At 50.6% G+C, this 138486-nt stretch overlaps 6 protein-coding genes across 13 annotated transcripts in view; 4 read left to right on the top strand and 2 right to left on the bottom strand.

Annotated features, from left to right (window-relative positions):
- Srf (serum response factor) overlaps window positions 1-2351 on the top strand; it is a 9152-nt gene extending 6801 nt beyond the window's left edge. For both annotated transcript variants that reach the window (XM_075980779.1, XM_075980778.1), the window contains one exon: window positions 50-2351. In XM_075980779.1, the coding sequence (XP_075836894.1) occupies window positions 50-145 (96 nt within the window). In that variant the 3' untranslated portion in view covers window positions 146-2351. The remainder of the gene's footprint in view (window positions 1-49) is intronic.
- A 434-nt stretch (window positions 2352-2785) lies between these two features.
- Window positions 2786-43376, top strand: Cul9 (cullin 9). The gene is made up of 41 exons (XM_075980776.1): window positions 2786-2884; window positions 4872-5475; window positions 6391-6545; window positions 7377-7877; window positions 8614-8749; window positions 8870-9063; window positions 9341-9746; window positions 10109-10301; window positions 15326-15533; window positions 20412-20608; window positions 20913-21130; window positions 21765-22011; window positions 22089-22194; window positions 22591-22818; window positions 23085-23175; window positions 23301-23472; window positions 25737-25842; window positions 26291-26386; window positions 26571-26746; window positions 26991-27124; window positions 27467-27643; window positions 27816-27925; window positions 28006-28188; window positions 28324-28484; window positions 28711-28939; window positions 29020-29209; window positions 33979-34124; window positions 34207-34336; window positions 34487-34686; window positions 35364-35614; window positions 36605-36950; window positions 39927-40067; window positions 40177-40341; window positions 40480-40643; window positions 40939-41032; window positions 41429-41503; window positions 41623-41733; window positions 41876-41993; window positions 42314-42447; window positions 42904-42977; window positions 43055-43376. Exons 2-41 carry the CDS (start codon window positions 4881-4883, stop codon window positions 43242-43244), a joined length of 7548 nt encoding a protein of 2515 aa, XP_075836891.1. The 5' UTR covers window positions 2786-2884; window positions 4872-4880; the 3' UTR covers window positions 43245-43376.
- Window positions 43377-44202: 826 nt separating this feature from the next.
- Dnph1 (2'-deoxynucleoside 5'-phosphate N-hydrolase 1) lies at window positions 44203-47452 on the bottom strand. Its single transcript, XM_075980777.1, has 4 exons — window positions 47244-47452; window positions 44802-44870; window positions 44530-44640; window positions 44203-44392 (listed from the first exon to the last, which is right to left on the bottom strand). The coding sequence occupies exons 1-4, from the start codon at window positions 47407-47409 to the stop codon at window positions 44244-44246; spliced, it is 495 nt and encodes a 164-aa protein (XP_075836892.1). The 5' UTR covers window positions 47410-47452; the 3' UTR covers window positions 44203-44243.
- Window positions 47453-61358: 13906 nt separating this feature from the next.
- Ttbk1 (tau tubulin kinase 1) lies at window positions 61359-103849 on the top strand. 5 transcript variants are annotated; one of them, XM_075980771.1, is made up of 16 exons: window positions 61359-61617; window positions 64935-65092; window positions 69180-69327; window positions 69752-69825; window positions 70032-70172; window positions 70874-70978; window positions 71209-71274; window positions 71688-71780; window positions 71865-71990; window positions 74282-74436; window positions 76861-77092; window positions 77267-77445; window positions 79998-80559; window positions 85728-86006; window positions 97808-99348; window positions 99938-103849. In XM_075980771.1, the coding sequence occupies exons 2-16, from the start codon at window positions 64985-64987 to the stop codon at window positions 100320-100322; spliced, it is 4194 nt and encodes a 1397-aa protein (XP_075836886.1). In that variant the 5' UTR covers window positions 61359-61617; window positions 64935-64984; the 3' UTR covers window positions 100323-103849. The 5 variants fall into 5 exon arrangements, with proteins under 5 accessions (XP_075836886.1, XP_075836888.1, XP_075836885.1 ...); XM_075980773.1 differs by having other exon boundaries at window positions 64931-65092; window positions 99941-103849; XM_075980770.1 differs by having other exon boundaries at window positions 64931-65092.
- A 15553-nt stretch (window positions 103850-119402) lies between these two features.
- On the top strand, window positions 119403-125119 carry Slc22a7 (solute carrier family 22 member 7). 2 transcript variants are annotated; one of them, XM_075978929.1, is made up of 10 exons: window positions 119403-119795; window positions 120390-120493; window positions 120578-120732; window positions 120855-121023; window positions 122383-122506; window positions 122796-122905; window positions 123233-123447; window positions 123595-123703; window positions 124176-124382; window positions 124731-125119. In XM_075978929.1, exons 1-10 carry the CDS (start codon window positions 119403-119405, stop codon window positions 124765-124767), a joined length of 1623 nt encoding a protein of 540 aa, XP_075835044.1. In that variant the 3' UTR covers window positions 124768-125119. The 2 variants fall into 2 exon arrangements, with proteins under 2 accessions (XP_075835044.1, XP_075835043.1); XM_075978928.1 differs by having other exon boundaries at window positions 124724-125119.
- A 410-nt stretch (window positions 125120-125529) lies between these two features.
- Crip3 (cysteine rich protein 3) lies at window positions 125530-128094 on the bottom strand. 2 transcript variants are annotated; one of them, XM_075978927.1, is made up of 8 exons: window positions 128052-128094; window positions 127661-127755; window positions 127220-127277; window positions 126994-127125; window positions 126187-126258; window positions 125973-126067; window positions 125828-125885; window positions 125530-125683 (listed from the first exon to the last, which is right to left on the bottom strand). In XM_075978927.1, exons 1-8 carry the CDS (start codon window positions 128092-128094, stop codon window positions 125622-125624), a joined length of 615 nt encoding a protein of 204 aa, XP_075835042.1. In that variant the 3' UTR covers window positions 125530-125621. The 2 variants fall into 2 exon arrangements, with proteins under 2 accessions (XP_075835042.1, XP_075835041.1); XM_075978926.1 differs by having other exon boundaries at window positions 125530-125885.
- Between the last annotated feature and the right edge of the window lie 10392 nt (window positions 128095-138486).

Raw genomic sequence — 138486 nt, 5'->3', positions numbered from 1 at the left:
AACCTGCTTGTCTTCCCTACTCCCTCCTCATACTCCTCCTTCCCTGCAGATGGCTGTGATAGGGCAGCAAGCTGGGAGCAGCAGCAACCTCACCGAGCTCCAGGTGGTGAACTTGGATGCCACCCACAGCACCAAGAGTGAATGATCCGCCCGCCACCCTGGACAGACGGCCACGGGACGGCACCACTTATTTATTGTTGCCTTTTCACGTTTTCTTTACACACATCGACTGGCCGAAGGAGGGGGCAGGGAGGAGGAGTGGGCAGCCACAGGACTATGCCCTCTCACTCCAGCCAAAGAAATGGGCCTGCCTGCCCTCCACCTGCCCTCCCTCACCCTCCCCTCTTTCCTGCTCCACCAGTCATGCTGTTGATGGTAGAGCCGTCCTCCCTCCTCAGACCCCTTGCCAGCTTGGCTCAATGTTTGCCATGAGTATTCGCTTACCCAGTGGGACTGTGCCCACCTTCCCACTCACAGGCCTTCTGTGGGACTGGGCACAATGTCCCCCTCTGAGGAAGCATTTGGGGCCCTCTCTCCAGCCTCTTTGGTGACCTCTGGTTAGTTCTGTGTGCCACAGTCTGGGTCAAAAGAGCCCTGCCCCTGCCCCTCAGGGAGCCAAGTGGGAGAGATGGGGGTTTCTTCCCTCATGCCGCCACCCTCTGCCCCCTTCAGCTCCCAAATGACTGGGCCTGTGCACTGGACAGGTTACTGGGGCCACCTGCCCTGCCTTGCCGCTCTTGGGTTGGAGGGAACCTCCTGCGTTCTCTCTTCCCCTTTGTCTTCCCCCTTCTCCCAGCTGCTTTACTTAAAAGTTGATTTTGAACTTTTTATTTGAGGAGATGAAGTGAAAACAAATCTATAAATATATATTTTTAAAATATTTAACTTTTTTTTAATGGCGTTTTTCTCATCCCCCCTCCCTGCCCAAACTCCCCTTTCCTGGGGAGCCCTTAGGCTCTCTAAAGCTGGCTGGACCCCTGGGGACAGCCACCCCATGAGCTGGGGGTCCACCAGTGTGTATGGGGGGAGACTCTGGGTTTGCCCACGTCCTGGCTTCTTTCCAGGAGAAAGCTGGGGGAGGGGCCCTCAGGCCATGCCCCCAAAGTGGGGGGAGGGTGACCCACAACCATAGGCCTCTTTTGTCCTGTAGGGTTGTGACTAGGAAGAGGGAGACCAAAAGTGGGTCAGGGTGGGGGGGTCAGACAGAGGAGATTTCATTTGTGCCACAGCATGGTCATTGCAGTCTTGTGTTACCCCAGACTTGCAGCTACCTGGGGCCCAAGTTGCAGTGAGCAGGATGGGGTCTGGGAGGTGGGGAGACACAGGAGTGGGGGTCACATGGGAGCAGCTCTTGTGCTGAGCGCAGCAATGGAGAGCCAGAAATGGGCAGCTCTCCCAGGGAGTGAGCAGCTACTGTAACTTTTTTAAATTAAGACAAAAAGCCTTGAAGAAAATGACTTTATTTTTCTAAGTGTAACCTCAGTATTTATGTAATTTGTACAGGGCCATGCCCCACCCCCTTAGAACCTGCTTGGGGACCTTGAGGGTGGGCTAGCATAGCGGGAGGGTATTTTACCCTGTGTCAGAGCCAGCCTAAACCACCTGCTTCCAGTGAGGGAGCTTTTTCAGGATGGCACTTGGGGTGGAGTGTTAATCCCTTGCTACTGCCCTCAGTAGGCACATACCTGCTTCTGAGGTTAAGTGAGGGGTGGGGAGGGGTTATGCACAGCCTAGGTATCCCGGGGATGATCTGCTGACATGTTGGAGAACCTCCCAACCTCTAATTCCCATTGCTATCTTCCCCAGCTGGGGATGCCACCATTCTGGGCTTTCTCCTGGAAATAGCTGGGGCCTCGGGTGGCTTTCAAGACTGGGGCATGGTAAATCAGGGGTCAGAGTGGAGGAGCTTGGGACTCAGGTCTGTAACTGCCCAGCCCCTTTCTCTGCTCTTGTCCACTCCACCACCCCCTCTCACTCACCACTCCCCCAACACATAGGAGGAGATGTTAATTCCTCCTCACAAAAGGTAGATCCAGTGAGTGAATCAGGCAAAGTGCTTAGAACGCGTGCTGTGTGACTGTGGCCTTGGGAGAACCTGCTTGTCGGGATTGAGGTGGCATTTATATGTGCAGCAACCCTTGGTGTTTCCCTTCCTAAGTGGCTCTGGGGTGTGTGTGCTTATGTTTGAGTGAATGTCTGTGTGAATGTGGGGTGTATGTGGGTATATCAGTGGTTTCTACTTCCCTGGGATGTTGACCCAGGAATAGTGGACATGGTCACATCCTATGTACAGAGCTTTCTTTTGTATTAAAAAAAAAATACTCTTTCAATAAATGTATCATTTTTGTGCACAGACTGGGATCTTTGACTGTGTCTTTGGGATCTTCGCAGCATAGGGAGGGAGGAGGGATGCAAACTCGCCTAAATTCTGCTCCCGATTGAAGAAATCTGGGCTAGGGACTTTCTTGTTATGCATGGTTTTGCTAACAGATCAGGGCAGTTCAGTGGTTTTACCTGAAAGTCAAAGCGGAAGAGCTAACAATACCTACCGCAGGGTTTGGGTACTGCTGGGAAACTTAAGAACACAAAAACCATTGGAAGGTCAGGGTGTTGGGAATATGGGTTAACAATCCAGGAGTGGGTGCTAACCATAGGTGGATGAGGAAAATGGATCCCCGGTAGAGAGAGGTTGCTTCACACCTGACTAGCTGGAAAGGACACTGGCTGCGGGCTCCCCCGGCTAGTACGCATGCTCCATTCACGCGCCGTTTTCCACGCTGTGCGTGTACCCGGCGTGTGACCCGGAAAGGAGTTGTGGAGGAGGCGGGCCGAGCTGTGGGACCTGCTGCTGGATGCCAGTGAGGGTCGAGCCGGGCGGTGAGAGGTAAGAGAGTTCTGCGCCGACCGGTCCCTTCCCCTTCCCCAGCCTCAAATCCCTCACCCCCTCTCCCTGGGACTGGAGAGAGAAGTGGGGTCTCGCTGGTCCTGTCAGCTCGCGCGCCAGCGCCCGCCATCCTCACCCCCATCCCAACCCCCCAGACCATTCCCAGAGCGGTGCTGGGCCGGCTCCTCCGTCTCTGGAGTCTAGCACGGGGGACTCGGTCCCGCTGCTTTCTGTTCAGTCCCCGAGGCCAGGCGTCACTTTCACGCCCGACTGGACGCTCCTGGTCTAGGTCCTCCCTATACCGTCCCCGCCCCCCAGGCCAAGCGGGTAACTGACTTGGTCCTGTGCTAATGAACAGCCGCTGTGGCATCAATGATTATCTCCTAGTCTCCCTGCCATGCTAAGTGGATCCATCCCCATGGAGGCTCACGTCTTACTTGACTCCTCCTCCTTTCTTCTTTCTGTGTACCCTGACATGCCGGCCTGCTCTGATCACCATTTCTTCATCGTGGTTGCCTTCCATTCTACTCGCCCCATTGCACCTACACTGCTTCAAATCACACAAACCTTTTTTTCTCATCATTTTATTCCCAATAATAGTCTGCCTCAATACCCATTCCCATCTGCTGCCTGCTGCCTACTGTCTCCATCAAAGAATAATATTAGATTATGTAGTAACTTTTAGTGAGCACTTACGGGCTTGACTATGTGCAGTATTCTTGTTTTTTTAAAAGATGGTCTTACTATGTAGTTGGGGTTGGCCTGGAACTTTCTGTGTAGCCCGGCCTAGCTTCAAAATGGTGATTTTCTTGCCTCAGGCTATAGGCATGTGCCAGCACACCGTGCTTAAAATTCATAGCCTTTAAATAAGAGATTTATGGGACGGGAGGTGTAGTTCAGTTGGTAGAGTGCTTTCCTAGCATCTATGAAGCTCTGGATTCAGTCCCCAGCACCCATATAGTTCTGACAACCTGACAACATCTGTAACTATAGTTCCAGGGGATCTAATTCCCTCTTCTGGCCTCCAAGGTCACCAGGCAAGCACGGGGTACACAAACATACAGGCAAAACACACACACACACATATCACATACAATATATCATAAACAAATATTTTTTTTGGTTTTTCGAGACAGGGTTTCTCTGTGGTTTTGGAGCCTGTCCTGGAACTAGCTCTTGTAGACCAGGCTGGTCTTGAACTCACAGAGATCCACCTGCCTCTGCCTCCCGAGTGCTGGGATTAAAGGCGTGCGCCACCACCACCCGGCATAAACAAATATTTTTAAATAATAAATATGTGAATGAATGTTTTGTCTGTCTGTCTGTCTGTATGTATGTGCACCATGTGTATGCAGTGCCTTGGAAGTCAAAAGAGGGTGTCAGACCTCTGGAACTGGAGTTACAGATGGTCTTGAGCTTCCACGTGGGTGTTGGGTACTGACCCTGGTCATCTCATATGGTAGCAAGTGCTTTTTTTAAAAAGATTTTATTTATTATGTATACAATATTCTGCCTGCATGTATGCCTGCAGGCCAGAAGAGGACATCAGATCTCATTATAGATGGTTGTGAGGCACAATGTGGTTGCTGGAAATTGAACTCAGGACCTCTGGAAGAGCAGCCAGTGCTCTTAACCTCTGGGCCATCTCTCCAACCCGGCAGCAAGTGCTTTTAACCCCTGTACCATTTCTTCAGTACCCATAGCCCCCTCCCCCAGTGCTCAGCCTCTCACATGCTAGACAGGGCCACTACTTTTGAGCTCTAGCCCCAGCCCTCTTCTATTCCTTGCTCTTTTGTAATCTCATCTCATGGAATATATATCTTACATAAATATAGCTGCTTATTTTATCCTGTCCTATACTTTGTCTTTTCTGCCCGTGTTCTAAATTTCGTCACAACCTACCCCATTTTGTTGCACAATCCCGTCATGTTCCATGTGGTGGTTTTCTCTTTCACATCCTGCCTATCTTTCTCCCTGTGTATTCCAGGAGGTCAGGATGGTAGGGGAACAACGAGCAGGGAACCTTATGGTACCCCTGGGGCCTCAACTGCAGGCATACCCTGAAGAACTCATTCGACAGAGGCCTGGACGTGATGGACATCCCGAGTACCTGATCCGATGGCGTGTCCTCAAGTGTGGAGAAGAGGGCAAAGTAAATGGAGAGGAAGACAAACCGGAGCACCTCCTCATGTGGCTGTCAGCCCCAGAGGTCTATGCCAACTGCCCGTTGCTATTGCGAGAGCGAACACTATCTAAAGGACCTCAGGATGATTCTGCCGGAGAGTTAGGAAGCTTCCCACAAGATCCAGGAGACCTGGATGAGTTGGCAGTGGCAGAGATGGAGGCTGATGTGCGGGTACTGGTACGCAGGGCCACCCGGCAGCTGGCAGAAGGTGGGAGCTCAAGCCTGGTGGCTGCTGTGCTTCACACTGTCCACGTGCTGAGTGCCTATGCCAGCATTGGGCCCCTCGCTGGAGTCTTCAGAGAGACCGGAGCCCTCGATCTGCTTATGCGTATGCTGTGCAGTCCTGAGCCTCAGATCCGCCGGAGTGCGGGCAAGATGCTGCAGGCTCTGGCAGCCCATGATGCTGGTGAGGGAAAGTGCCGGGGGCGGGGGCAGTGGGGAGAGAAGGGGCCTATAAGAGTAAGGAAAGAGCTGCGGACAGTTCCCAGCCATTACTAATGAGTAGCAGCTCAAGGTAAAGGAAATATAATGAATGGTACACACAGGACAAAGAGACATGGGGTTTATCTGTCACTGTGTGGTAGAGAGTAAAGTGGGCAGACTGGCATTTGTTGAATATTTGAGATGTATTAGTTGGTTATAAAATTAGTATGGGGAGGGGTTACAGCCAACTTAAAATATTAAAATATCTGTATATAGTTTGGTATAGGGGCACATGTCTTTAATCTTAGCACTTGGAAGAGGCAGTTGGGTCTCTGTGAGTTTAAGACCAGCCTAGTCTGGTGAGGGATCCAGGACAGTCAGGGCTACATAGTATGACCCTGTCTTGAAAAAAACAAAACAGAGAAAAAAAAAGTGTGTATGTATGTATGTATCAGTACACAGAATTTAGTAATTTTTAATTACTAAAAATTAAAAAAAATATTTAAATAAATATTAAAAATACTTATTTATTGTCTATAGTGTTCTGACTGCATGTTTGCCTACAGCTAGAAGAGGACACCAGGTCTCATTACAGATGGTTGTGAGCCACCATGTGGGTGCTGGGAATCGAACCCAGGACCTCTGGAAGAGCAGCCAGCGCTCTTAACCTCTGAACCATCTCTCCAGCCCTGAATTTAGTAATTTTAAGTTTAATAATGTGGTGTTATGTTTCAGTTCTGTGCATGTATATGTTTGTGCTAGGTTACATATAAAGTGTATTTCTTGCCTTGGGTCTCAGTCACAGAGAAGTTTAAAAGCCTCTGGGGAAGGAAAAGCCTAGGATAGGCAGGGAAAAGCAATGAGGATTGAGAAGATCTGGACTGCGTGTGGCTTGCAGGGAGTCGGGCTCACGTCCTTCTGTCACTGAGCCAGCAAGATGGCATCGAGCAGCACATGGATTTTGACAGCCGCTACACCTTACTAGCGTTGTTTGCAGAGAGCACCTCCACTGAAGAGCGCTGCATGGCCTTTGAGGGCATCCACCTTCCTCAGGTACTCTGCCAGTTGTGCAGGAATGCTGGGTATATGGCGATGTTTCTCAAGCTGTATCCAGGACTGTGGACTAGCACCTGAGTACCCTGAAGGGCTAGTCAGAGTAAAGGGTCAGCCTCCCCCATTGAGGATTTCTGATACCAGGAGCTAAGGCTAGAATCTGGGGAAGCAGACCAACAAGAACCCACGTAAAGCTGGGTGGTTTATGGCAGCCTGCCTCCAGTCCAGCCAGCAAGTGAAAGAGCTAGCCAGATGAGCTAAAATGGGGAGCTCTAGGTTCAGGGAGGTTTTGTATGTAAGGTGAACTGTGATCAGGAGAGATACCTGATGTCTACCTTGGGCTACTTCAGTTGTGTGCACACACGCACATGTACCCCCACACACGAGTGTCACGATGCAGACAACACACACAAATATACACAAAAGCAAATACAAGAATATGTGTTTTAGGATAATTATTTTGTCAGCTAGAGAGATGGTTCTGTGATTAAGAGCACTGACTGCTCTTCCAGAGGACCCAGGTTCAGTTCCCAGCACTCATGTATTAGCTAACAATCATCTGTAACTCTAGTTCCAGCAGATCTGATTACCCTCTTCTTGCTTCTACAGGCACTAGATACAAACATCCTACATAGACATACATACAGACAAAATACCCATGCACATAAATAATTTTTTAAAAAGGTAATTCTTTTGTGTTTCTTAGACAAATCAACCTGAGAAGTGCAGGCTGAGGAGTGAGGCTTCCTCATTTGTCTATAGAGGAAGATACTGAGGGACAAGGAGATGACCGAGCAGGAGAGGACTTAAACCAAGGCTTGTGTCTTGCAGATCCCTGGGAAGCTGCTCTTCTCCCTGGTGAAGCACTACCTGTGTGTCACTTCCCTGCTGGATCAGCTGAATAATAGTCCAGAGCCGGGAGCTGGAGACCAAAGCTCTCCGTGTCTCTCAAAGGAAAAGAGCCTGGGCCAGCGGGAGCTAGAGTTCAGTATGGCAGTGGGCAACCTCATTTCAGAGCTGGTGCGGAGCATGGGCTGGGCCCGGAACCTTAGTGAGCAGGGCATTGTGCCACCCCGGCCATCCCGGTCCATCTTTCAGCCCTGCATTTCAGGCCTTCCACTGTTACTGCCCACCATTGTCACTACTCCCAGGAAGCAAGGGCGGGCCTTCCGTCATCGCTCTGAATTTTCTAGCCGTAGTGGTTATGGTGAATATGTTCAGCAGACAGTGCAGCCTGGCATGCGAGTTCGGATCCTCGATGACTACGAGGAAATCAGTGCTGGTGATGAGGGCGAGTTCCAGCAGAGCAACAATGGTGTGCCCCCTGTGCAGGTGGGGGTCAAACAGTGGCGGGCATAGCCTGAAAATACAGCTCAGTAGATAGAGTGCTTGCCTAGCATAGCTGAGGCCCTGGGTTTAATCCCCAGCACCATATAAAGCTGGGAATGGGTCCATGTTTGTAATCTCAGCACTGGAGAAATGGAGGCAGGGAGATGGGAAGTTTAAAGTCATCCTTGGCTACATAGCAAATTGGAGGGCTAGTCTTGGCTACGTGAGACCCTGTTTCAACAACAAAAAGACATAAAGGAGGGCCAGGCGTGGTGGAATGACTTCAAGCTCAGCACTCAAGAGGCAGAGGCAGGTAGATCTCTAGTTTTGAGGCCAGCCTGTTCAACATGGCAAGTCCCAGGACAGCCAGGATGTATAGAGAGACCCATAAATGACGATGTTGATGGTGGTGGTGATGATGATGAAGAGAAACCCCCTAGATGTGGAGTAGTTATTAAAACAAAAGAATCTGTACACAAGAGGGCCGAGGAGGTTTGGTGGCATAGGTGGGCTGTGAGGTCACAGGGTCAGGAAGCAGAATATAACATGCTGAGATGCCCCCCATTGCTGTCAGCAGGGAAATGCCAAGCAGTGTGGGAGCAGAGGCCATGAAGGATAAAAGACAGGGCCTACTCACCCCCATGTTGTCAGGAAGCCGTTAGTCATGTGATTTCTGTAGGCCTAGCCAGTTGTGGTCTGGTCAGAGGGCTGAGTCCTCTCAACTCTTCCCTTCTACCAGGTCTTCTGGCAATCAACTGGCCGCACCTACTGGGTACACTGGCACATGCTGGAGATCCTGGGGCCTAAGGAGGCTGCTGGGGATTCTGCTGCAGCAGTTGTGGAGAAGAGAGAAGGGGCCACTGTATCAGGCACAGGTGAGCCTTGGAGAGGTCATGGGTAGTGTGTTGCAGAACCAAGGGGCACTGACTAGCACTAAGCCATTTCTGAGTGGGGCCTGCCCCAGAGGTTCAGAAACTGACTTCCTACATCCTTAGCATTTCCCTCCTGGGACCGGAAACCTCCAGATGGCCTGTACTCACTACCATATCTCCAGCCGGAGCCCCGAAAGAGTGAGGAGTCAGGATGTCTGACCCAGGCAGAGTGGTGGGAACTGCTTTTCTTCATCAAGAAGTTAGACTTGTGTGAGCAGCAGCCCATTTTCCAGAATTTGCGTGAAAAACTGGATAAGGTACCAGAAGTCTGAGGTGTCTGGATTGAGAGACGTTGTGCGTTAGAGCTGGGCACTCAGGGGAAATTCTAACCGTGAAATGTCACCTGGGTGGGGGTGGGGGTGGGAGTGGGGCAGAGAGCTAATGGTTGAAGCCTATGGAGGTTCCACTAATGGAGGAGGCATACTTTGAGGGTCTAGCATGTAGGAGATAGGGGCAAATGGCAGGGAGACACTTCCCATGATGTTCCTAGGAACTTTGTATCGTCCCTGAAACGAATACCCTTTGGATTGACAGGCCCTCGGTGAAAAAGCCCTAGGTGAGCTCTCTGTGCCCATAGAGGTGGCTGAGGGGGTGCTGCAGGTTCTCAGTAAACGCTTTGAGGGCAGCAACCTCTGTGACCTGCTCAACTCCCAAATCTACACCAAGTATGGACTAATGCCTGAGGAACTGGACAGCTTGTCTTCTTCCTGGAGTCACTCCTGTACCCCAGAGCCAGAGGAGGAGTCAAAGTCGGCAGCCAGCTTCGCAGAGGAAGAAGCTGAGTCCTGCAAGGCCAACACTGAGCCCTCAAAGGCAGAGGCAGAGCCTGCCGGTGCAAAGACTGAGTCCTCCAAAGCCCAGAGTGACTCACAGCTCTTCAGTCAGCTTCTGGTGACAGAGGGGATGGCCCTGTCCCCTGAAACACAAGAAGCAGCTGCTGGTGAGTTGAGTTCTGGGAGGGGAAGGCAAGGGCATTGGAACAAGACATGCATTGGCCCAGATGAAGTGGGTAGAGTGGAGGGAGAACCATGGAGGAAGGGCCCTTTCTTGGCAGAAAAGCCTTGAAGGCACACATGTCTGCACATAAACGTGATTATAATGAACAGCCCCCCTTTCTTCAGTATCTTTGGTTTCACAGGCATCTCCTCTTTGGGTGTGATCATTACGTGCTCTGGCTCAGCCAGGAGTGCTGAGCTGCAGTGGTGAACACTGCTGCTAACAGAGCCGGGCTTGACTCTAAAAACGTCCAGCTTGGAGGAGTCACCGTTGTTTTAGCTCCTGCCTTTCCCTCACTGATTACAGAAATGGCCAGAGCCTTGCGGGGTCCTGGTCCACGCAGCACCCTGGATCAGCATGTGGCAGCGGTCCTGGCCACTGTGCAGATCTCCAGCCTGGACATAGACCTGCAGCTCTCGGGGCTCTGTGCCCTCTCCCAGGCTGTGGAGGAGGTCACTGAGCGGGACCACCCGCTGGTCCGTCCTGACAGAACATTGAGGTTAGCATGTTGCCGAGGGAAGAGGTTGGCTTGAAGCTGTAGCTGTTCAGGGTGATGGTAGGAGGGAAGGAAGGAGTAATGAAGTCAAAAGGTGGAAAGGCGGGGGATGAAGGAAATGTGGGGCCTGAGGAGCCGTGGAACAGAAGACTGGGTGATAGCATGCTCTTTGAGTGTTCCCATTAATTTACATGCGTGCTCTCATTAAATCAGTCTGCCACCACAGAAACAATGATGCCATTAGTCCTGTAGTAATATTAGTATTAGAGTTTACATGAAAAAACTGAGAATTCAGCTCATGAAAATAAAATTATTATATATAATTTTAATATGTAATTTTAATATATAATTAAACCTAATTATATATTATTATATTTTACATGAAAAAAGCTCAGAATTCTACAGATAACAGAGCTAGGATCCAAACCCAGGGCCTCTGGCCCTATTTAAAAATTCTTTTCAAGCCAAGTGTGGTGGCACAGGCCTAATCCTAGGACTTGGGAAGCTGAAGCAGGGGATCATGAGCTTGAGGCCAGCCTGGGTTGCATAATAAGATCTTGTCTAAAAAAATTTTTTCTTTTCTTTTTCTTCTGTTCCTACTTTCTTTTTCTTAAGTTTCTCCTGATTTCGTTATTACACGAGTAGACTCTCATTTTTAAAAAGGGTCCTGTGAAGGAATATTGAAGAAAGCCCTGCTGGGGTGTGGTGACACACACCTGCCATCACAGAGTGTAGAAGCCAGACAAATCTGAGTTCCCCGGAAAGACTTAGAGTGGGTTAGTAAGAGGAGAGAGGGGGAGAGAGAGAGGAATGGAAGGAGGTAGCTCTGTAGTCTGGGCCACAGCTTGTAACAGAACAATGTCCTCTTCTTTCTCTGTCCCTTTCTTTCTCCGTTGTCAGATGTACCTCAGGCCACCTATGTCACTGCACTGTATTATGACTAGAGAGATGTTTTTCCGAGGACCTGGGTTCGCTTCCCAGCACCCACTTGCGCAGCTCACAGCGTCTGTGACTGCTGCCCCAGGGGCTCCACACACCTGCCCCGAGTGTACAGTGTCCACAGAGTCACACACGTACAATCAGACATTTAAAATAAATAGTAAAACATAGGTAATTTTTGTTTGTAAAGATTTTTATAATATTTAAAGGTATAAATTAGATTTTTTGGAAACATGGTGCATAAAAACATTAAAATTGTGTGTACTAGCCTGGCGGTGGTGGCGCATGCCCTTAATCCCAACACTTAGGAAGCAGAGGCAGGAGGAGTTCTATGAGTTCGCATCCAGCCCGTCTACAGAGCGAGTGCAAGGACAGCCAGGGCTGTTAAAAAACCAAAAAGAAAAAAGAAGAAAAAAGAAAAAAAATTGTGTGTATTATTTGGGAAATTGCATGTGATGTATTTGTATTTGTGTTTTAGCGTCTGTGGTCACACTCTTCTGTGGCATTTCTTTAGAGGACTTTTGCCAGTCATTATTTTCACTGTTGCATAGAGCTATGATGTGGCTGCAGCCAACTTCAAGTCCCCTGCTCTGCTGTCCACATTTCCCGTACCGTGGCCAGCACAGTTTTGCTTTTTAATGGATCAGACTGGCGCGCGCGCGCATGTGTGTGTGCGCGAGTGCGCGCGCCCTGTGGCATGTATGTGGAGATCAGAGGACAGCTTGAGCAAGCTGGTTCTCTCCCTCCACCGTGTGGCTGCTGCTCCAGCCCAGGCCATCAGACTTGGCAGCAGGTGTTGTTACCCTCTGGGCCATCTGGGAGGCCCAAGTCAACAAGATTTTGACTCATCAGTGACTGTCTCTGTTAACTTCTGATGACATTAGACGTATTTGTGTGAATTTGTTTCTGCCTCCATAAATATTCTGTTTATGGAATATCCTCCACTTTTTATTGAGCTGTTCCTTTTTTTCTTAAAGATTTAAAGGCATTCTTAAATTATTTGTTATCTGTGTTAAATATTTGTTTTTAAACCATGTTAGCTTTATTTTTGTGACCACAGGAGAGTCTCTGTCAGTATAAGAAGGTAAAAACTAGACATGGTGGTGAGGCTTGTAGTCTCAGCCTCGAGGCAAAGGCAGGCAAATCCTGCAAGTTCATGGCTAGTGAGTTTCAGGCTAGCCAAGACTACATGGAAAGACACTCTCTAAAAAAAGAGGAGGAAGAAGGAAGGAAGGAGGGAAGGATGAATAGACAGAATTAGATAAAAATTATCCAAAAAGGCTTTTCTGCAGGGATACCCAGCTAATACTTTGGTGAACATTCCAACTTCATGTTAGATTAAGTAATCATAACCAGTCCTGGTTTGGGTGTGGTGAGCATGTCTCTAATCCTCGCCCTGGGAAGCAGAGGCAGGAGGACAGAGAGTTTGAGGTTGGCCCTGTATCAAATAGAGTGACGTCCAACTACAGAAACAGCTGTGCACTTAGTCACCAGTTCATGGTTTGCTTACTGTAAGGTTCTGATGAGGTAGGTCAGGACTTGTGCTCCTTCCAAGAGGATCTCTGCTTGGGTTGTTTCTCTGAGTAGTTCCTGGCTGTCTGACCTGTGTTGGCCACGGTGTGACAAGGGTTAGCCTTCCCCACGGTTTGACAAGAGTTAACCTTCATCACTGTGTGACAAGGGTTAGCCTTCCCCACGGTTTGACAAGAGTTAACCTTCATCACTGTGTGACAAGGGTTAGCCTTCCCCACGGTTTGACAAGAGTTAACCTTCATCACTGTGTGACAAGGGTTAGCCTTCCCCACTTTGTGACAAGGGCTAGCCTTCACTCTCAGGACTCGCAGCTCTCTGCCTCACAACCAACATTTTGGTTTTATTTTTTGTTTTTTTCTTTGAAAAGGAGAGTTGTATTTTGAGACAGAGTCTCATACTGCAGTGCCTGGACTGACATTGAACTTGTGATCCCCCTACCTTCACATCTCAGTGTTGAGATTATAGCTAGCTGGGACTGCAGACATAAACCTCCGTGTCTTGCTCTATCAGCGTTTCTCTTGGACATCTTCTCCAGCTCGTATTGTTTCCCTCTTAATCTTATTTGTAGTGTCTTTCAGTGTGCTAAAGTTTTTAGTTTGCTATAGTTTTCAGCTTTTTATAGCCTCAAAAATTTTCTGTCGTATTAAGAGAGTCCATTCTTTCCAGGAGTTGGTGGCACACACCTTTAATCCCAGCACTCAGGAGGCAGAGGCAGGCGGATCTCTGTGAGTTCGAGGCTAGCCTGGTCTACAAAACTAATTCCAGGACAGCTAGGACTGTTACACAGAGACACCCTGTCTCAAAAATTAAAAAGAAAGAAAGAAAGAAAGTCCATTCTTCAGTTTAGCTCAAAGCATTCACATCATGAGGCTCACAGCCTTCTGTAAACTCCAGTTCCAGGGGATCCAATGCCCTCTTCTGGCCTCTGCACATGTGTGCATGCACATAGCACACACACACACATAATTAAAAATAAAAATGTAAAAGAAAGGTCCATCCTATTCCAGGATGCTTTTTTGGCACATGGCAGTCAAATGTTGGCCTCTCACCCAACCTCTCTTCATCTTAGTTTCTGAGAACGAGTCACTCACTGAAGCCAGACCTCACTCATTTGGCTTGACTGGTTGCCCAGCCGCAAGCCCAGGCGTCCCCTGTCTCTGCCTCCTCAGTGCCCAGCTCTTTTTATGTCGGTTCAAGAGCTCTAGATTCAAGTCTTGATGTTTGTCAAGCAAGTGCTTTACCAACTGAGTCATCCAGCCTCTGAAAATTTTTTTTATTATTTTTCTAATATCTATTGTAGCGGCGTAAACAAATGCAGACAGTTTGTAAAAAAATATATATAGTTTTAATGTAGAAATAGACTTACAGAACCACCGTTCCTGCGGAGACCAGGAAAGTAGAAGAGACAGCTCGGAGCACGCTTGTCAAATTTATAGGCAGACGTTAGCCCGAGGCGAACACGCCCCCTAAGGGGCGGGACTTATCCCTACATCTCCCCTTTTTGTCTAAATAAGACAGAACTAAACCAAATACAACTACATACCTATTATTTCTGTTTTTGTTTTTTATGTTCATTTGAAATTCAAGGGCTGGAGAGATGGTTTGGTGGTAAAGAGCACTGACTGCTCTTCCAGAGGACCCAAGTTCAATTCCCAGCACCCACATGGCAGCTCACAACTGTCTGAAGATCTAGTTCCAGGGGATCTGACACCTTCACACCAATGCACATAAAATAAAGTTAAATAAACCATAAAAATATTTAAAAAATTCAACTGCAAATTTATTTTTGCAAATGGCATGAAGCAAGCCTAACCTCTTTTTCAAGTGGATAGCAGGGTGCTGTCTTTCTAGGTGCTAGGAACTGAACCCCAGGCTTAACACACACCAAGTTCACGCTCTCTCCCTGAGCTACAACCCCAGCAACATCAGGGTGGGCTTGTTGTTTATTTGAAGAATTTTGATTTTATTCTTTTGCATTTTGGCTTTTTAACTTTTGAAGATAAAGTGTGTTGATCACGCTGTGCTTAAGGCTGCCCTTCGATTCTTGGCAGTTCTTTCTCCATCTCCCAGATGCTGGGATTGCAGCATGAACCACCCAGCTCCACCATCCACTTTTCAGTAGTCTGTTCTTGCTCACTGGCTGAGACCTGTCTGCCATTACTTCTTTAGTCTTCTTGTCTCTTTGGCCCCTGTCTTCACTCCAGAGTTTCAGTCAAATACTTTTGGTTATATTTGACTAACTAGGAACAAAGCTATTGTGATTTTTTTCCAAACAAACCTTAACCATTCCTACGTACTGTTCCCCCTCTTCCTGAATCTACCTGCCATTTTTTCTTTTTTTTAACTTTTAAGCCATTTGAATTGAGAAACTGGGGAGCAGTTAGACTGCAGAGGGGAGGGCTCAGGAGTGAGACTAAAGTCAGGAAACAGGTTAGGGTAGAAGAGCAGACTGAATCTTGATGGATGGAGTTGGCAGGGGGTCAGAGAGCATCATGTCAGGAAAGTAAGGCAAGGTTGCTTGGGATGGGGGATCTCAGTGTCTCCTCTTTTCCCAGAGAGAAGCTAGTGAAGACACTGGTGGAGCTGCTGACCAACCAGGTGGGAGAGAAGATGGTGGTGGTGCTGGCCCTACGCCTCCTTTACCTGCTTATGACCAAGCACGAATGGCGTCCACTCTTTGCCAGAGAGGGTGGCATCTACGCTGTGCTGGTTTGCATGCAAGAATATAAGACATCGGTTTTGGTACAGCAGGCAGGACTGGCGGTGAGTACACTGGCAGAACTGGGGAGAGCGATGAGTAAGACAGGTAGGTGGGGAGGATGGATGGCCACCGACCTTGGAAATGTACTGTACTGACTTAGACTAAGTGGGAAAACACAGGTAGCTCTAAGAATGGGCTCTGGGTGGTTTTGGAGCTGGAGTGCATGACTGGAGAAAGGTACAATGGAGTTTTTAAGAATAATACTCAAGCTGGCCAGTGGTAGTGCACACATTTAATCCTAGCAGTCGGGAGGCAGAGGCAGGTGGATCTCTGTGAGTTGGAGGCCAGCCTGGTTTACAGAGTGAGTTCCAGGGCAGCCAGGGCTACACAGAGAAACCCTGTCTTGGGAAACAAAACAACAACAAAAAAGAATGATATTCAATAGGTAGTGCTGGAGTCACCAGCCCTAATGGACAGTGTTCTGCCTGCACGTGTCCCTGCAGACCAGAAGAGGGCACCAGATCTCATCAAGATGGTTGTGCTTTTAACCTCTGAGCCATCTCTCCAGCCCAAGGCTACATCTTTTATAGTCTGTAATTGCACATAGGCTTAGATGGGAGAGAGGGGGCGTGTGAGCTGTGTGTGGCCTGTGATCAGGGATTGACAAGTTAATAGGCACCACAGTTATATATTAATAATGGTCTACAAATTCTTCTTGCCAGAGATAAGAATGACTCCCTTTTTAGCAAGCAGGAACTTTCTTCAAGCCCCTGAGAGAATGGGGCTTTTGTCTAAATGCCTGACCTTGGGAAAAGGACTTTTTCGGGGACTAGACACTCCAATATAGAATATTGCAGTTCTTTTTAAGTTACATAAAGTTTATTAAAATACAGTGGAAAGTCATAATGAAGCAGGTATACAATTGTTTTATTGTTTAGCTATGGAATAATATTATTTTTAAGAGCAGGTAATAAGGAATATTAGCCAAAACTTATAAAGCACAAATTCTTAATTCATGATTCTACTTTCAAGGTTTCATTATAAAGATAAAGGTTTTTTTTCCCTGTACTTTGATTAAAATAGGAAATTTGTGAAAATGTAAAAGTTATACAATGGAAAATATATTACTATAACAATGTTATAATTATAATGCTGATATATTGATAAGGATGTTAGCTATATCAAAATGATAAGGCTATACCAATATGAAAGCTATTGAATTAGATTAAACTTTTTTTAAAAAGGAAAGTAAATATGCAGTGTTTATACTGAGTGCTTATAGATGTCTTCCATCCAGTTGCCTTTGATTTCTTTAAGGGACTAGGGGCTATCTGTTGCCCCATGGGCCTGCATAATAGGAATACTCACTATGCTCAAGATTAACCTTAGGTCAGTGATGTCAGACACCAGCTTTGACAAGGATATCACTTACCAGGATAGAGACATGGGGATTAGAGAAACAAATAAAGAGAATAAAGACAAGACTGAAAATAATAAAACAGAAACATAGGATAGTACAGAGAGGGAGTTCCAGTGAATATTGAAATCGCCTGCATTTAATTTTTCGTAGGCGTTTATACCCCAACACAACAGGGGGAAGAAGACAAAAGACTATTTTAACATGATACAAAGGACAACTGGAACAGCTATTTACTTCAATACTCTGAGACATGAAGTCGTTAGAATTCTGCTGTTTAGGCAGTGAACTCACCCTAGATCAAGAATCCTAAAAGACAGCCACTTCCAAGGTCAAACCTCCTATTTCAAGGGAAAGAGCAGAAGTATGCTTGAATTTCCTGACCATTGGCCGGGGTGAAGTGGATCTATTTGTATCGGCCATCTTAATGTCAAAAACCGCAAAAGACCACACCCTAGGCTGAAGTGTGTAGCTACAATGTTGTCAACAACTTTGAGCATGCTAATACTCTCCGACCTTCAGACACGGTGGACTCTTCCCCGTGTTCTCTCCAGTTTCCTAAAGGTGCCCACATGATAGCATATCTCTCCTATTGTGAAAACTGATTTATGAATGTCATGCAGTGGATTTTCTTTCCACCTGCAAGCTTCATGCAAGTCTTCTGGGCTTACCTTTTGAATAAAATTATTTTCTTTTCAGCCCTCACTTACAGTCTTGCTCATGGGAAGATTCAACGAAAGCAATGTTTTATGTGTGCTCTATGTCTTAGGTGTATGTGACACACACAAGCACATGCTAGAATGTGGTATAATGACAGTAAGAACATTAACCAAAATGCTGGTGGTGCTCTCTATATAATAGAATTAGATGGTATGTGTATACAATGTGCTGTTCTTACTACTGTTAAGCATAAGGAAGAATGGATCAAAAAGTCAGTTCACTAAACCTTCTAACTATACTGAGTTCTAAGCCAAATAAAGATATATTCCAACCAGATGTTGATGGTGGACATCTTTAATCCCAGCACTCAGGAGGCTGAGGCAGGTAGATCTCTATGAGTTTAAGACCAGCCTGGTCTACAAGAGTGAGTTCCAGGACATCGAGGGCTACACAGAGAAATTCTGTCTTGAAAAACCAAAAACATAAAAAATTTTTTTTAAAGATATATTCCAGATGCAATAGGAAAATGCTCACAGTCTATATCCTCCCTTCTTATTGCAGTTTTTTGCATGGCTTGGTTTATCCAAATAGCTAAAGCCTAAACGTGAACAAACCAGAAACTAGACAAATGTAGACCTTAGAATTTACAAATCGTGATCATCAAGGATACCTTATTTATCAGGCATATGTTACTATCCAAATTTTCTAGCGGCTTGGTGTTAACTTGTGTGGGAACAGGCAGAGTTATCACGCTATATGTGAAAGAATAGAACATGCCGCGCCACGGAGTTAGGTCAGGTATTTGGGCGGGGTGGGGATGGGGGAGTGAAAGAAGAAAAGGCCTCAAGAGTGGGGACGGGAGAGGCAGGCCGACAAGAGAGTGACAGTCTTTTAAGAGAGGGCACTTTTAAGGGGGTTGAAACACTGACATTGGGAAGCCACCCGGTGGCAGGTGATGACATAACTACCTCCCTTGCCGCTCAGGCAGGCTGGCCACTGCTGCCTCAGAGCTGGAAACTAACAATAAGGTTCCACAGTGGCAGAAATTTTTTCTAAAGAATTATTTTTGTTTAAAGAGGCTGCCATTTTATGTGTTTTCATCCTTCAAAACCCACACAAAATTTCCCAAAAGAAAAGGCACAAGGGAACTCCCATGACACGTAGTGAGGATCGTTAAAAGTGAAAGTGAAAGGCACTGGGGACCAGTGATCTGAAAGTCAGAATGTTGGAACTTGGTCATCAGCAGTGACCGCCATGTGGTCCACGCTGTCCTTGTGAGTGGCTTAGTAGTAAAGGAGCCTGTTTCCAAGCCGGGCAGCCCTCCTTCAGTCCCTGGAGCCCCCATGCTGAAGGGAGCCGACTCACATGAGAGAGGGCTGCTAACTGGGGCGTGTTACAGGAACAGGGGCCTGAGAATACGAGAGTTTAGCTTTTAAGTGTGTTGACTCCTCCACACTTGATTCCGGGTAGGTGTAGTCTGCAAGACTAGCATCCTAGATATGATAGAGGTTTTTTTTGGGGGGGGGGAGTGGTTTTTTGTTTTTTCTTTTTAAACTGAGTGGTAACACTGCCATTGCTCTGCCACCTGGGTCAGACAGCAGGGAAGGAAGGCATGTCCAGAGACCTTGAGAAGATTGGCTGCCTAACCACTCACTACCGAAGTGCCTCCGCTGCTGTGGTGTGGGCAACGTGGCTGCATATAGCCTCATCCAGAGCCCTTCTGACAGTGGCCTCTCACAGTACAGTGGGAACATGGACAAGACCACAGGTTCTCTCAGAGCTGGCTAATCCAGGAAGGCCAGGACACAGTTCCGCTACAGGGTTATTTGGGTCTTCTCCTTCAAAAAGTAGCCAGACATTATCTAGACCACTGATATGCAAAAATATTTTCTGGTTCCCCTCAAATTGCATGACCAAAAATATAGCATTTACTCCTAAATTCATATTCTTGCCCATGACAGAATTACAGCATTTTGCTTGCAGCTTGAAGTCTCTAGCTGTGTGGGCTACACTGGGGCAATCAGAAGCAGAGAGCTTTGCTTGGGGGGCCTGCGCCTCTCCTGAGTTTCCCGAGTGCTGCTTCTAGACCAGTTCATTCCCTGGGCATTTGTTTCAGAGAGACAGCCTTCCCTCTAAGGCATGATGTTTGTTTTTAATTTATTCCTCTGTAATACCATCAAATAAGATTTCACATCACAAGTGCTTTTCCTATAATTCCCACTACTGTGCTCTTGTGAGACAGCTGAACAGCCTTGGGCCAGACAGATACTGGCCAGGGCCGGGGGCATAGGTTTGTGTGGATATTGGTTTTACAGGAGTCAATGAGGTTGCCAAAGAAGGAGGAGAGAAAGGAGAAAAAGGACTGTATTTGAGGGCCAGGAGAGAAATACAGAAAGAGGAATGCCAGGAGGCTGTGAGAGGAGGAACTCAGGAAAGAGGGGTGGGTGTCATCAAGATGGGTGCGACCTCAAGGACTTGCTCAGAAGTTAGCTGCGGGCTGTCAAAGGGCAGCATCCTGTGGTGAGAAACAGAAAGGGCAGCTTGGGAGCCTAGGGGAGAGAGCATCAGCCTGTGGGTTTACTACCCACTCTTCAGTTGCTCTGTTTGCAGCTTCCTCTTTGCTCCCCTCTCTCCTACCCACATCTCCCCCTTCCCTCAGGCCCCATCATCCCTGTTTGCCAGTAGTCCAGCTGCACCAGAGTACGATGTCTAGGATGATGACAGCAGCTTCCCAGCTTCTCTTGGGGAGGGTCTGGGTACTGACCCCAGGGCCATGCACATGCTAAACAAGTACTCTACCACTGTGCCATATCCTTTGTGAATGGTTCTGTTCACCCCTAACTCTGCTGCATTCTTCCTTCAGGCACTAAAGATGCTAGCCATTGCCAGTTCTTCAGAGATCCCCACTTTTGTGACCAGCCGAGATTCCATCCAACCTTTGTTTGATACCCAGATGACCAGAGAAATCTTCGCCAGCATTGACTCAGCTACACGTCCAGGGTCTGAGAGCTTGCTCCTTAATGTCCCTGCAGCTGTGGTCCTGATGCTGAACACTGAGGGGTCAGATACTACCCTCCAGACTCTAGATCCTTCCTGTGTCCCTAAGCCCCACTTCTCCTATGGCCCAGGCTCGTGTGCTCAGCAGAAATTGTACTTATGTTGTCCCCTTTGAGTAAACACTGGTGGCCTTCTCAGAATGTCACTGGAGGAGAGGCAAAGTAGTTGACGTAGGGGATTTCCAGGGAAGGCAGAAAAACTAACTTTCATTCATGGGATTGGGAGTAGTGGCCCACCACTGGAGCACCCTACAACCCAGCTGCACTTGTCTCCCTGCCTCTTGCATTCACTGTCGACTTCCTCCTAGGTGCTCCTCTGCAGTGAGAAATGGTCTGCTTCTCCTCAACCTGCTATTGTGCAACCACCACACTTTGGGAGACCAGATCATAACCCAAGAGTTAAGAGATACCTTGTTTAGGCACTCGGGGATAGCACCAGGGACAGAGCCAATGCCCACCACACGCACCATCCTCATGATGCTTCTCAACCGCTACTCAGAGCCTCGGGGAAGTCCTGAACGAGCAGGTACCCTTGTGGAGGGAATGTGCCACCCTGTGACCAGTCCTTTACTGAAGGGTACAGGACTCTTCCAGAAATGACTGAAACCTTAAATGTTCAAGCTAGACATTTTTTCAGGGCCAGGGAGTGTAATATGTATGAGGTGATGTGGCCCAGGCTGACCTCAAACTCAAGGGCTTCTTGCCTCGGTCTCCCAAGTGTTAGCAGTATCAGTGTGCAACACCATACCAAGTTAGACCCCAAGCAGAACTTCTGGACCCAAAGGAGAGCTGCTGATGTCATAACAAATCCTCTGTGTTTTAAAAAACGGGTGAAACCCAAGACCTACGGATACTGAAATAAGCAACATGTGTCCTTGAGTGTGTGTAACAAAAGCCTTCAAACTTTGGAGGTATCATTGTAAGAGTATTGCTTATTATAGCTAGCATTTAATAGTAAAAGGAACTGACCGAGAGTGTAGTTAGGTCAACATTGGAGACCAGAAAAGAAAAATTCTTATACTTTGGTAAGCTATGACATAGATATCCTCAATGTGGGAAGAAAGTTTAGGGGGTGGTTCCTCGGGTGTCCATTTCTTGGTTTGACTGACTTCTAAGGTGCCTCTCATGCACATTTTCCCTATGGTGTGTCTGACCTACAGCACTGGAGAGCCCAAGCACCCAGGGTCAGGATGGATCCCCTGAGTTACTCATCCGCTCTCTGGTGGGAGGCCCTTCTGCAGAACTCTTCCTGGACTTGGAGCGTGTGCTATGCCGTGAAGGCAGCCCTCAGGGTACCATGAAGCCTCTCCTCAAGCGCCTCCAGCAGGAAACCCAGCCTTTCCTCCTGTTGCTGCGGACACTTGATGCCCCTGGGCCCAACAGAACTCTGCTGCTCATGGTCCTCAGGTAAGGGTCTGTCCAGGCATCTATGCACAGGGACTAAGGGAGTTCTGGAGCTTTATCTGTTTCCGTCCCCTTACCAGGGTCATGACACGACTGCTGGATTATCCTGAGGCAATGGTCCTCCCCTGGCACGAGGTCTTGGAGCCCTGCCTCAACTGCCTGAGTGGTCCAAGCAGTGACTCTGAGGTACCAGAGCCCTGGCAGCTATTGGAGGAGGGGAAACAAACGTTGGGCACCATGTGCCTAGTGAGGCTGTAGCTGTTGAGCAGAGCATGTAGGTCTGAGGGTCTGAGTGCACTGGGAACTAGAGAAGGAGGAGAAGAGGAAGGCTGATGTCACCCTAAAGTCTTTGAACTTCCTGGAGTGACGTCAGACAAAGGCTAGCTCTTGGAATAGTTTGCACAGGTAGAAAGAAGCTTGTAAAACCACTCAGATCCCGAATTGCCTGCTGGCTCTGGAGTCCTAGCACCTCAGTATGCTGTTCCACTCTCCTTGACCCTTCCCGGCTTTGCAGACTTCCTCAGTCTCTGCCACTGTGCTTCCTTGCCCTGACACATTCTGTTCTTTCTTTCTCTGGGTCAGATGACTCAGGAGCTGATCTGCTTCTTGCATCGCCTGGCTCTGATGCATAAAGATTATGCAGTAGTGCTTTGCTGCCTGGGGGCAAGAGAGGCCCTCTCCAAAGTGATGGACAAGCACTCTGCACAGCTCCTGCTGGCTTCTGAGCTCCGTGACCTGGTGACAGAGTGTGAGAAATACGCCCAGCTCTACAGTAACCTCACCTCAAACATTCTGGCTGGCTGCATTCAGGTGAGGAGGGGTTGTGGGTGTAGAGCTGAGAAAATAAACCGGAAGCGAGGGCTGGCCTCTTGCTCTTCATGGGTCTCTGTGGAATCCTTATGTGGCAGAAGTGGCAGCAAATCTGGGCACATGCTCCCTAACTTTTCCCAACATGGTCCTATTCGAATTTGGCAAGAAAGGGGTTGAAGGCTCTGTTGCCTCTTGGCCCCCTTCTCTCCATGTGTGTTTCCGATTTCTCCTCTGTATTCCCTCCCTGCTCCATGTTCTGGTTGCAGATGGTGCTGGGCCAGATTGAAGACCATAGACGAACCTACCAACCCATCAACATCCCCTTCTTTGATGTGTTCCTCAGGCATCTCTGCCAGGGTAGGTGCCCTCCTCCACTTTCCCCCGGGTTCTCACCCAGCGTCTCCTCTCCCTTCCCACTCTCCAGGCCTTTTCCTTATCTCTGACCATGCTGTGGTCTCCCCACCCCTTCCCACTTTCTTCAGGCTCCAGTGTGGAAGTGAAGGAAGACAAGTGCTGGGAGAAGGTGGAGGTGTCCTCCAACCCACACCGGGCCAGCAAACTGACAGACCGCAACCCCAAGACCTACTGGGAGTCCAACGGCAGCAGCGGCTCCCACTCCATCACCTTGCACATGCACCGTGGTGTTCTTATTAGGTGTGAACCCATTTGTATGTGTGTGTTAAGTGCACCAGTGTGTCTCCCCAGAAGCATTGTCCCACAACTCCATGAGGAACCCTGTTCTTGGGGACATTCTCAAACTCATTCTGTGCAGTGAAAGCATGATTAGCACATTGGGCTGTCTTTGCTGTGCTGTGTAGATATCTCCCTGTCTGAACCCAGGTACTGGTATTCTGACAGATACAGACGTCACCGTCTTGTGCTCAGAGATCAACAATTCACTTACCTGTTCTTCCCATGAGTGTTTGTTCAATGTCAAGAGTGCCAAGCGCTGTACAAGGCTCTGGGGTTACAAGGACAATCAGATACAAGGAAATTGTAGTCTAGTTGGGGAGCCAGGCTAGCGAGCCAATCAAGAGAATCAGGCTTGATGGTGCATGCCTATAATCTCATCACTCAGGAGGCTGAGGCAGGAGGATCAAGAGTTCAAGCCTGGGCTACATATTGGAACCCTGTCTCAAGGGGGGACTAAAAGAAGCAGAGAAATTGCATAAAGAGAAAGAAAGTACCATGGTCCAGGCACAGTGACATGGCTGTCCCACTCCTTGGGAAGCTGGGGTAGGAGGATCTCTTGAACCCAAGCAAAGCCATTAAGGTCAGCGTGAAGAGGAAGAGCCTGTCAGAGAGAGAGAGAGAGAGAGAGAGAGAGAGATGGCCAGGAGAAAGGATCCTGGGACCAATGAGGATCAGAGAAGGTTCCCTCAGCAATGTGTTGACTGAGCTGAAATTTGAAATTGAAATTAGCTAGATAATGAGAACTCAGTGATATTCCAGGCAGAGAGGTAGCATGCAAAGGGAGAATCAGGATGCTGTGTTGGGTGCATTTTTTACAATGCTGTTAGGTGAAACGAGGGGTGCATCCCAGTGGCAGGGTGAAACCAGGCAGATGCAGACTGTAGAGTTTGTGAACTAGGAACTTTGAACTTTGTTCTGAAACTTGGAGAGTTGTAGTTGATTTTTTTTTCCTCTTTGTTCTTTGGGGACTCGCTACTCCGAACCCAAATAAATACAGGGAGACTTATTCTTTGTTTTGAATGCCCATCCTTAACTTGTCTTATTTCTAGCTAGCTTTTCTTAAATTAACCTGTTTACCTTTTGCCCCTGGGCTTTTATCTTCCTTTAATCTATATACCTTTCTTTCCTTACTCCATTGCTGGTCGTGTGGCTGGGTGGCTAGCCCCTGGTGTCCTCTTCTCCTCCTCTTCTCACTCTTTCATCTTCTCTACTCTCTCTCTTCTCTCTGCCTGCCAGCCCTGCCTATCCTTTCTCCTGCTCAGCTATTGGCATTCAGTTCTTTATTAGATCATCAGGTGTTTTAGACAGAGTAACACAGCTTCACAGAGTTAAATGTAACAGTAACACACACCTTTAATCCCAGCACTTGGGAGAGACACAGGCTGATCTCTGTGAGTTGGAGATGAGCCTGGTCTACAAGAGCTAGTTTCAGCACAGCCAGGGCTGTTACACAGAAATCCTGTCTCAAAAAACAAACAAACAAACAAAAAAAAGCACCGTATCTTTGCACCATTAAACAGATGCTCCACATTCTACAACAGGGAGTCTTCCACGGTTTGTAAGAAGGAAAGAAACTAGCTTGTTTTTAAGCTGATACTCAGGCTATCATGAAAAAAAAAAAAAACCAAAAACCAAAAAAAGGTTTTGGAAAGTGCATGTGATCTAGTAGAGAATGTTCGGTGGTTTTCTTTTTCTTTCTTTTTTTTTTTTTATTCGAGACAGGGTTTCTCTATAGCTTTGGAGCCTGTCCTGAAACTCCCTTTGTAGACCAGGCTGGCCTCGAACTCACAGAGATCCGCCTGCCTCTGCCTCCCGAGTGCTGGGATTAAAGGCGTGCGCCACCACCGCCCGGCGAGAATGTTCAGTGTTAAGAAGAGAGACTGTAGTGTGTTCAAGACTTGCCATTGGTTGGTGAGGGGACCTGTGGCCAGGTAGGTAGCCTGTTTCAAATAGAAAGGGGTGGGCTTCTGTGGACAGATGATTGTCTCATGTGGTCATGTTGGCCTTGAGGAACCTGCTAGTTATGACATGGGAATGGGAATGTCTGTTACGTGCACAGCATGGCATTAATTTTTCATTGAATCTAGGGATTTAAGTAAAACCACTTTGAAGGGATATAAAGGGGAAAGCTGAGGGTCTGGGGAAGGCAGGCATGTCAGGAGCTAGAGGAGGAAGTGGAGGATGAAGTGGCCCTAGTTTTCACTGACTCCTTTCTCTTCCCTCAGGCAGCTGACTCTGCTTGTGGCCAGTGAGGACTCAAGTTACATGCCAGCCAGAGTGGTGGTGTTTGGGGGTGACAGTGTCAGCTGCATCAACACCGAACTTAACACGGTGGGGACCCTTGTACCGCCCCTTACTGTGTGCCCCCCCCGGCCCTCCATTTTTTATTTTTCATCCCTCATTTTTTGGGTGGAGAAGACCCAGTCTCTGGGGAATGGCTCTCTTGGTCCCTTCTGGGAAGGCCTCACCACTTGAAGTGCAGCTGGGCTCAGTGCACAAGTGAGAACACGGGCTGTGCTGGTCTGGATTGCTGTCAGCGTTGCTTCCAGCTCTACTTGTTTCTGTTCTGCTTCCTTTCTATTCTGTGTCTAAGCATGTATCTCTGTGTGTGTGAGTGCAAGCGCTCCTAAATGCCGAAGAGAGCATCAGATCCCGAGAGCAAGGTTCAGGAAGTTGTACTACACCAGCATAGGTGCTGGGGGGGTCAGTCTTGGGTCCTCTGGTTTCCTAACTGCTGAGACCTGTGTCCAGCTCTGCCTCCTCTCTCCTACCCTGTCAGGTAAATGTGATTCCCTCCGCCAGCCGGGTAACCCTCCTGGAGAACCTGAACCGCTTCTGGCCCATCATCCAGATCCGCATAAAGCGCTGCCAGCAGGTGGGCCCAGGAAGAAGTGCAGGCTCTCCTTAGTGGGTGGGTTCTCCAACAGCTTCAGCAGGACATTAGCTAGGGCTCCTCCGTGGCCAGTTTGGAGATGGCCTAGAAATCTTGGGGATTCAGGGTGTGGAACATGTCTTTGGAGTACGGAGTAGCTTGGGTGAGAAGTCTGTGTATACTGCAGGGTGGTATCGACACTCGGGTTCGGGGTGTGGAGGTGCTGGGCCCCAAGCCCACTTTCTGGCCATTGTTCCGGGAGCAACTATGTCGACGTACTTGTCTCTTCTACACAATTCGGGCACAAGCATGGAGCCAGGACATAGCAGAGGACCGCCGGCGCCTCCTTCAGCTCTGTCCCAGGTGGGTGCAGCACAGGAGGGAAGACAATTAGGGACTGACACTGTAGGAAGCAGGAGTCTGAGCAGTGAAGCTGCAGCCGTCCCTGAGGTGAAGTTGACCACCAGCCAGGTGTGCTGGCAGATTGCAGGAGGACCCCAGTAGCCGGCTTGGGAGTAGATCAGCACTTGTGCAGAGGCCGCAGTGAAATTGCCTTTTGGCAGGTAGGGAGCCTGCCATTAATCTGCCATATACTTTCTGTTTCCAGACTTAACAGAGTTTTGCGCCATGAGCAGAACTTTGCTGATCGCTTCCTCCCTGATGACGAGGCCGCCCAATCACTGGGCAAGACCTGCTGGGAGGCCCTGGTCAGCCCGCTGGTGCAGAACATCACCTCTCCCGGTAACCACCCCGCCCTGCCCCTGGTCCCCATACCAGCCCCTCACAAGTCTCAGGTCATCTGTGTTGATATTTTGGTCCTCTTAATTCCTGCATTTGTCCTTCAAGGCCTGTCGCCTCGGTGTTCCTCTCTTCCCTCCCACTCAAGGGACTGCTTCCTGAGAGTGACTTGAATCTTCCCCCCCACACCATCCTCACCCTGCTCCCCTGCTCCCAGGCTCCAACAGAAGCCGACTGTGGTGGGGAAGGACTAGAGCTCTGCTTCCTTTTTGTATAATTGAATCTGTGCCTCAACTCCTGTCCCCCTCTTCCCACAGAACCCATTCCTGACTTGACTTCTTTCAGATGCTGAGGGTATAAGTTCCCTGGGATGGCTGCTAGACCAGTACTTAGAGCAGAGGGAGAAAGTGCGGAGCTCCCAGAGTCAAGCAGCATCCTTTGCTTCACGAGTTCGGCGCCTGTGCCACTTGTTGGTGCATGTGGAACCCCCTCCTGGGCCTTCTGAGCCATCCACACAGTCCCGTGAGTCACTGCAGCCTGCTGAGCTGGGTCTGTACTGTGGGGCTACCTAGCTCCGTCCTCTGCAGCTTCTCTAGGTCTCTGAAACGTGGTGACCTTTCCAGGAGACAAACACCCAAGACCCCAGGCCCACACAGGCTGGAGTGAAGCTCACTCTTGCCCCCTGTCTCCACAGTCAGCAAGAACAGTAAGAGCCAGGATGGAAGCCCCGTGCCATCCACAGTCCTTCCCAGCAGCAGCCTTAGGAACATCACCCAGTGCTGGCAGAGTGTGGTGCAGGAACAGGTAGGCAGATTCAAGTCTGCAGGGCAGGATGGAGCACAAGTGGTCTCTCCTTTATGTCGCTTCTTACTCTGTTACTTTAGGTCAGCAGATTCCTGGCTGCAGCCTGGAGGGCCTCTGACTTTGTGCCTCGTTACTGTAATCTCTATGAGCGCTTGCAGAGAGCAGGCTGGGAGCTGTTTGGGCCTCGAGCAGCCTTTACTCTGGCTCTGCGCAGTGGCTTCTCTGGAGCCCTGTTGCAGCAATCCTTCCTCACCGCTGCCCATGTGAGTAACACCAAGGGCCAGGCACGGGCATGCCCTTTCCCCTCCTTCTCCTTTGCCCTTGTGCTTCCTTCATCCCACTTTCCCACACTGATTCCTTGTCCATGGCTTGTCTGATGTTCTTTCTGTTGTCCCCAGATGACTGAGCAGTTTGCTAGGCACATTGACCAACAAATCCAGGGTGGTTTGCTTGGTGGAGCCTCTGGAGTGGAAATGTTGGGGCAGCTTCAGTGGTGCCTGGAACCCATCATGGTCCTTTCTGGCCTAGAGCTGGCCACTACTTTTGAGCATTTCTATCGGTGAGTCACATTCTGGAGAGGTTGGAAACAGGAGACTTAGAGACCAGAGGAAGGGAAGATTTGAGTTAAGGAGAGATGAAGGAGGAGGAGTGGGGAAATTAAGGCAGAGATAAGGTGGGTCCTGTGGCTTAGGTGAGCTGTAATACAGAGACTTACTTCTTGAGGGGAAGGCTGGGCCTGGGCCAAGCTGGCCCACTGAGACCTGGCCCAACTGTGTGTGCTACAGGCATTACATGGCTGACCGTCTCCTGAGCTTGGGCTCGAGCTGGCTGGAGAGGGCTGTGCTGGAGCAGATTGGCCTCTGCTTCCCCAACCGCCTCCCCCAGCTGATGCTACAGAGCCTGCGCACCTCAGAGGAGCTGCAGCGCCAGTTCCACGTCTACCAGCTCCAGCAGCTTGACAGGCAACTCTTGGAGCAGGAGGACCAGGAAGAGTGGAGGCTAGAGGAAGTGGAGGTGAGGGCAAGGGGAGGAGCAGCAGAACGGGAGAGCGGGCCCCCTAGGAGAGCTCATGGGCTCATCCCTCTGCTCCTCAGGAAGAAGACCAGGTACAGGAGACTAGAAAGGAGCTCTCTGTAGAAGACCCAGGTCCAGAAGTTTCTGTATTGGTTCTGTCACCACGCTGCTGGCCCGTCTCGCCACTCTGCTACCTGCACGGTCTCAGACAGCTCCTTCCCACAGAGTTTTGCGATGCCCTGGGTCGCTTCTCCAGCTTCTACAGCCACAGTGAGGAGCTAGGGATAGGGACCTGGAGATGGGGATGCATTCTGGGTAGCAGCAGAGGAAAGGAGTGGATAGATAGGAAGGGGAGGGTCCAGACGAATGGGAATAGCCTCATTAATGCTTGCTCTCTCCTTCAACTTCCTGGGAACTGGGCCTGTTTTTCTGTCTTCAGGTTGTGCTCACTTCGTTCTCAGTCTTAAGAACTTCTTTTCAAGTAAAAATATTTAAGACTATTTATCCCCATCATTTTAACCACATCCTATGTTTTTTTTTTTGGAACAGTTTTACTGGTATATAATTAGTATTCAGTAGAAGGCTTAAGGAGTTTATATACCTCGATACAACCATGTACCCAATCTGCCGGATCAAGATGCAGAACAGTCTGGCACCCAGTGTTATCAGTGATGGCGCACACCTTTAATCCCAGCGCTAGGGAGGCAGGGGCAGACGAATCTCTGAGTTTGAGGCCAGCCTGGTCTACAGACCAAGTTCCAGGCTAGCCAGGGCTACACAGAGACACTTGGTCTCAAAAAACAAAAACAAACAAACAGAACGTTTTTTTTCTGAACTTTTCAATATGATAACTGTTCCTGGCCATTCTAAGCACTTGAATTTGTAAATACGACTGAGGACAATTCATTTTAAATCTAAAATTGAACTACATGTAGCTAGTGATTGTGTCGGTTCCTAGTTTGGTGATAAATTAAGCATTGTTATTACTGTTTTCCTTTGATGACACTCATGCGCTAGCGTGTTTTAGATACATGCGCTAGCATGTTGTAGATGATGTTTCCCTTTACTTTGGCTTTCACACTGAGAGAAGTCTTTATGTTTGAGGCAGGTCTCATGGAGTCCAGGCTGGCCTCACGCTCACTAGATAGAAGACGAGGACCTTAATTGTTGATCCTTTTTACCTTCTCTGTACCGGAGTTCCTAGGGGTTTGTGTGGTGCTGGGCTCAAACCTAGGGCTTCACACTGCACACACTGGTGCACCTGCCTCTGCCTCCCTGTTGCTGACGTGCACCAGTATCATAAAAAACCACTTTCTTGCCTTTACAAAAGGGTTTATCAGAAGGCACTCCGGAATGATTTTAAATGTGCACCTGAGAGCAGAGCCAAGATAATGTGAGCAGCTGGGCGTCCATCCCACAAGTGGGCTACATCTCCAGTCCTTGGGTTTCTTCTTTCTCTTCTTTCTTTCCACTACCTCTCTCCCTCTCTATGTATGTATTCATGTGTGTATACATGTTTGTGGGGAGGTGTGAATTGGCATGGCTATACATGTTCGTGTGTGTGGTATATGTATGTTCGTGTGTGTGGCATATGTTTTTTGTGTGCAGGTACCAGAGGTCAACACAGGGTGTGCTCTTTAGTCCTATTTTTTATTTTTTTTTTGGTTTTTCGAGACAGGGTTTCTCTGTGGTTTTGGAGCCTGTCCTGGAACTAGCTCTGTAGACCAGGCTGGTCTCGAACTCACAGAGATCCGCCTGCCTCCGCCTCCCGAGTGCTGGGATAAAAGGCGTGCGCCACCATCGCTCGGCTTTCTTTAGTCCTATTTTATTTTGGAGACAGGTCTTTTATTGAACCTGGAACTCACCAGTTTACCTAGACTGGCTGGCCAGTGGGCCCAGAGGACATCTCCTCTCAGCCTCCTGGGTGCTGGGATCGTAGAGTTCTGGAACTTCAGCTCCTGGCTGTTATGTGCTGCTGGGTCCCACACCAGCTCACTGTGCTTATCTGGCACACACTCTACCCACTGAGCAGTCTTCTAGGCCTGACTTTGTTTCTTGTTTCTACTTTTTTTATTGTGGTAAAATATGTCTGGAATAGCATTTCCCCTTCTAACAGCTTTAAGAATACAGCTTCAGACACCCTTCCCTATTTTTTTTCCCAAAACAGGGTTTCTCTGTGTAGCTCTGGCTGTTCTGGAACTCCCTCTGTAGACCAGGGGGGCCTTGAACTCAGAGATCCGCCTGCCTCTGCCTTCTGAGTACTGGGATTAAAGGCGTGTGCCACTGCCTGTTTCCTAATTATTTTTTAATTTAGAAATAATTTCAAGTTTACAGAAAAATTAAAGTGGTAATGCAAAGAACTCCCATGGAAGCTCTATCCACGTTACCTTTTGTCAACACTTGGCTTTTTATTTTTTTCTTTGGAAGAAAAGGCCTGACTGTGGCAGTGACCAGGCACTCACCATATGAACCTGCAGGGAGGCTCCTCTGGTGGGTGTGTATCACTGTGCTGGCTTTTGTTAGCACTGATGTTTTTTCTTTTCAAACGGTTTCCCTCTGTAGCCTGGACTGGGCTTCAGCTCCCAGACCCCTCGCCTTCACCTCTCAAGTGCTGGGTGGGATTACAGGCATGTGCCAGCACACCTGACTCATTTGCCCTTTGAGTGCACATGTGTGTATATCTGTGTGAACACAGACATGTTATTTTTTAGAACCATAGAAAGAAAGTTTCCTTTTTCCTGGTCCTTTTCTCCTAAATATATTACCTAGGCATGAAGGTGTTCTGACACATGGGGATTAAGTCAGTACCTTAATTTACCTTCTGAATTGCAGTTTTGTCAACTGATCCATAAAGTAAGTCGTCTGTAACCTTGCTTTCCATCCAGGAGAGGATCCAGGCATATGTCACTGCTGGCTCAGGTCTCAGGTGTCTTCCTTTAATCTGGAATAGTCCTCAGTCATCTTTGTCTCTGAACACTGACGTGTTCTGAAGAACCCAGTCCTCTAAAACTTTAGCCAGACTGTAGTGGCACATGGCTTTAATCTCAGCATTGGGAAGCAGAGGCAGATGGATCTCTGTGAGTTCAAGGCCAGCATGGTCTACATAGTGAATAGAGGACAGCCAGGGATACACAGAGAAATCGTCTTGAAAAAAAATTGTTTTTCAGTAGTTGCTCACTTTGTGTGGGTTAGGACTCAGGCTCTGTGATCATCACACTGATAACTGTCAAAATGTTTATCTCCTGTCTTCCCGCCCCACCCCAGTTCTGGGTTTAAACTGGGGGCTTTTAGTGTTAAGCATATGCTCAAACACTAAAATTCCCATCCCCAGTGATGTTAAGTCTGAAAACCTGGCCAAGGACAGTTAATACTTGTTCCTTGCCTCTGTTAACAAGCTGTAGGCAGGGGAGCTATTCACAGCAGGCTAGTCATTCTCAGGGCACTTCCTTTTACTCTCCTTTAGGTACAGGTTTCACACACCCCAGGCTGGCCTCAAGCTTTACGTGTCTGAGGATGACCTTGAACTTGTTCCTGTGCGTTGGGCTTACAGGCATCGGTTACTTACCATGCTCAGTTTTGTGCTGTATGGGGATGAAACCACGGGCTTCGTGCATGGCAGACCAGTACTCTACCAGCTGGGCTACATCCCTAGCTCTCTTTCATTTAAAATATTCTTCCTAAAGGGGCTGGAGACATGGCTCAGCAGTTAAGAGCACTGGCTGCTCTTACAGAGGACCTGGGTTCAATTACCAGTATCCACACAGCTGCTCAAAACCATCTGTAACTCCAGTTTCCCAGGATCTGATGCTCTTTGCAGCCTCTTGAGGGGACCACACACAAGCAGTGCACAGACATACAGGCAGACAAAATACTTATACACTTAAAGAAGATAAATTTTAAAGTATTTTCACAATGATAAATTTCAAACATATACAAACAACATAAATTCCTGAATACCAAGATATGGCCCAGCGTCACATTCTCCTCCTCTTTCTAAAGACAAAGGTGCCGTCACTCAAACTCCTTAGACGTCACAGACCGTCCCAGTGTCATCTGCTGTGCATGTTCCTGTTCCCCTGGCTGTCCAGAGTCTCTGTCTTATTCTTGCTGTAAAATTAGTATTTGTTTAGTGGGGATCCACACGAGCCCAAGCCACTAAGATGTGGTCAGTTTCACATCTCCAGTCTAGGTCCTGCTGTCCCCCTCTCCCTTCATGGCTGTTTGTGAGGAAGTGGGGTTGCAGGTTTGTCCTGTGGGATGTCAAGGGAGCTGTGGATTTCCACACCAGAAGGCTCTTTAGTACAATCAGTTTTTGTTGCTTTGGATTTTGATTTCTGGGGATAGGGACTCAGGTAGTTCAGGCTGCACTCAAACTCTCTATGTCACCGAGGATGACTTTCAACTTCTGATCCATCTGTCTACTTGCTAAGTGTGGGGTTGCAGGCATACCTCATGTATGTGGTGTAGAGTGGGACCCAGGGCTCTGTGTATACTAGGGTTGGCATTCCACCAACTGAGCGCCATTCCCAGTTCCTTATGTCAGCCACTGCGTTGGCACTTATGAAAGAGTGAAACTCTAGTTTGTCATTGTTCCTTCGTGTGTGAGCAGGATGCTGTCTTTCTAGAGAAGCTAACTTTTAGCTAACTGCTAGGCTCTTCTTTGCCAGGAAAGCCTGGGCCTGCCCTCTTCCCTCTAGATCTGTTTTTGTTTTGGGTTTCTTTTGTAGCTCTGGCTAGCCTGGATTACTCTGTGTAGAGCAGCCTGGCTTTGAACCCAGGGATCCTCATGCCTCTGCCTCCTGAGTGCTGGGATTAAAGTCATTTATGACTAACAGCTGTTTTTGTTTGTTTGTTTGTTTTTTTAATGATGAACTGATTCTCTGGAATACTCCAAAGCTGATCAGTGAGGTCTTTGAATATGAATATATAGCAGTGTCATCACAAACCCACAAACGTACAATGCTATGCTTGTTTTTACACCTCAGCCCTAGCCCCTTTATCCCCCACTCTCTGACTCTGTCTCCTCGACACCTCCCTAGGTCAGAACTACGCAGTCTTGGACATGGGACCACATCGGCGACTTCAGTGGACATGGCTGGGCCGGGCTGAGCTGCAGTTTGGGGACCAAATCCTGCATGTGTCCACTGTGCAGATGTGGCTGCTGTTGAGTTTCAACAAGACTGAGGTTCCTCAGCCCCTCCTCTCTGTCCCCTCCCTCCCCTATTTCCTTTCCTCTTCACCCCATGGGCACTGTTTCTCCTCACCAGGAGGTGTCAGTAGAGACCTTGCTGGAGACGTCTGACCTCTCTCCAGAGCTTCTGCAGCAGGCACTTCTGCCCCTTATCGCTGACAATGGTCCTTTGACTCTGGAGGAGGCTCAGCGCTTTCCACAGGCGGGTAGGTCAGCAGGGCCTGGGCTGAGCCTCTGAGGCATGATAGAAGGGGGTCCAGCGGGTGGGGGAGTACCTGGGGAATGAGAGTGTGGTGGGACCCTCATTCATGTGTCCCTCCCTGTCCTTGGGTGCCTGATCGGGGACCGGATTCCAGGGATGCTGCGGCTTCGTGAGCCTAGGTCCCAGCCCCATGAAGAGGTCCTGTGGCTGATACCTCCCCAGACGTATTTCAGTGTAGAAAAGGATGAGGGCCGGACCCTGGAACAGAAGAGGAACCTCTTGAGCTGTCTTCTTGTCCGCATACTCAAAGCCTATGGGGAAAAAGGCCTCCACGTTGATCAGCTGGTTTGTCTGGTAGGCAGAAAGGATCACATCCTGAGGGCAGAGTCATGGCTGGGGTTGGAGATGGGACCCAACCCAGTACAAGAGAACTTAACCTCTTTCAGTATGAAACATCCTTGGAGTGACATTCCCACCTGGTTCATGTTGTTATGTGTGTGTGACATTTGTATCCTCGTGTGTGCATGCATGCTCACGTGCAAGTGCAGATCAGAGGACAACCTGAGTGTCTGTCCTCACCTTCCAGCCTTGTTTGGCACCAGCTTTCTTGTTTGTTGCTGCATGTGTGAGCGCCTGGCTCCTCTGTCTCTGTCTCCCTTCTCTCCTTCGGAGCACCTGGGGTTTACACATGCTGCTCTCCCAGACTTTGTATAGGTTCTAGGGATTCGAACTCAGGGCACACCTTTGAGGAGCAAGCACTTTACTCCACTGCCTCTGCAGCCCTCTATTCTGACATGAGTGCTTACCATGTGTGTGATTGAGTAACTTGGTCCTCAACAATAGTATAAATAAAATTAATATGAATATTAACGTAATACAACTACTAACTTTTGATGTTGGATAGATGAGAAAAGTGAGCATGTGAAGGCCTTACCTGGTCTCATGACCAGTAAGAACTGGTGGTGCCAGGTATTGAACCGTGCAGGCTGGCTCCTTGGGTAAGGGTGATCTGCTTGTTTCTTCCCATCCAGGTTCTGGAGGCCTGGAGGAAGGGTCCAAATCCACCTGGGAGCCTGGGCCACACTGTTGCCGGAAGTGTGGCCTGTTCCAGCACTGATGTTCTCTCTTGCATCCTGCATCTCCTGGGCCAGGGCTATGTGGAACGGCGTGATGACCGGCCCCAGGTCCTGATATATGCTACCCCAGAGCCCATGGGGCCCTGCCGGGGTCAGGCAGATGTTCCCTTTTGTGGCAACCAGAGCACTGAGACCTCCAGACCTAGGTAGCCACCCCTCCCTCTATCCACTTTCTATGGGTGAGGAGGATTATGGAGCCAAAGCCCTGCAAAAGTCATTTGTATAAAAACATTTTCCTGATAATCCCAGCACTTGATAGCCAGAAGCAGGCAGATCTCTGTGAGTTTGAGGCCAGCCAGGGCTACAGAGTGACACCTGTCTCAAAAAAACACCAAACTAATCAAACAAAACATTACTTCCAGTCTGTCCTGCCTGTTTTCCTATCTATTCCTCCTACTTGCTCATTTTTACCGTCCCCTCCTCCATCCACCCCCCTCACGCCCAGTGCCTTGCCAATCAAGGGTCTTGACATCTGTCCCATCCTCCTGGAGCCAGCCCTTGGCAGGAGACCCAGATGTGTTGATGTCACTTCTGAGCAGATTTGGTCTGTGCGGTAAATATGTACAGAGCACCAGCTGTGTGCTTGCCTGGGGGTTTGCCAAGCTCCAGGCAGTTGTTCTGCTGGGGAGTTTGCTGGAGGCTGTTTTAGGTTGCCAGCACCCCTGAAACTTCCAACCTCAAGTGCACCCCCCTAGTGTGTTACAGCATTGTTGTTGGTCCGTGGTGCCTGCCTGAAGGGTGGAATGAGTTCTCTGACTTGACACACCTTATGAGTGTTATGTGTGGCCGAGTGCGGATGTGACTCAGCCGCTCCTTCTGTGATGCCCAGACTGTTGGTGCACAGGTTATGCTTGGCATAGGAAGGCCTTAGACGTGCTGCTTGCATTCTGGGCAATGGACTGTCCCCTTCATGAGAAGTCATTTATCACCCTCAGCTCTACCCACGGGCCTACAATGCCACCAGTCATTGTGCAGCCAGCCAACCCCACAGCTACCCAGTGCTTCTAGGAAGGTTCAGGTGATACGTAGGCTGCTGAGACAAGTGTAAGCACTGGGTCCTCTGTGGGGAGCTGGGGGCAGCGGGAGCTTGTAGATAGGTAAACAGTGGAGACACTAACCACTGTTCTCTCCCTCAGCCCTGAAGCTGTGTTGGCCCTGGCATCTCTACAGCTGCCTGCAGGCCGTACCATGAGTCCCCAGGAGGTAGAAGGATTGATGGCGCAGACGGTGCGGCAGGTGCAGGAGACGCTGAACTTGGAGCCAGATGTAGCCCAACACCTTCTGGCACATGCCCACTGGGGCACTGAGCAGCTGCTGCAGAGCTACAGTGATGACCCAGAGCCCCTGCTTCTTGCAGCTGGGCTGCGAGTGCCCCAGGCCCAGGCCGTCCTCATGCGCCCAGACCACTGCCCTGTCTGTATCAGCCCCTTAGGACCCAGTGACGACTCTCCCTCCCTCTGCTGCCAGCACTGCTGCTGCAAGGTGAGCACATGGCCTCTCCTTCCCTGCCTCTCCAAACTTAGGATCTCCAAACTTTGATGATAAACTGAGGAAAGCAGATACGCTTGGGTGATGTCATACAAAGTGGCTTTCCCTTTGCATCGAGGAGATCAAGGGAGGCCTAGGAAGTGACATCGTAGGAGAGAGGGCTACAGCCAGAGAACAGCAGGCTGTGTGTGGCAGCTAATGCTGTCTGTTTAGGTGGCGATTTGGGGAAACCATGATGGGTTTAAGCAAGGTGATGATATCTTATTTACACATTTTTTTTTTGAAGACAAGGTTTCTCTGTGTAGCTTTGGAGCCTGTCCTGGAACTCACTCTGCAGACCAGGCTGGCCTTGAACTCACAGAAATGCGCCTGCCTCTGTTTCCCCAGTTTGGGACTAAAGGCGTGCGCTACCATTGCCCCGCTTTATTTATACTTTTTTAAAAAAAGTATTTATTTATTATGTATACAATATTCTGTCTGTGTGTATGCCTGCAGGCCAGAAGAGGGCACCAGACCCCATTACAGATGGTTGTGAGCCACCATGTGGTTGCTGGGAATTGAACTCAAGACCTTTGGAAGAGCAGGCAATGCTCTTAACCTCTGAGCCATCTCTCCACCCCTTTATTTACACTTTTGAAAACTTACTTGGGAGCTGGGGAGATAGCTCAGCAGATAAACGTGCTTACCATGCACCTTGAGAACCAGAGTTCAGATCCCCAGAACCCACGCAGAAGCCAGTTTAGTAAAGCAAGGGTAGGCATGGCAGGTTGCCTGTTACCACAGCACTCCAGAGGCAGAGACAAGATCCCTCGGCCCTGACAAGCTAAACTAGTCAGGATTGCTGAGCTCCAGGCTCAGTGAGAGACCCTGCCTCAGTGAAGAAAGTGAAAAGATCAAAGATGTCAGCTTTGGGCTTATCCCCCCACATGAACAGACACCATACAGATGTTCCTGCACCCATACAGATGTTCCTGCACCCGTGCAGACACACAAGCACCTGTACAGACACAAGAACACCCACACAGACACATCTGTATCCATATAGACACATAAACACCCGTACAGATGCACAAGCACCCATACAGACACACACCTGTAGAGATACACTTCCGTATAGACACACAAGCACCCATACAGACAGGTAAGTACCCAGACAGATGTACCTACACCCATACAGACACACGAGCACCTGTATAGACACAGGCACACCCGTACAGACACAAGAACACCTGTACAGACACACGCCTGTACAGACACACACCCATACAGACGTACGACGCATGCACACCCATATAGACACACATGCACCCACCCACCAAAACCAAAGCAAACCCTGTAGCTGCTATGTGGAGAGTGTTGTGTAAAGACAAACATGCTTTTTGGACTTGTGTCGTGTTGACAAGGCAAGTAGATGGCTTTGATGTGTTTACAAGTAGAGCCCACAATACTCAGTGTGGTAGATGTACAGGCTTCAGGTAAGGGGATCAAGACAGGCCTCTGTTTTTGAGCTAAGCATCTGGCTGTATAAAACGTGCCAATTTTACTATGTTTGAGAGGATTTGGGGGCAGCGTGTGGATGAAGGGTGGGGTGTTGAGTGGAAACTCAGTCACAGCTGTGTAAAGTCTGAGTTGCTCACGGGGCAGTGTGTGGGAAAGGCAGCTAGCCAGTGGGATTTGGGATTCAGTGGCAACACTACAGAAAAAGAGTGGACTCCGCAGCAGAGATGCAGAGATAGGAAGTCTGCAAAATGTACCTGAGAAAAACAAGCTGAGGTGGTAGTGGTGCTCATCTTTAATCTCAGCACTCAGGAGGCAGAGACAGGTGGATCTCCATGAGTTCGAGGCCAGCCTGGTCTACAGAGTTTGTTCTAAGATAGCCAAGACTACACAGAGAAACCCTGTCTCAAAAAACACAAAGATTTAAAAAGTTTCCAACCAGAGACACAGACAGGCTCAGATCTCTGAGGGGAAGCCATTTATCAGGAGGCTCCTGCAGTGTGTTGAGGACACACAAGAACCTGCTTTAGGGTGGGTGGCAGAACAACAGAAGAATTTGGGAGACAGAAATGCTAATGCTGGTAACTAGGGTGAGTTGAGGAGGCTGTGCTGTTGATCAGGGCAGGGACCCCACAATCAAGTCTGTTTGAAGGGTAAGCCCTTGAGCCACAGCCTCAAGCTGGGGGAGCTGGAGCCAGGGAACCAGCCCTAGGTGTGCCCTGGGGCCAGAATAGGGGCCCAGAGCCGGGGAGGGGTGGAAGCCCTGTACTCATCTTTAAGAAAAATCAGTGTCTTTAATTCATGTTTATGAGTGCATTGTATATATGCCTGATGCCTGCAGATCTCCTGGAACTGGAGTTACAGACAATTATAAGCACTGTATGTGTGCTGGGAATTGAACCTGGATTCTCTTAACCACTGAGCCACTCTGAAGCTCCGTTTTCCCCTTCTTGGTTGGGCTAACCATATACTACTGTGACAAATGCCTGTGAGAACCAGCTTAAGGGAGGAAGACAGGGTTTTTGGCTGCCTCCATTGTTTTCAGCCTGTAACAAGGCAGAAACATCATGTTGGAAGGCGGGAGGATAGCTGCTCACCTCGCGCTGGTCAGGAAGCCCACCAGGCAGAAAAGGAACAAGGAACAAGTCACCCTTGAGAGACACAGCCCCAGTGATCTGTGGCCAGTCACCAGTGGAATAAACTGTTGATCAAGACAGAACCCTCATGAGGCAGCCCCCTCACCAAAGCCTCACTGCTGAGCACGGCTTCCATCAGGGACCAATCCCTGAGCCCCATATGTCCTCAAAAACAGCTGCGATTTGGTCTCATCCCCCAAACCATGGTATCAGGAAGGCAGGGTCCTGCAAGGTAGGTGTAGGAGCCTGCTGTCTCTGGCCTCCCATGAAGCCATGACATGTGTGAGGCCGGTGGCCAGGGCACCTGTCTGCATCAGCCCCTCCTCTGTCCTGGTAGTCTTGCTGGAACGAGTACCTGACGACCCGGATCGAACAGAACTTTGTGCAGAATTGTACCTGCCCCATTGCTGACTGTCCTGCTCAGCCCACGGGAGCCTTCATCCGTGACATGGTCTCCTCCCCAGAAGTCATCTCCAAGGTACCCCGTCCTGCCTGAGGCCCCAGAGGACATGCTGGCCTCCAGATGCTAGGAGCACCTGGAGCCTCCTGCTCTCCCACCATTCATAGCAACTTGCCTTTGCCCACAGTACGAGAAGGCCCTCCTGCGAGGCTATGTGGAGAGCTGCTCCAACCTGACATGGTGCACCAACCCGCAGGGCTGCGATCGCATCCTGTGCCGCCAGGGCCTGGGCAGTGGGACCACTTGCTCTAAGTGTGGCTGGGCCTCTTGCTTCAGCTGTAACTTCCCCGAGGTAGGCACCCGCTCCTTCCCTGCCTAGCACCTACACACACACACACACACACACACACACACACACACACACGAGGGGGCTTCCTTGTCTCCTGCTACCTGACTGAGTTGGCTGTATCTTCATACTCCTCCCACCTAGGCACACTATCCTGCCAGCTGTGGCCACATGTCCCAGTGGGTGGACGACGGTGGCTACTACGATGGCATGAGTGTGGAGGCCCAAAGCAAACACCTGGCCAAGCTCATCTCCAAACGCTGTCCCAGCTGTCAGGCGCCCATTGAGAAGAATGAGGGGTGTCTGCAGTAAGAAGGGGTACAGGGGGCTCTGGGAGCATGATGTCGGGGAGGCTGGTAGTAAGGAAGAAATTCAAGCTTACTGTGAAGTGCAGCAAATCCATTGCCCTCACTCACCGTCCCCCAGGGTCACCTCTTGGATTCTTCCACCCAGGTTTTAAGTTCACTGTGTTGGGAAGCCCAAATCAAGGTGTCCTTATCAGTGCTTGAGAAGATGGCACCTTGTCAGTGTGCACAGCCCCAGGGCACCCTGGGCACCTGTATCCAGAGGTAGGCCCCACTGACCAGCTCGAATCCTCCACAGCATGACTTGTGCCAGATGTAACCATGGTTTCTGCTGGCGCTGCCTCAAGTCCTGGAAGCCAAGCCACAAGGACTACTACAACTGCTCTGTCATGGTAAGGGGCTAGGCATGTCGGAGTCTGAGGCCCAGCCAGCCAGGACCAGCTGCCCTTGGCCCTGGGACAGAGTTGTATGCCCCAAACAGTGGTAGAGCAGTCAGGACAAAGGTTCAGTGGGGACAGGCAGGAGCCTCTGAGCCTGAGATTCTGGAAACTCTGTACTGGAAGGACTGCCCCACCCAGGTGACCAAAGAAAGCCCAGGAAGAATAGGGCAGGGTGTTCTTGGCAGGTACCAGAGCAGAGCAAGGAGTGTTGAGTGGGCCTGCCCTCACTGTGGCCAGGAACAACCCTTGGCATTCCCACGTACAGGAAGGCTGGTAAAGACTGTCAGTCGTCTGGGTGAAGTGTGGAGGAAGCACAGCACCCAGCAACCCTTCCTTGTGTCCTTACAGGTGAGCAAAGCCGCTCGCCAGGAGAAGCGGTTTCAGGACTACAATGAGAGGTGCACTTTCCATCACCAGGCCCGGGTGAGCAGTGGGCAGTGGTGGGCAGTAAAGTCAGGGAGCTGGTGACTGTACTCAGAGGGCCAGCTGGAAGCTGCATGGCCTGCGGCCTCACAGGCTGGGACTGCACTGTCCTCCTATAGGAGTTTGCTGTGAACCTGCGGAACCAGGCCTCTGCCATCCACGAGGTGCCCCCACCCAGATCCTTCACCTTCCTTCACGATGCCTGCCGGGCCCTCGAGCAGGCTCGAAAGGTTGTAGCAGTGGGGGAGGCAGTCAGGAGAGGTGTGCCAAGGGGGCTGAGTGGGCTTGGCCGGAGGAGCCAGAAGAGAGGAAGTGGAGGTGGAGTTGCCGGGGCCTCAGGCTAGATGCACTGACCTGACGGGTCTCCTCTAGGTGCTGGCCTACGCCTGTGTCTACAGCTTTTACAGCCAGGACACAGAATACATGGACGTGGTGGAGCAGCAGACCGAGAACCTGGAGCTGCACACAAATGCCCTGCAGATCCTCCTTGGTGAGCTGGCGCACCGATGCCCTGCCATCCTCTCCCTTGTGCTAAGCGTCCCATGCCCATCCAGACAGTTATCCAGGGCCCTTACCCCCAGCACTTTTCCTTTCCTCCCCTCATTCTGTGTGGCCTCCCTCTCCCTGGTCTAAAGCCCATGACATAGGGTTCTGCGTGCTTTTGGCAGTCTGTTCCGCACCCTGCCCTTGGCAGGTGAGCTCCATGAGTTTTGACAGCCATGCCCGGTACTTGGGAGATGCTCCATAGACATTTGTGGGAGGAAGGACTGGATGGGAGAAGAGAGCGGGCCCTGTGCTTGCCCTCTGCAGAGGAGACCCTGCTGCGCTGCCAGGACCTGGCCTCCTCCCTGCGCCTCCTTCGAGCTGATTGCCTCAGCACAGGCACGGAGCTGCTCCGGAGGATCCAGGAGAGGCTGCTGGCCATCCTGCAGCACTCCACCCAGGTAGGGCCTTGCTCAGTCCTGCCTGGGGGGCAGTCTGGAGGGGGAAAGGGGTATTGGGAGGCCTGGGCCAGTCTGCAGTGTCACTTAAACTCCTGGGGTTTCTTACAAAGGAGTTGGTTTCCCCAGATCAGGGTTTAGGGCCAGGTGCTCACCAGAATCAGTCTGCACTTTCTCAGACCAGACCCCTGCATGTGGGGTCAGCAGTTGCTGGAGTAAGGGATCTCCAAGAGTCTTGCCAGCTCTGGTACACAGGTGTGGGTCATTTGCTGCCTGCTTAGTACTGGGCAGAGATTGCTGGGTGCCCCCACTGTCCTCTCTCCTGGAGCCTCGGGGAGGTAGACGGCAGGAGTGCTCATGGGAGGCTGACTCTCAGGAAACAGGAGTGGAAGCGATGCCAGGCCAGAGGCCTGGTGCCCTCCGCTCTTCTGTTCCTCAGGCCCCCTGTCTCCTTGTCAGGACTTCCGGGTTGGACTGCAGAGTCCATCCGCAGAGGCCCAGGAGGTGAAAGGATCCAACGTGCCCAGCAGTCAGTGAGTAGCCGGGCAGAACCCGGGAGAGGGCAGCAAGAGTGCAGGCTTCTCAGGCTGAGTGTGGTGGCTCTCTCTAGGCCCCAGGGCTCCTCGGGGCTTGAAGCGGAAGATGAGGAGGAAGAGGAGGAGGATGTGCCTGAGTGGCAGCAAGAGTTTGATGAGGAACTAGACAATGACAGCTTCTCCTACGATGAAGAATCTGAGAACCTGGACCGAGAGACGTTCTTCTTCGGTGATGAGGATGACGACGATGAGTCTTATGACTGAGGGGGACAGGAAACACCTGGAGCGCCCCAGGCAGGGCCACGGGTGGGGAGTTCACCCCTCCACTGTCATGTGAGAGGGATTCCCAGTGTCTGCAGCACCTTCTGTTTACTGAATAAACTTCTTTTTCACATACGTCGCTGGGAGCAGGCCAAGCACTCTCCTGGTGTTCTCAGATACCCACTCTCTGTAAAATAACCTTTTAATAGTGTGTGCGCGTGTGCGTGTGCACACGCTGTGGAGGTGTGTATGGAGATTGGAGAACACCTTTAGGAGGTCAGTTCTCTTTTCCATGTAGGTGCTTGGGCTAGAACTCATGTCTTCAGGCTTGGTGGGAAGCACCTGCACCAGTTGGGCCGTCTCACCAGCCCGCCTTCATCTTTAGACTTCCAGACTTTTCTATCCTCAGGAAAACCCCAAGCACTCATTTGGCCTAAACTCACAGGTAAGATGAGAATGATGGCCCACCCACCTGCCCTCCTCCCATAGTTTTAAATGTTCCCCGGGGACCCAAAAGGCATGACAGGGTACCCTCCTCTTGGGGACCACTTTAAAGGGTCTTTCTGCGTCCTGAAGAGAAGTGGGACCTGCCCCACCCCCTCCACTCTAGACTGGTTTTGGTTTTTGAGTCTAACTGTCCTGGAACTCACTACATAGACCACATTGACCTCTAATTCAGAAATCCACCTGCCTGTGTGTCCAGTGGGCTGGGACTGAAGGTGTATGCCACCACTTCTGGCTAAACAAACCTCTTTTACTACTGAGACTGTGGCCAGATGATTCCGGAGAAGGGGGGGAGGGCCAAAGAGAAGGTTCAGCAGGTAAGAGCACTTGTTGCTTTTGCAGAGGTCATAGTTCACTCACATGGTGGCTCATAACCATCTCTAATGCCAATACCAGAGAATCTGATGCCCTCTTTGGTCTCTGTGGGTACCAGGTATGCACACAGCCAAAACGCACACACAGAAAATCTTAAATTTATTTTAATAAAGTTGAGTTAGGTCAGGTGCTTGGGTTACTGGAGGGAGCCTTCCCCCCAGGAGGATAAGCCTCAAAGTATCGATCGAGCATGGCATCCACCTCTCCTTCTGTGTAGTCCCACACTTGGATCCTTGAGCCATCTGCTGCACCCCGAATCATGGCAGAGAGCACTGGGGAGAGGGGAAGGAGAACTGACCCCACACTCCCCACCGTGCCCCCTGCCCCAGCCCACTGGGAAAGGAAGAAATGGGTATGGGGTTCCCAGAAAGCCAGGAATAGGTAAGCCACCCTGGGCTGGGCTACTCACCTCGGCCAGACTGTGGTCGGAACAGGCACAGAATTTGCTTACCAAGAGCTACTGCCCAGCCTAGTTCATAGCCAACACCCAAGGACGGCTGTGTCACTTCGGCCACAACCACTGGAGAGAAAGCCAGAAAGATTTAATACCTGGCACTTGTAAGCACAATGGGATGAGTGTATCTGTAGTGGGGAAGGGGTTCCTTCTAGGTACTGAAGCGAGGGATATCCCAGGAATGGGCATCACAGAGGAGCCTGCACGGAGGAGGGAGGACTACTTACCATCTGCCTGCTGTAGCCAGGCCAGGTCTTGCTCGTGAATGAGGTGGTCGCCCCCAGCAGCCTCGTCTCCTACGGTTAAGGGAAAGCTGGTCAAGGATGTTCCCACCCTCTGTACCCGGAACCTTGCTGCTATTAATATCTCCTCGGGGAAGGCAGAGGGGGCAGGTGCATGCTTCGGTGCCTCCCCAGGCCAGCCCAGGAAAGGGGTGAAGAAGGAACCCAAGCCTATGCAAGGAAGCACTAGGAATCCAAGCAACTGCGCTTGCTCAGAGGGTCAGGATCACAGCTTCCAGCTTGAATAAATGCTCCTGCTCAGGACGATAAGACCATGCTGATGGCAGAGCAGAAACACCTTGTCAAAAAAGTTCACTTGTGATCTGAGGATAGCGACACACATCAATAATCCCAGCCTCAGGAGGCAGAAGCTGGCAGGCCTCCGTGAGTTCCACAACAGCCAGGGACATGCAGACAGACCCTGTCTCAAAAACAAAACAAGCCGGGTGGTAGTGACACCTTCAATCCCTGGAGGCAGAGGCAGGCAGGTGGATCTCCGATTCTGAGGTCAGCCTGGTCAGCTGGAACAGAGCCAGTTCAGGGTTTCCAGGACAGCCAGGGTTATTCAGAGAAAGTGTCTCAAAAAGAAACAAAAAGAGAAGTAACAAGCTGGGTGTGGTGGCATTTGAGGGGCAGAGGCAGGAGAAAGGGGAGGTCAACACCATCCTCTGCTGCATGGCCAGTCAGAGGTCACTGGGTTTACATGAGAAACCCAGTTCTCAAAATAAGCAAGAAAAGTAACAAGTGAGAAACAGCAACAAAAAGATTGGAAGGCTTTCCCCAGGCTATCACTAATCGCACTTGTTTTTCTTTGAGACACTGCCTAATTATTGTAGCCCAGGCTGGCCTGGAGCTCTACCTGCCTCAACCTCCAGAGCGCTGGGATTGGAACTGAAGGTTGAAACCTAGCAACCAAATGCACCATGAGCTTGCCAATCACAGCATATACAGGTCCTTTTCAATTCCCTAGCATCTTTGCCTTGTGATTATGTTGTTATTATTATTATTATTTTATTATTTTGGTTTTTCAAGACAGGACTTCTCTGTAGCTTTGGGGCCTATCCTGGAACTAGCTCTTGTAGCCCAGGCTGGCCCCGAACTCACAGAGAGCTGCCTGCCTCTGCCTCCCAAGTGCTGGAATTAAAGGTGTGTGTGCTACCACTGCCCGGCCTTTTTTTTTTTTTTTTTAAAAAAAAGAAGGTTCTCCCACAATTGCTTTAGACCCCACAGACTATGAATCTGTTTTTGAGTGGGACAAAGAAAAACCACTTCAAAGTTTTCTGAGCAGAAATGTGAGTTCTAGGTACAGCTTTGAAAAGTGGGAGAGTGAGTGGCCGGGGTCCAGGCCAACCCATCAAAGCCTCGCAGGCCATATGCAAGGGTGTATAGCCGTATACCTACGGGTGTAAGCATCGCAGCTCAGATGGAAAGGAATCCTGGCAGTCCGGAGCCAAGGAACACCACAGGTCACAGCCTAACAGCTTACAGCCCTGCTCCGTTGAGAGGTTTCCCAATGTAACAGCTCCGCTCTCGCAGGGGAGGGTTTCCCCAGAGAAGTATCTGCAGTTCTGCTCATGTCCTCCCTAGTGTATCAACTCCGTTCCACTAGGGGAAGGTTTCCCCAGCGAAGTGTTACAGCCCTGCTCTGGCGAGAAGTTACTTCTCTCCTCTGCTCCATTCCCGCGAATAAAGGTCTCACCCAAACCTCATTCATTTATTGGGAGGGAAGAATCCGGAGAATGGCTGCCTCTGCCGGGGAAAAAGGCAGAGAGAAACTGAACAGGCTTGCTTATATAGGGCTTCTTAGGAGCGGAGCTTTCGCAGGGAGAAAGATGATTTTCAGGGTGGGAATTGGTCAGATTTCAGTCCCTTGAGCCGAGATTGGCTAGATCTCATCCTCAGGGATTGGTTGGTTTTCTGCTCAGTTGGTCAGAGGCAGATTTGGCTCTGGTTTCAGGGCCAAAGTGTGTTTCTTTCACTGACCCTTCTTTAGCCTTTTTGCTCTAATTTCAGTGCCAGGGCGTATTTCTTTTACTAAACTCTGATTCTTCAGCCAAGGTGTGTTTCTTTGGCACTGATTTCAGGGTTAGGGTGTATTTCTTTGGCTCTTTGGCTCTGCCTGGTCCTTTTTCCCTACACTGGGTCTGGGCTCTCATTGGGTTTCAGGGTGCTGGGACTGGCATGGCCAGCTCCCGCCAGAGTGCTGAATGGGGTGTGTACTTGCAGGAGTGTAAGCCAGGGCCTTCCTCAGCCAGAGGTCCTAGCCTGCTGGTATCCTAGGCTGCAGGTCCTTTAACTTTCAAGTCCTGAGCCAGCCAGTCCCCTTAACCTAAAGACCCTGTAGCCTGCAGGTCCCCAGTCTGCGGGTCTCCGGCTCGGCCGCCTCACCTCGCGGGTCCGGCTCTGCAGCAGCCACGTGCTCAGTGAGCACCTTTCCATAGCGCCGCAGCCGCGATACGATCCGGGCATACAGTGCCTGGTCCTCGCGCCCACCGCGGATGCTCCCGCAGAAGTACACGGAGCAGCGGCCCTGCTCCGCCACCTCCGCCGCCATCGCCGCCCGCACCCGCACCCGCACCCACCGGCGCCAGGGGGCGCAGTCCAGACCACGTGATCTGGGAATGCGACTCGCGGCGGAAACGGGGGGGGGGGGGGGAGCGCCTTTTGCACACTCGCTCTTCCCGGGTTGGCTCTCCCTGAGACAGCCCGCCCCCAGGCTCCTCCCCCGAGACCTGCCCCTCCCCGGCTCCCAGCTGCCGGTTCAGGGCTCAGCTGGATGCCCTCAAGCTCTGTAGTGGGGTCCTTGGGAAACCGATAGCTTCTCACTAATCTTTTCACAATTTAAAAAATTGTTAATTTCTTAAAACATTTTATTGTTAGCCAGGCAGTGATGGCACACACCTTTCTTTAATCCTAGCACTCTGGAGTGAGGGAAGAGGATCTTTTTGAGTTCGAGGCCAGCCTGGTCTACAGAGTGTGTTCCAAGGCAGCCAAAGCTACACAGAGAAACCCTGTTGAAAAACAAAAACAAAACAAAATTCACCATGTATGTACTGTGATTTAATCAAATCCACCCCCAGTCTCTCCCCTCCAATCCCTTCCTCTATCCCGTATACCAACTTCATGTACTCTTTTATTATTGTTGTTATTATTATTATATTTTATGTGTGCAAGTGTTTTGTCTGTGTGTGTGTCTGTGCACTGTGGTGCATGCCTGGTGCCCCCAAGAGGCCAAAAGAGCACAATGGCCATCCCGGAACTGGAGTTACAGATGGTGTGAGCCACCACGCAGGTGCTGAGAATCAAACCAGGTCCTCTGGGAAAGCAGACATGCATGCTATTGAGCACTGAGCCTCCTCCCCAGGCCCCCTTAATTTACTACTCACTGAATCCATCGGGTGTTGCCTCTGTGTGCAGGGGTACGGAGCTGTCTACTGGAGGAAGGACAGGCCATCTCTCAGGGCCTGCATCCCTGAAGAAAAAAACGTCTCTGTCTGCCCCAGCAGCCCTTCATTGTCAGCAACTCCTAGCTACTGTCATGGCTCCCCTTCTCCACACAAACTGGGACTTGGGCCAGCTTGATCTTGGGCAGGCAGTCACGTGACCCTATGTCACGTCCAGGAATCCTGTTTCATGACAGTCTGTCCCCTCTGTCCAGTACAATCTTCCCACCCACTCTTCCCAAATGATCCCTGAAGCTTGGAGTGAGGGGCGATGGCCCGTGGAGATGGTGCCCTCACATCATACTCTCTGTATTAATCTGTATTAATCACTCTGTACCGACAGGGTGTATTAAAGCACTCTGCACAGTGCCAGTTGTGGGACTCCCCTGTTAGTGTGGATCTGCTACAAAAGAAGCATCTGATGAGGGACGAGACATGCGCTAATCTGTGGGTGCCTCTAGGGATGAGAAACTGGACAGACTCCCCACCACTTGCATGGCGACCGCCTTGGCCCTAGCCCTCTCCAGATCTGCTCCCACCTCTTCCTGCCACGGTCTGCTAGTCACTTTGTGGCTGTGCAGAGAACATTGAAGAGATGAGAAACCCTCAGTGACCCCATCTTAGTTGGGATAAAACCAAAAGGGAAAACAAAATACAATCCAGTGGCCCACAGGTTAGAGAAGAGCTGTGGCTACCAGGCTCTGGTAACTCACAGCCATGGCCGTCACCAGCCTGGCCTGCAGAGGAATGCTGAGGCTATCAACAGCCTGGATGAACCGATGGATGAATGGACGGACAGACGGACGGATGGATGGATGGATGGACGGATGGAGGGCCCCACCTTCACTGCCAAACTAACAGCTGAGGGAAAAGAGGAGTCACCGCTGTCAGCCGTGTAGCAACTGGTGGCCCACCAGGCCCCACTTAGGAGTCCTAATTCAATAGCCCTAGCTAAATTAAATGGTCACAAAACCAAACCAAAAGTCATGAGTTTAGAAAAAGCCATTGGTGTGTGGGGGCGAGAGAGGTGGGAAGGAGATTAGAGAGAATAAGGGCTGGGTGATGCAGGAGCATGACCTTAATCCCAGCACTCACAGGCAGAGGCAGGCGGGTCTCTGTGGAGTTTGAGGCCAGCCTGGTCTACAAAACGAGTTTCAGGAGACCCAGGGCTACACAGAGAAACTCTGTCTGGAGAAACCAAGAGCCAGGGGAAAAAGTAATCCAAATGCATTCTATACAGGTATGAGATTGTCAAAGAACAATTTCAAAGGGAAGTACATGACAGGAAATTCCGAAGGAAAATCCACACGTGTCTCAAAGGTCCTCCAGGGATGACTGACTTCAGTGAATTAGAATGTTATGGATTGGCAGCCATATTCCTTGGGCTATTTTAAGTTTCCTTAATGGCCTTGCAAGGTCCACTTCTGTGTCTGCTCTATTATCTTGGTGACCGCTAGCAAATCTTTTAGAATGTGCTGGCAGGCGCTAAGGGGAGCATCAAGGCTTCGTGCTTCTAGACAAGCACGCTACCAACTTGACTAGAACCCCAGTCCCAGATCCTGGATCCCTTCTCAATTACCTCATAGTACGAACGTGCTCCTTGGCCCTGCGTGGGTCGAGAGGTGCGAAGATTAAAGTCATCTACCACCCAGCTGAAAAGGTATTTTTATTTATTTAAAAAATTTTATGTGTACGGACGATAGGCCTGGATGTAGATCTGTGAATCATGTGGGTACCTGGTACCCAAGAAGACCAGCAGAGAATTCTGGATCCTCTGGTATTCAAATTAAAGGCAGTTGCAAGCCACCATGCCGGTGCTAGGAACAAGCCTGGGTCTTCTGCAACAGCAGTCAATGCTCCTAACTACTGAGCCATCTCTAGTCCCATCTCTAGTACCATCATCTTTCTTCCTCCCTCCCTCCCTCCCTCCCTCCCTCCCTCCCTTCCTTCCTCTCCCCCAGTTGAAGATTTATTTTCTTGCGAGACATGATGGTCACACACCTTTAACGCCAGCGATTCAGGAGATGCAGGCAGACAGATCTCTATGAGTTTCAGACCAGTCATTGCTATAGAGTGAGACCTGTCTTGCTCTTGTTTTAAGATTCATTTTCTTTTTATGTTTGTGAGCATTGTGCTTGCATGTATGTATGTGTGCCACACATGTACAGTGCCTGAACAGACCGGAAATGGGTAGTTTGTCCCTGGAACTGGAATGACAGGCAGCTCAAAACAGCCTGAGGTGAGTGCTGGAAACCGAGCCTCAGTCCTCTAAAGAACAGCAATGCTCTTTACCACTGAGGCATCTCTCCAGTCCTTACGTGTGTGTGTGTGTATGTGTGTGTGTGGTATGTGGTGTGTGAGTGGTGTGTGTTCAGTGTGTGTGCAGTGTGTGCAGTATGCGTGGTGTGTGTATGTGGTGTGCAGTGTGTGTGGTGTATGCGCAGTGTGTCTATGGTGTGCAGTATGTGTGATGTGTATGCATTGTGTGGTGTGTATGTGCAGTGTGTGGTGTGTGTGCAGTGTGTGCAGTATGCGTGGTGTGTGTGCAGTGTGTATGTGGTGTGCAGTGTGTGTGGTGTATGCGTGTTGTGTGTGCACAGTGTGTGGTATGTACAGTGTGTGTGGTGTGCAGTATGCAGTGTCTATGTGGTATGCAGTGTATGTGCAGTGTGTGTGTGGTGTGTGTGCAGTGTGTGTGATGTGTGTGGTGTGTGTAGTGTGTGTGGTGTGCAGTGTGTGTTGTGTATGTGGTGTGTGTTCAGTGTGTGTGGTGTGCAGTGTGTAGTGTGTGTTCAGTGTGTGCAGTGTGTATGTGGTGTGCAGTGTGTGGTGTGTGCAGTGTGTATGTGTGTGCTGTGTGTATGTGGTGTGTGCAATATGCAGTGTCTATGTGGTATGCAGTGTATGTGCAGTGTGTGTGGTGTGTGTGCAGTGTGTGTGGTGTGTGTGCAGTGTGTGTGGTGTGTGTGGTGTGTGTGCAGTGTGTGTGGTGTGTGTGCAGTGTGTGTGGTGTGTGTGCAGTGTGTGTGGTGTGTGTGCAGTGTGTGTGGTGTGTGTGCAGTGTGTGTGGTGTGTGTGGTGTGTGTGGTGTGTGTGCAGTGTGTGTGGTGTGTGTGGTGTGTGTGCAGTATGCAGTGTCTATGTGGTATGCAGTGTATGTGCAGTGTGTGTGGTGTGTGTGGTGTGTGTGGTGTGTGTGCAGTGTGTGTGGTGTGTGTGCAGTGTGTGCAGTGTGTGCAGTGTGTGCAGTGTGTGTGGTGTGTGTGCAGTGTGTGTGGTGTGTGTGCAGTGTGTGCAGTGTGTGTGGTGTGTGTGGTGTGTGTGCAGTGTGTGTGGTGTGTGTGCAGTGTGTGTGGTGTGTGTGCAGTGTGTGTGGTGTGTGTGGTGTGTGTGCAGTGTGTGCAGTGTGTGTGGTGTGTGTGCAGTGTGTGTGGTGTGTGTGCAGTGTGTGCAGTGTGTGTGGTGTGTGTGGTGTGTGTGCAGTGTGTGTGGTGTGTGTGCAGTGTGTGTGGTGTGTGTGCAGTGTGTGGTGTGTGTGTAGTGTGTGTGGTGTGTGTGCAGTGTGTGTGGTGTGTGTGCAGTGTGTGTGGTGTGTGTGGTGTGTGTGCAGTGTGTGTGGTGTGTGTGCAGTGTGTGTGGTGTGTGTGCGGTGTGTGTGGTGTGTGTGCAGTGTGTGTGGTGTGTGTGGTGTGTGTGCAGTGTGTGTGGTATGTGTGCAGTGTGTGTGGTGTGTGTGCAGTGTGTGCGGTGTGTGTGGTGTGTGTGCAGTGTGTGCAGTGTGTGTGGTGTGTGTGCAGTGTGTGTGGTGTGTGTGCAGTGTGTGCAGTGTGTGTGGTGTGTGTGCAGTGTGTGCAGTGTGTGTGGTGTGTGTGCAGTGTGTGCAGTGTGTGTGGTGTGTGTGCAGTGTGTGCGGTGTGTGTGGTGTGTGTGCAGTGTGTGAAGTGTGTGTGGTGTGTGTGCAGTGTGTGCTGTGTGTGTGGTGTGTGTGCAGTGTGTGCGGTGTGTGCGGTGTGTGTGCAGTGTGTGTGGTGTGTGTGCAGTGTGTGCAGTGTGTGTGGTGTGTGTGCAGTGTGTGTGGTGTGTGTGCAGTGTGTGCAGTGTGTGTGGTGTGTGTGGTGTGTGTGCAGTGTGTGCAGTGTGTGTGGTGTGTGTGCAGTGTGTTGTGTGTGTGCAGTGTGTGCGGTGTGTGTGGTGTGTGTGGTGTGTGTGCAGTGTGTGTGCAGTGTGTGTGCAGTGTGTGCGGTGTGTGTGGTGTGTGTGCAGTGTGTGTGGTGTGTGTGCAGTGTGTGCAGTGTGTGTGGTGTGTGTGGTGTGTGTGCAGTGTGTGCAGTGTGTGTGGTGTGTGTGCAGTGTGTGCAGTGTGTGTGGTGTGTGTGCAGTGTGTGCAGTGTGTGTGGTGTGTGTGCAGTGTGTGTGGTGTGTGTGCAGTGTGTGCAGTGTGTGTGGTGTGTGTGCAGTGTGTGCAGTGTGTGTGGTGTGTGTGCAGTGTGTGTGGTGTGTGTGCAGTGTGTGCAGTGTGTGCAGTGTGTGTGGTGTGTGTGCAGTGTGTGTGGTGTGTGTGCAGTGTGTGCAGTGTGTGTGGTGTGTGTGCAGTGTGTGCAGTGTGTGCAGTGTGTGTGGTGTGTGTGCAGTGTGTGTGCAGTGTGTGTGGTGTGTGTGCAGTGTGTGTGGTGTGTGTGCAGTGTGTGTGGTGTGTGTGCAGTGTGTGTGGTGTGTGTGCAGTGTGTGTGGTGTGTGTGCAGTGTGTGCAGTGTGTGTGGTGTGTGTGCAGTGTGTGCAGTGTGTGTGGTGTGTGTGCAGTGTGTGTGGTGTGTGTGGTGTGTGTGCAGTGTGTGAAGTGTGTGGTGTGTGTGCAGTGTGTGCTGTGTGTGTGGTGTGTGTGCAGTGTGTGCAGTGTGTGCAGTGTGTGCGGTGTGTGTGCAGTGTGTGTGGTGTGTGTGCAGTGTGTGCAGTGTGTGTGGTGTGTGTGCAGTGTGTGTGGTGTGTGTGCAGTGTGTGCAGTGTGTGTGGTGTGTGTGGTGTGTGTGCAGTGTGTGCAGTGTGTGTGGTGTGTGTGCAGTGTGTTGTGTGTGTGCAGTGTGTGCGGTGTGTGTGGTGTGTGCGGTGTGTGTGCAGTGTGTGTGCAGTGTGTGCAGTGTGTGTGGTGTGTGTGCAGTGTGTGCAGTGTGTGTGGTGTGTGTGCAGTGTGTGCAGTGTGTGTGGTGTGTGTGCAGTGTGTGTGGTGTGTGTGGTGTGTGTGCAGTGTGTGTGGTGTGTGTGCAGTGTGTGCGGTGTGTGTGGTGTGTGTGCAGTGTGTGCAGTGTGTGTGGTGTGTGTGCAGTGTGTGTGGTGTGTGTGCAGTGTGTGTGGTGTGTGTGGTGTGTGTGCAGTGTGTGTGGTGTGTGTGCAGTATGCAGTGTCTATGTGGTATGCAGTGTATGTGCAGTGTGTTGCAGTGTGTGCGCAGTGTGTGTGCTGTGTGTGGTGTGTGTGCAGTATGCAGTGTCTATGTGGTATGCAGTGTATGTGCAGTGTGTGTGCAGTGTGTGTGCAGTGTGTGCGCAGTGTGTGTGCTGTGTGTGGTGTGTGTGCAGTATGCAGTGTCTATGTGGTATGCAGTGTATGTGCAGTGTGTGTGCAGTGTGTGTGCAGTGTGTGCGCAGTGTGTGTGCTGTGTGTGGTGTGTGTGCAGTATGCAGTGTCTATGTGGTATGCAGTGTATGTGCAGTGTGTGTGCAGTGTGTGTGCAGTGTGTGCGCAGTGTGTGTGCTGTGTGTGGTGTGTGTGCAGTATGTGTACAGTGTGTGTGTGCATGTGTTTGTGTGTGTAGATTAGAGGACAACATGTGGGGATAGGCTTTCTCCTACTTCAGTGTGAGTCTCAGGTTCCAGTTCAGGTTGTTAGGCTCACAGCAGGGATCTCACCAGGGGCCCCAATATTATAAGAGTCTTTTAAGTCTCCTTTAATATACAAATCAGGGCACCTTTTTAAAGTGTTTGTTTTGTGTGAGACACCCTTGGAGTGAAGAACTGTGGAGAAGGAGCACTGAGGACACCATGGGCAGTGAGGAACTGTGGAGGAGGAGCACTGAGGGAGGACTCCCACGGGCAGTGAGGAACTGTGGAGGAGAGCACTGAGGGAGGACACCATGGGCAGTGAGGAACTGTGGAGGAGAGCACTGAGGGAGGACTCCCACGGGCAGTGAGGAACTGTGGAGGAGAGCACTGAGGGAGGACTCCCACGGGCAGTGAGGAACTGTGGAGGAGGAGCACTGAGGGAGGACACCATGGGCAGTGAGGAACTGTGGAGGAGAGCACTGAGGGAGGACTCCCACGGGCAGTGAGGAACTGTGGAGGAGAGCGCTGAGGGAGGACTCCATGGGCAGTGAGGAACTGTGGAGGAGGAGCACTGAGGGAGGACACCATGGGCAGTGAGGAACTGTGGAGGAGGAGCACTGAGGGAGGACTCCATGGGCAGTGAGGAACTGTGGAGGAGGAGCACTGAGGGAGGACTCCCACGGACAGTGAGGAACTGTAGAGGAGGAGCACTGAGGGAGGACTCCATGGGCAGTGAGGAACTGTGGAGGAGGAGCACTGAGGGAGGACTCCCATGGGCAGTGAGGAACTGTGGAGGAGGAGCACTGAGGGAGGACTCCCACGAGCAGTGAGGAACTGTGGAGGAGGAGCACTGAGGGAGGACACCATGGGCAGTGAGGAACTGTGGAGGAGGAGCACTGAGGGAGGACTCCATGGGCAGTGAGGAACTGTGGAGGAGGAGCACTGAGGGAGGACACCACGGGCAGTGAGGAACTGTGGAGGAGGAGCACTGAGGGAGGACTCCATGGGCAGTGAGGAACTGTGGAGGAGGAGCACTGAGGGAGGATTCCATGGGCAGTGAGGAACTGTGGAGGAGGAGCACTGAGGGAGGACTCCATGGGCAGTGAGGAACTGTGGAGGAGGAGCACTGAGGGAGGATTCCATGGGCAGTGAGGAACTGTGGAGGAGGAGCACTGAGGGAGGACTCCATGGGCAGTGAGGAACTGTGGAGGAGGAGCACTGAGGGAGGACACCATGGGCAGTGAGGAACTGTGGAGGAGGAGCACTGAGGGAGGACACCACGGGCAGTGAGGAACTGTGGAGGAGGAGCACTGAGGGAGGACTCCATGGGCAGTGAGGAACTGTGGAGGAGGAGCACTGAGGGAGGACATCAAGGGCAGTGAGGAACTGTGGAGGAGGAGCACTGAGGGAGGACTCCATGGGCAGTGAGGAACTGTGGAGGAGGAGCACTGAGGGAGGACATCAAGGGCAGTGAGGAACTGTGGAGGAGGAGCACTGAGGGAGGACTCCATGGGCAGTGAGGAACTGTGGAGGAGGAGCACTGAGGGAGGACTCCCACGGACAGTGAGGAACTGTAGAGGAGGAGCACTGAGGGAGGACATCATGGGCAGTGAGGAACTGTGGAGGAGGAGCACTGAGGGAGGACTCCATGGGCAGTGAGGAACTGTGGAGGAGGAGCACTGAGGGAGGACATCATGGGCAGTGAGGAACTGTGGAGGAGGAGCACTGAGGGAGGACTCCATGGGCAGTGAGGAACTGTGGAGGAGGAGCACTGAGGACATCATGGGCAGTGAGGAACTGTGGAGGAGGAGCACTGAGGGAGGACTCCCACGGGCAGTGAGGAACTGTGGAGGAGGAGCACTGAGGGAGGACTCCATGGGCAGTGAGGAACTGTGGAGGAGGAGCACTGAGGGAGGACACCATGGGCAGTGAGGAACTGTGGAGGAGGAGCACTGAGGGAGGACTCCCATGGGCAGTGAGGAATGAGCCTTCACGCTCTTCTTGGCTTTGGGAAGACTGAGCCCCAGCTCAAGAACAGGAAGAACTGGAATGATGTATGCAGTGCTCATGGCTGTGCAGTGAAGTGACCACGTGCTCACACAGAAACAACACACGCAGAAGGTTCCTTCCAGTTTATCTTTACATCTTTGCCATTTGACAGCCAGACTAGATGTGGAAGAAGCAGCCAGATATAAAATCCAAAAAGCTAGAATGAATATGGTCAACCAGCTGGTGTCAGGTAGTCTAGGGTCAGGTGTGAGCAGAAGACCAAGCAAGCAGTGGGCTTGACATCGGCCCAGCTTGCCCCTTGTTGGGGTCCAGACCACAGAGGAGCACGTCAGGCTGAGCCTGGCTGTGTCCTGGGGCTGAGAGGACAGAGTCGGAACTCCATAATGCTGGTTCAGTGTTTGACACACAATAAAAGGCTGCTCCTGCACAGGACATGAGTCTGGTTCCCTGGGAACCCAACGCCTGCTTTTGGCCTCTGCCAGCACCAGGCAGGCATGTGGTGCTCAGACATCATACATTCAGATGAAACAGTCATACAAGAATAAATAAACAATAAAAATAAGTGAAAACCAAAACATCAGCTCGTCTGTTAGAATAGATTTTATTAAAAGAAAATTGTGAACCAGGTGTGGTGGCATATGCCTATAATCTCAGACTTCAGAGATGGAGGCAGGAAGATCAGGAGTTCAAGGCCAGACTCAGCTACATAGAAAATCTGAGGTCAGCCTGGACTCAGGAGGCCATGCCTCAAACAATAACGATAACAAAGCAACAACTAAAAATCAACCCAAAATGATAGATAAGTGTTGGCTGGGTCACGAGGGGCCGGATCCTCCGGGCACGTTGAGCAGGAATGTATGATTTAGGAACTATCTAGAAAGAGTGAGGTTTCTCAGAGGATTAGAAAGAGCTCCACATGGGCCAAGGATCAAGGCTATGAGTGTGAACTAAGGAATTTAAATCAAGAGGCTGGAGAGATGGCTCAGCAGTAAAGCACGCTCACTGCTCTTCCAGAGGACCAGAGTTCATATCCCAGAACCCACACGGTGGCTCAAAACCGCCTGTGACTCCAGTTCCAGGGGTTTAGATCTGGTTTCAACCGCGCACCAGGAGTCTGCATAGACTTACATGCAGACAAAATAACCTTCCACATAAAATAAATAAGCAAAATCTTTTTTATGTGAAATCTTCTTACCGTGTGTGTTTTGAAACAGGGGTTCTCTGTGTAATCGTGGCTGTCCTGGAACTCGCTCGGTAGACTGGGCAGGCCTTGAATTCACAGAGATCCACCTGTTTCTGCGTCCCAAGTGCTGGGATTAAAGGAGTGTGCCACCACTGCCCGGCACAAAATAACTGTTAGGCAGCACGTGCATTTCATGCGCTCTGCGGTGCCAGGCGCAGCAGATCAGCACCAGTGAGTGATGTGCGGCTGGGAAAGTGTTCAGAGAAAGACAAATGGTAACAACAACAAAAGAAAAACCAGAAAACTAAGCCCAAAACCCCAAACAGCAATAACACAAACAAGAGCAACGCTTGCGGCCCACCCCTCCAGCCGCAAGACCCTGACATTTGTTTTATTTGTATTTTTTAAACAAATTTAAATGCTAAGTATGGAAATAAACAGAAAAATATATGACCGATTGTCAGAAGATAAGTTAAAATTGAATTACCCAGAATTTACTCAGACAATGAAGTTAGTAGATAAGTAATTAAAACAGTAATAACCACTTCAGTTTTTGAAAGTTACAAGAAAAATTGGATGTATTAAGAAATGTAGATGATCTGGGAGGGGGAGGGAGGATCAAGGATTTCACCCAGAGCCTTGAGCACACAAAGTAGGTATCCTACTACCTGAGCTACATTCCACAGCCCATGAGACGTAGAAGACTTTTTCTAAAGACAGGGTCTTGTTCTGCAGTCCTTGCTGGTCTGGAACTCACTGTGTAGACCAAGCTGTCTCAAATACACAGATATCTGCCCACATCTGCCTCTCCAGTGCTGGGATTAAAAGTGTGTACCACACGTGGGCACAGGAGACCACTTCCTACGTATAACCCCAGCCACACAGACATTAAGGGCCTCATTGAATAAATGGGACCTCCTGAGACTGAGAAGCTTCTGTAAAGCAAAGGACACTGTCACTAAGACAGAAAGGCAATCCACTGACTGGGAGAAGATCTTCACCAACCCTGCAACTGACAAAGGTCTGATCTCCAAAATACATAAAGAATTCAAGAAACTAGTCCGTAAAAGGCTAATCAACCCAATTATAAAATGGGGCACTGAGCTGAACAGAGAATTCTCAACAGAAGAAGTTCAAATGGCCAAAAGACACTTAAGGTCATGCTCAACTTCCTTAGCGATCAGGGAAATGCAAATCAAGACAACTTTAAGATACCATCTTATACCTGTCAGAATGGCTAAAATAAAAAACACCAATGATAGCCTTTGCTGGAGAGGTTGTGGAGAAAGGGGTACACTCATCCATTGCTGGTGGGAATGCAAACTTGTGCAACCACTTTGGAAAGCAGTGTGGCGGTTTCTCAGGAAATTCGGAATCAACCTACCCCTGGACCCAGCAATACCACTCTTGGGAATATACCCAAGAGAGGCCCTATCATATAACAAAAGTATATGCTCAACTATGTTCATAGCAGCATTGTTTGTAATAGCCAGAACCTGGAAACAACCTAGATGCCCTTCAATGGAAGAACGGATGAAGAAAGTATGGAATATATACATATTAGAGTACTACTCAGCAGTAAAAAACAATGACTTCTTGAATTTTGCATACAAATGGATGGAAATAGAAAACACTATTCTGAGTGAGGCAAGCCAGACCCTAAAGAGGAACATGGGATGTACTCACTCATATTTGGTTTCTAGCCATAAATAAAGGACATTGAGCCTATAATTCATGATCCTAGAGAAGCTAAATAAGGAGGTGAACCCAAAGAAAAACATATAGGCATCCTCCTGAATATTAACCTTCATCTGGCGATGAAAGGAGACAGAGACAGAGACCCACATTGGAGCACCCGACAGAAATCTCAAGGTCCAAATGAGGAGCAGAAGGAGAGAGAGCACGAGCAAGGAACTCAGGACCGCGAGGGGTACACCCACACACTGAGAGAATGGGGATGTTCTATCGGGAACTCACCAAGGCCAGCTGGCCTGGGTCTGAAAAACCGGACTTGCTGAACATAGCGGACAATGAGGACTACTGAGAACTCAAGAACAATGGCAATGGGTTTTTGATCCTACTGCACGTACTGGCTTTGTGGGAGCCTAGGCAGTTTGGATGCTCACCTTACTAGACCTGGATGGAGGTGGGTGGTCCTTGGACTTCCCACAGGGCAGGGACCCTGATTGATCTTTGGGCTGACGAGGGAGGGGGACTTGATTGGGGAAGGGGGAGGGAAATGGGAGGCGGTGGTGGGGAAGAGACAGAAATCTTTAATAAAAATAAATAAATAAATAAATAAAATAAAAGTGTGTACCAGCTCACTGGCCTTGACTTTTTCCCTCCGTTCTCATTTTCTTTCTGTCTCTTTGTCTCTCTGTCCTTCGTGTGTGTGTGTGTGTGTGTGTGTATCTGTGAGTGTGTAGTGTGGATGTATCTATATCTTTGTGTGTGTATCCCTGTTGAGTGTGAGTCTGTGTGTATCTGTGGGTGTATCTGTGTGTGAGTGTGTATGTGTGTGTGTGTGCGTGTGTGTGTGTGTGTGTAACCATGTGTACCTGCATGCCATATACAAGGTCAGAGGACAACCTTTGGTACTTGTTTCTCTTCTTCCACCATGTGGATTCTGGGGAGTGAATTCAAGCCGTCGGGTTTGGTCACAGGCTCCTTTTCACACTGCCAACCAAGGTCCTGCATTTGACAGAAAACATGAAGAATTTGCCCTTTTGAGTCTGCTTGTTCACTAACATGATAATTTCCAGTGGCATCCACGTTCCTGAAAATGTCATGATTTTATCTTTCTTTTTAAATGTATTGTTATTGTTATATTACTAATTATATACTAATGTGTGTGTATGATGTATACACACGAGTGTGGGAGTGTGTGTGCCAGGTTGCACAATGCTTTGTGCATACGTGGGGGCTGGAAGACAACTTTTGGGAGTTGTTCCTCTCCTTCCACCATGTGCTCTAGGGTTAGAACTTAGGTTTTCAGGCCTTGGAGGCGAACATTTTACCCGTTAAGCCATCTTACCAGCTGTGTGTGTGCCTGTGCACAGGTGTCTGCACAGATGTGGAGGCCAGAGGATCTCCTCTTTAATAGCTCTGTGATAGGCTGTCTTCTTTCACGGAACCTGGAGCCAGATTGGCCAATGAGCTTCGAGGCCTCGCCTGTCTGCTTTCCCTGGGCTATGTCTGAATTGCACAGCTCCTGGCGTTTTACATGGGTGCTAAGATCCAAACTCGGGTCACTACGCTAAGTGCTCTTACTCCAAGGAATGCTTACAAGAGATTAAATGAGCGAGTGTATCTGGCAGGTGTAGCTGCTGCTATTATTGCTGTTTTTGAAGATGCTCCCTCTGCGTTTGCTGAAGATATAAGCGATGGAAGAAGGAACCGAGAGATGCAGGGCGTAGAGTATATTCAGAGAATACTGAGTAATCCCATCTGTCAGAACAGTAATAGCCTTATGGGTGCATGTTGAGAAGTTTTTAATGTCACAATAAAGAGTGTGTATCTTGTTTGGTAAGCAATAAGAAACAATGACAGAATTTGTCAGTAGTTGGAAGAAAGGGCCAAAGAAAGAGAAGGTAAACCAGGAGAGAAGGCACGTGCAAGATGAGGAGAGGGGTGGGGGTGGGGTGTCAGAAGAGACCATGACAGAGACATATGGGAAGGAGGGTACAGGGAGAAGAAGGGCTTAAGAAGGAAGTACCATGGCTATGTAGAGGATGGAATCTGGGGTCAGGTGAGGGTAAAGGAGTAATGGGGATATTCTGGGAATCGGGGGAGATAAAAGGTGATGGAGACAAGTGAGGTTTCTGGGGACAGGTAAGGAGCCTGTGGGCAAGTGAACTGTATAGATGAGTTAAGAAGCCCCGGTAGCTCTTACAGGATCATCTGAGAGTGCTCAGGCAGGTCACGGGGGGTGGGGTGGGAGGGCAGAGTGGAACGTGATGTCAGAAAAATGGCAGTGATGTAAGGGCTGGGCGGTGGGGCGGTGATGTCAGGGCTGGTGCTGATGCTGGCGGCGCAATGCATTGTGGGCAGCTCCCCACTCCGCTGCTACTGCTGCTACTGCTGCTGCTGCTGCTGCTGCCGCTGCCGCCCGCCGCCACCATCGCCCGAGAAGGATCGGGGCCGGGCCGGGCCGGGATGGTTGGGGTCGGGAGGCCGCCGCCGCCGCGGGAGAGAGTGGGCCGCCCAGCGCCGCACTGAGCCGCCCCCGCCCCGCCCCGGCCCCGGGGGATGCGCCGCCCCGTGCCGCTGTCTTCACCGCCGCAGCCGCAGCCGCAGCGGACACCGAGCAGGTGAGGCGGGGCGGGGCCGGGCAGGCGGGCTGGGGTCCCTTCTGGGGTTCAGCGGGCCTCCCGCCGGGCTCACCTCCATGGCTCGGCTACCATCCAGCAGCGGTCTTCGCCACCGCCGCCAGAAGATGGGACGCTGGCCTACACTGCCTGGGCCGCAGCCTGAGGCCTGGAGCCGCTCCCTGCCCCCCCCCCCCGCACAGACCCACCCTCCCCAGCACATCCTTCTTGCCTCCCCCACAGCACCTCCCCCAGCCCTCGTCCCTATGATTTCCCTCCTCACTCTCCTGTCAGCTCTGACAGGTCACCCAGCTGTCTCTAGACCCTCATTCCCATCCTCAGTTCCTCCCTTCCACCCACCAGCCTCTCTTTTCTTTCTCCAACTGTGCCCAGAAGCCCGTCCCGTGGTCCTGTGGCTTCATTACTCCCCGCCACCATGATCTCCTGTCTCTTGTCGACCTACCCCCTCCCCTCATCCTGTCAATCCACTCCGACAGGCCCTGTTCCCTGCACTCTCCTCTTTTCTCCTGTTCCCATCGCTCCTCATGGCTTTGCCTCTCCTGTCCTGGCCTCTAAGATTCCTCACACCTTGCATAGCCACACATCAACTCTTCTGTTTACAAACCACGATATGCTTCTAAACACTTACCTCTCTCTGTCTCTCTGTCTTTCTCTCTCTCTCTCTACTTACCCCACATTCTCATGCATACACACAGGCATGCCTACACACACACACACACACACACACACACACACACACACACACACACAAAGGGGCCTCAGAGGACAGTAACCAATCAGCCAAGCTTGTCAACCCAGTCTGGGATAACTTGGGTCCACGGGGGCATCCTCTGGGAAGGGTGGTGGATAGAGTGGCCAGGTCTTTCCCCCTCCACCAATTCCAATTTTCCCAAGTATCAAGTGTGAGCTGCAGACAGATTGTCCTCATCCACCTGCAGAGACCACCAGACAGGACTGAGGTCCCTCCAACTCTTCGACTTTTTAAAATTATTATTATTTTTTTTCAGTACTGGGAACTGAATGTAGGACCTTGTGCTGATTGAGCTATATCGAGATATCTCAAATGCTGACTGAGATACAGCAAGATCTCTCAATCCCCCTTTGGAGTCCTTTTATTCACTTTGTGTGTGGAAGGTGGATGCATGCCACCGTGCACACGTGGCGGTCAGAGGACAAGTTGCAGGGGTCTGGTTCCCTCTTTTCAACACATGGCTATCAGGAATCAAGCTCAGGCTATCAGATTAGACGGTGAGTGTCTTTTTCCACAGGACTGCCTTTGCAGGTCCCAGCCCCTTTTTATTAAAAAGTACATTTTTGGTGGTGTTGGGAGTTGAAGCTGGTGCCTTGACCATGTTGGACATGTACTCAAACACTGAGTTTCCTCCCCAGCCTGAATTTAACTTTTTCCCTTTCCCCTGTGCTGGGGCTGAGGCTGGGACCCATAGCCTCCTCCACACAAGGATTAAGGTGCAGCCCAGTTCCGGGGGAGGCCCCCTCCACACAAGTTTGATTGCTTCTCCAGTCTTTTTTGCTTAGTTGTGGTTCTGTTTTGTTTTCTTGTTTTCAGCCAGGGTATCTTGTAGCCCAGGTTGGCCTTGAACTTGCTGTGTAGCCAAGATTAGTCTTGAATCCCTCATCCTCCTGCCCCCCCCCAAGAGTACTGGGGTCACAGGTACGTGGTACCATGCACAGCTGCCCCGTCTGGTCTCGACCTATATTCCAGAACCCCATTCTGGTTCCTCTTGCCTTGTCATTGTCCTTCCTGCCTTGCAAACTCTTGGTAGTCCATAGCCCTGGCGTTGTGTGGATTGGCGAAAACAATTCAGCTCAGATGTTTCAAAGAAAGATAAAAGGGAGTGGCAATGTCTTTCCCCACGGAGATTCTTTCTCTTCATGTCCCTGGTGGAGCACTGTGACCTGAAGATGTCTTAGGTCCTTTCCAGCCTACCCTGCCCTTGTCAGGGTGTCTAGACGCAGGACCTGAGAAGGACCATCTCAAGGAGTTTTGGGTCCATGAGATAATTAATTATAATGTCATTTCCCCCCATTTACAAAGAAGTTAGCTACAATTAGTAACTGTGGTGTTCCACTCCATTTACAAAGAACTTAGCCCCTTCCGGCCTCTCCCGTGCCCAGTCCCCAGCCTGAATGATTTCCTTCACTCCTGTGTGTGGCTCTCCAGGGTCATGGTTAGAGTGTGGCACAGAACACATAGAGTATCTGTAGATGAAAGATGAGAAGATGCTGGTTCCCAGTCCTGGGCTGGCTTGGCAGAAATACCAGAAAGTCACCTTTGCCGGTCCCTTCTCTACACATGTGCACACAAAGCAAGAATCCATTCATACAGAGGGGTCCACGAACACAGCACACACATCTTTGGATAACTTGTGTCTTAGTCCTCTGTCGCTTGGGATACTAGTCGTCTCCCATGTCAACTTTTATCCACTTAAGCACAGCAGAAGCTGCCTTCCTCCTGGCTGACTCCACATAGATGTGGAAATGGACTTGCTCACCCCTGCCTTCCCAGACCTGTGGTTCTTTGTCACTCTGCCTCCGCCCCCAGACAGCATCCACTACTCTGCTCGCCCCCAGTTCAGTCTGCCTTGGCCCCTGTGGAGTGGACACTGGGATACCATTCCTCTGAAGTCCACAGCTTGAGTCTATGGTCTTGTGGTCACTGTTAGCACATATCCTGGCATACAGACCGGGAAGTCTTGTGGCTGCCAGCGGGGTCAGCCTCCACTCGCTACAATCCATCTGCCTTCATGCCACCCTCAAGGGGCTGTTGTGCATGTCCTCATTTTTCTTGATGGTCACACCTCTCTGGTTGGCTGGCCGGCCACTCTGATGAGGGTATCTCATGGCTTACCCGTAGGTCTTTCCCTTCAGCCAACCAGCAAAGCACAGCTCCTCAGGAGTTTTGTGACACTGTCTAGGTGTGGATGCTTGGGACCACAGGTAGAATGAGTGACTCAGGCTTGTCATTCTTGGGTCTCAGCCTAGGATGCCCACTGGCTAGCACATCTTCCCCTCATTAGTTTGGAATGTCTCTATGGTAAACCCATGGCTTGGTCACACATCACTGCCCTCTCCTGTTTTCATCGTGTGTGTCCTGTTACTGATTTTCACACCTCCCTTCCCCTGACCTCCATCATATCTCCCCCAGCATCAGCTCCCCCCCACCCCACTCCGGCTTAGGAAGGATGCCTGCCAGCAGGATGGGGGTTCTTTCCATAGCTGTCAGGTGGTCTAGGGGGTCCGCCAGGCTGTTTACTGCCCTTCCTCACTCTCCCAGGTAGATGGACCCCCAAGGGCAGGCCCTGCGGACACCCCTCCCTCCAGCTGGCGGATGCAGTGCCTAGCGGCTGCTCTTAAGGACGAAACCAACATGAGTGGGGGAGGGGAGCAGGCCGACATCCTGCCGGCCAACTACGTGGTCAAAGATCGCTGGAAGGTGGTGAGTGAGTGACCTAGCTGGGCAGAGGGAGGGGTCTGGGAAAGGAGAAGCAGAGATCTGGAGACTTCCCAAGACTGGTGCCCTTGGAGCCCTCTTACCCTAAGTGGGAGATGTCCTCGATCTCCTTTGCATACTGATCAAATGTTATTTTTTGTCCACACATTCTCCCAGTACCCTCTCTCCAACCCGGCTCCCTCTCACCCCTTCCTCGTGTTGGTCCAGCCTAGCCTGAACAACTCCTGGTTGGATGCCTAGGTGTGAGCTGCAGAGCCCATGGTGCGGAGGAGGGTGGTGGGGGAGGGGGCTCCTTCTCTGCCGCACCTTGGGGAAGGACATTGAGTGAGCATGTGTTCCTCCGCTTCCACAGAGGACAGAAAGGCTTGGGTCTGAGGAAAGAGGCCCTTTAGGCTGCTCCCACCGCATCCGCACTCCCTCTTCTCCATCCACCCTCCTCCCTTGCCGGGTTCCTGCGGCAGGTGCAACACGCCGAGACTCCATCTCCCAGCGTGCCCTGTTCCTCCAACCCAGGACTTCAGGCTCCTGGGCCTGCTGGGAGTTGTAGTCCAAGTTTCTTTGTCGGGGGAGAATGATATCCTGGGTGGGAGGGAGCTATGTAAGGGTTGGAGCAGTGGTTCTGTCTAGGGAACCAGACCTACTGCCAGTCAGCCTCGATCAAATCCTTTTTTCTCCATCGCTGTAAAGCACCCTGGTGTCCTCTTTATTGTAGGGCGGGATGATGTAGGATGGTATAGTGTGGGAAAAGTGTGTGCGGGGACGTGGGGCCTGCGCGGAAATGGGGATCCAGAGGGGAAGAAAGAACCATAGAGGTCAGATTTGTTTCACTGTATAGAGTTGTGTTCGTGTGTGCGCTTCCCTGGGCTCTGGTGTGGTGAGGCTCAGCTCGCTCACTAGGGCTGCTGGGTTGGAGAGGAGGGTGGGGTCTGGGTGCCGGTGGATCTCCATGGCAACAATCACCCGGCCGCGCAGGTCCTCAGAGGTCCAAGGAGAGCATTTTCAGGAATTGGGAGTTGGGGTGTTAGGGAGAAGATTCTTAGGGCCCCCGAAGGGGGATTCCTGAGAGGGAGAGTAACTGGAGGAGCCAGGGCAGCCGTAAAAGGAAGGGGTGTTTGGCAAAGTGAGGAGCGCCCCTGCAAGACCCCCGGGTCCCTGGCACATGGACTTGGTGTCTGGCAGATGGCAGACTGAATAACATTTGTACTGAAAAGGCGAGAAAAGACTGTTCACACACAGAGTTTAGACTAAAGACCTTGTTGTGCTCTATGAAGGATGGAAGTGTACGGGGAGAGAGGAGACAGAGGGAGGGGGAGCGGCCGTGGAGGGGGCAAGTACACCAGACCTGGACTGTCCTTCTGTTCCTTCCCAGGAGAGCTAGAGAGACCGGGGAGGGGTGGGGCTGATGTGGGAATGAGGGAATCAGGAATCATGGATCAGAGATGGGCTGCAACCAGGAGAAATGGGGGTGGGTGTCAGTGATTAGGATCACTGTAAGTTGTAAATAAATTTCTTTGCCCTAAAAAAACAAAAGATAAAATGAGCAAATTGTTCTCTAGGGGTGATCCTTGCAAGCCACATAACAAACAGCAGAAATAAAAGTCTTAGTGTTTGTTCTGTGCCTTTTAAAAAATAATTTATTTTATGTGCATTGGTGTTTTGCCTGCATGTGTGTCTGTGTGAGGGTGTCAGATCTTGGAGCTACAGACAGTTGTGAGCTGTCATGTAGGTGCTGAGTATTTAACCCAGGTCCTCTGGAAGGACAGCCAGTCCCCTTACCCCTGAGCCATCTGTCCAGCCTCTCTGAACACTTCTCATCCTCAGAGGCTGTGAAGGTGTCCTCTGTAGGTTATCTCGGGCACTGATGGAGTAGATACAGCAATTACCAGCACTCCTGTTTCATAGATGTGATTAGCTAACTTGCCAAGTTCTGCGATCAGAAGGCAGGCTGAGGTCTGTCTGCTGCCGCAACACAGTCAGCAAAACTCAGCCCATGCAAGAATTGGAGTCTAGGGGCTGAAAAGGTCTTTGTGGCTTGTTTCAATTCGACTCTCTCTTATTGAGGAGAAAAAGAGGTCCAAATAGTTTTTGAAACTGAGATGACTTTAGGTTGCCCAGAGTGGAGGCAAGAAAAGGGTGTCCATTCCAAATAAACCGAGGCTCCATTGGGCTGGGCTTCTTCTCTGCTTTAGGGGGGGTCCTTTGATGGGGGTGGGATCATTAGAACATACAGAAGAGGAGAAATGGCCTGAAAGGGTCTGAAGGGGATTCTCTCAAGGGTCTGCCTCGTGGAGTTCATCAGCCTAGGTGCTTTCGGCTCATGACACCTTCTTACTACCTTAGGGTAGTAAGCATAGCATCTTATGGCTTCATTGTTATAGAAAGTAATACATTCATATTCTAGACTAAGTTTTTCTCTGTGGTCCTAAAGTAAATTTATGTTTTGATTGTGAGCCTAGCCGTTAATGGCTAAGCCATCTCTCCAGCCCCACTGTATCTTTTGATGGATAAGCATGCCGTCATTACGGAGCAGGAGGAAAGGATACTGGATGGATGAGTGCCACAACTAGACCCCTGCCCTAGGGATGGGTGGCAAATCGGGAAAGAAATGGGCTCAGTTTGAGGAAAAGGCCAATAAAGAAGCCGGGGCCCTGGGAAACTGGGGAGTAGGTGTTAGGTATGTTCCCACCATCAGGGATTCTGGGGGCTTCAGCATCAGCTCCCACACTTGGCAGTGCCAAGTGGCCCATGTCCTGGAACCTTAAAGGTTCTACACTCACAGGTTCTGTCTCCAGTTGATGGAGTTTAGAGAAAATGCAGGCCCGTTATTTACAGCCAAGGCATTACAGGCCCTGGGCCCTGTGGCTTTCCCGTGTGCACCGTGGGGAGTCAGATGGTCCTCACATGTGTTATGGAGCCTAGGAAACTGTGCCTGTGAGCCCTGTCTCACCTACCCTGCCGTCTGTGCTTACACACAGTGCGCTGTAAAAGGGTGTGGACAGGTTACTGGCTCCCCAGGTTAGCGCTCCCCTGGGCCATTCCCACCGGGTTGTTAGGGTTCTGTTGTCGGGTAGTGTCTGTCAGAGTAGGACAGCATTCGCTTCTCTCTCCTCCTTTCCCTTCCTCTTTCCTTGTTTCCTACCCTGGCTCAAGAAACTTCTCCCTTCCTCATAGCTTTGGCTCCTCTTCTGTCCTTTACTGTTATTTATATTTTTATATTTATTGATGTGCGGTGTGGCTCTGTGCGCCATGATGTGTGTGTAGAAGGCAGAGGACAGCTTGAGGCCGTTGGCTCGCTCCTTTTATGTGGGTCTTGGGGATCAAACTCAGGATGTCAGACTTGGCAGGAAGCACCTTTACTTGCTAAGCTCCTACCCATGTGTCTCTCCCTCTCTCTTTTCCTCCCTCCCCTTCTTTGGAGACAGGGCCTCAAATATCCCAGGCTAGCCCTACTATGTGCCAAAGGCTGGTACTGAGCCTTTACTTCCTTCCTCAGTGTGAACCACCAGGCCTGGTGGATGTGGTACTGGGGATCTAGCCTGGGGCTTCATGTATGCTAAGCAGGCACTGTCCTAACTGAGCTACACCCCTGGCCCTGCTCTCCTTTTAGAGAAGAGATGTGGGACGACCCATAATCTCTAAAACTCTGTATCATCAGGGCTGTTTCATGTCTGCCTGAAGCCACATGCCTCTTCTCTTCTGCTCCTATTCAGATACCTGTCTGGTCCTGTGTGTGTGTGTGAGTGTGTGTGAATGTGTGTGTGAGAGAGTATGTGTATGTGAATGAGTGTGTATGAGTGTGTGTGTGAGAGAGTGTGTGTATGTGAGTGTGTGTATGTGAATGTGTGTGAGTATATGTGTGTGAGTGTGTGTATGTGTGTATGTGTGTGGGTGAGTGTGTGTATGTGTGAATGTGTGTATGTGTGTGTGAGTGAGTGTGTGTTGGAAGAGATCTATACTCATGGGCTGAGCTGTCTGTCTCAGAGGAGAGGAGGTGTGGGAATATGATCAGCAGAAGTGGGTTAAGGAACTGTCCAGCTTGATCCTTGAGCACAGCTCTTTCCCTCATCCACAGCTGAAAAAGATCGGGGGTGGGGGCTTTGGTGAGATCTACGAGGCCATGGATCTGCTGACAAGGGAGAATGTGGCCCTCAAGGTGGAATCAGCCCAGCAGCCTAAGCAGGTTCTCAAGATGGAGGTGGCTGTGCTCAAAAAGCTTCAAGGTACCACCCTGGGGCTGGGGCATGGGAAGGAAGAGGTGATGGAGCCAGGATCTAAGAAAATGGGGCCAGAGCTTAGGAGAGGGATGGAGAGCAATGAGGGAGTCTGTGGGGCCAACTGAGGCGGGTCATGGCTTACAGACAACAGTGGGGCCAGAGAAGGCAGAACTAGAGTGGGGTTTGTAGGCCTTTAAAGAGGCGTTCCTGGAACCAGGGCTGGGGAAGGATTCGAGAGTGTTCCAGAGGGATGGCTAAGTGGCTCCAAGGTTAAAACGCTTCAGATTCTCGTAACCCTCATAAGAGCTAGGTGGGCACGACATAGTGTGTGTGTGTGTGTGTGTGTGTGTGTGTGTGTGTGTGTGTGTGTGTGGTGGGGCACGAGGAGGAAGGAATGGGACTTGGGAGGCCCTGTTTCTGTGCCCTGCAGGGAAGGACCACGTGTGCAGGTTCATTGGCTGTGGCCGGAACGAGAAGTTTAACTACGTGGTGATGCAGCTGCAGGTATGTCCCTGGGACCTGTCCTCCTACCTCTTTCCCCAGAGCTAGCATGTGACTTGGGCGGAGCATGGGGAGGGGAGGTTTCTGTTCCTGATGCAATGGGTAGAGGTAGGCATAACCCTTTGGGGGCAAGGCTTGGTGGCCGTCACGGTGGCAGCTGGAGAGTTCCCCTCCTATCCCATCTTGTCCATCTCGCCCACCCCACCCAGGGTCGGAACCTGGCTGACCTGCGCCGCAGCCAGCCGAGGGGTACTTTCACGCTAAGCACTACACTGCGGCTGGGCAAGCAGATCCTGGAGTCCATCGAAGCCATTCACTCCGTGGGCTTCCTGCACCGGGACATCAAGCCGGTGAGCGATGAGCCTGAGCCCTCCAGTGCCAGAGACTGGCTGCTCTGCTCCTGTCGCCGGAGCCTGGCTGCTCCGCTCCAGTGCCGGAGCCTCTTGTACTTGAGCATTTCTAGATCCACACGGAACCCCACCTCCTCTTTCTCACCTCTTGGCCTGCCCGGCTCTCATCTCTGCCCTCCATTCTGCATCTCTCGCCCACGACCCCATGTAGTCCCTCAGTCTAGAGGTGAGGAGGTCAGGAGAGGCCACCTGACTTTCTGTGGCATCTTGGATCTTGGTGCTAGAAAAATAAAGTACAGTCCTCTAACCTAAAGGGGTAAAGCTGGGTGAACGGCCTAAGAGCACGCGGCAAGAAAAGGCACAGTGCAGTTGATTTTGAGCCAGGCAGCCGTACCAAACCCCTCTGCCCCTGTAGGGAGCTGAGGGTTTGGAGCAGGTTAGACAGGCACTCAAAGCCTGTTTTCACCAGTTCTGTGATTGAGGGGGCATCTCACCCCCTCAGCCTTTGACCCTCCCTTCCTGTGTCTCTAAATTGAGGATAGCCATACCTGCTCTATTGCTGAGATGTGACAGCCGTCCTCCTATGAATGTGGGTGGATGTAAGATCCATGGGTGGGGGCGGCCCGTCAATGCTGGCACAGCAGTGTCTTAGTGGGTCTGGGGGTGCTGGACCCCAGTTCACAGCTGCTGTCTTCCCACAGTCCAACTTTGCCATGGGCCGGCTGCCTTCCACCTACAGAAAGTGCTACATGTTGGACTTTGGGCTGGCCCGGCAGTACACTAACACTACAGGGGACGTCCGGCCCGTGAGTACCACTAGGCATGAGGATGGTGGGGGCTCTAAGGATTCTCTGGTCTGGGAACACTTCACTGTTTTCCTTGTGGCTGCCTAAGCAGGCTTGGGTTCTTTTCAGTTATCAGTACCTCCCACCCTGGGATGACAGTCTGGGCTCCTGGGTATCAGGATGAGGTGGGCAGTTAGTCTTGGTGGTGGGAGGGTTGACAGTGTGGCTGAGCTGTTGTTTCTTTTGCGCAGCCTCGGAATGTGGCCGGGTTCCGGGGGACTGTTCGCTATGCCTCGGTCAATGCCCACAAGAACCGGGTGAGTGAGCGGCCTAGCCTGAGTTAAGGACTAAGGGCTGCAGGACAAAGTTGGGTATGAAGTGGGCCATGGATGTCGAGGTGGGGAGAAAAGAAAGGGGTGTGGGCTGCAGCCAGTCAGCCCCTGAAACTTGGAGTGGGGAGGAAAGTGTCACCGCTGGCTTCCCGTGATGTCCTTCTCTTCTGGGCTCTCATCATCTCTCTTCCCACTGAAAATCCCTGGTAAAGGGACAAAACATGCACAGAACCATTTACTGTGGTGTCTGCGTGCTGAGGTATAGGACGAGCCACAGTCAGAGAGATCCCAGCTTTGTCTGTCTGGGTCCGGGTGTCAGACGTCCCCAGAAAAGGGTCCACCACCCCTTCTCAGAGGAGGGTGTGAGAACTGCAGGTAACGCTCTTCGTACCTCTCAGGAGATGGGCCGCCACGATGACCTGTGGTCCCTCTTCTACATGTTGGTGGAGTTTGCAGTGGGCCAGCTACCTTGGAGGAAGATCAAGGACAAGGTGAGGCTCCCGCTGCTGGGTGGAAGAGGCAGAGGGTAAAACAGCTGGGCCTCACCTGCTGTGTCTGTGTCCGCACCCCTCCAGGAGCAGGTGGGGATGATCAAGGAGAAGTACGAACACCGGATGCTGCTGAAGCACATGCCCTCGGAGTTCCATCTCTTTCTGGACCACATCGCCAGCCTTGACTACTTCACCAAGCCTGATTACCAGGTACCCCCAGCCTGGGGCACAACTGAGAAGCTTCAGGCTCCCAGCAGTGATGCCCCCTTGTAGCCTGGCATACTTCAAGATTGCCCCTGTGTCTGTCCCCTTGATCTTCTACCTCTACCAAACTGTTTAAAGCAGTCTCTGCTCAGACTTTTCAAGAGTTGACCCTCCCCAGTATACGTAGTGTTCTTGTGTTATCACAGTCAAGCGTTTGAGGCAGGGGCATGGTCATACACACCTTTAATTCTAGCACTTGGGGCAGGGGCAGATGTCTTTGTGAGTTTGAGGACAGACCAGCTGGGTGACATAGTGAGACCCTGGGAGGGAGTGACCATCATGTGTTTGACAGCAGAACTCTGCTAACTGGGATGTTTGTTCATAGATGGGAAACTGAGGGTAGATAGACCTCGTGGTTAAGAGAAGGGCTGGGCTCAGAGACAGTGATGCATCCCTTGTTGACAGGGTACAGACCATCCTTAAAATGTCCCTGAATGCCATGTAAGAGTTCACTTCCCAAACCTGGACAGGACCTCCCCTTCGTACCCCTGGTCCCACAGCATGGCAAACAAGATGGGATTAAGTAAAACTCAAGAGAAAAATGACCCAAGTAAGAGACCAGTAAACACGAGCCTCCCAAGCTGTAGCAGATTACAATGCTGGTGCTTTTGAGACAAGGTCTCATGTAGACCAGCTGTCCTCAAACTCACTGTGTAGCTGAAGATGACCTTGAACTTCAGACCCTCCTGCCTCCACCTCCCAAATGCTGGGATTTAGGACACGTGCCACCGTGCCCAGTGCTGTGCTGTGCCTGAGACTGAATCCAGGGTTTCCTGCATGGCAGACAAGCAGACATTCTACCAACATAGCCTCATAACCAACCTCAGTCAACTTTTTTTTTTTTAAGTAGAGGGTGTATGTTCTAAAATAGTGATTTAAAAACTAGTGTTGCCAGGTGTGGTGATACTCAGCTGTAGTCCCAGAGCCCATGAGGCAGAAGCAGTAGAATCATGAATTTGAGGTCAGCCTGGGCTGCACAGGGAGACCCTGTCTCAGTAACAACAACAACAAAGATCAGGGCTAGGAAAATGCTGCACTGGTCAACAGCGCATGCTGATCCTGCAGAGGACCCGAGTTCAGTGCCCAGCACCATGTCAGGAGTTTCACAACTACATACAAGCCCAGCTCCAGGGAACCTGACAGCATCTTCTGGCCCATGGCACCTGCATTCATATGTATACCCCCCACTCACATATACACATAATTAAAGAAAATAAACACACAACCCAAAGTCAAGCACATAGTGTTATGTACTACACATAATTGTGTGTCACATTGTGTATGTGACTGAGGGTGCCAGCATCACCGCACCCTGGAGGACACTGTACAACAGTCACACCCTCATCGACATCACTGTGGGGAGGAATGCTTGCCTGACTCCAGGTCTAACCCTCCCCACAGCTCCGTCGCTACACCTCACGGCACCTGTCGCTCTGTTTGGAGACTGTAGACACACATCATCAGTGTTTACCCAGAAACCGCTGTGCATGAGGCACAGTGGTGCCCACTGCAGGGACTCGGTGTCCGTCACGCAGTAGACACCAAAGCAAGTCTGGCTCTGAAGAGAGCCAGCCCAACCTTGAATGCCCTGGGATGCTCAGAGGTTTTGTAGCCACTTGCTACCTCTTGAACCCAGCATCCCAGTTGCTGGTGAGCCGACACCCCACTTCTTGCCCTGGCTCGGCCTCATTGAGTCCCTTGGTCCACACAGTTACACACACCTACATACTAAAGCCCCGTGATGACTGCCAGAGATGAAGAATGGGCAGAGAAGCATGGGGATAGCACAGAAGGAAGGCTCTGTGCCCAGTGATGAGGGGAAGCTGTATGGGAGGGTGAGGCAGGTGTCAGGGAGGACGGTGGGAAAGGCACCCCAACAGAGGCAGCAGCCTGCAGAGAGGCCTAAGACCACGAGGGAACCCAGTGGTTCAGGGCCACTGATGTGCCTGTTAAGATGACAGGAATGGCGGAAGAGTCTGGAGACTGTCCTCAGGGGACAGGTCTCAGGGGACTAGTGTCCATCTGGTGGGCTTAATCCAAGATGATCATTTGCATAGGGCTTTGTGCTGTGTTTTCCTTTGAAACCCATGTGCCCTTCTCCTTCCAGTGCCCCCTCGAGGCCCGTCTCTGAGCCGGAAGTCCCCATCTTCCCCCCACTGCTATCCCAGCCATTGCCCCTTTCACTTGGCTAGCCCCGGGGTCACCTCTCTGTCCTCCTGCCACCCCCACCCCTGCAGTTGATCATGTCGGTGTTTGAGAACAGCATGAAGGAACGGGGCATTGCTGAGAATGAGGCCTTTGACTGGGAGAAGGCAGGCACTGATACCCTCCTGTCCACAAGCACCTCCACCCCACCCCAGCAGAACACCCGGCAGACAGCAGCCATGTTCGGGTGAGTCTGAGCGGGGGCATCATGGTGCGTGGGGCGGTCACCCAGGAGGCCAGCCCCTCATCCTCCTTGGACCCTGGTTGTGTCTTCATGCTGGGTCCTTGAGCTATTCCGTCACGGTCTGCGCTGAATCTGAGCTGGAGTGGGTATCTTCTTGGAGCTTTTTTGTTGTTTAATTTCAAGACAGGGTTTCTCTGCAGCCTTGGCTAGCCTGGGACTTGACCTGTAGACCAGGCTGACCTCAAACTCACAGAGATCCGCTTGTGTCTGCCTCCCGAGTGCTGGGATTAAAGGTGTGCGCCACCACCGCCCGGCTCATTTAGATCTTTTGACTAAGGAAGAGATCCTGGGTGAAGCGATTTGAGCTGCAGCCTCCCTTCCTCATTGTAGACAAACTTGTATGTCTCACATCCAGATGCCACGGGGCTCAGAGGGACATTGACCCCTGTCTTCACAGGGCGTCGGCCAATGCTGGGAGGTGGCCAGTGATTTCAGAACCGTGTGAGGCACATGGAAGGGTGTCTGGGGGAGAATCCTGACTAAAGGGTCCCACCTCTACCAGTCAGGGTTCCCTAGGGAAACAAGACTTATAGAATGAATATATTTATTAAGATGGCTTATAGGCTGTGATCCAGCTAGTCCAACAACGGCTGTGTATCAATGGAAGGTCCAAGAATTCAGTCCACAAGGCTGGATGTCTCTGCTGGTCTTCAGTATATACTGAAGTCAGCTCTAAGGCTAGTGAAAGAATGAACTTGCCAGTGACAGCAAGAACAAGCAGGCAAAGGAGAGCAAGCTTCTGTCCTCCGTGTCCTTTATAAGGCTAAAGGCAGAAGGCATGGCTCAGATTAAAGGTGGATTTCTGACTTCGAAAGGTCTGGATTCAAGGTGGATATTCTCACCTTAAAGATAGAGCCAAGTTAGAAGTGGGTCTTCCCACTTCACACGATTTAAGAACACCCCTCACAGGTGTGCCTGGCTGTTTAGGTTTTAGTTAAATGCAGACGTGGTCAAGTCGACAGCCAAGACTGGCCGTCGCACCACCTAATCCAGGGCTGCCTTTGGGAGGAAGATGTCACAGAAATTGCTGGCACACTACAGTGGCCCAGTTCTGTACTAAGGTTACTCAGAGAAGTGGGGCATGAGGGTACATATCTAATTGCAGGATGAGGCAGGAGGATTATGAGTTTGAGACTAGCTTGGGCTACACAGGGAGACTTTGTTTTAAAAACAGAAAGAAGAGACTGGGGATGTGGCTCAGTGGATAAATCACCTGCAGGCCAAGTGTGAGGACCTGAGGCAGGGTCCACAGCGCCCACAGAAAGGAGACACAGTAGTGCACCCCTGGAATCTATGTGTCCCTGTGGCGAGACAGAAACCCCTGAACTTGCAGCTCAGCTAACCTGATGCACATGAGAACCTTACCTCAGTGGACCCGAGGGCCAGCCAGCCAGTCAGTCCAGCTGAAATGATGAGTTCCAGGTCCATTAAGAGACCCTGTCTCAAAACACAGGGTGAGGGCTAGGTGGAGTGGCACACACCTTTGATCCCAGTATTCAGGTGGCAGAAGCAGGCAGATCTCCGGGAATTTGAGACCAGCCTGGTTTACATAGCAAGTTCCAGACCAGGCAAGATGACATAGTAAGACACTCTCTCAAAAAAACAAAACAAAGAAATGAACAAAAACAAAAAACAAGGTGAAGAACCTTAGAGGAAGACATTCCCACACCAACCCTTGGCTCCACATGCATGCACACAGGTGAACACACACACACACACACACACAGCTGCGTCTCAAGGTGGAAGGAGAGCCAGCCACTAAGGTTGTCATCCAACTGCCACATGCATACGGTATCATGTACTCTTGTGTACACACAGAGATAAAAATAAACAACAAAAATAGAAAGAAAATGAAATGTCTTAAGGAGCTGACACATGGAACTTAAGAGAGGGCTCGACAGTTAAGAACACTGGCTGCTCTTGCAGAGGACCTGGGTTAGATTCCCAGCATACACATGGTGGTTCACAGTTGTCTGTAACTCCAGACCAGGGGATCCAGCGCCCTCTTATGACTTTCTCAGGCACTGCACACACATGGTGTACAGACATACATGCAGGCAAAACACTCATACACAAAAAAGTAAATGCATCTTTTCAGACTTCTCTGGGGTCTGGAAGGAGCAAGGCACTGACAGTGGACTGCAGCAAGGGCTGGGAAACCCACAGGTCCCCTAAAAAGGAGGGGCTCAGTAGGGATGTGCCAGTCCCTGCCAGTGTGAGGATGGTCTGGTCTCAGAGGCCTGTGGGTCAGGGATGGCAATGGAGTGTCCACTCTGGAGATTTCCCCAGGGCCTGTGCTGGCAGGAAGTCAAGGAGACAAGAGGACGTCCCTTCCAGTCTGACCCATGACTCTCCTGCTCTCCCCAGAGTGGTCAATGTGACACCAGTACCAGGGGACCTGCTTCGCGAGAACACTGAGGATGTGCTCCAGGGCGAGCACCTGAGTGACCAGGAGAATGCACCCCCGATCCTGCCTGGGAGGCCTCCAGAGGGCTTGGGCCCTGGTCCCCACCTTGTCCCCCACACTGGGGGTCCTGAGGCTGAAGTGTGGGAGGAGACAGATGTCAACCGCAACAAACTGCGCATCAACATCGGCAAAGTAATTGCATCCAGGCAGAAGGGTGTGGGTAGCCATCCCCATCTGGGTTCCCAGCCCTTGGCCCTATCCTTCCAACCCACCACCAACCCGCCTCGTGTCTCTTTTAAACGTGAGAAAGCCTCCGACCTATAATCAGCTTGTGAACCCCAACTCACAGTATCCTCTCTTCTACAGACCCCTTGTGTGGAGGAAGAACAGAGTCGAGGAGTAGGGGTCCCCAGTTCTCCAGTGCGTGCCCCCCCAGACTCCCCAACAACCCCAGTACGGTCTCTACGCTACCGGAGGGTCAACAGCCCAGAGTCAGAGAGACTATCTACAGCAGCTGATGGGCGGGCAGACCTGCATGAGAGGAGGTGAGTTTGTAGACAGGGCTCGGGTGACAGAGGCCTTCTGGTCCCGTCTGCCCTCATCAGTGTGGCTGGTCCATGGAGGGTCATCTATGAGGCAGTAGTTGGGTAACTCTAGAAAGCATGGTGAAGGCTGCGCTTGACCTGGGGTCAGCTGGTGGCCTCTGGTAGGACATCCATGGAGGAAAGAATGGGACAGGCCAGTGTCTGGACCCAGGTCGTGGTTCTGCATGATGTTTTCCTAGACAACAATTTCACAGGTGCCCGAAGAGCAGTAGAGGCGGGCTTCCTTTGACCTGCAGGCAGAGAGCCTGAGAGAAGTTTAAGGGACTGCTGGTGGTAGGGTGACACAGATTTGGGGGCCTAAGAGGTATGAACTGAGAGCAGAGGGACCCAGCAGGAACCTGGCTGGTGAGAGGAAGGGTTGCAGGGGGTGCTGAGGGAATTGGCTTTTGGAAGGTGGGAGGAGGTAAATTGGCCGTGGGTGGGTGTAGCTGGCAAGGGTTAGCCAGGCCACCACCTGAGTGGATGGGACACCAGGTGAGGGGCTCCTGGAAGATGGAAGTCACTGATTTTCCTTAGCTTCTGAGGACCTTTGCTCCAGAGTAGACCAGGGCCTTCTCTGCACTGGAAAGAGAAAAGAGGCTCTTGGCCCTGCAGGAAGAGGGCATCCTTTCTGATACCCACTCAGTATTTTTCCTGATGACCCACACCAGCCACGGCCCCTCCCCTGAACCTTGCCCTAAACTGTCCCAATCTTCCAGATAGGACGCGGTGCCAGTTGGGGGGCTAGACAAACCCAAGACAGGTCTGGGTCCCTCCGTGTGTGACAGCATACACTCGCTTACCTGGGCTGTCCTGCCAGGCACCACCAGACACCTCATCTTCACCCGTGGCAGCATGGAGCCCCATGGACACGGAGAAGTAAGGAAAGGACATGAGTGGAGACCAGAGGGCAAGTGTCCTGAGTTTGGAAGAGCTACCAGCTCGGGAGCAGTCAGGGAAACACTGGCAGTTTCCCCCGAGACTGGCAGGAAGGGGTGGGTGAAGAGAGTTTCTGCTACAGAAGGTTCAGGATGCCGCCATAGGGAAGGAGTAGGATGCTTGGTGGCAATTGGGGCACAAGAGCAGATAAGGCTGGGGTGTCCCAGTTCTCACCCTTGTCTTCTAGACACACAGGAACACACACGTGCAGAGCTCACCTCCTGTTTTGTTACCTCTGTCCTAACTTTCCCTCAAAACAAACTGTGCTCTCAGGGAATGTGAGCATCCATGTACAGGGAGTCCCAGGGCGGCCTCTGTCAATGATGTTTTATTTTAAGCCTTACTAACAAATCGATACAAATACGGTGTAGAATGGGTTAGGCGGTGGCCATGCAGGCAGGGTGTGGTCTTTTAGAAAGGCTAATGGGAGTTCTGCTCCGCGCATCTTCCCTCTGCAGCGGAGTCACTGACCCCACATGAGTTAGGCCTGGTGCTTTTCTTGGTGTTCTGGAGCCAACACTTCCTCCTTATGTAGCATCTTCCTTTACCACACACAACCACACGGTATAAGAGACACCTCCCTTTGGGGCTGCTGCCACATCGAACAGAGACCTTCTGAGTGCTGATCGAGAGTCAAAGGCACAGTTCAGGATGATGACACAAGTCCCAGCAGGATCTGTGCCCTGAGTTTAGACATTAGAGGAACCCAGGCCCTGCCAGGTGAAGGCCACAGTCTATCTGTAAGGAAGACAGATACACCAGCCGGTCTGAGGTCCACGGTGTGGTGGGGGCTCAGGGTGCCTTGTGGGGACAAGTAACTGTCCGTGTAGGGAGGAGGGGCTCACCACAGGAAGTTCTTCAGAGTAAGGTCAGAGAAGAGGATGGAGGCACAGGCCTTTAGGGTGAGGGTGGACTGATAAAGAAAAGTGAGTGAGGCCGGGCGGTGACACATGCCTTTAATCCCAGCACTTGGGAGGCAGAGGCAGGTGGATCTCTGTGAGTTCGAGGGCAGCCTGGTCTACAAGAGTTAGTTCCAGGACAGGCTCCAAAGCTAGAAAAGCGAGTGAATCTGATAGGCCTGGCTAGGGAAAGAGCAAAACGGTTAGGTTGAAAGGCTCTGGGTACAGGCTAAGGAATGCAGACTCAGGCTTGTGGCTAGGGACTTCAAGGCCCAGCCTGCTGGGGTTATAAAGTGCCAGCTGGGCAGGACCGGAGGGTGTCAGAAGTGGAGCTCGGAGCCATCTGTAAACTCAGGTGTCAGGGTACATTTGCCCTGGGTGCAGCAGGAGGGAACCACAGATGGAGCGTAAGTACCTGCTGAGTGTTGGAAAGGCTGGATTCCCCAGAGTAGCCCAGAGGAGATGGATGGGTTCGTTTTCTGCACACTCATCTTCCTGGAAGATGGTAAGCATTAAGGAATATTTATTTGTTAATGAATGACAGGTGGATAGGTAAGTGAAGTGTTTCTAGAAAGTGATGTTGATGGAGTCACACTCTTGATGTGACTGCCACTGGCTTGATGTCCTCGGGGCTTCAGAGGCCAGCACTGAGCTCCCTTCGGGTGACTCTTGCAGGTCACGGATGGATTTGCCTGGGTCACCCTCACGACAGGCCTGCTCCTCACAGCCAGCTCAGATGTTGTCAGTGGACACAGGCCATGCGGACAGGCAGGCCAGCGGCCGCATGGACGTGTCAGCCTCCGTGGAGCAGGAGGCCCTGAGCAACGCCTTCCGCTCGGTGCCGCTGGCTGAGGAGGAAGACTTTGACAGCAAGGAATGGGTTATTATTGACAAAGAGACAGAGCTCAAGGACTTCCCTCCTGGGGCCGAGCCGAGCACGTCAGGTACCACAGATGAGGAGCCTGAGGAGCTGCGGCCTTTGCCTGAGGAGGGTGAGGAAAGGAGACGCCTAGGGACAGAGCCCACTGTCAGGCCCCGAGGACGAGGCATGCAGACGCTGGCAGAGGAGGACCTGCGGCAGGTGCTGCCTCAGCCTGCACCACCTCAGCTGAGCCAGGCTGATGGCCGGTCAGAGACATCCCAGCCACCCACGCCTGGCAGCCTTTCCCACTCTCCCCTGCACTCGGGACCCCGCCCTCGACGGAGAGAGTCGGACCCCACGGGCCCTCAGAGACAGGTAAGACTTGTGTATGACTCTCCTATCCTGAGACCCCTAGAGCCGTGCAGGCAGGCCTAGTGTGTTCCACTGTAGCCCCTCTGGCCTAGGAACCCAGCAGTGACAGGGCCATGGTGGATACAGACAGGTGTATGTGGGGACAGACAAGGCTTAAGTTGTGGGCTAAGTCTTATGAGTCCAGCTAGGTGACAAAGCAGGAGAAAGGCCTCCGGGGCCCCAAGGAGAGCAAACACAGATCTTGTGGTGGCAGTCTTCAGCACAGTACCGACGAGGGTGGGAAGCAGGGCCTAAGGTAACTCATTGAAGGCTTTTAAATAGGAGTATGACACTGTGGTGGCTTTGAGACTTTTGAGATCCCTTGGGCGACTTTGTAGTAAGTGAATTGAAAGGGTAAAGGTTTAGAAGCAGGAAGGCCAATGTCTTCAGTAGCCAGAGTACCCTGGTGGCCTGGGCCAGGAAGTAGACTGTGACATGGGGCAAGGCCGATGGAAGGAAGGGCTATGGTGAAGGGCAGGTTGCGGGGTGGAAATATTTCACCAGATGCCTGGGACTCTGAGGGCATATGTGTGGGTTCAGACTGGACGCAGTCATCTCTCGCTAACTGAAGGATGGTCATGTTGTGTAATCCATTGCTCAGGAAAGAGATGTCACCTGGTCTCATAGGAACCATGGGAGTGGGTGCCGGTACCCAAGAGAACCATGCAGGAGAGGGAGGTCCAAGAGTTGGGACAGAAACTAAGAAATGCTCTTAGATGCACACAGAGGGACGAGAGAGAGAGGAGTCCTTAATCCTGACAAGGAGGGACCAGAGCAGGGGAGAAGAAATAGGGAGAGAGTTGAGCAAAACAAGGGTAGGAGAGCACTGATGGCAGCCCATCGTTCCCAGCCAGGGGATGCTCCAGGGAGGGAAGCATGATCAGAGCCCTGGGTTCAGTTCCCAGGGCCATATAAAACTAGGGTGTCAGTGTATACTTCTGTAATTCCAGGACTTGGGCAGTTAGTGCAGGAAGACTGGAAGGTTAGGGTCATCCTAAGCGAGCTCACAAGAATAGGCATGCTGGGAGCCCTGTCTGGCTGCAGTGGCGCCTCCTCCTCTAGGTGTTTTGAGGCAGGGTCCCACCTTGTAGGCCAGGCTGGTTTCCAGTCCTTTGCACGGTCTTCAGCATGTGTGTGAGCTTACAGGCCTGCACAATTGTACCTAGTGTAGATGAACAGATTGAAGAAGTATGGAGAGAGAAAGGATTTGGAAATGCTGATCTGGGGATCGGAAGCATGCCTCACTGTGGTAATGGTGGGGCGTGAGTGTGTGTGTGTGTCCTCCTAAGGACACCCTGTCAGAACAGGATTGTGAAGCCACTGTCCTGGCCAAGCTCCTCTATGTGGGATGCCAGCTGACCTCTGACTGAGAAGTGACCGTCAGCTCTTGTACTGCCTCAGAGCCTGCAGCTTGTTCCACTTGTGATCTAATGATGGGGCTGTGTGTGGTGCCTGGGTATAGCCCAGGAGCCGGCTTTGACACTCACTCAGGTTGGGATGGCTGGGTGGACAGGGCAGCTCTGGTCATGTCAGGAGGACTTTTCTAGAAGTGATTCTTTGATCCCCAATCCCAGAGAATATCTATCTGGTCTTGCCTTGTACCCGTATATAGTAATGAGAAACTGGGGACCATGAGTCTCCACCCACAGAGGCCCTAGCTCCCTGATGTGGAGGCTTCACCCTGGCAGTACGCGGGCTGGTAGAACTCAGCCACGACCACTGTTCCCACAAATGGCTCTGGGGAAAGTAGGGGCAAACAAGATGTTCTCAGAACGTCTCACGCCCTGTTCTCCCTCATCAGCACCCCAAACCGAAGGGACTGGCACAATGGGTGGGGTCCCCAGGAAATGTCAACTTGGGAAAAGGTCATAGACAGTGGTCCTGGAGTGGAGGGAAACACAGATAAAAGTCGGCTTTCTGTTCTGTTGTTCCTTCCTGGTCACTGAGAGCCAGCCACTGATTCCTTCCGGTCTCAGAACAAGAGGACCAGGAATCCTTGCAGGTTGCTTTCTCCTGCAGATATTGTGCGCATCCTAGGTGTCGTGCTAATGCTGGGGACTCTTTCAGAACCAGCGACAGGCCTGCTGTGCAGTCATGGTGTATGACATGGACAGGAAGTGAACTGTTTCTGTGGGGAAGAGAGGTGTTTGCCAGTCTCGGTTTCCCCATACTATGCAGAATTGAGGTGCCTTAACATTCTACGACTACGTGTGTATTTTTCTGAGCCCCCCGATCTTGAGTGTGCTTTGACGTGTGGATGTGGACATATGTGCACACATCACTGTCTCTGGAACCAAAGCAGGGAGGATGACAGAAACGGTGATGATGGCAGCCAGCACAGCACACTGCAAGATGCACGTGCAGATTTATGTGACTGGTCCAGTATACATGGTGACCTTGACTTACCAGGTGGGGAAACAGCCTCAAAGCAGTAACCTACAATAAACGAGCAAGCTTTCTGGCCTTCCAATGGTAGAGCCGGGACACAACACCAGGCAGTTGGGTCAGCGTTTCTGTTGGGATCCCGATCTAAGGCATGTGTGTCGAACATGCAGAGTAGCAATGCAGGTCAGAGAAGCAGACGGTCTGCACAGGGTCAGAATGCCTGGAGCAGTCCAGTGTGTGTGTGTGTGCGCGCGTACACGGCTGGCACTCCAGCTGGCTAGGCTCATTGGCAGATGTGCCCGCAGGCATGCAGTGTCTTTGGTTGCCTATGGGTGAAACAGATGGGACAGAACATGTTCTGTGTGTATTTTAGGACACCAGGGTGAGGTAAAACCTTTGTTCTCTGAGGCAGAGGGAACAAACCGGACTGGCGTGTGTTCACTTCGTTGTTGTTGGGGGGCATGCTTTGGGCTAGGCTGGGGATGTATGCTTTGTTACACATTGTGGTAAACCTGTGGGAGTCTTCCCTATTCCTAGATTCTCTGAGGAATCCCTCCGAGACCTGGTGTCGCACATTCAGAGTTGGATGTGTGAACTGTCCCTGTAGAAGTCATTACCGCACACACACAGTAACCTGTCACCAACAGCCGTGGGAGCAGATGGGGAGCTAGGCACTGAGTTGTCCCTTGGTGCGCATAGTGTGGCTATGTGAACGCCTGGCTCCCTTCTCAGGGGGTGGTTCAGGTGCAAATTGGCAGGAGCCAAGGAGACAGTTCAGCTTGGGCAAAGGGAACGTTTGTGTCTTGGCTAGATGTCTGAGGTCAATAGCACAGCACATTAACACTCCTTACACATATAGACATGTGCTGGAAAGCCACCCAAACACTACTGTGTTACAAGCTGAACAGCGTACTGGGCCTGGGGGACAAGGATTAGCAAGGCCTCATTCTCAGCCCTCAGGTCAGAGCTTGCAGTCAAGAGGAGTGGGCTGGGAGGACAGGCAGGAAGATAGGCACTTACAATCAGGGCCATCAGGAGGATGAAGAACTTTTGTCTGCTCTAGGGCCTTGTGGGGGGAAGCTAGGATGTACTCACAAAGGTGACTTCATATGGGTATTGAGGACAAATGGGTGGTCACAGTGAGCCTGCAGCAGAGAGCATGCTGGGATCCAGCTCCAGCTTCTAAGACCTCTTTGATGGAGAACAAACTCTGATATTGTACTCAAGGCCCCTCATGTGCTCTGAGAGCGCCTGTGGGCGCCTTAGCCCTCTCTCACTGCAAACTAGAAAATAAGGAGCCCAAACTTGGCCCCCAGAGAAGCTGACAGAGGGAGCAGACTGGTGTGGGGTGGAGCAGATGATGAAGTTAGAATGTTAACCTTGCCTCCTCGCCGAAGGAGGTCTCTTGTGACCGCCTCCCGGCTGACATCAGCAAGGCATACTGGAGCAGGGTGGCTACAGCCCCCTTCCCCGGGGTCTCCTCCATCACTCAGTCCTCAGAGCCACCAAGAGAGCCAGGGGTAAGGAGAGGCAAAGTCTGTAGACACCAGGCCACCATGCCCGTTCCCGTGTGCCCGGAACATGTTCCCTGTCCCCCTGGAGACAGGAGGCACAGAGATAGGGTTCCTATGGCCACCACCAACTTTGTAGCTGCCCTATCCCAGCTCAGCAAACTCTGGGGCTGCCATTCTGAGGACTGTCTTCTATGGGCTCCTGAACACGCAGTCTCTCACGGCTGTAAGTGCCCTGCATATCTGGTCCTCAAAGCCTAGGAGGTGGCAGCCACTTTGACTCCATCTTACAGGGGAAAAGCTTGAGGCACAGAGAACTGAGGTCAAGGGTCACCCAACTGTAAGTGACAGAGTTGGGGTTAAGACATCTTTGGGTTGATGCCTCGTGTATGTCATGCTGCTTCCTGGAAGGCAGACCCAGGAGAAGTACTAAGAGTTAGAGGCCAGCCTGGGCTAAATAGTGCGTTTTAGGCTAGTGTGGGCTACAGAATGAGACCCTATCTCAAAAACAAAACAAAAAACCAAAAAGCTTTCCTGGTAGAGATTTTGCCTAGCAAGTACAGGGCCCTGGGTTCAGTCCCCAGAACTGCAAAACAAACAAAACACTCTCTTGACTTCTTGCAAATAAGACGTTGAGTATTTGGACTCCAGAGTCCACCCACACTGTCCCTGAGAACCCGACACCTCTCATAAGGAGGCTGAGAGTAACAAGGAGAGAGCAGCAGCTGTTTTAAATCTCCTGAGGAGGGCTGGGGGTCATTGCTCATTGACAAAGCACTTGCTTAGCAAGCAGGAGACCCCGACTGAAGCTCCAGCACTGCAAATATGTTAAAAATGATCTGGAGGAATGTGGAGTGTGGTTAGGTTAGCGGCCTGGCCCTTGGGTGGGGGCTTGACTAAAAGACGCAACAAAAGGGCCTTCCTGACAGGAAGGTTCGAGCCCAGTGGGAGCCCAGTGCTAGATGGGACTAAACCCAGAAGGCTTCCGGAAGGAGGTGAGAGAACGAGGTCTCTCACCCAGAGACCGCGCTGTGAGAGGAGGAGGTGGGCAGGGCGCTGGCAGTTCCGAGGCTGGACCTTGGGCGGGCAGCCTGCAGCCCCCTCCTCCAGCGCCATCCGCCCCCTGCCAGGGACGCCGGTGCCGCAGGGGCTGTGAGCGGTGGGTGGCCCCCCGAGAAGAGCTGTCCAGTCTGTGCCTGATGCCTCTTTTTCCTCCACTCTCTTGGTCTCTTTCAGTTGGAGGAGGACAGACTCTCGGGGCACTCCCTCCCGCGGTACAGCCCCCTGCGACGACTGGCGTCCTCCGTGTTCTCCTCCTCCACGCTGGAGACGGAGCACTACCCTCACCCCGGCGGCGGCGGCTCCTCGGGCTCCTCCGGTTCCCTCATTCAGCGCAGCCGCTCGGCCGAGAGCAGCCCCGTGCGTGCTCCCCATCGGCGCCACGCGCCCCTGGCCACCGGCAACCACAGACTCGTGCCCTCGGTGCTCCGCATCTCGCGGTCCCAGCTGCAGCAGGTGTGGGCACGGTTCACCCACAAGACCTAGGCTGGGCCCCCCCCCTCCTGGAGGGGGCAGGTGGGGGGGGCTGGGGAGCAGACAGAGACCATGGTTCCTTCCCAGGACGCAATAATCACAGGCCACACAGCCCATCCCACCCACGTGCAATACGCTCCCTAGAAGGTCGGCCCGAGATACTGTAAAACTCCCGCCCCACCAGAGGCTCTGTCCCCAGAGTCTCGGTCCCGGGTGGGCTCCTTTGCTAGGGGCCAGACAAAATGGTGCAGGGAGGGGTGGTGTGCTGGCGCAGCTGGACAGGACGGGGGCTCTGAGATGGAGCAACCAGCGGCTCCAGAGTCCAGGGGAAACCAAGATGTGGGGGAGCTGAGGGGCAATCTGGCTGTGGGGTCAGGTTCTGTTTACTCTGTGTCTTGGCCGGTCTGGGTCGGATCCATCCCTAAGGGGTTGGCCGGAGTCGAACCTTAGCAGAGGTGCGCCTGCGTCTGTTTAGTTAACCTGGAATAGGAATGTGATGGAGGCTGGTCAAACCCAGCTTGGGGTGTGGTGGGGAAATGTCTGTACTCAGTGATGGAGAGTGGACAGCCCTGCGACCTAGTGAACATTTCCCATGGCAACACCACCAAGTCAGAGTCCCTCCCTTTTCTTCCACATCTTACCCCACAGGCGCAGGCTGGGTTCATGGTCACCACGGCACCCCCAAGACCCCATGTGTCGCTCCCTGAGAGACTTGACTGCCCTGTCCTCAGAGCTGGGCATGGATAGAGGGGTTCCCAGCGACCTGCAGACAATATGGAGAATGGGGTAAAGGAGATTGTAGGCACAGGGACATCTCTCAGAACAGATCCCAGACAGACAGCTCAGGTCTGCCACTCTCAGAGGTGTGGTGCAGACTGGACACAAGGTAGGCAGCCAGAAGGGGACCTAGACACTCCTGGGCAAGTACCCTACTGTCCCCTTTGTACACTCCTCAGTTCCCCAGCCTGTCACCGCAGGGACCCCACCTTTTCCCATCTTCATTTCTGCCCACGGCAGCCAGCGAGGCTTAGGGAATGGCGGTGAGGAGGCTGCCAGAAAGGGTAATGCCTGGCTGGGGAGGAGAGGAGGCTAGGGAGTTTGCAGACCATGTTTGCAGGGATACATGTACCCATGTGAGTGTGCTAATCCATGTGTGTGCACACAGCAGGGCTATCAGGGGTGAATGCTCAGGCTGTGTCATGCACAATTCCAGAGAATGCTATTTACATAGATCCTGGTATGACCAGCACCTACTGAAGTTACACGGTGCTGCAGCTGTACGTGCGTGCGTGTGTGCGCGTGTGTGCCTGTGTGTGTAGTGTGTGTGCATGTGTGCCTGCGTGTGTGTGCACGCGTGTGTGTGCCTGTGTGTGTAGTGTGTGTGTGCCTGCGTGTGTGTAGGTGTGTGTACTGTGTATATGTGTGTGTGCATGTGTGTGTCCTTGGTAGCTTCCTAGGTCTTGCTTCTGCTCTACTCTTCTCTTTATGTATTTTCTTTCTGACCTGTTTTTTCCCAACTGTGTGGCCCATCAATTTCCTTAAATACCCCTGATTTTAGTAGCGGTCTTAGGGCCCCTGAACCAATATGGGGACACTTCAATCTAGTGGGCGGTGGCCAGGAGTTGAACTCTCCATGTATGCACATGGCCAGCACTGTGCTGTGACTCAGCAGCCTGAGAGTGGTTCCTACAGTTTTAAACACTAATGCCTGTGCCAAGAGCATCTTTTCCATGTAGCAACCAAACCAGACCCTAGTTCTAATTATATGTCTTCCTCAAGCCAGGCTGCTCACTTTTCAATGTCCGCATTCCCAGGGCTCTCTTGTCCTCTTGGCTCTTCGGGATGGCTTTGCCTTCTGCCCAGGCAGGAGTTGGGGGAGGGAGTCCAGGGAGACTCCTAGAGGAAGAACTGAAACACAAAGCACAAGGGAGGGGGCGGGGCTACACAGCAGCCCCTCCCTGCTTCCAGCACTGCTTCCCCCTCCCCTTAACCTTTGCCCTCCACACCACCCTCCCCCACCCCCCGTGATGGCAGGGGTTCTCTTCGTTAGCACTGGGATTTCATGGCACCAAGTACTTTGCTATCTGGCATTCCTTTCCAGAGGGCTCCACCACCAGACCTGAACAGTTTCACCTCAGTGACAGGAATTGTCCCTGAAGTGTTTCAAGATCCCCAAGTGCCTTAAGGCTTATCAAAGATAATGGCTTGACTTGAGTCTCAGTTTTAGCATTATATAACATATAACTGTTTCCCAAGCTTCTAGGGATGGGGATCTGTCCCCATCTCTCAGTCACAAAGGACAACATTTGTAGGAAGGCAGGTGTCCTTGAAAGCCAGGCCACCATTCAAAATGTCTGGCCCTCCAGAAGGCATCCTTGTGAACTGGCCTCTGTGGTGGAGGACTCTGTAAGCTCGCCAGCGGTGATCTTGATAGAGCTGTGTTTGGGGCGGGGCTGCTCTGACCTGTGTTAGTTAGAACAGGGTCGTGTGGAACGGGGTGGAGGGCTGCACGGTCTGGGGCCAAGTCTCTGGGTCCCATGCATGGAGGGACGAGCTGAGAGCCTATAGCGGTGTCAGACCCTTTCCTTCTATAGAATTTCCCAGAGTGTTGGAAAAGTGAGTGTCCGCTGGGGGGACCCCTGGGCACGCTCAGAGCCTGGTGTTTCCGCACTCACACCCTGCACACAGTTGTGTCTGCGGGCATTTTGTAGTTGATCTCGTCGTCACACAGCGCTTCCCACGTGCCAGGCCATGATCTGAGCACTTGACAAAATTAACTCACTTGAACCCCATACTAACCTAGGAGATAGATCCCAGTGTTACCGCCTTTAATGGATTAATCATATATTCCCTTTACAGGAACATAAATTAATAGAAAAGCCACCTGATGCTGAGTAACTGAGCTCTCGTTCCCTGGGAAGCTTTAGCTATTTTAGTCTGGATGTCGTTTTCCTGCTGATCCCCTCGGCATCTTTCCTTCCTTCCCAGTCACACCTGTTATGGAACCGCATTCAGCTCTGAGGCAGCCCAGAGCAGCAGGCTCCATTGGCTAGACTCTGTCTTCATCCCACGACCACCATTGATCTCACATTGCCCAAGAGTTGGATAGCAGCGCTGAAGATTAGGTGGGCAGACTAAGATACCGTAAGAACCCTGACTTTAGTCCCGCTGGAGGGGCGCTAGGGGTCAGGCTCAGCAGAAATGGGCATCACTTGCTGAGTACAGACAGGGGACTTTGGGAGGGTGCACCAACTCACACAGGAGGCCAAACAGTGGCAGTAAATTTACCATAAATAAAACTCCCACCCTCCGCAGCTCAACCAGCTGTTGTCACTGTCTTCCAATCTTTGTGACCTCTCCAGCTATTGCACACACACACACACACACACACACACACACACACACACACACACGGCAGTTTCTGGGAAGAGAGAGCGGGTGACCTAACTCTGAGAACTCCCCACTGCAACCTCTGTCCAGGATCGCAGCTCTCAAAGCAACTCAAGCCAGGCAGCTGCTTAGAAAGGTAGCTGCTAGTGGGGCGTGGTGGTGGTGTGTGCGTGCGTGCTTGCGTGTGTGTGTGTGTGTGTGTGTGTGTGTGTGCTAGTGTGCATGTTGCCGTGGTGAACTCTGTGTGTGGAGCCATTGGATTTTTTCATTGTGAGTGGAGTAGATAGGGCCAGTATTTTCTAAATGGGAGAGGGTGTGTCCTGAGGACTGTAGGTCAGTGAAAAATACTATATTAAATTCTTTGTAATTAATATTTACCCCATACACTCAAGGCAGCTTGGGTCACAGCAATAACCACTCAGCATCCAGCCCAACACTAACCCTGAGCCCAATAATCTCTCTCCTCATTTCTAGTTAGAGGGAAAACAGACCCAGTCCTTCTCAGTGGGTTGTAGGGTGGCACCTCTGAGCCAGCCTGGTCCCAGCACCCTCCTTCCTACCTCTGTCCTCTGCCCTGTCTTGGTCTCTTTCTGGGGCAGGGCGGTGCTGTCTGTTCAGGCAGGGGTGGGGGAGCCTGGGCCTTTGAGGATAGAAGAAGCTGTCAGTTGTTAATGGGTGGTTTGGGGAGAAACCATGCTTGGGGAAGATGCGGCTCCCATTGGAGGTTGGGGAGCTCTGTTGAGGCTGGGGACACAGAGGATTGTTCTCTGTTGTCCTTAGTTGATATGGCAATTGGGGTGCAAATGTAGACATCTAAGGGTAATTTCTGCTGTACCTCAAACTCCACTTAGATACGACACAGTCCTAACTGCAGGGCAGGAGCCATGCCCACCCCATACCGTCTGACATTTAAGGTATCCTTCTCCCTAAGGGAGAGGCCCCAAGGCTGAGGACCATCTCCCTCAGATAACCCCACACATACTCAGTGGACTTCCCAACCTGGGAGGCCCCTGAGCCCACCTAAGAAGAGGTGGGGGAAGGAATTGGGGTACCTTCCTTAGCCCTCTCCTTTCCCTGGGTTTTCCTTCACTCCACCACTTGCCCTCGGATCCTGCACAGGCTGTCGGTGGGGAGAATGACCACCCACGCAAACGCACGCTCACACTCCGCAGCCTCGCGTACACTTCACCCACTCTCCGGACAGCAAACTTAGCAGCCCCGACCCGGAGCACACCCGAACCCCTGTTGCGGATTTCTAACTGTAAGGGACGTCTGTTGCCCGCTCCAGCACTGTCCCCGCCCCGGGGCCCGTCCTCCCACCCACCCCACCCCAACCCCTGCAGCCGCGCCTCACCTCGAATGTACGTTCGGTCTTTTTAACCAGCTGCTACTTGGCGTGCCCCAGGTACCTCCGGCCTCGGAGTCCCCGCCCCGCCCCGCGCCCCGCCTGGCCGGGACCCCAGCTGGTCTCCGCCCCGCCAAGCTGCCTGCTGCTAAAATTCTTCTCTTGGGTTAGCGGCCCCGCCGTCCGCCTTCGCTCACAGTTTTGTTTGCTTTTCATTTCTGTCGGCTCGCGGCCGCTCGATCCCTGGCCTGGACGGCAAGGTGGGGACGAGTGGGGGACTCGCCCCTGAGTGCTTCCAGGGTTAGGGTGCAGACCAGGAGCGGGGGGAGGGGATGTGGGAAAAGCTGGCTCCAAGAGCCCAATCCCACTATCCCCATTCCGGTTACCTCACCGCCCATAGGGCTGTCCCTACCCTTGGCCTTGCAAATGGATGCCAAAGAGCCCAGAGTTGAGGGGGGAGCCAAACTTTGAGCCTAGGTCTCTCAGAGCCACCCAACCCCACTTCCTTTTGCCCATGTCCAGTCCGTGTCCCTTGTCCCATCCCACCCCATATGCTACTAAGGGCCCTGGGGGGCTCCCCAAACGTGCCCCCATTTCCAACTCTCCCCTCCACCCCCATCCCCGAAAATAAAACTCAGGGACCAACATCTGCTTCCTTTGCACTTGCTCCTTCGACCCCCCTCCCCCAGGTGGAGGGGCTTCCGTGGAGGAAGGGGCGGGTTTCAGGGCCCCTAGAGTTGACAGTATTGACTGAGAGGGGCTGGCCCCTGCCCCGTGAAAGGCGGGACTGGTGGTTTGGGGAAACTCAGCACCAGGACCTAACTGAGCTCCCTCCCTACAAACACCCCTTATTCCCCTCCCGGGGATGGGGTGAAGCGAGGGATGGGAGGGTGGTTGACAAGAAGACCCTCCCGAAGGTCTCCAGTCCCAGCCGGTTTAATCCTGAGCACCCCTCCCTCTCATCCCGTCTTTCCTCAACTCCTTTTTGTATTGCAATAATACTGTATTATACGCTTGCACTATTCCCTTACCCTGGCCAGCCTAAGCATGCACGAGAAACTCAAAACCACACACACGAAGATGGGACGCTTTTTCTTTTCTTTCTTTTCTTCGTTTCCTTTTTCTTTTCTCTTTTTTTCCCTCTTTCTCTCCGGGGTGCGTCCTCCTTAGTGTATATAGCGGCGTCAGGGGCCCCGGACCCGGGTAGAAAAGCATGCACTGAGCCCCCCACCCCCACCCCAGACTGCGAGTACTGTACAAATCCAACACTTGAAACCGACACGCACACGCGCGACGCCGCCACGGGGGTGGGACACGGACACGCACCCACGCGCACACGGCTGGGCACGGGCGGGGGTGGGGGCGCCCCGCCGTCAGGCGTCGCTGTGCGAGGGATCTTGTGCCTTTTAAAGTCCCTGTGTGTTCATGCAGACAATCCGGAGAGCTTGTGTACTACCAAATCCTAATTAAAGACGCCTTCCAGGAACCTTTGCCTTGGCCTGCTTTCTTTCACCGCCCCACTCAGGTCCATGAGGACCTCAGTTCCGGGGGCAGAGTGGAGGGCAAGGGTTGGGCTGGTTGTCGAAGGACTGGGCATGCCGATCAGCTGGGCTCGAGTTGCCCCTCCACCCTCCCAGCGCCTCCTTCCGGGGGAGAAAGTGATGAATGGCCTCTGGGACCCAGCCTCTGTTGCTAACTGGTCAGAAAGGAATGCGATTAGAAGTAGGTTAGGTCCCACTTGCGGGAATGCCTGAGAGCCCCGTTCCGAAGGAGCAGGAGCGTTGCTACAAGTCCTTGCTCCCCTTCTGCCCGAGGGAGGCAGTGGTCGGTGGCGAAGGGGCAGCACCCGTGCAGATTTAGCTCAGGACGTGGAGGCAGTGAAAGGGCCTGGACCCTAAGAAGGCCAGAACCACAGAAGTAGGCTGACTCTCCTCTCTGTCCTCCCTCTTTTGTCCCTCACCTTGGCTGGGCAGAAGACAGGAGCTAGTATATTGACGACTGGGGCTGACTGGGACAGGTTCTGCTAGAGTGTGAGTTCCTCCGGACACAACCGAAGTTCCTACTTCCCAGGGGCTTCAGAAGCCCCTCCCCCACATACTTGTTGGCTCTGGATCCTAGAGCAGATGAGGGGAGCATGTGGAGGGAGACATTGAGATCTAGTCATGTGTGTGAGGTCTGAGTACACCTGGTAGCCTTGTTTCCATCTTCCTCCTCCCTGGCCAGAGTTGGGGGCAGCGTTTCTTTCTTGGGGGGGGGTGGAGTGAAAGGAGGGCTCTTTGCATTCAGAAACACTCAGGGGGAGAGCAGGTAGACTGAGGCAGGCCAGTGAGGCAGCAGATGTGGTGGAAGAGCTGCCAGTGACTAGGTGGTCTTCATGGCCTTTCCTCTCAGGCCTGGCATTGCTGCCATGGCTGGGGGCCAGGGAGGAGGAGCATGTTCCACCTTCCAGAACAGAGGCAGCCCTAAAAGGCACACATCCCTCCCCTGGTTAATGTGTGTGGGGGGTGCCAGCTAACCCTTTGGCTTTTGTCTCTCAGCCTGTTTCACACCCCACAGCATTGAGACTTTGAGCTGGAGTGTATTTCCAGGTATGGCTTGGCCAGGATCCAGGCAAGAGAGACCAACTCGATCAGTAGGAAAGGGAGACCAGGTCTAGCCATTTCCCCTTCTTTGCAGGTGGCCCTGAGGGAGTGGACATTGACTTCAAAGGGGAGAGCTTCAGGCCTCAGGGAACAGTGGAGACAGCAGAAACCTGGGGCTTTTGCTTGCTCTGAGGATCTAGGCTTGAATGGCCTGCTTCCCCACGGGTCATAAAGCAGCCCACACCACCTTCTGATGAACTCTGGATCACCCAGAGCTGGGGTTTTCGTTTTGTTGCCTTTGAAACAGTCTCACTCTCACTATGGGGTCTTGTTTGGACTGGAACTTACTATGTAGACCAGGCTGACCTTGTACTCACAAGAAACCCCTGGCCTCTGCCTCCCTAGTACTGGGATTAAAGCTGTGTGCCACCATGCCTGGCAACCAGGGAGCTTCAAATCAGCAGGATGAGTAGTGCCAGGGCAGGGCCTGGGCGCCTGCACAAACGAGGGAGAACCATAAAGGTCACTGCCCTGGTGACAGCTGCCACTCCCCGGCACTCCTCAGAGCTGGGCTGCAGCCTCCTCGCAGTACTGCCTCTCCCACAGTTTCCTCGGGCTCCCATGGCCAAGCACAGTGTCCTGGACACCAGCAGACTGGTAGCTAAGAGGGCAAATAGCCATCCCGGGAGAGGCAGGAAGAGTGCTCTGGTTTTGTCTGAGGCAGGAACTCCTTCCTAACAGGATAGTAGGCCGGAGAGGGGCCAGGAGGATGTAAACAGAAAACCCAGTGTACCCAGGCTAGTGTGGGTGGCCCTGATCATGTTGGCATATCTCTGAGATCTGCAGCTCCTTCCCCGACCTCCAAATGCAGAAGGTCCGCCATTCTCCTGTGTGTGAGACAGGCACTCGGGAAGGGTCTTGGTAGCCCTTGTCAACACATTTTCCAGTTTGACCCAATGCTTGGTCAGTGCCTCTTGCTGCTTCGCTGGCCTGGTTGGCCCTCAGTTCTCCTCCTTCCCAGACAACTAGGGTAAAGGGGCCCAGATGGAAGGCAAGGACTTTTCCTGCATTATCCAGCTGCTGGGAGGGGTGGGTGTCACCAGCATGGGACCAGGTGTAGGAGAAAGGTGGTCCTAACAGAATCATTCAAGACCTCAGAAATGGGATAAGAAAAGTCAGCAGCTGTTCAGTAGGGAGGTGCTGAGGGGTCGGGCAAGTCTGGCGCTAGGTGGGAAGGCCTGCGTGAAGCTCCCAAGTATCTTCCTGTCCTTGGCTGTCAGTGCATTTGCCTGGCCGTGATCCCCATCGCCCCTGGAGCAGCTCTGCCCACTTGCCCAGCTGTTCTCCATAGCTCTAACACTGGCAAGGCGTGTCATGGGGGCACAGCACAGTCAGTACCTTGGTGTGTTTGCTAGGTGAGTGGATGACATGAAGAATGGAAAGATAGTGTGGACAAAAAGAAAACAGCTACTGGGGACTTCAGCAGGGTGTAAAAAGGACAGTGACCAAGGCACAGGTGTTTACACAACAGTGCACACATGAACGTGGAGGTCAGAGGTCAAAGGCATTTTCCTCTATCACTTTCCAACTTACTTTAAGAACAAAACCCCGATTTATTTATTCTATGTGCATGAGTGTTTGCCTGCATGTATGTATGTGCACCGTGTGTGCCTGAGGCCCACAGAGGTCAGAAGAGGGCACCAGATTCCCTGGAACTAGAGCTATGGATGGTTGCGAGCCACCACACGAGTGCTGGGAACCAGCCTGGGTTCTCTGCAAGAGCAGCAAGTGCTCCCAACTGCTGAGCCATCTCTCCAGACCCTCCACCTAATTTTTCAAGGCAGTTCTCTCTGAATGTAGAGCTTATCTATTGGTTAGACTGATTGGTCAGCCAGCTAGGGAAGTTTCCCTGTCTCCACCCCCACCCCAGGCTGTCTCCATCCACCCTCCAGGCAGGTGCCACTACATGCTGGGTTTTTGCTTGGGCACTAGTGATCAGTCAGGTCCCCATGTCTATGCAAGCATGTTACCACTGAGCCCTCTCCCCATCCCCTCTTTTGGTGTTCTTAAGACAGTCCCACCATCTAGCCTTGGCTGTCCTTGATTTCACTAAGTAGCCCAGGTTGCCTGCAGACTCCCAGCAATCTTCCAGCCTCGGTGTCCCCAGTGTTAGGGTTACAGGTGTGTGCCAGCACACCCGCCGTAGGCTATCTTCCTACTATTACTCCCACACTGAGTCCTCAAAGGCAGTAGATTATGCAGCAGATGGTGGGAGCTGAGGAGGGGAAGCCACCAGTTGGGCGGATGCTCAGCCTTGAAGACCCCAGTCTCATTCTCCGCCATCCTCAGAGCCAAATGCACCAATGCTACCGCCTGGGCATTTCCTTTGCCTACACTCCAAAAGTCATGGTGAGGTTGGGAGGGGTCGTGGTCCATAAACCAGGGTGAGCAGAGCAAAGGGGAGTGGGCAGATACTCTGAGCTGTCTGCAAGCCTGACCCCCTTTATGCTCAGAACCTTTGTGGGGGTGTGCATTATGCCCGGTTCTTTTCCTTGTGTGGCGATCCCTTGCTCCACTCAAATAAATGCATTATTCACGACCTGACCCAGAGATTTCTAACGTAAAACGCAGCAACCAGGACACTTTGTGTATGTGTGCAAGCTGGAGATCAACCTTAGTCATCATTCCTGAGCAATCCAGTGTGGGTTTGGGGACAGGGTCTCTCACTGGGTCTGGGACTTGCAGACTAGGCTGGGCAGGCTGGCCAGTGAGATCCAGAAACCCACCTGTCTCTCTCTCCCCAGCACTGGGATTACAAGCGCACACCACGCACCTGGCTCAAGCTTAGGTGATACTTTATCAACTGAGTCATCTGCCCCCAGTCCCCACTCTTTTTTTCTTTAAAAAAATTGAAATATAATGACATCATTTCCCCTTCCCTTTCCTCCCTCCAGTTCCTCCTGTATCCCATCTTACTCTTTTAAATTGATGGCCTAGTTTCTTTGACCTTTTTTCTTATACACACATGCGCACACACACATGAATATAGAAATTTCATTTAGCATTGCCTGTCTGTTCAGGGCAATCTGAGCTGATCCCTGGGGAAGAGCAATTCTGCCTCTCGGCTGTCTTTAGTTGTCTACAGTTCTCTGTTTAGGGGTGGATCCCCAGTCGGGGATAGCTCAGGCTGACCTCAAGGTCACTCTGCTGCCAAGTCTAGCCTTGAACTCCTGCTCTGCTTCCTGAGAGCTGGGGTTACCACCAGTGTGCACCACCACAGGCGGTTAAGGACTCGTGAATGAATGAACAACAAGAAAACCCCCCAGGGACTTCATTTACGAGAGAGAGAGAGAGAGAGAGAGAGAGAGAGAGAGAGAGAGAGAGAGCCAGAGAAACACGTAGAAGGATCTGCAAACAGGGAGAAAGGGAAGCTGATGAACAGGAGGCTTTGGAGAGCTGTTGAAAGACAACAGTGATTTGTCATGAGGACCCAAGCGTGAGACACATGACCCACCCAGGGAGATGCTGATAACATCCAAAGGCTAGAGCTTAAATGGGGCAGGGGCGGGGTAGTAAGGAGAAGGTAGGATGCAGGGTGGGGGTGGGAGGTGGCAGAGATCAATGGGATCTGAGTTTCAGGAAGTTCAATCAGGCAGTTGTAAGGAAGATGGCTGGCCAGGCCAGGACTGAGACTACAGGTTGGTGGCTGTGGAATACTAGACTGGCAGGGAAAAGGTCCATGGGCACTCTGGTGCCGACACTGAGATGGTTATATAGTTCTGTGATGTGGGAGGGGGCACATCCTCATCTGAGGATGCTGTTGAATGGCCTGGGGGCACACACAGAGGGGACCAAGTGTGTAGGAGAGTCAGTTCTGCCAAGGAGGCCAGGCCTTTCCAGAAGAGAGGAAATAGAGAGGATATGGGGAAAGTCTAACAGCCGGAAGAGGTTCAGCCATGCTGGGGTTGCCAAAGGATCCATCCACAGAGAGGAAAACTTAAATGAGTTCCTGGGAGATAGGGCTGAACATAGTTCTCGCTGACAGGCCAGAGGAGGACAGGAGGAAGAGGGTAGTGCTCCCGTGACCCTGCTCACACTGCAGTGTGGGAGGATGGCGGCTACAGAGGCCCCGCCCTGGACATCTGTGAGCATAGAGAAGTCCCAGAAAGTGACGCAGCCCCCCCCCCCAGTTTCTCAGATGCTCCCTCTTTTTGGCTATTTCCTGCTATTTTCATACCCTAAAGTTGACTTTGGGAGAGAGAAGAGTCACTGGGATCTGTCCCTCGGACCGGGATTCCCTGAGCCTTACTGGGAGCCAGGGATCATTCTAGGGCCTGAGGACCCATTGTCTACCTTCTGGCAGGTATCCCTGGTGGGGGAGTCTCCTGATGTAGGGTACAGGTGAGGCCTCCTGGGGCCCAGGAGGGTGGGTGACCTCAGTGGGTCCCTGTGTGTGCCCCTTACAGGTGTTCTCTGTGGCGCCCCCACTTGAGGTGAATGGACTCCCCCGAGCTGCGCCTCTGGGCTTGCCCTACCAGGACTTCAAGAGAGACCTCTCTGATTATCGAGAACGGGCCCAGCTGCTGAACAGGGTCCGGAGGGTGGGCTTCTCGCACATGCTGCTTACCGCCCCACAAGTCCCCTTGGCTCCCTTTCAGCCTCAGGCCAATGGAAAGGAGGGAGAAGAGGAGGAGGAGGAGGAAGAAGAAGACGAAGAAGAGGAGGAAGAGGAGGAAGAGGAGGAGGAAGATGAAGAGGAGGAGGAGGAGGCAGGGGCCCTGGGGGAGGTGCTGGGGCCTCGGAGTGGTTCTAGCAGTGAGGCCAGTGAGCGGAGCACTGAACGGAGCCAGGAGGGGGCCCCATCCACACTGCTGGCTGATGATCAGAAAGAGGCCAGGGGCCGGTCCGTGGCTGATGGGGACCTGGAGCCTGAGGAGGGCTCCAAAACGCTGGTGCTCGTCTCCCCTGGCGACATGAAGAAGTCGCCAGTCACTGCCGAACTGGCCCCTGACCCTGATCTGGGCACCTTGGCCGCGCTCACCCCTCAGCAGGAGCAGCCCCAGCCTACTGGAAGTCAGCTGGATGTATCTGAGCCGGGCACCCTGTCCTCTATCCTCAAGTCTGAACCCAAGCCCTCAGGACCTGGAGCAGGGCTTGGGGTTGGGCCAGTGGCCACTGGTGGGGCGGTGGCAGTCACCTCCTCACCCTTCACCAAAGTCGAGAGGACCTTTGTTCACATTGCGGAGAAATCCCACCTCAATGTCATGTCTTCCGGAGGACAGGCCTCCAGGCCAGACGAGTTCAGCACTGGGGGTGAGCAGGGCCTGGAGATGCTCTCTGAGGGGGCCACTGCAGAGGAGGGGGCCCCAGTGCCTCTGGAGAATGGACTGGCTTTGTCAGGGCTGGATGGAACTGAGACAGAGAGTTGTGTCCTGTCTGGCTTTCCGGGGGAAACACCCTCAGAAGTAGTCACAGACTCGTTGCCCAATGGCGTAGCCCTTGCTGAGGGGCCAGCTCCAGCATCCCCACTGGAGCCAGTCACCAAGAAAGGGACCACTGTCTCCCCCAGCCGCCATGCTATGCCAGGTTCTCGCCCCAGGAGCCGCATTCCTGTCTTGTTGTCTGAAGAGGACACAGGCTCAGAGCCTTCGGGCTCCCTGTCGGCCAAAGAGCGGTGGAGCAAGAGGGCCAGGCCCCAGCAGGACCTGGCACGGCTGGTGATGGAGAAGAGGCAGGGTCGCCTGTTGCTGAGGCTGGCCTCAGGAGCCTCGTCCTCCTCTAGCGAGGAGCAGCGCCGTGCCTCTGAGACACTCTCTGGCACCGGCTCTGAGGAGGATACACCTGCCTCAGAGCCCACGGCAGCCTTGCCTAGGAAGGCTGGGCGGGCAGTGACTACCCGGAGCCGGATTCCACGCCCCATCGGTGTGCCCACGCCTGTGGAAGGGCAGCAGCTTCCTGGCAGACCCCATGGTGCGGCCTCAGCGGCTGACGTGGCCATTACCAGCAGGTAAGAAACGGTGCCAGGACTGGTTGTGGGTAGTGGCCACAGAAGGCTTCCAGGAACTTCTCCGAACCAACGTTAGGGGCTATAACACCCTCAGATACCTCTCCCATCTGGGCACTGTAACTTGTGACTTAAGTGTCAGCTCTGTCACTGGGCTCAAGGGAACAGGAACAGCGTGATTAGAGGGGATACTGTGAGGTGGGACCAGGGGAGGCTGCAGGAGACCAGCGAGCCCACATACAGTTCCTGGTATGCCATGGGACATTGGAAACCAAAGGGTAAAAGTCTTGGGCCTCCAGTAACTGGCATGAAATAGTATTTTGTATTGATATTAACATAAGCACATTCTAGATTAGAATGCAAAACCCATGGGAATTTTAAAGATGACGCATGACTCTTAAGGAAAACCTCCAGTCATAGCCCAAAAGGTCCCGCACTGCAGGGTGGAACACCGGCCAGTTTATTCATCTGTGCCTGGCCTCTTCCATCCCTCCCAGCTTTGACGATGCAGGGCTCAGTGCTCAAAGACATTCTGAAAATGTCCCTCCTTGTCCCTCACCCCGGTCCTTTTCTCTTGCCTTCTGCCCCTCAGCAGGCTCCAGCTACAGAAGCCCTCAGGGTCGGCCACTGCTGCTGACCTCCGTCCCAAATACTCCGCGGGCCGGGGTCCCGGTCCAGTTCGCACCCAAGTCTCCAAGCCTGCAGCGCCCCGCAGTCCCGGCCTCCCCGCCTCCACCTCGCGCCACCCCAGCGGGTCCCCGCGGAGCCAGTCCCTGCCCCGCAAAGAGAGCTCCTCTCCGTCGCATCAAGCTCGGCCCAGCGCCCCTCCCTCTCGGGGGGTCCTCCAGTCCAGATCTCAGCCCGAGGCCTCCCCAGGAGCCCCCAAGAAAGGACCCAGAGGGAAACAACTGCAGACTCAGCGCGCAGCAACCAAAGGCCGGGCGGCAGTCTCGGAGGGTCGGCCCGGGAACAGATAATGACACCGGCCTGCGGCTCTCTGCGGCGCCCCCTACCCTCACCCCGGTCCCCACCCGCAGCTGGCCACACTGGAGCAGCTTCCAGCACAGCCTTACGCGCCCGCGTGCCACCGCGGCCCCAGCTTCCCGCCTGCACTCGCCAGGACGGACGTGAGCACGCGTCGTGTCCTGCAGCCCAGCCAGCCCACTGACCCCGGAGGGTGCGTGTCTCGGTTCGTCTCTCTGCGTCCTCCCTCCCTCCTACCGCCCCACTGCAGGGACAGGCTCACAGCAGATCCTCTGCCCCGGGAAGGCTCAGCACTTATTGCCTGAAGACTCAGCTTTTAGGGCCTGTCCCCTTCTCCCACCAGGTCTTGGCTGATCTCTATGCCCCCCACCCAAGGGGCTTACATCTGCTTACACCTCTTGTGGCCCACCTTTCCTCATCCCCGTCTTCTTCAGCCTCCAACCCTACCCAACAGGAGCAACAGCCTCAAATTCCAGAAGTGTGCGGTCTCTGGACCGCCTACGGTCTCCTAGGAGCCATGGTGGCCATGAAAGGCCAAGCTGGGATTGGGAAAGTGGAAGTCAGAGGTCGTTGGCTTATTTAGGTTTAAGCGGACACCTCTAGTCGGGCTAAAGTCAGCTCTATGAGAAGCACAGGTCGTATGATTCTCGAGAGGGGTTGCTGCCTGGGTCTCTCGACCTTTGCTGAATAGGAGTGAATGGGACCACTGGAAGTTTGCCTCCCTGTGAGTGTTTCTCAGTGGGAGTTTGGAACGGGGCTTTGCGGTTACATGCTCTCGGGTCCTCTGGTTCTCAGGACCCCTTGCCATCAGGAATTCCTTCCTCTGTCTAACCTCAGCTTCACTCAGCTCTCCTCTCAGAATCCCACGCAGGTGGGGTGGCTGCTTATCGCCTTCTGTGTGTTGGTCATCTGAAGATTCAGGGACTCTGTCTGGTCACCCTGCCATCTCTGCTGTGGGCAGTGGGCTGGCTCAGGCGTCCTCCCCCTACACAGCAGAGGAAGCAGGATGAGGCACACTGGCTCCCGGAGGCAGAAGGCCCTTCTCACGTTAGATTGTGTGTGATGCTAACTGGTGCCCACCCCCACCCCACCCCAGTTCACCCTGGGCCCCTCTTGCTCTGAGCCAGCCCACGCAGCTGAGCTGCTCTGAGCCTGACATGGGGCCTCCTTCTGCATGTTGGCTTCTGTACAGCTCGCCCTCCCACCTCATCAGGAGCCTGCTAACATCTGGGGCAAGCAGCACCCTTACTGCAGAAGGGACAGGCAGCCCCTCCTGTCTGGGACAGGGACTGCCTGCAGGCCTCCTGTAAAGCACCCACAGCCTCTATCCCCTGTTCTGGTCCTCCTGTCCTTCCCTGAGCCACAGAGAGCAAACCAAGACATTCAGGAGAAAGAGAGGCCTCAGAGGACCAGCGGTCTGGCCACGTCTACACCCAAGATGACCGACTGGGAGCCGCTTGGTGCCGGCTGAACTTCTCATGGAGTTCTGAGGGTCTGGGCAGTTGCTTCTGTGCCAAGAAGGCTGCTCTGCAGACCAGTCTGGGGAGGACACCAGGGTGGATAGTCTTTGTGGTCTATCCCACACTGATGTAGAAGCTCCCAGAACACTCAGGAAACCTCTCTGGATTCAATTATCTTTGTCACCCCGAGGCCCCCTCTAGTCGCCCTCTAGCCCAGCAGAGGAGTAGAGGGTTCAGTTCCTCCTACCCAGGGCTTTTATGAATGACAATCAGCTCATGCCAGGTGGGGACCAGGGCATGACCCTTGGTGCCCAGGTCCTGGGCCTGCTCCTTGCCACCAACCAAACCGTGAATGTAGGGCTCCCCACAGTCTCACTTCTGCTGGAGGGCCGACAACACCCTGGCTTGGAGATGGGAGGAAAGGGAGGCCTGAGAAAGCCCCAGGCTCACCCCACCCCCAGCTTCACTCAGCGATCAAGCTGGCGCAGAGGCAAAATCCAGTCTACCCTTGGGATTCCAGACCCCCACAGGGCTCCACTCAACCTCAGGCCTCCAGTCTACCCTTGGGATTCCAGACCCCTACAGGGCTCCACCCAACCTCAGGCCTCTGAGTCAATAGTATCATCAGATGAGGAGGAAGGAGGGACAGAGGACCAGCAGAGGTGGGTGGTGAGGGGACTAAGTGCTTCTCCCAGGAAGGAACCAGGGCAGAGGAAGCCAATGTCCTGCTCCCAGCTGAAGCCTGTTCTTTGAGAATCATCCACCCTGCAGTAGGCCCTTCAGGCTCCTACCCCTCCTCTCTGATAGTGTCAAGCGACCACCACCATCCCTTATGTCCCCATCCTGACTGCTTAAGTCACTGGCTCAGATGTGGGGTGTATTCACCTTAATGCGCCTTCCCTCCCCAGCCGTACCATGTGCAGAGGGGTACAGGAGAAGGGCCCTGCCCCAGGCACATGGCTCTCTGGCTTTCCAGCTCCTCCTGAGGGGCCTGGCTTGCTCAGTCTCCTGAGCCCCTTGGGCATATGTTGGGGCACAGGGAGTTGCCCTCCCCCTCCCTGGGAAGCAACAGAAGAATGTTTACATGCCAAACAGAATGTACCAGTCCTTGGCCACCCCTCCCAGTCATTGCATGGCCTCCGCCCACCCTGTGCCCGCCCACTCCCCTGACATCAACGCCTTGGAAGTCGCTGTCATAACTAGGTGGGGGTCTCGAAAGGGAAGTAGCCATTACACCATTAAAAAGCCTGTGGACCTTTTTGTTGGTCTGGACTCTTTTTCGCTTTAGGAAGGGCAGGGCAAAGCCCAGCTCCTGAGGGCGGGGGTGGGCAGGAGAGAAACTGTCAGATGGTGCCAAGTGGGCAGAGATGTCATCTCCACAGAGAAGGAAACAGAAGTGTAGGTCTGGTATACATAATGTGTTCAGAGTCTCACAGAAGGAAGAGCTATCCTGGCAAAGCTTGCACTCGGCTCCTTGGCTGTCTTTGCTGAAGGCTGTAGACTCCATTTGGGCTGGCACAGAGAGAAGAGAGAAGCAAAACTATCATTGCCCTAGAAGAAGCAGATTGAAGTGAGCTTCTGGAGAGGCAGAAGGTGTAGTGGCTCACAGGCAACAAACGCCATAGCAAAACCCGCCCTGACCAATGCCTGTGACTCGGCCTCTGCCCATCTGCAAGTTTATCCTACAGGTACACTCGCAAAACGACACACGTCCAAAGTCACCCACCGTGTCTGCAGAGCCTTGTCTACGCATCTGAAACCCAAGAAGAGAAAACAGTGGGAGTTTGCCTTGGGTGGTACATGCTCGCTTGGTATCAACGCCCAACGGAGAAGCCAAGCTCGGTGGCCTTCGCCTTAGGTGTCAAGGCCCAACAGAGAATCCAGGCATGGTGGCCTCAGGCCTGTAATCCCAGTAGCCACAGGACCTAAAAGCAGGGGGATTTTTTGAAAGTTCAAGGTCAGCCTTGACCACACAGTAAGTTCCAGGCCAGCCTAGGCTAAATGCAAGACTGTCTCAAAAAAAAAAAAAAAAAGAAAAGAAAAGAAAAAAGAAACCAAAAGCCATGGCAAGCTATTTATATTTATTAATTTCACTTATATATGTTTTCAGTGAAAAAAAAATTTGAGACAAAGTCTTGCCAGGTAGCCCAGGCTGGCCTCAATGTGCCATCCTCCTGCTTCAACCTCCCAAGTGCTGGGATCCCAGGTGAGTACCACTATGCTTAGTTAGGTGGTGTTATTAATGTCTTTGATTATGAGACACTGCTCTTGACCCTATTTATAATATATGGACTATGCATGGAACTGCTTTTCTTCCTTTAAAAAAAGTATTTCATCTATCCTTCTTCTGTGATGGCAATGGTTTTGGTAAGAGATTGTGGACCAGAAAAAGAAATGACTCGAGCAATCTTAATGGCTGTTGGTTGGGACTGTGGTACATGTGACAAGGACTCCACTGTGGGGTGTCAAGAGATTCAAACTGAAGGAAGCAGCTCATGTTCTTACGGGCCAGTCCCACAGCTCAGAAATGTGTGAGGTCATGAGGCTCTTGGGACAGCAAGGCAGTTGGATGCTGAGTGTGTCGATCCCAACAGGAGATGGGCTGGATGAGGGAGGTTTACATGGGGAGAGACAGGAAGCACTCTTTGTATTCTGAATCCTAAGTTCACCATAAGTGAGTCTTTTTGCTTAGTGGACAAAAACGGTTTCTCGCCAGGCCTGGCTCTGGGCCACATGGCTGGGAAGTGAGACCATCCAGGTTAGAAAGCCCACTCTCCCTGGGGTGCTGCTCTTGGCTATCCAGAACCTCAGCCTCCTGGGACCCCTTTCCTCTAACTTGAATGCCAGTGGACTTTGGGGCCTTTGGCAGGGCCCGATGTACTTTCTCTTTCCTTCTTGTTTAACATGTCCGGAGCAGGACATACTCGTAGTAAATGCTAAAAGCATATCAAATACAGACAACCCTGTGCATGACCCTGACCAGCCAGAGCCCTGTGAGCAGCTTGGTGTGGACCGTCACAGACCTTTTTTTATGTTTGTAACAATACCTATCTCTTTCTGTCCATATATATTTCTTATAAATAAAAGAGGAGCATATTATATCTGCTGTCCAGAAACATGGCTTTATCTCCAGCAGTGTGCACTGAAGTACACTTCCTCCCCAACCTGCGACCCTGGGATCGAATTCAGAGTCTTACGCAGGCTAGGCACGTGCTCTCCTGCTGAGCAGTCTCCAGCTTCACTCCATTTCAAAGCTGTTATTGTTAACTTATAAAACAGGCCAGAGAGTGGTGGCACATGCCTTTAATCCCAGCACTCAGGAGGGAGAGACAGGCAGATCCCTGTGAGTTTGAGGCCAGCCTGGTCTACAGATTGAGTTCCAGAACAAGTTCCAAAGCTACACAGAGAAACCCTGTCTCAAAAAAAAAAAAATCAAAAATAAATAAATAAATAAAATAAAGAGAAACTAAACAAAAACATGTAAATATACATATTTGTATATATTAAAATATATAATATATAAATGTGTGTGTGTGCACATGTGTGCCAAAGTGTGCATGTACAACTTACAGGGATCAGCTCTCTCCTACCACATGGGTCCCCAGAATTTAAACTCAGGTGGTCATTGCAGCAAGTACCTTTACCATCTGAGCCATCTTTCCCACCCTCCTCCATCTTTCGAAAGCTATTTTGGGCTGAGCAGTGGTGGTGCACATCTCTAATTCCAGCACTTGGGAGGCAGAGGCAGGCAGATCTCTGAGTTCAAGGCCAGCCTGGTCTACAGAGCAAGTTCCAGGACAGGCTCCAAAGCTACACAGAGAAACCCTGTCTCTGAAAAAAAGGTATTTTGTTGTTATATAACTTACATATAGCTTTCCAACTTAAGTCACACAGCTCAGTGTGTTCCCATTTCCACAGTCAATTGTAGAACATTCCCTGCTCATCACTCACCGTTTCTACTGCACGCACAGCCCCAGGCTACCACCAATCTACTTTCTGTCTGTAGATCCACCTCCTGGGGGCTTGGGATATAGCTCATTTTGGTAGAGTGCTTGTCTATCATACACAAGACATTGGGTTTGAATCCTGGCACTGCGTATACTGGGTGTGTTGACGTACACTCAGAGGGCAGAGGCAGGAGGATTAGAATTTCAAGGTCATCTTCAGACTGTTAGCCAGTTCCAGGCCAGTCTGGGTACAGGAAACTTTATCTTGAAACAGTAACAACCACAAAACTCCAACTGCTGATTTTAGACATTTTATAGACATAAAATCTATAGGATCGTCTTGTGATCTTTCAGTTAGCATAGTTTGTCTTTATAATTAATAAATAATGTCCAACACAACGCAATTTACTTTTCCACTCATAAATTGATGAACTCTTTACTATCACAAATAATGCTACTAAGTGAAGTTTTTGAGTGTGTTTCATGACTGCATGAGTGTGTGTATCTCTGTGTGTGTTGAATTGCTAGGTCATGTGATAATACCACTTTTACATTTTAAGGAATCACTAATTTTCCACTTGTACCAACAATGGCAATGACCCCCGTGTTCTTTATAATGACTATATAATGTCACATCACACAAACATGTTGTTTCTAACTTACCCGCTTCCCCATGGGCTTCTCATCATACTGTGTCCCACTCATACCCGGTGAACATCAGGGTTCTGAAGTCCCCTTATTCCCAGAATAAGCAAACAGATGGAAAGCCGTATTTTCTTCTACTTTCAAATTGCTTGTTATTGATTGATTGATTGAATGAATGCCACAGTTTACGTGTTAATTATGTTGATATCCATAAATAATTCCCTCAGCTCATATCTTTTCTGAGATAGGGTTTTGTGCAGCCCAGAGTGGCCTCAAACTCTCTATGTAGCTAAGGGCAACTTTTGCATGTCTGTTCCTCCTGCCTCCATCCTCGGAGTGCCGGGGTGTAGGTGTGCTCCATCACACTGGTTCCCTCATCCCATTTATCCAGCAAACTCTCTGGGCCATTGCTGAGCTGCACCTTCCCAGAGGTGTATCAGCAGCACACGGTCTCCTGTGCAGGACAAAGGAGGACAGGGGCTGGGAACAAGCTTCCGTTTCCCATGTGGTATGTGCCCTGACACAGGAAGCTCAGCCTGGGAACACGAAGAACGACTCTTTGTTGGATGTGCCTCTTTAAAAAAAAAAGATTATTTTTTTATGTTTGAAAGTTTTCAAGGAAGCTGAACTGTGCCTTTAATCCCAGCACTTGGGAGGCAGAGGCAGGTGGGTCTCTGTGAGTTCAAGGCCAATGTGGTCTACGGGTCTGTAGCAAGTTCCAGGACCGCCAGGGTTATAAAGAGATACCCTGTCTCCAAAAGAAAATAAAAGGTGTTCAAGGGACTGGAGAGATGGTTCAGCAGCTGAGAGTATTGGCTGTTCTTCCAGAGGACCTAGTTTCAATTCCCAGAAACCACGTGACAGTTTACAATTGTGCTGCCTACTGTAGAGGGAGCCGAGGCCCCTTTCTGGCCTCTGCAGGCTCTAGGTGTGCACAAGATGCAAAGACACAGGCAGGCACAACACCTGTACACATAAAAGAGTTCTATAACTGAAAAGTTGGGTGGAGTGGTGGCCACTAAAGCGTGAAGATCGAGTCAGGTCCTCAGATGCACACAAAGCCAGCACCCATTGAGCATCTGCAGTCTCAGCGGCACTGAGATGGGACCAGCTGGCATGGCATGCCCTGTGGTGAACAAGAGACGGAAAGTGAGGACTAATGTTCCGGGTTGTCCTCTGACTTCCACATAGGTGCCTTCATCCTACACACACACATGCGTGGGCACAAGCACGCATGCACGTGCGCGTGCAGACACACACACACCATACACAGACACACATGCAAAGATTTAAACTTACCTTTCAAAATACATATGTACAAGATAAAACAAACTAGTCAGGATTTCAGGAGGCATAGATAGGCAGATCTTTGTGAATTCAAAGCTAGCCTGGTCTTCATAGTGAGTTCCAGCCCAGCCAGGGCAATATAGTGAGCCTCTGTCTCAAAAAACAAGCAAATGAATGAATGAATAAACTATATTTTAGGGATTAACTGTGCAGCAAAGTATATTTGTACAATGAATTTTATAGGATACAAAAATTATCAAATCCAAAGAGAAAAAGAAAGAAAAGCAAATAGTCAAGACTGCTGTGTCAAAGAACCATGGATGAAATGAGGCTGGAGGACCCCGAAGCGGATGTGGCTGTACTTCCGTCTTCAGCAGCCGCTGTTCCTGTCTGGCGTGCGTCTCTGTCCACTGTCCGGCATTCATGAGGAAGACTGGCTTATCATATTTGAACAGTGAGGTCACCATCCGTGGGTCACCAGGGCAGGTCTGACAGGAGCAGCTGAACGGAGCTACGTATGACCTCAGGGTGGGGACAGTCTTCACATGGAGGTCAGTAAGACCCTGGGGTGGGGGACAGTCTTCATGTACCTCTTGTTGGTGGGATGAGATCATTTAGATAAATCCTTCTGCCAGAACCAGTTGTTGGAGGATTGGAATCAGATCTGTGGAGGTTCAAATGAATGCCTCTTGGGGATGGGAGCTGCCAGCTGGAGCACACCTTTCTCTCCTGAGGTCTTCCTATGAGCTCACAGATTACCAGCTTGCTCCTTATCCTGCCAGCATGCGGTGCCCGGGTGTCTGTCTTCTGCTGTGCTGCTTTGAGCATACCTGAAGCAGAAGGAATTGCGGTTTCAGGTTTCTCAAAAAGAGTCGGCTGGGCTTCCCTGCACATCCTCACCCTAGCTTCCCTGAGCACCCTCGCCTAGCCGCAGCACCACCTGCATCCAAATGTGTCTCTCAAAACAAATCCTGGACAGATAAAAGTGGGCAGCTGAAGAGGAGGGGGCATCCCCAGCTGAGGCAGCAGCATGAGCAATGTGCACAGGTGTGTGTTACAAGGAGAGGGCCCCTTGTTTGTCCCAGCCGCCTGGCTAGTTTACACCCAAAATAACCACACAGAAACTGTATTAATTAAAACACTGCTTGGCCATTAGCTCTAACTTCTTATTGGCTAACTCTTACGGATTAATTAACCATTAATCCGTGTATCCCCATGTGGCAGTGGCTTACTGGAGATTCTAAACCGCATCCATCTCAGGCAGAAGATCCATAGCTTCTCTCTGACTCTGCCCTTCTTCCTTCCAGCATTCAGTTCTGTTTTCTCCGCCTACCTAAGTTCTGCCCTATCAACTAGGCCAAGGCAGTTTCTTTATTCATTAACCAATGAAAGCAGCACACAAACAGAAGGACCTCCCACACCAGGTGTGAGAGTGTAGCTTATTGGTCACAGGCAAAAACCATAGAGCACAAGACGGGAGCAGAGGCAGAACAGGCCCAGGCCCTGGAAGGGTGGGCTACACCACCTAAGACAGCTAAAGGGGACTCCGCTCTGCTCAGCCCTTTCCCTAGGATCCCAGGACATGCCAAAGTCTAGCTCAGTTGTAGGAACTCCCTGATGTCCACAGATAAGAATTTGTTCATCGTGGGGGGCAGTGGAGGCACTGGCCTTTAATCCCAATAGTCCGGAGGCAGAGGCAGTGGTATGTCTGAGTTTGAGGCCAGCCTGATCTACAGAGTGAGTTCCAGGACAGCCAGGACTACACAGTGAAACCCTGTCTTGGGGGTCGAGGGCAGAGTGCAAAATCCCTGGTATATCTCTTCCTAAGAAAGAATTCTCTTTTCTGTTTCATGGCCAAAGACAAGACTGGGTGAGACAGGGACCCAGAGAGGAAATTGGCTTCGACAAGATCATCTCGGCAGGGTCTAGATGGAGACAAAGAACAGTGGGAGGGGCTTTTTTTAATAGATTTATTTTTGCCAGGTGGTGGTGGCACACATCTTTAATCCCAGTACTCAGGAGGGAGAGGCTAGAGAATCTCTGAGTTCTAGGTCATCTTGGTCTATAGAGGGAGTTCCAGAACAGTTAGTACTACATAGAGAAACCCTGTCTCAAAAAACCAAATAATAGAAACTATTAATTTTTATTTTATATGTGTGAATATCAATACCTGTATCTATATGTGCATGCAGTGCCGGTGGGGACCAGATGAGGGCATTGGACCCCCTAGAATTGGAGTTACAGATGGTTGTGAGCTACCATGTGGAGGCCAAGAACTGAACCCATGTCCTCTGCAAGAGCAGCAAGTGCTCTTAGCCACTGACTGGTCTCTCCAACCCCAGGAGTCACTCCCGTCAAGCAGAGGGGACATCAGAGGGAAACTGAGATGTCCCTGACCACAGGGTGCAGGTTCTGCTGAGATTTCTCCACTGGCTTCTCATGGTCAAGGCCAGAACAAGAACTATGACTGAAGCCAGCATTGTTTGCACCTGCAACCCCAGTATTCCCTCTGCAGCTAAGGGAGGAGAATTACCCTGGGTTCACGGACAGCCTGGGCTACAGCGTGAGATGCTATCTCAAAATAAGGGAGAGAAGGAAGGGAGGAGATGAAGGGAGGAAGGGGAGGAAGAGGAAGAAGAGAGGTAAGAAAAAAACGCTGAGGGCAACCAGGCCATGGCTAAAGGAGGTCAGCCTATCCCTTTTCAGTTCTCAGCAGTGTTGGGCACTGCACGAGGTGATGGGAAGGGCACGCAAGGCTCTGAGATTCATCCATGGGTAAGAGGGAACTAGGAGACAAGCCCAGTCTCAGCAGCTCAACACACACACACACATACACACACACACACCTATACACACTTACATACACTCAATACACACATAACCCCACACACCTATACACACTTACACACACTCAATAAAACTCCCCCACACTTACACACACTCAATAAAACCCCCCCACACTTACACACACTCAATACACACATAACCCCTCACACACTTACACACACTCAATTCACACATAACCCCACACACCAATGCACACTTACACACATACACACTCAATAAGACATAACCCCCCCACACACACACAACTGTTGGGGACCAGCCTTGACAAAGATACCACTTGCCAGGGAAGAGTGTAGGGATTTAGAAATATTAGTAAAGACCAGTTGAAGGTCACAGGCTATATCCATAGTTCAACATTCTGATGTGAGGACAAGTCATGCTTACACCCTAGACCAAAACATTCTGTAGGTAAACCACTCCCTAGGCGGAATCCAGTGTTACCTCCATAAGATAACTAGAACTTATTTGGATCCTTAGACTTTTGTTTGAGGTAGGAACTTCTCTATTCCTGAAATACAAGCTCTGGATATTAGCCACACCTGTTGACAATAATCTTGAGAGAGCAGAGCTCTGGTCTAAATCTTGGTGGGACCTTTGTCTGAGGTAGAAACACAATAACCTTGAAGAATAGAAGTATGTTCCAACTCTGACCTTTGGTCAAGGTGAAAATAGGCTCACATTTTTGGACCTCCACAATTTCTCCCTTTTTAAAAATTAATTTTAATAAAGCCAGGGCTTCTACAACAGGACGGATTACCGTGTCTGCCTTAGGTGAACATTTTCTGTTTCTCAGACTCACCCATCATTGGAACATGCATTCCAATCACATATGCCCACATCTTAAGTGCCTGGGAGGGAAAAAGGATCAAATCTATCTCTGCTGACCTCTGCCATCAAAGGGTTAATGGAGAAAGTACCTTTGGCCTCTGTGTCTCTGATCTAAGTTTCTGTCAAGACATTTCATCAGCAATTAGCTAATGGTAAGCAAGCCTATAATACTTGGTGCTATGCATAGTTCTGTGGCTATAGTATTTCCCAATTAAAGGAGTGGAGGAGCACCAGGGCTGGGAATAGTATTCAGCTGTATCAAAATCTAAATTTGTCTTATCAAACATGTCAAATTCAAGAATTCATTGGTAATGTCAAACTTTTCTTAGACAAGTTCTGATCTTTTTCTAGTCATTAACATACATCATATAGTGAACTAAAGCATTAGCAGGTCAATACCATAACACAATTTGTCAAATCACAATTCTCTTCAGTCCATTCTAACCAAAAGACAGGAAAAGGTTTTTGTAATGGGTGAGAGTCTAGTTGCAATGCTGCTTTTAAGCAATTGTCCCAGTCTCTGAGCAGCAGCAAAACCCTTAGGCTACCCTTCTCATATCTGAAGAGGGGCTTCAGTCACTCCTTGTAACGAATCATTTTTCCTCTGAGGGGAAAATTGAGGTCTCAGTTCTCAGGTCCTTTCAACAGCAGACTCAGTAGGTCTGGAAGTGTGCGCATCACCACAACCTTCTTTCCCTTCCCAGACTTCAGCATGATGCTGTGAGTCAGGAGCATTGGTTCAGGTACCCCTTTCCTCAGCCTGCAGCATGGATCACAGGCTCTCGCTACAACTCTCTGTGGGGGGGCATTAGCAGCTACACGTGATCAATGTAGTGATCTGTTCTGTCTCTTTAAGAGACAACCCACACCCACCTGTCTGCTGAGGCAGGCAGATCCTTCCTGCTTGCAGCCTAAGTCTTTTCCTTTTTCTGCCTCCTGCTCGAAGAGGTAGCTTCCATCTCCCCCCCCCTCTCTGCTCTCTGCTCTTCTCCTTCTCCCCCTTCCCCTCCATACTTCCATAACCCACTAAATAAATATCCAACCTCATTCTGCATGGTGTGCCTATCCGTCTATTTCTCCCCCACCGTTGCATGGTTCCCTGCGGTGTGGTCTCGTGGCATGCCTATCTGTCTGCCTCTCCTCGTGGCCTGCTGCACTTTATCTAAACCATTACAGCTGATTCTCTGACAAAATATCTCCTAGATTCCATCCTGCTCTTATTTTGAAGCTAATGCTGCTTCAAAATAAGGGTTTAATACCTCAACTGGTGACACATGAAGGTATAGCCATAAAAGTAAACCATTTGCCATAAAACTGCTATAGGAGTAAGTTTTGTAGGTAATATACATGCTTGCCAAGGCTGATCATAATTAATATAATGTACTTGCTGGTTTTGTATAGCATACTCTACCTGTGTGAGTACCTGTCTGGAGCTTCTGCAAGCTGTCTAGTGGCTCAAGATCTCCCATAGGAAATTTTAAATAACTTCAGCCATTGTTTTCTTAAAAGTTCGTTTTCTTAAAAGTTTGTAAACTATTTTTTAATCCAAATTGCAAGTCTGCCTAGCTGACATACCTAACTTGCTCATTTACAATTTCACAGACACCCATCTGGGCCCAGAGCTACAGTTCCTCCAAGGCTACTTGTTTTTGCAGCTTGACTGTCAGGCTTGAAACTGGGATCAGGGTTTGAAGCTGGGCAGTGCATGGGGTGCAAGCCATGCTCCCTCTGCCTCTTGGCCATCCTGCCTGGGTACTTAGGACCAAGTGGCCAGTCCCTCATTGCCTCCTCTGCCTGAGCAGGACACAGGCTATGTTCAGCAGTCCCAAGGTCCCACTACAGATTATGACCGGCTGGCAAATTTAGCTCAGGTTCCCAGGTGCTTGCCATTGTAGTGGCTTTGAAACTGTCTTGTGAGACCATAAGCTTAGACAGGTATAGCCATGTCATGTTTTTTTAATGATAAACTGATTGGCCCATTAGCTCAGGCTTCTTATTAGCTCTTATAATTTATATTAACCAATTATTCTTATCTATGTTAGCCACATGGTTCAGTACCTTTTTCAGTGGAGTAGGTCACATCTTCCTTTTTCTGTGTCTGGGCAGAACTGGGGAGGAAAGGGCTTCCTCATTCCCAGAATTCTCCTGTTCTCATTGACCTGCCTCTACTTCCTATCTGGCTGTCCCACCTCTACTTCCTGCCTGGCTAATGGCAATTAGCATTTATTTAAAACATAATTGACAGAATATAGATAATTGTCCCACACCACTTCCTCTTCTTCTTCTTCTTCTTTTTTTTTTTTTTTAAAAAACAAGAACATCCATAGTCCATTTGGGGGAGTGTGGGCATAGTTTTCCAGGCTACTTCCTGCTGGTTGGGGGTGCTGATAATCTTATGGGGGCCTAAAGAAAATTTAGAATTATGATAAAGTCCTGACTGGAGTACCCTGTGAGGCTTGATCATCTCAAGCAGCATCTTGAACCTGTTCTGGATGTAGAACTCAGACATCCAGGCCATCTGTTCCTACTGGAGATTTCTCAGGCGGTCTTCCTTGATGAAACCTGATTTTTCTTAACTCAGAATGAATCCACAGCCTCTCATTTCCTGTGGAAACAAAAGCAAAATCTCTTCTCCAAAGTAACTTACCCTTTGACTCCAATTTTGAAGTCAAGGTATTTTCAAAATACCTTTCTTGGATTAATTCAGCAGCATTTATAAGCAAATATCTTTTAGCAGCTGTTGTTCCTTCCTCAGCATTCAAACAATTCAAAGAGAGCATAATAATATAGAGTATCAAAATTCTCTGTGCATTTTTCATCTTTACGTGGCTTTATTTTAACCTCTATTTCTTTTACTTTTACTTTTAATTTTTGAGACAGGTTCTCTGTATATCTTTGGCTGTCCTGGAAATCCCTCTGTAGACCAGGCTGTCTTTGAACTCACAGAGATCCACCTGCTTCTGCCTCCCAAGTACTGGGATTAAAGGTGTGTACCACCATACCTTGAATTCACAAAGGTCTCCCTGCCTCTGCCACCCAAGCATTGGGATTAAAGGCTTGTGCCACCACACCTTGAACTCACAGAGGACTGCCTGCCTCTGTCTCCCAAGTGTTGGAATTAAAGGTGTGTGCCACCACACCCAACTACTCTTTTTTTTTCTATTTTAAGGACTTTAACCTTTTTCTTCATTCTCCCAAGCTTGCAAATATTTTTAACACACTGTAAACCACTTAGAAGTTTTTTTCATCTTTGAATCTCTCTTTACTGTATATCTCTCTTTTTCTGACCACATGACTCTTTATTTGCTAAGCAATATGAAGAGGATTAAAGCCATGGCTTTAATGGCTGGATCCAGCCCATTCCTTAGCTTTCTGAGATTCCAGCTTCATGGCAGAGGTACTGGCTATAGCCATGTTTATTGCCACAACTCTATGGCGTTTCAAGGTCCCTGCCAGCAAGCAAGCTGCAGCAGTCTGCTCACAAACCACACTCAAATGTAGCTGTACCTCCTTCCTTTTTTTTTTGTTTTTTTTGTTTTTTTTTTTTTGAGACAGGGTTTCTCTGTGGTTTTGGAGCCTGTCCTGGAACTAGCTCTTGTAGACCAGGCTGGTCTCGAACTCACAGAGATCCGCCTGCTTCTGCCTCCTGAGTGCTGGGATTAAAGGTGTGCGCCACCACCGCCCGGCTGTGTACCTCCTTCCTGAAAGAGTCAGAGTTTGTGCTGGCAGGACAGCCCAGAAAGCCAGCATTTTAAAACAGCGTAGCTTTTTTCCTGCTACGGTTGAAAACCAAAAAGCATGTGGTCAGCTTTTCATCAACACTGTTTAAGTGTTTCGTGGCAGGACCTCTTAAAGAGCTGCAGGGTTTTGCAGCTAAAGCTGAGTCAGGAAGCCTCTCTTAAATGAGAGAACAGACAATTATAACATCTAACAGTAAACATAGGTGTATTTAAGTTTTATGTATGTACACACAGTGAAAAGGAATTGGGCAAAGTGGATGCTCTTGGTGGGCCCTACCAAAGACATGCCACTGCACAAAACACACATGTAACAGAGTCAGCACTGTGAACCAGGCAGGGAATACCTCAGAAAAGATGGCAGGACTTGGTCACCTGACCTGGCTCTCAGTTAAGATGGCGGTAAAGTCACCTAACCTCAGTCAAAATTGTGGCAGCCACATGTTGTACGGAGAAGCCACTTTTTTTGAGCTGTGGGAGTTTTATCTAGAGGTGTGATTTGCTCTGTTGCCAAGCCACCATGCCACAAGCCACGGTGGGGAGCAAAGGCTGGAATTGAAAACAGCTGCCTCGTGGATTCAACCAATCTTTGTAGCAGTGGTAGGGACAGTTTGAGAAAAAGCAGAACTGGTGGGACACCAGCGAAGCATAGTTTGAAGGTTTATACCATAGCTGAAAATGCGAAAATCACTGCAGGGCCTGTAGAAGAGCGTCCTCTCTCTATAGGCGGGGTGTTAAAGCCTGACTGGCTCCAGTCTGGGAGACCTGGAAGCCAGAGCAGCTTAGAGGCTGCTCTGAGCCCTCTCTCTCTCTCTCTCTCTCTCTCTCTCTCTCTCTCTCTCTCTCTCTCTCTCAGCAGGAACAACTTACAGGTGGTCCAAAAGAAAAGAAAAAAAGCAAGGAGAAAGAAAAATGAATGCACCACACAGCCTGTGCAGTGCTAGCACGGGAGGACAACCCTGGGTCATCTGGTCATACTTTTAGCTATGGGAAGCAACCAGAGATGAATGTTAGCGAAGGGCTCAACCGTAGCCATGAAGGTTGTGGTTGGGAGTTGGAAGGGGAAAACTCACCACCAAAGCCGCTGGTGTACATGGAGGTCGGCATTTAGGCAGATAGAACGCAGAGCTGCTGTGAAGAAACCTGGTTCCCAAGCCCAGGGTTCCACTTATCCTCAGCCGGCCCTCCCATGGGCAGGAGGGAATGTGGAGAGCCTGGCCGAGTCACAAGCACCAGTATTATGATCATCGTGGCCGTTATTCTCAATGACATTAGAGAAGAATGCTGCCATGCTGAGTAGGGTCAGGAACGATGAAACCAGGACAAATCAGTACTAAATTTCTCCCTGAAAAAGGCTTGCATGTTTAGATTTACCAAGAGCCAAGGTAAAGAGGGAGAGGTGACCACTGTGCTATTATTTATTCAATATTATTATTATTATTATAGTATAACAGTAAATCACCCAAATAAAACATCTGAACTAGGCATTGCAGTTCTTGCCTTGAATCCCAACTTGGTATGTAGACAAGAGGATCATGAATTCAAGGTCATCTTAAGCAACACAGTGAGTATAAGGTTAACCTGGACTACACACCATGTCTGCCTGCACACTGCCATGCTTCCCACCATGATAATGATGGACTAAACCTCGAAACTGTAAGCGAGCCCTTCAATTGAATGTTTTCCTAATAAGAGTTGCCGTGGTCATGGTGTCTCTTCACAGTCATAGAAACCCTAAGACAGGCAAAAAGTCCAGGTCTTTAGCTGAGCCTCTTTTTGCCTCCCAAGACCCACTTGTGACCCCTTTTCAACAGATGCACATACACACACACAGACACACACACACACACACACACGTTCCTCCAGGTTTGTACGACCTGTTTGAACTTTCTTATTGATTCTGATTCCGAAAGGGCAGAACTGTCTGTAGTACCTGTGTCCCGCCGGGATGCCTGAGTTGCACAAAACTAAGCAAACATCTGTGCTTTTATCACCCTGTCCCGCCCCTCTTTCCGGCCTCCCAGGTCAGGGAATGACACTGTGGTGAGTCTGTCAATCAGCACCCATCAAACACTGCAGTCTTTCCTCTGAGCTTTCTCTGTGTGTGTCTAGGGGTGCCTGGAGCTGACTGGGACATAACCAGAGGGCAGCTTGGACCTGGGTGTGTGTGTCTGGGTTCCTGGTCCTTTCTTGACTCTGTGGCTTTGTTACTGTACAACCCCAGTGTCCCCACCCTGTCTTTGGTTTCTTTATCTGTTCAAAGTGAGAGATAGTTTAAGTCAGTGTTTTGCAACTTTTGTCTTGTTTTGTTTGAGACAGGGTTTGTCTGAGTAGCCTTGGCTGTCCTAGAACTAACTCTGTAGTCCAGGCTGGCCTCAAACTCACAGAGGTCTGCCTGCCTCTGCTTTCCAAGTGCTGGGATTAAAGGCATGTGCCACCACCGCCCAGTGCTTTGCGACTTTAAAAAAAAATAGTGGCCTTTTCTCAAAGGACACCTAAAGGAGCTTTGGCATTTGGGGAATCAACTTAGGATATGTGTGACATTGTTGGCTTCTACCCTGCTTTTGCTACAGGGTAGGTGACTTAGTTGTTTATTATTCCACTGAAACATCATAACCAAAAGCAACTTGGGGAGGAAAGGGCATATTTCATTTATACTTCTACATTGCTGTTCATCACTGAAGGAAGTCAGGACAGGAACTCAAACAGGGCAGGATCCCGGAGGCAGGAGCTGATGCAGAGGCCATGGAGGGGTGCTGCTTACTGCTTGCTCCCCATGGCTTGCTCAGCCTGCTTTCTTATAGAACCCAGGACCATCAGCCCAGGGTTGGCACCACGAGGGATGGCACCTTTAACACCCGATTCTGTGTTACCCTCTCGGTACAGTTCGCATGCCACTGTACTGTGCGCTAGTCGGGTAAGGGCCTGGAGATTGAAAGAACACACAAGAGACCTGGGTCATTTGAAAGGAGATCAGCCGAATGCCATTTATTCAACCTTGGGGAAATCCTTATATACCTAGCTGCTGCACATGGATTTCCACCCAGGCAGGTGGGAAATTACCACACCAAAGATGGAGTCAACAATGCCCTACAGCTAATCACCAGGCGGGGCAGAGGGAGCACAAGAACAAACAGAATGTTTTAGTTAGCTGACCAGAAACTGTCCTCAAGATGAACCCCAGGAGCAGGGGTAGACCCGGGCCCTACGGGCACCACCCACAATGGGCTGGGCCCTCCCCAAATGATCAGCAATTATGAAAATGTTCTATAGACTTTCCTGTCTACTGCTGGTAGATATTATGAGTCATTTTCTCAGTTAAGTACAGGTTATGACAAATTAACAGAAAACTAACTGGCCCAGTAAATGAGAACACGAGTGTCAGCAGGAACAAACCCTTCTGCTGGTGCTACCTGAACTCTTGGCGACACTGAGGAAACCACCACTCCAATGGCTTCTCTAGGACGCTTTTTTTTCTTTTTAATATTTATTTATTTATTATGTATACAATATTCTGTCTGTGTGTATGCCTGCAGGCCAGAAGGGGGCACCAGACCTCATTACAGATGGTTGTGAGCCACCATGTGGTTGCTGGGAATTGAACTCAGGACCTCTGGAAGAGCTGGCAATGCTCCTAACCTCTGAGCCATCTCTCCAGCCCTCTAGGACGCTCTTGAAAAGAGGCAGACTGGGGGGCTGAAGAGTGTTCCTGAGACCCCAAGAAGAGCTAGCACAGTCCCTGGGCTGACTTAAGTCAGAGCATCCTCTCCATCCATGTGTGGGAGGTATAAGGAAAACTTAGGGTTCAGTGGATGACTCCCTTACATAAGGAAGTCCAGCCCTCATCCTGAATCCTGGGCTGTGGGCCAAGCTCTGCTTTGGCTGCAAATAGTCAAGGTTAACCAAAAAGTCACAGTACAAAGGCCATCCAGGACACCAGGCACAGTGTCCAGGGGACTTCTCCTCTTAGACAGCAAGTAGCTAAGGTCTCTGTGTCTCCTCTATACCCAGCTGCCCTGCTATGCTGGTCCTTGGCTCTCCTGCCTGGTTTCTGAGGCTCAGTGTATACAGGCCAGCTCCATAGACACTATGATCTCTGGTGGATGGTAGCCCTTCCCTGTAGGCACAACTAGCAAGGTGGGATCTGTAGTATGGATGATGGGGGAGGGCCCAGGCCTGGGCCAGCCCTGGGGGCTGGACTCTGACTACAGACTCTCCCCTTGTCAGTATAACCATTTCCACCTCCAGAGTCCAAGGGTCCGTGTCTCAAGCAGTCTGAGCTGTGCTAGGCACGACAGAGGGACACCTGGTGGGTGAGCAGCATGGGCTTTGAGGAGCTCCTAGACAAAGTGGGTGGCTTTGGCCCCTTCCAGCTGCGGAATCTGGTGCTAATGGCCCTGCCCCGGGTGCTGCTGCCCATGCATTTCCTCCTGCCCGTCTTCATAGCCGCTGTGCCTGTCCACCACTGTGCCTTGCCTGGTGCCCCTGCCAACCTCACTCACCAGGACTTGTGGCTGGAGGCCCATCTACCCCGGGAAACTGATGGCAGCTTTAGCTCCTGCCTCCGCTTTGCCCATCCCAAGGCTCTCCCCAATACCACCTTGGCAACAGGGGCACACAGCTCTGGGGAGCCTGAGGGTGAACCCACCACAGTACCCTGCTCTCAGGGCTGGGAGTACGACCGCTCAGAATTCTCCTCCACCATTGCAACTGAGGTACTTGAGCCCAGAGGGTGTGGGATGTGTTAGTGCCTGTCACTACCTTGGGGATTGTTGTGTGGGTGTGAGATAACCTTCCTCTGCTCTGAGAGTTTTTGCTTGCCTGTGTGTAGAGTCTATGGATGGAAAGCCCTGAGTTGAGGTCTGGGTTTGGACTGTCATCTGTTATATTCACTGGGAGCTGATGAAGGCAGGGGAGGGCTAAGGTGGCTCCAGAGTGTTGGAACAGAAAGCCGAGGAGGATGTCCTTGCAGTAAGAGATGGATAAACTACAGAGGCCTCCATTTCTCCCCTCTCCCTCATTTCCAGGACCAGGTCTGAGATTTACATGATTCATCCAGAAAGGAAGGGTGGGTGGAGATAGAGTCTCCCGGGGTTGGGGGTGGGGGGAGGGAGAGGACAGCAGGATTCCTGGGCGGTGGTGATGGTCCAGGGAGAGGCAAAGCCTTCCCTTTCTGATGCTGAGGTTGCTAGCCAGGGATGGGTATCTTCCGGAATGTCAGAGTTGCCCTGGAGCCTGGAGAGGAGAGACTGGTGCTGGCTGGAGAGGGACTCACCCACATGAATCGCCCCTTCCTGGCTTGTCTGCAGTGGGACCTGGTGTGCGAGCAGAGAGGGCTAAACAAGATTACCTCCACCTGCTTCTTTGTCGGGGTGCTGCTGGGGGCTGTGGTGTACGGAAACTTGGCTGACAGGTTAGACAGGCACAAGATAAATAAGGGACCAGGCGGAGGGGGCTCCCTCCCAATGGGATCTGACTTTGCAACGGCCCTTTGCAGGTTTGGCCGGCGCCAGCTTTTGCTGGTGGCTTATGTGAGCTCCCTGGTGCTGGCCCTGGCATCTGCCGCCTCAGTCAACTACATCATGTTTGTCATCACCCGAACCCTCACTGGCTCAGCCCTGGCTGGTTTCACCATCATTGTGTTGCCACTGGGTGAGGCGGATAAACATGGGAAGGCTTGCAGGGCCGGTGGGAGGCTGATAGAATTAGATGGGCCCATCTGGCCCTTGCTAACTGTCTTCCTGTCTCCGATGGCTCCATGGCTCCGGGTCTAGAGCTGGAATGGCTGGATGTGGAACACCGCACTGTGGCTGGTGTCATCAGCACCATCTTCTGGACAGGAGGAGTGCTGCTGCTAGCACTGGTTGGGTACCTGATACGGAGCTGGCGGTGGCTTCTGCTAGCTGCCACCCTGCCATGCGTCCCAGGCATCATCAGCATCTGGTGAGAGCTGCAAGCAGCTGGGAGTGACAGATACGTACAACCAAGAAAAAATTAACTAGACTAAGGTTCTAAAACAGGCTGAGGAGATGGCTTACCTGGTAACAGCACACACTGGAGGACCCAAGTTCAATTCCCAGGACATACATCAGGCAGCATGCAAGCCCAGCTCTAGGGGATCAAACACCTCTGGCCTGTGTGTACATATGTGCACACATACAAACATGTACACATGCATATACCACACACATACACACACACACACAAAGAAACTAAGAGATGCAGAAACAGAGTCGGGGACCAAGAGACAAAACAATATCAAGAGAAGCCAGAAAAACAGAAATCAATAGAAAGAAGATGGCACAAGACACAGGCATGGTGAGACCGAGACTGAGCCAGAGAGAGGTAGTGATAACAGACCGGAACTGAAAGGCAAATGCCAAGGGTCCGATGAAGACACACAGGCACAGGTAGTAAGAAACAGACAGGAAAGACAGTGGTCAGAGTCAGACACTGCCAAGTGGCTGGGGTTTGCCTTCAAGGGACAAGGATGGGACGCGGTGTGCATGGTGGTGGAAACTAAGGCAGGAGAATGGAGGGCCTGGCAAGGTGGGTGCTTTATTGCCTCCTAATAGGGAACTGTGTATCAGTATGTTTCTCCAGCCCTCATCCTGCATCTTCCTGCCAGAAGTGTTGGCTGTGTTGGGGGCTAAGGTTTTGAGGGTAAGATAAATTCAGTTGAGGGGGCTAGAGAGACGGCTCAGTGGTTAAGAACATTGCCTGCTCTACCAAAGGTCCTGAGCTCAATTCCCAGCAACCACATGGTGGCTCACAACCATCTGTAATGAGGTCTGGTGCCCCCTTCTGGCCTGCAGACATACACACAGACAGAATATTGTATACATAACAAATAAATAAATATTTTTTTTTAAAAGATAAATTCAGTTGAGTAAGCAAAGGACACCTTGGAAGACTGGGGAGTGGGTTCTAGGCCTGAATAATGAATCAGGGAAGAGGTGGCTTTGTTTTTCAAGACCAGGGTTTCTCTGTGTTGCCCTGACTGTCTTGCAACTCACTTTGTAGACCAGGCTAGCCTCAAACTCGTAGATCCACCTGCCTCTGCCTCTGAGTGGTGGGCTTAAAAGCATGTGCCACCACCACCCAGCTGCAAGGTAGCTTTTAAATTGGGCCCAAACAGGAGTTCATGGGACTGAACAGTAGGAGACCAGGGGCAGGGATTGGGGGTGGCCATGTCTTTTCAGGCAGAAGGGGCTGCATGAGTCTATAGTCTGGAAGCTCAGGAGGTAGAGGTAGCTTGCAAGGCTGGTTTCTGGCTGAAGGGTTCTTTGGCTTCTCCCCTAGGTGGGTACCTGAGTCTGCACGATGGCTTCTAACCCAGGGCCGTGTGGAGGAGGCCCGGACATACTTGTTCCGCTGTGCCAAGCTCAATGGGCAGCCTGTGAGCGAGGACAGCCTGAGCCAGGAGGTAAGGGTGACAATGGATATAAGAGAGTACCCAGGGGTGGGTGTCTATGTGCCCCTTTTCCTGGGCCCACCATATATGACCAGAAAAGCCTTTGTCTTCCAGTGGAGAGCACCTAATGGTCTTCCAGTGGAGAGTAGCCTGCCTGGCTCTGGTGGGCCATCTCCTTTACTCCAGGTCCTCCACGTGTACTCCCCATCCCCAGTACTGCTGGGGAGAAAGAGAGATGCAGAGAGTGCACAGGCTTCTGAGACAAGCTCTGATGGCACAGACTTGCTCCTGCCCTCACCAGGTCCTGAACAAAGTGGTCACTGTGGAACGGGTGCTGCGAAGACCCTCATACCTAGACCTGTTCCGAACCCCGCAGCTCCTACACATCTCACTGTGCTGCACGATGGTGTGGTAAGAGGGGCTGAGCTGGGGCTGGGTGTGAAAAAGGTGAGGGCCGAGAGTGACTGGGGAGGGTAGACAGGGAGGGGACTCTGACGGAGGCAGGCCCAGTGGAGTAGGCAGCTCTGTGACTTGACATCTATCTTTGTGAAATGAACTGGTTGCTGTCAGTTCCTGTGCCACAGGGTTGCTACTAAGATTGGGGTAAAGGCATTTTGGCCACTGGTAACCTACTGGGGATTATGGGTGACTAGGAGTGAAGGGGGACCTCTAGGCTGCCAAGAGGCAGGAGGGGCGAGGCAGAAAAGGGCTCTGGAGGAGCTTTGTGATTCTATTCAGGTTTGGAGTGAACTTTGCCTACTATGGCTTGATTCTGGACGTGTCCGAGCTGAGGCTGAACGTGTACCAGACGCAGCTGCTGTTGGGGGCTATGGAACTGCCCTCCAAAATCGTGGTCTACTTCCTCGTGCGTCATGTGGGACGCCGCCTCACAGAGGCTGGAACACTGCTGGGTGCCACTCTGACCTTTGGCATCAGCCTGCTGGTGTCTCCAGGTGAGCTGAGGTCTTGAGGCCTGGCAGTTTGTCTTTGCTCTGGGCAGACAGTCTGGCTTGCACCCAGGGAGTTCCTAGAATCATTAAATCTAGGAACTAATGATTAGTTAGTTTCTAGAATCACTGCGAGAATCCCTTTCCCTCCAGGGACCAAGTACTGGGTAACAGCTCTGTTGTTGTTGGGAAAAGGGTTTTCTGAAGCTGCCTTCACTACAGCCTACCTGTTCACATCTGAGTTGTACCCTACTGTGCTCAGGTGAGTTGTGGTCCCAGGCGACTGACTTGCCTTAACAAAGGCATCTGTAGTCACACTGCCCTATCTGTTCTTTAGCTACAGCCAGGTACATTGTGGTTGTTTGCCCAAGTCTTGGAGAGCACAGGGAATTTTTTATCTTTTGTACTGTGTGACCTTGGGCCACATTAACCTTATGGGGCTCCTTTGAAGAAAACAGTTCCAAAAATACCCATCCTACTCATGGTGTTGCAGAGCCCTTGGGGATGGTCTCTGGGTACAAGGCAGGGGCCTCCCTTCGGTGTAAGCTACAGATCTCCCTTCCACATTACCGGCTTATAGCTCCTTGTAGCGGTCCCTGAGCAGCACTCTGGCAGAATGGGAGTTCCATCCTCTGGTGGGTACTGGGTAGGGAGTGAGAAGGCACTATCAGGGGCTGCCAGCCCAGGAGGGGAGCCTTGTGATGCATGTCCCCCTCATCCTCTCTTGGACACAGACAGACAGGATTGGGACTCACTGCACTCATCGGCCGGCTAGGGGCCTCTTTAGCCCCACTGGCAGCCTTGCTAGACGGAGTATGGCTGATGTTGCCCAAACTTGCTTATGGGGGAATTGCCCTGCTGGCTGCCTGCGCTGCACTCCTGTTGCCGGAGACAAAGGTGGCACAGCTGCCAGAAACCATCCAGGATGTAGAAAGAAAGAGGTATATGTGCATGTGTGTGGTATTCATGAGTTCAAATGCCTAAGCCCAACACTTGAGTGCCAAGGGGAAGACAGTTGCACAGCTACATTTGACATCTGTACATGTGTACACAGGTGTTTTGAGGTGTATGCCCTGTGTGTGTAAATTGTATACATAAAATCATACATAAGTCCATACCTTTATGTATATACTGACATCCATGAAGAGATACACCAGAATATGTCCAGACGCATATGGGAATGTGTGTGCTTGTTTGCAAGGAGCCCCGAGACAGTCCTTGAAGGCTCCAGGACTAAACCCCACCATGTTCCTGACCCCTCCTTCCTCCTTGTCCTGTCCAGTATTCAGGAAGAAGATATGCAGGTCCGGAACTGAGGGAGACTAGAGATAGTCCTCCAAAGGAGCTCTGCGGGACCAGAAACAGAAGGCAGGCTCCTGAGACTGGGACATCACAGCCCTGTGCCTAAAAATGAAGTTGCCACGGGCACCTTCTGTATTCTTTCAGTCTCCAGCAACAGGACAGCCTCCCAGAATGCACTGAGCACCCCTCATGCCTCGGGGATTCTGTAAATTAAGATGCCTCCTGGGTTGGGGCAGTATTGAGGTTTGGAGAGATTCCTCCATTGACTTGATCCTCAGCTCTGATTCTGGCTTTGTCACTGTTCATCTCCCAAGTGGAAAATTAAACTTCCTAGCAGACAAGATACATTGTCACACTCAGACTGAACAAGAGGATTCTAGGAATGTTGCTGAAGGACAGTTCTCTGCTCTTCTCTAGTACACGAGACTGATGGGTGTGCTGTCTCTGGTGCAGGGATAGGATCTGCCCAAGGACAGGACCAACAGATGGAGCTGCTTGTGCCCCTGCTCTCCCATCACAGTCTAGGCTTCATACCTACAGAGTTAAAGTTATGAGAGTCAACATTTTATTAGAGAAACCAGGAAGCTGAGACTCAATAAATGACCTCGATGAGTATACGTGGAAACTCCAGCATTGCTGGGAGAAGGAACTGGGAAGCCAGGAGATCACCATTCTAAGTGGGGTAGCCTATCCAGATAGGAATTGGGAAGCAAAGAATTGGCAGAGCAAGTCCAGATTTAGGTCTACCACAGGGCCTAGGCCCAGACCTCTGGGATTTCACTGTTTTCCTCCCAAAAGGACTAGGGAATTCCAGAGCTTCCAGTGGACCGAAGAGAGGGTGGGAGGCCTGAGTTAGGATGATCAGTCCCGTGAATGGCTCATTTGGATCTTATCTCCACTGGGTCATAGATATAGCAGCCCACATTGCCAATGTTCACACCTGAAGGAGAAAGTCCTGTCACCAAGGGCTTTGGTGGAATGAGTGTTGAGGGCTAAAGGGAGAGGGGAGGAGCTTGGGATGTCTGACTACAAAAGTTCTTCACACATTCCCATAGGCCCCAATGTCTGGGATCTGGCTGCCCACCTTTGGGGCCAAACAGGTATCCATAACAGGGGATGTGGCAGTAGGGTATGCCATCATGCTGGAAGACAGAAAAAGAATCTCCTTAGTCTGTCTCTTCCTACTGGACTCCTTCCTTCAGCATAACTTGCATTTCTGCCTTGCTCACCTCCGCGTGACTCCCAGCAGTCAAGGTCTTCCTACAACGTTGGCACCTCAGGCAGGGTCGGTGCCAGTTTCTGCCCAAAGACATCACCTTCTCCGCTGGTAGTGGAGAGAAGTGGTAGCTCTTTCCATCCTAGGGACAGGGCAAGGCCAACTCCCTGCCTCAAGTCACCACCCTCCCCCTCTGCTGCCTAAGCAAGGTTTCTGTTGTCACTTACCAAAATAGACAGGTTCTCCACATCCAGGGCACAGTGAGGTCTCCCCAGTAAATGTCTTCATGTAGGGAGGGCCTTTAATGGGGAAGAGGCCCCAGATAGGGCTGTGGTGGGGACCAGGCACTAAGCAGAGCCCTCCAGCCCCTGCCAGTGTATGGCACTGTCCACTTTCCAAACCCATTCTTCCCCACCACACCATACCCCAGGCAGCCATGAATGTGCCTCCCTTGAGCTCAAGACTCATCCTACCCTATTGGTCATCTTCACTGGGGACTACCTGCTGCCTTGTCACCCTCCCAGGGCCTCAGGAGCCCACTAGTTCAACGTTTCAGTGCTGGCAGTAACTCAATCATCAGGAAACCTGAGCTGATACAGGAGTTGCCCAGGGCAGTGGTGTCAGGTGTTGGGGAGCATGGTGTCACTGCCCACTGTGGGGAGTATAAGGAACAGGGATAGAGAAGAATCTGAGGAACTGGCCCATCCTAGTGAGCCCTAACTTTAGGCCTTTCCTTCTACTGCTCTGGCTAGGGAAGGGGCCCAGACTCCAGGTCAGTTTTCCTTCTCGTTAGCCGTCACCTGTCTTCTCTGGGTGTTTCTTGAAAAATGAGTGATCATGCTATCTGCCCAGTTTTCCTTTTAAAGTCAACTCACATGAGAGAACAGAAAAAAAAAAAACAAACAAAAACCAGGGCCACTGACAGGACTGCCAAGAGCAGTCACAGGCCTGTGGCACAGAGGGCAGGAGACCCAGTGTCTACTGCAGTCTGAAAGGTCCAGGGAGCAGGACAGGTGAAGCCCACCTTCACTTACTTTTCTTGGCCTGGGGGAGGCCAGCCTTTGGCCTTGGGGGTCTAAAGTTGCTGGGGCTGAGGGAAATGCTGCTGGTAGGGGAGGGAGTGTGGGGACTGTTGGGATAGAAACCCACACCACCAATGTTGACACCTGCAGAGAGAAGACCCAATAAGGGAAATCAGGCTCTAATTGCTAGCCACAGGGAGAGTTCTGAGGCCCCGGCCCCTTCTAAACTGGAACTTACCTCTAGGTCCAAAGAGAGCCCCATAGCAAGGCTTGTGGCAGTATGGCCTCCCGTTGTGCTGGGCACAAGCACAGGCAGAGGAAGGGGTCATTCAGGGCCAGGGGACATGCTCACTGGCCTTTTCATTACTGGCCTCAGGTGCAAATGTGCACTGTGACTATTCTGATAGTGATGGGTGAGAGCTAGTATTGTCAGATTGCCACTGTGGGCTAGAGATTGAGGGTATGGGTGGGAGACAAGAGCAGTCGCTTACCCCTCCCTCAAAGCCATGGGCCAACAGCATCACTGAGACTCCCAAATTTTGGCTGGTATGAGGCCCATCAGGTGAATAGCCCCTGATGTTGTCTGCTGAGGTTGCCTTTGGCAGGTTTCCAAGGCTGAAATTGTGGTTTATCAGGGTGGGGGGTGTGATAGAGGGCTGTCACCCTGGTCAGGCCTCACCTCTGCATGCCCACCAGGGGACAAGACGCTGTGGCAGCGCTCACATTTCAGGCAGAAACGGTGCCAGTTCTTGCCTAAGGAGCTCACTTTCTCGGCTGTGGGGAACAAGGTGGATCTGGGCTGTCAGGAGTCCAGCTCAGCTCCAGGTGCCCTCCTTTTGTCCTTTCAGCTTTCCGGGGGAACCAGCCCAGCCGGTCTCGCCCTCTGGAGACAATGAATAGTATCTCCAGGAGAAAGTTTCAGCCCACCCTGGTGCCTCTTGCCTTAAGCTCTTGGTGGCAGACACACACACACACACACACACACACACACACACACTCATTCACTCACTCAAATGATACAGGGACCCCGGGGGCTCACACTTATCTTTACTCCTTGGTTCTAGCCTCACCGAAGTAAACTGGTTGCTGGCAACGTGGACAAGTCCAGCTCATGGTTCTTCATAGGACAGCCTAGTCCAAACAGCAATTCTAGGCACCGGCAGCTAAGTCCCGCCCCTCTGCCAGCCCCACCCACTGTCCAGCTTTGGTCTCATCGAGTTGGGGCCGCCCATTGGACACCAAAAACTTTGAGCTGAGGGACTGAGGCGATTTATCAATTTATTTTAAAGAACTTCAAAGAATGGGTGGAACCCAGACTTGGGAGAGAAGGAGCCCTGAGTTCAATGGCTCGTTTTCTAGGTCAGTGAAAAGAAACAAGCAAGCATCAGGCAGGCATTCTTCTAAGTGGTTTAATTCCTCCTTAGTGGAGCAGGGCTGAGAGCAAGGTAATGTGAAGTCCACCTTTCAAGTAAATCACACACACACCTTCATTTTCTTGTTTGTACAAAGAGTAGAAACATGGTAGCAGTCTCCATTGCACGGGGTTGTAATAGATAAATTAATCTCAACAGTGCCTGGCACATGACTGCTATGAAAACAATATGAAGAGTCCCTCAGATGAACTCATAACCCAGTCTGTAAATTCCAAAATGTGGTCCTGCTCATAATCTATGACTTTTGCATAAGATTATCAGACTTGTTAAATTTAGAAGTTTAAGTTAAACACCAGCCATATATTTCTAACTCCAAGACTTAAAAATGTTGTGTAGCCACTGATCACCATACAGGGGTGCAATGGCTAGCTACAACCCAATGGTCACACAGCTGGCCCTAGTTAAACTAAATGGGTCACAAACAAAACCCAAACCTGAAAACCATGAACCTGGGAAGTGACTAATAGGAACCGGGGTGGTGGAGGTGGTGAGAGAAGAGACGATAAGAAGGTGTGTGGGATGGCATTAATCAGAATATGTTACACATGTGTATGAAATATCAGGTAACTAAATTAACTTAAAAACGAAAAACCCCTTAGCAATTACTTCCCCAAAAGCCTGATAGAATATATTTAAGTTGTAGAACACATCTTAACTTTATTTGTTTAGTTTTGGTTTTTTGGTTTTTTTGAGGCAGGGTTTCTCTGTGTAACAGCCCTAGCTGCCCTGGAACTAGCTTCTGTAGACCAGGTTGGCCTTGAACTTACAGAGAGCGCCTGCCTTTGCCTCCCGAGTGCTGGGATGGATTTTAAAGGCATGTGCCATGACTGCCGGCTCTACATCTTAACTTTTAAACCAGACTTTATTATAAATATTAAATTTGTTATCAGTTATACAGCTACTCAGATGAGTCTTTTTTAGATTTTTACTTTAGGTGTTTAGGTGTTTTGCCTGTGTGTACACTGATGTGCATGCAGAACCCACAGAGATCAAGAGAGAGTAGGACCCCCCTGGAACTGGAATTACAGGTGGCTGTGCTCTGCCGTGTGGACTCTGAGAAGTCGAGTATTCTTAACTGCTGAGCCATCTCTCTAGCCCCATTCAGATGGGATTTTTTAAAATGACATTTAACAAAGTAAATAGAAACACAGATATTAAAAGATTTTAAAATGTGGCAAAAATAGCCCAAGGCTGGGGAGTGGTCTCGCTCAGTGAAGTGCCTACTATTCAATCCCGAGAATCTGAATGTGGGTCTCCAGAACCCAGGCTCTATGGCATATGCCTATAATCCCCACATAGAGGCAGAAACATGGGGATCTCTGAGGCTTGCTGGCTAGCCAATCGACACAACCAGTGAGCGCTGGGTTCAGTGAGTGATCTTTATTTCTTCCCCCACACCCCTTATTTTGTTTTTGTTTTGCTTTTTTTTTTAAAGCAGGGTTTCTCTGTGTAGTCCTAGTTGTCTGGAACTAGTTCTATAGACCAGGCTGGTCTTGAGCTCAGAGATCTGCCTGCCTCTGCCCCCCCCCCCCGAGTGCTGGGATTAAAGGGTGTGCCACCACCGCCCGACTATTTGCAACTTTTAAAGACTTATTTATTCATGTATTTTATGTATATGAGTGCTCTGTCTTCATTAATCCACACCAGAAGAAGGAATCTGATCCCATTATAGATAGTTATGAACCACCATGTTGTTGCTGGGAATTGAACTCAGGTCCTCTGGAAGAGCAGTCAAGTGCTCTTAACCTCTGAGCCATCTCTCCAGCCCCTATTTGCAACTTTTAAAATTAGAAAATTTAAAACATTTAAAAAGAAATATGTTTACATAAAAACTTGCATTTGAATGTTCATACCACAACTGGTAGCAAAAGGGGAAGGTGGAAAAAAAAATCTAAAGTTCATCATCTGATAAGTGGATGAGCAGCACTGGAGCACAATTAAGAAAAACCCAGAGACTGATATTGGCGTTCAACCTGAAGGTCAGAAAAGCAAAACAGCCACTGGCTCTTACCAGAGGCTGAAGACTAGAGAGTTATAGTTTTCCTTGTTTATCAGGCACAGAAAGAAAGTTATGATACATAGATAGGTACAAGACTTTGGACTCATCAAGTTAGGATAGATATGGAATACTTTCTCTGAATTTGTCAAATGCAAATGGACTAGACATTGTTGCTATATTTATTGCCTGTATATATTGTATATAATTATTGTAATTATTATATATAGTTTTTCTATATTAGTTATAGCTGTTTTTTATTTTAGACAAAAAGGAGAAATGAAGTGATATTTCATTTGTATTTTAATAAATAAAGCTTGACTGAAGATCAGAGAGGAAACAGCCTCACTGGTCAGCCTGACAGATCAGGCAGTGGTGACACACACCTTTCATCCCAGTAGCCACACTAGTTTGCATAGAAACCAGGTGGTAGTGGCACAAGCCTTTAATCCCAGTACTAGAGAGGGTTATAAGACAGGATTCCTGGAGGCAGGATCGCCATTTCAGACGGAGGTAGAGGTAAAAGCCACTGTCTAGCTGTTTTGTTTTTTGACCTTCAGGTTGAACTCAGTATCAGTCTCTGGGTTTTTAATTAATCGTGCTATATTTGAATCAGATAGTAAAATGTCCTCCATGTGATGGTAAACTATAGACGCAGGAAACTGCTTACGTATCACAGCATGTGTCAACTTGGGGAGTTGAAACCTCAACTGAAGAGCTGCCTCTATCAGACTAGCGTGGCAGGCATGCTAGTGGGACCTTTGCTTCACTACTGACTGAGGTGGGAGGGCCTGACCCACTCTGAGTGGTGCTACCCCTGGGTAAGTGGTCCTGGTGGTAAGAAATCAGGTTGAGCAAACCCTGCCTCGAATCCCTGCCCTGACTTCCTTTCATGAAGGACTATAAGTTATAGAATGGAATTGACCCTTTTCTCCTCGTGTTGCCTTTGGTCATGGTGTTTATCACAGCGACAGAAAACAAACTAGAATAGTAAGCGTATTATATAACATTATCCAGTGGTAAGAAGGCAGGCAGTACTGATGCGTGCTACAGCAAAGGCGAACCATGAAAACATTAACGAAGAAGTGTGATTCTATTTCTAGACCACCTTATTAATTCCTGCCTAATCGGCTCCTCTCCATGTATCCAGTACCAGGCTATGGAGCACAGTGACTCCTACAGCACCACCCCTGCTGAAGGGTAGATAGAGCCCAACCCAGAACAGCTGAACCTGATTAAAAATTAAAAAGGCAAATACAGTCTAGAAGTAAAATTGGCCTGCCAACTTCCTGTTTTTACCCCTCCACACAGTCAACTATGAGCTGTCTGCTCCCTTAGTGAGTGAACACCGTCAGGCACTGTATCTCCAGTGCCTCACTCAATCTCTCGCACATAATGTGCAATAAGCCATGTCTGTTGGTGAGAAAATGGAGACTACTCACAAAAGTCCCGGTTGTGAACACTGTTGCTAATGGAAGGGATGTGGAGAAAAGGGTCCAGGAGGACTCAAGACTTGGTAATGAGGAAGGCCTGGATCTAGGGAAGCTCAGTTGCCTAGGTACAAGGTCTCTTTCTTTTCTTGTTCCTTTTTTCCTCAGAATTTGGGATTCTCCCCTCTCTCTTTCTCTTTCTCTCTCTCTCTCTCTCTCTCTCTCTCTCTCTCTCTCTCTCTCTCTCTCTCTCACACACACACACACACACACACACACACACACACACACAAAGCAGGGAGGTGAGGGAGAAAGACAGAGAGACAGACTGAGAAAGACTGAGAGACTTGAGAGCCTGACTCTGAATTTGCTTTCTTAAAAACATAGCAATGCCTAACTTAAGAGAGAACCCGTGTGTATGGCTGATCACATATCATCCCTCTCCTGTTTTTGAGCACCATCTTATCCTTACAAGCTTTTGTTTTTTTCTTTTTGGAGAAGGGTTTCTCTGTGTAGCTCTGGTGGTCCTAGAATTCACTCTGTAGACCAGGCTGGCCTCAAACTAAGAGATCTGCCTGCCTCTGCCTCCCAAGTGCTGGAATTAAATGCATGTGCCATCACATTCGCGCCCCCCCCTTAAAAGCTTTGAGATAACTTTGTATAAGGTTACCAACATTAAATGTTTGGAGCTATTGAGTGGGCTACACTTTGTGACTTTGTAGACTCAAATGGAATAATTCAGAATCAAGGCTTTAAGAAAGGCCTCTAATCCTCCCATGGCTTCAACCTGTGCTTGGGAAGCAGTCAGCACAGCTTTAAACAATGACTTTCCAAAGAAAAATGGATTAGTTTTGGAGTAGTGAGGTTGAGATGGATTCCCTCTGTAGTCTAGGCTAACCTAGAATTCATTGTGCAGTCAAAGATGAACTCAAACTCACAGCAATCTGATGGAGAAAGGTCATTGGTTAAAATAAAAGAAGCTGCTTGGCTCTCATTGGTTAGGAGATAGGTGGGAGGAGTAAACAGAACAGAATGCCGGGAGGAAGAGGAAGTGAGGTCAGACTCGACAGCTCTGCTCTCCGGAGCAGATGCCTCAGAGAGACGCCATGCTACCTGCTCCTGGGCAGACACACGCGATGAAGCTCCGACCCAGGATGGACTTAGGCTAGAATCTTCCCGGTAAGCGCACCTAGGGGCGCTACACAGATGATTAGAAATGGGCTAAATTAATATGTGAGAATTAGCCTAGAAGAGGCTAGATAGGAAGGAGCCAAAGCAGTGTTTAAATGAATACAGTGTCTGTGTAATTATTTCGGGTAAAGCTAGCCGGGCAGGGCAGGCGGCTGGGGTTTTGGGGACATAGCCCCGCCGCTGCTCCATATTACAACAGCAATCTCTTTCCCTCACTTTCTTGAATACATGAATAACAGGGATAAGTTGCCATACCCAGCTAGGAAGGAAAGAATGGCTTCTTAAGTGTCACATGTATTTTATATACTAATATACAAAAATAACTGTATGTCATTAGGTTTGGTCTGCTATTATTTCATTGAAGAGTTTTATATCTATATTCATAAGAAGTAATTGTGAACTAATGTAAACTTCATTATGAATGAAAGAAAAATCATTCATGATCAATTCAATTTATACAAGTACTAAATAAAATGTAATACTATCATAATAAAAATTCTCAGAATATTAGGAATACAAGGGAATTCCAATATGGTAAAAGGCATTTGTGAAAAATCCACAGCTAACATAATATTGAATGTCAAATGCAGAAACAAGGGGCTAGTGAGGCAACTCAGAGGTTAAGAGCACTGGCACTCTTCCAGAGGACCCAGGCCTCAATTCCCAGAACCCACATGGCTGCTCACACCTGTCTGTAATTCCAGTTCCAGGGATTCTCTCATACAGACAAACATGCAAACACCAATGCACATTAAAAATTATAAATATTTTATAAATATAAAAATTAAAAATTACACACACACATATTAAAAAGCCGGGGTAGTGGTGGCGTACACCTTTAATCCCGGCACTCAGGAGGCAGAGGCAGGCAGATCTCTGAGTTTGAGGCCAGCCTGGTCTACAGAGTGAGTTCCAGGACAGCCAGGACTACACAGAGAAATCCTGTCTTGAAAAACACAAACAAAAGAGCAGAAACAAATATGGATGCCATTTTCATCCATTCTACTCAGCACTACTAGATGGGCAAAGTGGGACAGGTAGGCAAGAAAAGGCATCAAAATTTGGAGAGTTGGGCACATTGGCACATGCCTAAAATTTCAGCCCTTGCTAACTAAGGTGGGAGGATCATCCAGCCTGGTTACACGGCTAGCCTGGAACTCACAGAGACAAGAGGTCTCATGATGTAGCCCAGACTGGCCTGGAACTCACGGAGATTTGCCAGCCTCTGTCTCCTGGGTGCTGGGATTAAAGGTGTGCTCCACCACAGCCAGCTAATTTTTTACTTGGTATTGACTAATGAGTTATGTTCACTTTATGAAAATTACTGAGTTTAACAATCACAATGTGTATACCTTTAAGAATATGAGTACTACACTTTAAGTTTATTTTTAAAGTTAGTTACTGTGTTACCTATTCCTGGGTGCACATCCAAGAGAACTAAAAACATGCCCACACAAAAACTTGTATGTGGATATAGTATTATTATAGTCCTAAAGTGGAAATAACTTAAGTATCTACCAACTAATAGGATAAAAACATCTTATGTCCCTATGGAACAGTCTTCAGTCATAAAGTACAATGTAGTGACATATGATACCTGAACATTATGCTAAGTGGAAAGAACCAAACTATATAAAACGTCTGGAGAGGTAAGTGCATAAAGACAGAAAGTGCTGCTGACCACCAATAGAGAGGTGGCCTGAGAAGAGGGGACAAAGAACCTCCTGGTGCATACATGTCTTTAGAGGTGAGGGAGGCATGAAAAGCCTCTGGACTTGGTGGTGACAGTTGTACAAGTTTGAAGATAGTAAAACCCAGAAAACCATACACTGTAAATAACTTTTACAATAAAAATTAAATATTACATTAATTATATTCTAATTAAAAAGTTTATGGTGTAGGAGGTCTTTCTGTCCATGTGTTGCTTTTATTGGTTAATGAATAAAGAAACTGCCTTGGCCTAGTTGATAGGGCAGAGCTTATATAGGTGGAGAAGACAAAACTGAATGCTGGGAGAAAAAAAGGCAGAGAGTGAGAGAGAGGCCATACAGTCACAGATTAAAAGGAGTAAAGAAAAATAAGCCATGTAAAAATGAAAAATTCACAGAGAGTCTGGATTCTGTATATTATTGTGTTTTCTTTGAATTTTTTGACTGCTGTGAAGAAACTAAACCAGCATGTATATTATCAAGGTATCTTGACTTCAAAATTTGGGTCTAGGAACATGTTGCTAGGGAAAAGAGGTTCTTTTGTTTTCACAGAAGATGAGAACCTGTGGATTGCCTTCAGGCAAATATGGTTTCATAGACCAAGGCCTCCTAAAAGGTTGCTGTAAACACCCTCAAAAAATTTCTTCGCCCAACTGCTGACTAAAATGAACCTAGCACACAGGATACACCATTAAAAAGTGATTAACAGTGCCCCCAAACAGCAGGAAGCAGTATGGACAAAACTACGCCCATATTCCCAAATATTGTTTATAAATGTTCTTTTACATTTAAAGGGGGGAAATGATATAGATGTGAATAATTTGCATTGGTATGGATCTTGGTTTATTGAAACAAATTTAGGGTCAATCTTGTTTTATGTATATGTATTTTTGATCTTGATTAAGGTATTGTGTATGTGTAGCTCATTTAAAAAATATAATGTATAATTAATAAATATAGGTTAATAGTCATCTATAATAATTAAGCTTGTATTCATTTTAGATTTTCTAGGTGTATAAAGATATATTTCAGTTAGATAGGTATTCTTCAAACCTTTTTGAGACCTTCAGAATATGGCATTTAAAATAGTTTTAAGAATTTAAAACTTTTCATGACAGTGAGACACATCTACTCCTGGTAGTACCAAGTTACTTCAAAAGGATGATGGGTATTGAAGAGACTCCTAATGGAGTTGGTTAGCCATTTGGGTAAGAAACTGCTCTTACCTGGACTGCTTCACAGGATATGCATGACCCACAGAGAAATGACTGCTAAACTTGCCTAAAGGTAAGATGATCCTTTGGGGTTCCTGCTTTATGAAATAGTTTATGAGACATTCTGCAAGATACAAAAAAAAAAAAAAAAAAGACTGGCTAACTGCCAATATAGACAAAACTGTCTTTAAATTTTCCTGTTTCATGAAAAGGTCTGCTGGATACTACAGGCCTGTGGGCTGAAGATGGGTGCCCCAATGGTACAGAAAAATTTTGGGTGACTGTCCAGGCAGCGAGATGTCTCTGTCAATTCTAGAGTTTTGGAAATTGCTTACAATGTACTTCCTGTTTACTTAGGTAATATTGTGTCCTTCTGGAATCTTTAATGGAGTTAAAGAATTTATAGTTATAGTTTTCCTTAGTTATGATAAAAGATAAAGTAGATATAAGTATTGTAACTACAATTCTTGCTTGATAACTGTTTTGTTATATGTAATTTTACTATGTTAAAGTAAAAGCCCTCCTTTTTGTTTAAACAGAAAAGGGGAAATGGTGTAGGCAGTCCTTCTGTCCATGTGTTGCTTTTATTGGTTAATGAATAAAGAAACTGCCTTGGCCTAGTTGATAGGGCAGAACTTAGATAGGCGGAGAAGACAGAACTGAATGCTGGGAGAAAAGAAGGTAGAGTAGGAGAGACGCCATGGAGCCGCCAGAGACAGACATGCTGAATCTTTCCCAGTAAGGCAATGCCATGTGGCAATATAAAATGAATAAAAATGGGTTAAATCAAGATGTAAAAGTTAGCCAATAAGAGGCTAGAGATAATGGGCCAAGCAGTGATTTAATTAATATAATTTCTGTGTGGTTATTTTGGGGCTAAGCTTGCTGGGAAAAACAACTGGGCCCTCTCCCTACAACTTTAGTTTTTGTTTTTTATTTTTCTTTTTTGAGCTAGGGTTTCTCTGTGTAGTCCCTTGTTGTCCTGAACTCACTCTATAGACCAGGCTGACTTCTGGCTGCCTCTGCATCTTGAGTGCCGAGATTTAAGGCATGTACTAATACTGCTCAGCTAACAGTTTATTATCTTAATATCTGTGGATTCCAGTATGATGATGATGATGATGATAATAATAATAATAAAATGACCTCATAAAAAAGCAGCGTTTAGCTGGGCGGTGGTGGCACACGCCTTTAATCCCAGCACTCGGGAGGCAGAGGCAGGCTGATCTCTGTGAGTTCGAGACCAGCCTGGTCTACAGAGCTAGTTCCAGGACAGGCTCCAAAGCCACAGAGAAACCCTGTCTCGAAAAACCAAAAAAAAAAAAAAAGCAGCGTTTAGAAATGTCCTCTTCCCCAGTATATCGCAGTGCAGCCACAGGCTTTGGATGACACTGGAGAAATGAGGTGTGAGTAGTCAAGGAACTGGCAGGTAATAAGAAAATTTGAGATGAGAGCTCAGGACCAAAACATCTGCCTGCCCCTGCGAAGAGGAATGTGACAGGCAATGAGAACTGACTTGGAGCTAGAGAAAGTGGTGACAAAAGTCTTGGCACCAAGTCATTTTCTACTGGGTCCTGAGAGATTCTGTGGAGCCACTGCATCTGGTTTGAATTCCCCAGTGATAGCACCTAGGCTCTGAAGTTTTTAAACTAGTTATTATTTGAGTTGCTTTTTTGAAGGAATTAAGAGTCTTTGCATAACTTAGTCTTGAGAATACCTGGCAAAGTAGGAGGTCTCATGGCTGAGAATTGCTTAGGCAAATGGTTCCTTCAAAGGACTCCAGGTAAGAGGCTTTGGAAATTTGGAAATTGAATTACTAAGAGGCGAAGTCTGTGTAACAATAAAGGAGGCTTTTGCAAAGCCAAGAGCAGTCAGTTTATAAGAAACTGAATCCCTTGCTGTTGTTGCTGCTGCTGCTAAGCCTGAATTATATTTTGGGGTTGGCTCTCTTTCTTCCACCCCACCTCCACCACAACACAAAACAGACAGGTTTGCCTGCAAGGTCCTGCTTTAGAAACCTCTCTGTAGCAAGAGGCTCCGAGACACTTCTCATTGGCTTCAGTCATACATTGTTTTTTAGATTAGTATTTATAGTATTATGAGTATTCTTGAAAGCTACCAAAACCATAGTTTTGGACAGTAAACTACATATCCATGACTGTAAAAGTGCCTGAATTTACAAATTAGGAGAAAAATTAAGCTAAGAGTTTTCTGCTAGATCTGTAACTGTGGTAGATGACACAGACTAAATGATCACAGGCTAAGTTAGGCTAAGTTTTGTTGGGTCCTGGTTCTTCTTTCTACTATGGTACTGAGCCCACAATATCTCAGTCACAGAGGTTCGTAAGTATACCACCTTACCAGAATTTTAGATGAGCAGAATAAGGAGTTTCCTTGGTAATTGTAAGGATTTTGTTTGCCCCTGTATGCCAACCACATGTTTCACGGTGTAAAGAGGCAGTAAGACTGGAAAAGCTGCTTTTCCACAGGACTTGGGTTCAGTATCCAGCACCTACATAGTGGCCCACAATT

Source organism: Microtus pennsylvanicus, chromosome 7 (assembly GCF_037038515.1).
Source record: "Microtus pennsylvanicus isolate mMicPen1 chromosome 7, mMicPen1.hap1, whole genome shotgun sequence".
Lineage (NCBI taxonomy): Eukaryota > Metazoa > Chordata > Mammalia > Rodentia > Cricetidae > Microtus > Microtus pennsylvanicus.
Note: the sequence above shows the minus strand (reverse complement) of the source record. Positions and strands in the feature narration are given on the sequence as shown.

Coding starts and splice junctions, on each gene's coding strand:
- Cul9 (XM_075980776.1), top strand. CDS start 4,881: ATGGTAGGGGAACAACGAGCAGGGAACCTTATGGTACCCCTGGGGCCT. Junction 28,940..29,019: donor GGAGGCTAGAGGAAGTGGAG/GTGAGGGCAAGG, acceptor TCTGCTCCTCAG/GAAGAAGACCAGGTACAGGA. Junction 41,033..41,428: donor ACTACAACTGCTCTGTCATG/GTAAGGGGCTAG, acceptor GTGTCCTTACAG/GTGAGCAAAGCCGCTCGCCA.
- Dnph1 (XM_075980777.1), bottom strand. CDS start 47,409: ATGGCGGCGGAGGTGGCGGAGCAGGGCCGCTGCTCCGTGTACTTCTGC. Junction 44,871..47,243: donor TGCAGAGCCGGACCCGCGAG/GTGAGGCGGCCG, acceptor CCTTAACCGTAG/GAGACGAGGCTGCTGGGGGC. Junction 44,393..44,529: donor CCGACCACAGTCTGGCCGAG/GTGAGTAGCCCA, acceptor CCCTCTCCCCAG/TGCTCTCTGCCATGATTCGG.
- Ttbk1 (XM_075980771.1), top strand. CDS start 64,985: ATGCAGTGCCTAGCGGCTGCTCTTAAGGACGAAACCAACATGAGTGGG. Junction 70,979..71,208: donor CTACAGGGGACGTCCGGCCC/GTGAGTACCACT, acceptor TCTTTTGCGCAG/CCTCGGAATGTGGCCGGGTT. Junction 74,437..76,860: donor CAGACAGCAGCCATGTTCGG/GTGAGTCTGAGC, acceptor TGCTCTCCCCAG/AGTGGTCAATGTGACACCAG.
- Slc22a7 (XM_075978929.1), top strand. CDS start 119,403: ATGGGCTTTGAGGAGCTCCTAGACAAAGTGGGTGGCTTTGGCCCCTTC. Junction 121,024..122,382: donor CCAGGCATCATCAGCATCTG/GTGAGAGCTGCA, acceptor CTTCTCCCCTAG/GTGGGTACCTGAGTCTGCAC. Junction 122,507..122,795: donor AGGACAGCCTGAGCCAGGAG/GTAAGGGTGACA, acceptor TGCCCTCACCAG/GTCCTGAACAAAGTGGTCAC.
- Crip3 (XM_075978926.1), bottom strand. CDS start 128,094: ATGAGCTGGACTTGTCCACGTTGCCAGCAACCAGTTTACTTCG. Junction 127,126..127,219: donor GGCTCTCTTTGGACCTAGAG/GTAAGTTCCAGT, acceptor TTCTCTCTGCAG/GTGTCAACATTGGTGGTGTG. Junction 126,068..126,186: donor TGGAGAACCTGTCTATTTTG/GTAAGTGACAAC, acceptor CTCCACTACCAG/CGGAGAAGGTGATGTCTTTG.